Source organism: Zosterops lateralis, assembly GCF_965231275.1.
Source record: "Zosterops lateralis genome assembly, chromosome: 29".
NCBI lineage: Eukaryota > Metazoa > Chordata > Aves > Passeriformes > Zosteropidae > Zosterops > Zosterops lateralis.
The window spans coordinates 4,469,668-4,575,150 of NC_139789.1; the positions used below are offsets into that span (position 1 = coordinate 4,469,668).

At 47.1% G+C, this 105,483-nt stretch overlaps 5 protein-coding genes and 1 long non-coding RNA gene across 14 annotated transcripts in view; 3 read left to right on the plus strand and 3 right to left on the minus strand.

Moving 5' to 3' along the window:
• TMEM161A (transmembrane protein 161A) overlaps nucleotides 1-7,980 on the plus strand; it is an 8,644-nt gene extending 664 nt beyond the window's left edge. The window contains exons 2-12 of the mRNA XM_083880204.1: nucleotides 205-308; nucleotides 423-506; nucleotides 997-1,094; nucleotides 1,685-1,841; nucleotides 2,358-2,509; nucleotides 3,022-3,082; nucleotides 3,700-3,843; nucleotides 4,391-4,507; nucleotides 5,625-5,799; nucleotides 6,734-6,830; nucleotides 7,461-7,980. Coding sequence (XP_083736330.1) covers nucleotides 205-308; nucleotides 423-506; nucleotides 997-1,094; nucleotides 1,685-1,841; nucleotides 2,358-2,509; nucleotides 3,022-3,082; nucleotides 3,700-3,843; nucleotides 4,391-4,507; nucleotides 5,625-5,799; nucleotides 6,734-6,830; nucleotides 7,461-7,729 — 1,458 coding nt within the window. The 3' untranslated portion in view covers nucleotides 7,730-7,980. The remainder of the gene's footprint in view (nucleotides 1-204; nucleotides 309-422; nucleotides 507-996; nucleotides 1,095-1,684; nucleotides 1,842-2,357; nucleotides 2,510-3,021; nucleotides 3,083-3,699; nucleotides 3,844-4,390; nucleotides 4,508-5,624; nucleotides 5,800-6,733; nucleotides 6,831-7,460) is intronic.
• A 3,773-nt stretch (nucleotides 7,981-11,753) lies between these two features.
• LOC310920351 lies at nucleotides 11,754-13,423 on the plus strand. The gene is made up of 2 exons (XR_014591980.1): nucleotides 11,754-12,098; nucleotides 12,409-13,423. It is a non-coding gene; the product is annotated as an uncharacterized lncRNA (long non-coding RNA).
• A 1,161-nt stretch (nucleotides 13,424-14,584) lies between these two features.
• On the minus strand, nucleotides 14,585-33,439 carry SLC25A42 (solute carrier family 25 member 42). 4 transcript variants are annotated; one of them, XM_083880258.1, is made up of 9 exons: nucleotides 32,312-32,345; nucleotides 27,447-27,514; nucleotides 23,615-23,731; nucleotides 21,863-21,974; nucleotides 20,107-20,132; nucleotides 18,808-18,974; nucleotides 17,822-17,938; nucleotides 17,050-17,201; nucleotides 14,585-16,231 (listed from the first exon to the last, which is right to left on the minus strand). In XM_083880258.1, the coding sequence occupies exons 3-9, from the start codon at nucleotides 23,690-23,692 to the stop codon at nucleotides 15,909-15,911; spliced, it is 975 nt and encodes a 324-aa protein (XP_083736384.1). In that variant the 5' UTR covers nucleotides 23,693-23,731; nucleotides 27,447-27,514; nucleotides 32,312-32,345; the 3' UTR covers nucleotides 14,585-15,908. The 4 variants fall into 4 exon arrangements, with proteins under 4 accessions (XP_083736384.1, XP_083736383.1, XP_083736382.1 ...); XM_083880257.1 differs by lacking the exon at nucleotides 32,312-32,345 and adding an exon at nucleotides 30,898-31,050 and having other exon boundaries at nucleotides 27,447-29,599; XM_083880256.1 differs by lacking the exons at nucleotides 27,447-27,514; nucleotides 32,312-32,345 and adding an exon at nucleotides 33,259-33,439.
• Nucleotides 33,440-33,633: 194 nt separating this feature from the next.
• Nucleotides 33,634-43,403, minus strand: ARMC6 (armadillo repeat containing 6). Of its 4 annotated transcripts, none has more exons than XM_083879796.1 (8): nucleotides 43,337-43,403; nucleotides 42,465-42,621; nucleotides 41,948-42,030; nucleotides 40,544-41,114; nucleotides 38,388-38,533; nucleotides 37,511-37,642; nucleotides 36,584-36,721; nucleotides 33,634-34,735 (listed from the first exon to the last, which is right to left on the minus strand). In XM_083879796.1, exons 2-8 carry the CDS (start codon nucleotides 42,583-42,585, stop codon nucleotides 34,523-34,525), a joined length of 1,404 nt encoding a protein of 467 aa, XP_083735922.1. In that variant the 5' UTR covers nucleotides 42,586-42,621; nucleotides 43,337-43,403; the 3' UTR covers nucleotides 33,634-34,522. The 4 variants fall into 4 exon arrangements, with proteins under 4 accessions (XP_083735922.1, XP_083735923.1, XP_083735921.1 ...); XM_083879797.1 differs by having other exon boundaries at nucleotides 42,465-42,618; nucleotides 43,337-43,395; XM_083879795.1 differs by lacking the exon at nucleotides 43,337-43,403 and adding an exon at nucleotides 43,044-43,113 and having other exon boundaries at nucleotides 42,465-42,618.
• Nucleotides 43,404-43,776: 373 nt separating this feature from the next.
• SUGP2 (SURP and G-patch domain containing 2) lies at nucleotides 43,777-64,675 on the plus strand. Of its 3 annotated transcripts, none has more exons than XM_083879831.1 (10): nucleotides 43,777-43,958; nucleotides 45,671-47,296; nucleotides 49,363-49,471; nucleotides 51,704-52,173; nucleotides 54,307-54,418; nucleotides 56,261-56,772; nucleotides 60,571-60,635; nucleotides 61,806-61,942; nucleotides 63,590-63,707; nucleotides 64,564-64,675. In XM_083879831.1, the coding sequence occupies exons 1-9, from the start codon at nucleotides 43,844-43,846 to the stop codon at nucleotides 63,705-63,707; spliced, it is 3,264 nt and encodes a 1,087-aa protein (XP_083735957.1). In that variant the 5' UTR covers nucleotides 43,777-43,843; the 3' UTR covers nucleotides 64,564-64,675. The 3 variants fall into 3 exon arrangements, with proteins under 3 accessions (XP_083735957.1, XP_083735958.1, XP_083735959.1); XM_083879832.1 differs by having other exon boundaries at nucleotides 64,570-64,638; XM_083879833.1 differs by lacking the exons at nucleotides 63,590-63,707; nucleotides 64,564-64,675 and having other exon boundaries at nucleotides 61,448-61,841.
• An 8,732-nt stretch (nucleotides 64,676-73,407) lies between these two features.
• HOMER3 (homer scaffold protein 3) lies at nucleotides 73,408-99,674 on the minus strand. The gene is made up of 10 exons (XM_083879804.1): nucleotides 99,492-99,674; nucleotides 89,050-89,190; nucleotides 86,369-86,525; nucleotides 85,254-85,385; nucleotides 82,962-83,069; nucleotides 80,479-80,600; nucleotides 79,796-79,952; nucleotides 76,022-76,132; nucleotides 74,959-75,039; nucleotides 73,408-73,732 (listed from the first exon to the last, which is right to left on the minus strand). The coding sequence occupies exons 2-10, from the start codon at nucleotides 89,061-89,063 to the stop codon at nucleotides 73,544-73,546; spliced, it is 1,071 nt and encodes a 356-aa protein (XP_083735930.1). The 5' UTR covers nucleotides 89,064-89,190; nucleotides 99,492-99,674; the 3' UTR covers nucleotides 73,408-73,543.
• Nucleotides 99,675-105,483: the final 5,809 nt, after the last annotated feature.

A 105,483-nucleotide genomic window follows, 5' to 3' on the forward strand; every position in this document is an offset into this window, starting at 1 on the left:
CACTGCCCGGGGGTCCCAGCCCGACCGGGGGGTCCCTGGAGTGCCACCCTGGGGAGTGCCCCTGCCAGAGGGGTTCACATGCAGGGTGTCCCAGCCAGTGCCACCCCTGGGTGTCCCCAGCAGGGACAGAGCTGACTCTCGGGGCTGGCAGGGGTGTCCCCGTGTCCCCCCATGCCCAGCTGACCCCTCGGTGTCCCCGCACAGGCGGTGATGGGGGTGCAGGTGGTGGTCACCCTGCTGGCCGCCAGCCTGATGCAGAAGATGGCCCCTCACTGCTCCTTCGCCCGCTGGCTGCTCTGCAATGGCAGGTATGGCCTGGCCCTGTCCCCTGGGGGCTGGCCCTGTCCCCTGGGGGCTGGCCCTGTCCCCTGGGGGCTCCTGGGGACATGCAGCAGCCGTGGGTGACCCCGCTGTCCCCTCAGCCTGTACAGGTACAAACACCCCACAGACGAGGAGCTCTGCGCCCTGGCCGGGAAACAGCCACGCCCCAAGGGCAGGAGGGACAGGTCAGCATGGTCACCCCTGGGTCACCCCTGGGTCAGTCTGGTCACCCCTGGGTCACCCCTGGGTCAGTCTGGTCAGCCCTGGGTCTGTCTGAGTCTGTCTGGGTCACCCCTGGGTCACCCCTGGGTCACCCCTGAGTCAGTCTGGGTCACCCCTGAGTCAGTCTGGGTCACCCCTGGGTCAGCCTGGGTCACCCCTTGGGTCAGCCTGGGTCACCCCTGAGGGATGGGAGGGGATGGGGACAGGGAATGTTTGGGGCTGGGGACAGCGGGGGTTACCCCAGAGTGCATCCCTGTCCATCCATGTCCATCGCTGACCATCTCTGTCCATCCGTGTCCACCCCTGTCCATCCATGTCCACCTCTGTCCACCCCTGTCCATCCCTGTCCATCCCTGTCCTCACTCCCCATGGGGTTATTTACCCCCTTTGGGGTTTTTCATTCCCCGTGAGGTGACACAAGGGACAGGAGCCACCTCCCCGCTGTCCCCACAGGAGGGCCAATGGAGTGACAGAGGACAAACCCCTGTTGGTGCCCTGCAACATCGACCTGCAGCTGGACACCAGCCCCATCACCGCCGTGGACGCGCTGGGTGAGCCCTGTGTCCCCTCGGGGTGTCCCCAGGGTGTCCCCAGGGCGGTGACACATCCTCAGGGGTATCCCCAGGATGGTGACACGTCCCCAGGGCAGTGACAGTCCCCAAGGTGGTGACAGTCCCCAGGGGTGTCCCCAGGGTGGTGACACGTCCCCAGGCCAGTTACATGTCCCCAGGACGGTGACAGTCCCCAGGGCTGTCCCAGGGCAGTGACACATCCCCAGGGTGTCCCGGGGTGTCCCCAGTGGTGCCCCCAGGGCAGTGACAGTCCCCAGGGAGGTGACACATCCCCCAGGAGTATCCCCAGGGCAGTGACAGTCCCTAGGACAGTGACAGTTCCCAGGGTGGTGACACATCCCCAGGGCAGTGACATGTCCCCAGGGTGTCCCCAGGGCTGTCCCCCGGGCAGTGACAGTCGGTAACAGCCCCCAGGGTGTCCCCAGAGCTGTCCCCAGGGCAGTGACAGTCTCAGGGTGGTTACATGTCCCCAGGCTGTCTCCCGGGCAGTTACAGTCGGTGACACTCCTCAGGGTGTCCCCAGGCTGTCCCCAGGTTGGTGACAGCCGGTGACACTCCCTGTCCCGCAGTGCTGCGCTATTTCCTGGAGTACCAGTGGTTTGTGGATTTCTCGGTGTACGCCAGCGCCGTCTACGCCTTCAGCGAGGGCTATTTCTGCCTGCTGGGCCCCGCCAGGGAGACCAACCTGGGCGTGCTCTGGTGCCTCCTCACCGTCTTCTTCTGCCTGTATCCTCACGGGGGTTTGTTTGGGGGGTCAGGCAGGAGGGGGAACTCACACCGTGTTTATTTTTAATTTTTAAATATTATTTTCAATTTTATTTTTAATTTTTAAAAAATTATTTTTAATTTTTAAATATTATTTTCAATTTTAAAAAAATATTTTTATTTTTTTAGAATTCTAAAAAAAATTTAAAATTAGTTTTAATTTTTAAATTAGTTTTAATTTTTTTAAATTATTTTTAATTTTTTAAAATTCGTTTTGATTTTTATTTTTTTAAACTTAAATTTTCCTATCATTTTAAAATAATTTTAAATTAATTTTTGATTCTTTTAAAATTTTCATTTTTAAAACTTTTTAAATTATTTTAATTTTTTTTCCTCCCAGCTGGGGCATAGAAATGAATTTTCAGGGGCTGTTTCTGACAAGCCCTGAAGGTCCCTCCCTGTGGTGGAGATACTGATGGGCTTTAGGGGGGTCTCAGCAGTTTTTGGGGTCCCCGATTTCCTTGACGGGCGCCCCAGGAAGGTTTTTTTCACGGTGATGAGACACTATTTCAGCTCCGAGGAGGGCGGGGAACGCTCCGTGTGCCTCAGCTTCGCCTTCCTCTTCCTCCTGCTGGCCATGCTGGCCCTGGTGGTGCGCGAGGAGTACCTGGAGTTCGGCCTGGACGCCGGTGGGTGACGGGACAGGGACAGGGGGGGACACTGGGGACATGGCACGGGGGTCACTGCACTCCTGGGGGGGTCACTCCCCACTCATTGGTCACTCTCCACTCATGGGGGTCATGGCACTTGTGGGGGTCACTCACCACTCACGGGGGTCACCTCCCACTCATTGGTCACTCCTCACTCATAGGGGTCACCTCCCACTCATTGGTCATTCCCCACTCACAGGGGTCACTCCCCTCGCTGGTCACTCCCTTCACTGGTCACTCCCCACTCATAGGGGTCATTCTCAAATCCTGGGGGTCACTCCCCTCACTGGTCACTCCTCATTCCCAGGGGTCACTCCCCATTCTGAGAGGGTCATTCCCCACTCACAGTGGTCACTTCCCACTCATGGGTCACTCCTCACTCATGAGGGTCACTCACCATTCCCAGGGGGTCACTCTCCACTCATGGGGGTCACTTCTCACTCACTGGTCACTCCCCACTCACTGGTCACTCCCCTCTGGTCACTCCCCAGGGCTGGCCGCAGTCTCTGATAACCTGGAGCCCATCCTGAAGCCCCGGGGCTGGGAGTGGACGTGAGTGGGGCAGGGGGGACGTGGGGACAGAGCCCCTCATGGGGACAGTTTGAGGGGGACTTGGGGGGCACGGGGTCAAGAACAGTGCCACTGTCCCTGCTCTGGGTCCCCAACCCCGGCAGTGTCCCTGCTGTGTCCCCAGCCCTGCTCTGTCCCCGGCCATCCCACTGTCCCTGCTCTGTGTCCTCAACCCCAGCAGTGTCACTGTCCTTGCTGTGTGTCCCCAGCCACGTCCCTGCAGTGTCCCCAGCCGTGTCCCTGTCCCTGCAGTGTCCCTGCTCTGTGTCCCCAGGCTGTCCCTGTCCCTGCTGTATCCCCAGCCGTGTCCCTGCAGTGTCACCAGCAGTGTCCCTGTCCCTGCTATGTCCCCAGCCCTGTCCCTGCTGTGTCCCTGTCCCTGCTCTGTCCCTAGGCTTTCCCTGTCCCTGCTGTGTCCCCAGCCCTGTCCCTGTAGTGTCCCCATGCTGCCCCTGTCCTTGCAGTGTCCCCAGCCCTGCTCAGTGTCCACAGCCCTGTCCCAGCGGTGTCCCTGGCTGTGTCCCCAGCTCTGCTGTGTGTTCCCAGCGGTGTCCCTGCCGTGTCCCTGCAGTGTCCCCAGCCCTGCTGTGTGTCCCCAGGCTGCCGGTGGCCAGGCTGGCCTTCAAGCTGTCTCTGGTGGCGCTGTGCTCGTTCCTGGGCGCCTGCCTGACCTTCCCGGGGCTGCGTCTGGCACAGACACACCTGGATGCCCTCAAGATGGCCCAGGACAAACCCCTGACACAGTTGGGTGACACCTGGGGACACTGGGGAAAACTGGGGGCACTGGGGACACTGGGGTGGACAATGGGGGACACCAGGGGACAACAGTGGGGGACGGTGGGGACACCTGGGGACACCAGAGGGCAGTGGGGGACACCTGGGGACACTGGGGTGGACAATGGGGGACACCGGGGAGAAACAGTGAGGACACAGGGGACAGCTGGGAGGGACAGCAGGGGACACCAGGGGACACCTGGGGAGGGAGGGGCAGGGGGGAATGTGGGGTCCCTGTGGGGTTGGTGACACTCTGTGGGGTCTGTAGGGTCTCTGGGGTGGGTGACGCACATCTGGGGTCTGTGGGGTCAGTGACACACACAGGGGCCTGTGGGGTCTGTGGGGTGGGAGACACACACAGGGGGCTGTGGGGTCTCTCTGGGGTCGGTGACAGACTGTGGGGTCTGTATGGGGTCTCTGGGGTCTGTGGGGTCAGGGACACACCGGGAGGCTGTGGGGGCTTTCTGGGCTCTGTGGGGTCTCTGTGGGGTCGGTGACAGTCCCTGTCCCTGCCAGGCTGCTCCTCCACGCGGTGTTTGTGTCCCCTGTGCTGGTGGTGCTGCTGTGGGTGCGGCCCCTGGCCCGGGATTTCCTGCTGCAGGCCCCGCTGGGCTCGCTGGGGACAGTGCAGATGTGAGTGGGACCCTGGGGACATCCCCCGAGACCCCTGTGACACCCCCTGTGACCCCTGTGACAGTGTCCCCACAATAACCCCTGTGACAACCGGTGTCCCAAATAACCCCCCCAGTTCCCCCTGTGACACCCAGTGTCCCCAATGGCCCCCAATAACCCCCCCAGTGACCCCTGTGACACCCAGTGTCCCCAATGTCCCCCAATAACCCCCCCAGTTCCCCCTGTGACCCAGTGTTCCCAGTGTCCCCCAATAACCCCTCCAGTGACCCCTGTGACACCCAGTGTCCCCACAGTGGCCCCTCAATGACCCCCCCCATGTCCCCTTGTAATGACCCCCCCAGTGACCCCTGGGATCCCCAAATGCCCCCCAATGACCCCTGTGACACCCTCAATGTTCCCTGTGGCCCTCAATGACCCCTGTGACCTGCTATGACACCCAATGTACTCCCAATGTCCCCTGTGCCCCTCTGTGTCCCCCATACCCCCTTGTCTCTGTGGTGTCCCCTCTGGATCAGGGTGGGCTCTGATCCTCAGCCTGGTGCCACCCCCACAGTGTCCCTGTGTTGTCCCTTAACCCTGTGCCATCCCCGGGGTGTCCCTCAGCCCAGTGCCATCCTTGGGGTGTCCCTTAGCCCGGTGCCACCCTCGCTGTGTCCCTCAGCCCGGTGCCATCCCTGGGGTGTCCCTGCAGTGTCCCCCAGCTCAGTGCCATCCCCAGGGTGTCCCCCGGCCCAGTGCCATCCCCGGCGTGTCCCTTAGCCCGGTGCCACCCTCACGGTGTCCCCTGTGTGTCCCCCAGCCCAGTGCCATCCCCGCGGTGTCCCCGCAGTATCTCTGTGTCCCCCGGCCCAGTGCCATCCCCAGGGTGTCCCCACGGTGTCCCTCACCCCAATGCCATCCCCATGCCATCCCCGGGGTGTCCCTTGTGTGTCTCTGTATTGCTCACCCCAGTGCCATCCCCCGGTGTCCCCTGTGTGTCCCTGTGTGTCCCCCGGGCCGGTGCCACCCCCGGTGTCCCCTGTGTGTCCCTGTGTGTCCCCCGGGCCGGTGCCACCCCCGGTGTCCCCTGTGTGTTCCCCGGGCCGGTGCCACCCCCGGTGTCCCCTGTGTGTCGCAGCCTGTCGGGGCCCGCCTTTGACTCGGCCCGGCTGTGGGCGCTGGTGTCGCTGTCGCTGCTGCGGCTCCTGGGGACGCGCCACCACCTGCAGGCCTACCTGGGGCTGGCCCCGCGCTGGGTGAGCCGCGTCCGCAGGGAGGCCGGCAGGATCCCCGCCACACACATCCAGAGGAAGGTCGGGAAAACCAGCGGGGCGGGATGGGGAACGGGATTGGGAACGGGAGTGGGATCGGGACTGGGATGGGATTGGGAATGGGATTGGGATGGGGGTGGGATCAATATTGGGATGGGAGCGGGAGTGGGGATGGGATTGGGATTGGAATTGGGATCAGGGTGGGATCACGATCGGGGATGGGAGCAGGATTGGGATTGGGGCAGGATCGGGGATGGGATTGGGATTGGATCAATATTGGGGTGGGAGCGGGGTCGGGACTGGGGTGGGATCGGGAGTGAGATTGGGATTGGGATGGGGAGCAGGATCAAGGTGGGAGTGGGATGGGGATCGGGAATGGGGAAGGGATTGGGAACAGGACTGGGATCGGGGTGGGATCAATATTTGGATGGGAGCAGGATCGGGAGCGGGGATGGGATCAATATTGGGGTGGGAGAGGGATCGGGATTGTGGCGGGATCGGGAGTGGGGATGGGATTGGGATTGGGACTGGGATCGGGAGTGGGATTGAGGTGGGAATGGGATGGGGATCAAGAATAGGATTGGGATCGGAGTGGGATAACAATTGGGGTGGAGGGAGGCTTGGGATCGGGTGCAGGGTGGGATAGGGATTGGGGTGGGATTTGGAGCAGGATAGGATCGGGATTGGGATGGAATTGGGATAGGAGCAAGATCAGGATGGGAGTGGGTGGGATTGGAGTGGGACCAGGACTGGGGTTCGGGGTGGGGGTCCCCTCCCCATGGTGGGATTCCCACTGGAGGGATCCCAGGATTCCCACTGAAGAATGGGAGGATTCCTGTTTGAGGATCCCCAAGATTCCCAGGATTCCTGCTTAATTTTTCCTGGGATTCCCACCGGAGGATTCCCAGGGCTCCCACTGGGGATTCCCACTGAGGAATCCTGGGATTCCCTCTGAGGATTCCCGGAATTCCCACAGATCACCAGGATTTACTGCTACGTGTCCGTGGTGAGCCTGCAGTACCTGGGGCCCGTCATCCTCAGCCTGCACTGCACCCTGCTGCTCAAAACGCTGGGTGAGCCCTTTGGGGTGGGGATGGGGTTTGGGGTGGGTTTGGAGGGGTTGGGATTGGTTTGGGATTTGGGGTGGGTTTGGAGGGGTTGGGATTGTTTTGGGATGGGTTTGGAGGGGGTTGGGATGGTTTGGGCTTTGGGATGGGTTTGGGATGGGTTTGTGGGGGTTTGGGGTTTGGGATGGGTACCTGGATCGCCCCCAGCTCCCATGGCCTGGCAGCTCAGGACATCCCATGGTTCTGTGCTGTGATTCTGCTCTGCTCTGCCCTGGGGACAAACCCAGTGCTGGGACTGCCACCAGCAGGGCAGGGGCACAGGGACACCCCAGACCTGTTCCCTCTGTGCAACAGGGACCCCAAAACCTGTCCCACAGAGACCCCCTGACCTGTTCCCTGTCCCACATGGATCCTCCCAGACCTGTGCCCTCTCTCCCTCAGGGATTCCCCCAAACCCTGTCCCCTCTGTCCCCCAGAGACCCCCCCAGACCTGTTCTTCCTGTCCCCAAGAGAACCCCCCAGACCTGTCCCCTCTGTCCCAGAGACCCTCAGACCTGTCCCCTGTCTCACAGAGACCCCCAAACTGTCCCTTGTCCCATAGGGACCCCCCCAAACCTGTCCCCTGTGTCCCCCCAGGTCACCTCTCCTGGGGGCTGTACCCCGCTGCGTCCCCTGCCGTGTCCCCCGCCGTGTCCCCTGCCCCACCGGTGTCCCCTCCCCGGCCTGGGGGTGACAGTGAGGACGTGCAGGAGGTGGTGGCCGAGCTCTCGGGGGTGCTGAGCTCCATCCTCACCCCCCTTTTCCTCCGGGGCCTCTTCTCCTTCCTCACCTGGTGGGTGGCCGCCTGCCAGGTGGTCACCAGCCTCTTCGGCCTCTACTTCCACCAGTACCTGGCGGCCTCCTGAACTGGGAGGAACTGGGACAGAGAGCTGGTCCCACTTTGGGGACATTGGTGCCACCAGGACGGGGTTTGGTGGCCATGGGGTGTGACAGTGCCACGGCTGCCCCTCGTGGGGACACTCCAGTGCTGCCTTTCCCTGGAGGGGCAGCGGCTCCTGGGGACACCGCAGTGCCCAGCTCAGGTTTTGGGGTGTTTCAGCTCAGGCTGGAGGGGTTTTGTGGGTTTGGAGGGGGTTTTGTTCTCAGGGTGAACCCCCAAACTCCGTGTGAACCCTCAGGCCCAGCCTGAGGTTGCTGTAATAAACAAATTATAAATAAATAAAAAACACCGGTGTTGTTGTCACTCTAAAGTTGCTCTTGGTGTCCCCAAAAGCTCCTCTGGGTGTCACCAGAGCTGCTTTCAGTGTCCCCAAACTGCTCTTGGTGTCCCCAAACTGCTCTTGGTGTCCCCAGAGCTGCTCTCAGTGTCCCCAAACTGCTCTGAGTGTCTCCAAAACTGCTCTGAGTGTCCCCAAACTGCTCTCAGTGTCCCCAAACGGCTCTGGATGTTCCCAGAGTTGCTCTCAGTGTCCCCAAAACTGGTCTTGGTGTCCCCAAACTGCTCTCAGTGTCCACAAAGGTGCTCTCAGTGTCCCCAAACTGCTCTGGGTGTCCCCAAACTGCTCCTGGTGTCCCCAGACCCCTCACCCCAAGCATCACCCTACAAGAGGAGCTCACCCCACTGGGGGTCCCTGTCCCTGGGTCACCCCAGGGCTGGTGACAGTGGCAGGGAGGGGACAGGGACAAGGACAAGGACAGGGACAAGGGCAGGGACAAGGGCAGGGTCCCTGGTGCAGCTGCACCAAACAGGATTAGGAGGGGAGGAAGGGCCGGGGGCTCTGATCCTGTTTGATGTCCTTGTTTGGGGTCAGATATCCCCCTTTGATGGGTCTGTAATGGGTTTTAATCCTCCTCCTCCTCCTGGGGAATCCCTGGGAATCCTCGCCGTGGATATTTGAGAAAAACAAACAAACAAAAAAACCCCAACGACAAACAAAACCCCAATCAAACAAACAAATCGAAACAAACAAAAATACAAACAATAATTTAAAAACCAAAAACAAACAAACGAACAAAAAAAACCCACAAAAAATAAAATTAAAAAAAAAAACCACAAAAAACCCAACCAAACAACACAGACAGAAAAAACACCAAAACAAAATCCCCCAAAAAAACAAAACCCCCAAACAACAGCAACAAAAACCCCACACACGCCAAACAAAAACCCCAACCAAAAAAACAACCCAAAAAAAAACCCCACCCAAAGCAAAAACAAGAAAAAACAAAAACAAACCCCAAAAACAAAACCCAAAAAAAAAAAAAAAAAAAAAAAAAAAAAAAAAAAAACCCACCAAAAAAACCCTCCCAAACCAGTGGGAAATTCCCATTTTGCTGGAGAATAAAATAAATATTTATTGAAAGGCCTTTAAGGGCACAGCTTGGGCTGGACAAGAGCCTGGCCAGGGATACACCCAAGGTGGGCACAAAATGGTCCCAAAATGGACCTAAATGGACCCAAATGGGCACAAAATAGACCCAAAATGGGCACAAAAATGCCTCAGTGGTCATGACATCTTATGTTTTTTATAATTTTTGGTCCCTTTGCAAGTCGGGGTTGAATTGCCCCGTCCCAGCTTTGGGCTCTGAGGTCCCATCCTTGTCCCTCCCTCCAGCCCAGCCTTGTTTGTGCTCGTGGGGCTGAGAGTTGTCCTGGGGCTGCAGCAGGAAAAGGGTTTGTTTTGTGTCCCTGCTCAGGGCAGAGCTGAGTGACCCTGACTGTGAGCTCAGGGCTGCCCCAGGGCACCGCACAACAGCAAATACAGGGAATTAAAACATAAAAGCATCACCCCGATGGCTCATTTGGCTCCTGTCCCGCAGGATTGGGGCTGTCCCAGCCCCGGTGTCTCGTCTGTCGCTGTCCCCGGGGCCGTTGCCATGGCCGGGGCTCAGACTCGCCGCCGGAGGGTCCCCGGGGAGGGGCCCAGACGGGTGACCCGGCCCGGGGCGACAGTGACAGATCGGGCAGCGCCAGACACGGCCCCGGGGGAGAGGGGGACAGCCCCGAGCCGGGCTGGCTCAGCTCTAACCCAGAATTAACACAGCCCTGCTAATTCCTAACCCAGCCCTAACCCGGCCTGGCTGAGCCCTAACCCAGCTCTAACCCAGACCTAACCCAGCCTGGCTGAGCCCTAACCCGGCCCTAACCCAGACCTAACCCAGCCCTAACCCAGCCTGGCTCAACCCTAACCCAGCTCTAACCCAGACCTAACCCAGCCCTAACCCAGCCTGGCTCAACCCTAACCCAGCTCTAACCCAGCCATAACCCAATCCTAACCCAGCCCTAACCCAGCCCTAACCCAGCCTGGCTGAGCCCTAACCCGGCCCTAACCCAGTCATAACCCAATCCTAACCCAGCCCTAACCCGGCCCTAACCCGGCCTGGCTGAGCCCTAACCCGGCCCTAACCCAGCTCTAACCCATCCCTAACCCAGCCTGGCTCAACCCTAACCCAGCCTCTAACCCAGCCATAACCCAACCCTAACCCGGCCCTAACCCGGCCCTGCTTGGCCCACCCCATTTCTATCCCAAATAAAATCCCTGGCAAGGAATCCTTTCCCATCCCATTTCCATCCCAAATGAGATCCTGGGCAGGGAATCCTTTCCCACCCCACTTTATCCCAAATGGGATCCAGGACAGGGATTCCTTTCCCACCCCACTCCCATCCCAAACTGGATCCCTGGAGCTGTTCCCGCTCGGGCAGAGGGGATTTAGGAGCAGAGGGGATTTTTTAGGAGCAGAGGGAATTTAGGAGCAGAGGGGAGTTTTTAGGAGCAGAGGGGAGTTTTTAGGAGCAGAGGGGAGTTTTTAGGAGCCAAGGGGATTTAGGAGCAGAGGGGATTTAGGAGCAGAGGGATGTTTTAGGAGCAGAGGGATGTTTTAGGAGCCAAGGGGAGTTTTTAGGAGCAGAGGGATGTTTTAGGAGCAGAGGGGAGTTTTTAGCAGCCAAGGGGAGTTTTTAGGATCAGAGGGGGATTTATGAGCCGAGGAAGGTGGGTGGGTGTTTCCCCAGCACAGGGAAGTGACAATTTTGGGATCAGCCTCAAAATCCCATCCCGGTTTAATCCCGGTTTGAGCCTCGATTTCCCCCGGGACACAACCAGGGGACACAGGGAGGTGACTCTGGGACTGTCACCTCCCTGTCACCTCCCTGTGAGCCCCAAAATTCGGGATCCCCGAGCTGGGGAAAGGCAACAGGCGGTGCCTGAGCCGAGAGTGCCACCTGCTGTCACCGGGATGGGGACAGGGATAGGGACAGGGATGGGATGGAGGGACAGGGACAGCCCTGGAATCGTCCCCACAGTCCCTGCCCTTCCTCTGAGATTAACCCAATTCTCCCAAAACCCCCTCAAAAATCTCCTCACAAACCCTTCAAAAACCCCCTCAAAACCCCTAAAAAATCCCTCATAACCCCTGCAGAAATCTCCTCACAAATCCTTCAAAATCCCCCCCAAAATCTCCCAAAACTCCCTCAAAAATCTCCTTAAAACCCCCCCAAAACCCCCTCAAAAATCTCCTCACAAACCCTCTCAAAACCCCTGAAAAATCCCTCATAACCCCTGCAAAAATCTCCTCAAAACCCCCTTAAAATTCCTCAAAAATCTCCCCAAAGCCCCTCAAAAATCTCCTCACAAACCCCCTCAAAATCTCCCCAAAAATCTCCTCACAAATCCTCAAAAACTCCCTCAAATTCCCCCAAAACATCCTCAAAAATCTCTTCACAAACCCCCCAAAACCCTGAAAAATTCCTCATAACCCTTACAAAAACCACCCAAACCCCCCCCCCCCAAACTCCCTCAAAAATCTCCCCATAAATCCTCTAAAAAAACCCTCAAACTCCCCTCAAAATCTCACAAAAAAGGCCTCAAAAATGCCCCAAACCCTCCGAACCGCCCCAGGCCCGAGCGCGGCACGAAACCCCCGAGTCCACGGTTATTTTTTATTAAATATACATCCTCTCTCTTGGCACAAATCTCAAAATATAGAAACATCGTGTAACAAAGTGTCTTCACGGCAATAAAATCCAACTCCGGAGGCAAGGAAAAGCCGGCAAAGGGACAAACCACAGCCGGAGTCACCCACAGCCGTGGGGAGGGCAAAGGCCATTGACAGTGTGGGGATTGATCGTGCATAGAACACACGGCGGGCCCGACACCCGGCGGGGCGGGGAAATGGGGGGAAATGGGGGGAAAAATGGGGGGAAATGGGGGAAAAAGGGGGAAGGAAAAGAAAGGAGGGAAGGAAAAAAGGAAGAAAAAAAAAAGGTTTGAAAAAGGGGTGAAAAGGGGAGAGAAAAGGGAGAAAAAGGGGGGGGAAAGGGGTGAAAAGGGGTGAAAAGGGGAAATAAAGGGGAAAATAAAGGAGAATATAAAGGAGAAAATAAAGGAGAATATAAAGGAGAATATAAAGGAGAAAATAAAGGAGAATATAAAGGAGAATATAAAGGAGAATATAAAGGAGAAAATAGAGGAGAAAATAGAGGAGAAAATAAAGTGCGGAAAAGGAGGGGGAAAGGGGGGGAGGGAGAAAAAAAAAGGGGAAAAAAGGGGGAAGGAAAAGAAAGGAGGGAAGGAAAAGGGGAAGAAAGAAAAAATGGGGAGAAAAAGGGGAGAAAATAAAGGGGAATAAAGGGGGAAAGGGGGGAGAAAAAGGGGGGAAAGGGGGGAGAAAAGGGGGGAAAAAGGGGAGAAAAAGGGGAGAAAAAGGGGGAGAAAAAGGGGGAGAAAAAGGGGGAGAAAAAAGGGGAGAAAAAAGGGGAGAAAAAAGGGGAGAAAAAAGGGGAGAAAAAAGGGGAGAAAAAAGGGGAAAAGAGGGGAAAAGGGGGGAAAAGGGGGGAAAAGGGGGGGAAAAGGGGGGGAAAAGGGAGGGGAAAGGGGGAAAAGAAAGGAGAAAATAAAGGGGGTAATAAAGGGGGGGAAAGAAGTGAAAAAGGGGGGGAGGAGAAAAAAAGAGAAAAAAGGGGAAAAAAAAGGGGAAAGAAAAAAAAGGGAAGAAGAAAAAGGGAAAGAAAAAAGGGGAAAAGAAAAAGGGGGGAAGAAAAAGGGAAAGAAAAAAGGGGAAAAGAAAAAAGGGGAAAAGAAAAATGGGGGGAAAAAAAGAGGGAAAATAAAGGGGGGGAAATAAAGGGGGGAAATAAAGGGGGGAAGAAAACGGGAAAAAGAGAAAAAAAGTGGGGAAAAAAGGGGAAAACAAAAGGGGGGGAAAGGGGAGGAGAAAAAGAGGGGAAAAAAGGGTAAATCAGCCCCTCCAAGGTATCAAGTGAAGACGCCAAACCAGACAAGGAGCTCAGGAAAATTCCCCCAAATCCACCCCGTTGGTGCCTGAAATTCCTGGAGCATCCAGGCTGTGAGGGGGAAAATGTGGTTGGGCTGTTTGAAATTAAAAAAATATATTAAAATCTGCAATTTTGACATTCTGGGTGCATTTTTTTTGGACCTGGTTTTCTGGAAGTGCCAGTGCAGGGCTCAAGGTGCAGGAAGAAGCAGGAGGAGGAAAATCAAAAGAGCAGAAAATTTGGTGGTGGTGATTTGAGGATCCGTGAGGAAGGTGTGTGGGAAATGAGATTAGAGAGGAATAAAATGAAAAAAATAGGGAATTGAAGGAAAGGGGAAAAAAGGGAGGAAAAAGGGGGGAAAAGGGGAGAAAAAAGGGGAAGGGAAAGGGAAAAATGGGGAACAAAAAGGGGAAAAGGGGAAAATAAAAGAGGAAAAACTCCTGTTTTGAGTTATTTCTTTTCTCAGAACTCTTCCTGGCCAGCAGACCTCAGGAAAAAAAAAATTCGGATTTAGTCTGAATCCATGCAGGCAAGAAAAGAAGGGAAGGGAACACTCTGTTTCCCCTTTTCTACATTAAAAAAAAAAAAAAAAAACAAAAAAAAAAAACAACAACAAAAAAGGGGGAAAAAAGGGGAAAAAAAAGCTTTTTAAACCAACCCAAAGCAGCAACACGCTCTGAGAAACAGAAGCACCAAAACCATCACAGGCTGAATTCAAAAATCTGCCCCTGGAGCAACACCCAGCCTGCAAAACTTGCAGAAAAAAAAATGAGCTGAAATTTCTGCTGGGTTGAAATCGGGTTAGCAGCTGCTAATTAAGGGATTTTCCTGGAATTCCTGCTTTTCCCAGCTTGGAGGGGACAAGGATAAAGGCGGGTACATAAACACTGCTGGAATTCCTCCTTCTGGATCAGGACAGGAGCAGGAAAAAATCGGCTTCTCCATTGGAGAAAAGAAATTGGGGGAGCTGAGGGAAAAGGGAAAGCAGAGATGAGGGTTTTGCAGCAGCACCTCCCAAAAAATGACACAGAACTCACCTCCAGAGCCTCCCAAAAAACCCCAGGGGTATCTCTAATTCCCAGGAAAATCAGGGAATGCTGGGCTCAGGGAAATCAGGAAAATTCCCAGGAAAATCAGGGAATTCCTGGGGTTAAATCCCAGTTCCAGCCTGCCCCATCCCAATGCCAGGAATAATTTTGTGTGCCAACACTCCAGTGCCATCCCCACATTCCCTGATTCCTAAGGAAATATTTGGCATCAGGAGCAGGTTTGGTTGCTCCAAAAGAAGTGCAAAGACAAAAAAAAAAAAAATAAAAGAAAGGAGAAGGCTGCTCCTGCCTCCCTGTGCAATTCCTGCCATTCCCATCTGGCTAAAATACACAACAACCAGGAAAGGACAGGTTTTATCTAAGTTTTAAAAGTTAAATTTGGGTGTTTTTTTTTTTTTTTTTTAATCCCTTAATTCTGGACTCTCTGGAAAAGGGATTTTTTCCACCTTGGTTTGTGTCATCTGATCATCAGAATGGATTTAACAGAATCCACCTCAGGATTTAACAGAATCCACCCACAAAAAAATCTCCATTTCCCTGAAAACTGATGAGGAAGAGGAACACTGAGAGGAGGTTCTTGACCATTCCTTGTCCATTCCCAGCTGGAACTGCTTGGCACTGCAGGGTTGCCACAAGGATTAAATCCAAGAGGAATTTCAGGGCTGACACAGCTGAGGGGACGAGTTAATGGACAGAGGTGACACCACCTACACAGCAGGTACCAAAAAGGACAACAAGGATGTCCAGCTCAGCTCAGCTCCCAGGGACAGCCTTTGGAGGGGGACACAGCCCAAAAAATCCTGGGGAGCAAAGCCCAGGCTGCAGCAGGATTTGTTCTCTCACACGGTGCATAGAGCAGTGATAATACTGAATAAAACACACGGGGTTTGTGAAGGGTGGGGCAGCTCCTTCCTCAGGGCATCCAGGCCTGGAAAACGCTGCCTCTCTCCAGGGCAGGGCAGCACAGGAGGGAAAATACACAAAATGCAGCTGGAGTGGATCCAGTTCTGGGGATCCAGGCACAGCCCTTTGCTCGGCGACACTGACGACACACAGAGGGAAATTTTGTTTGTGAAAAGGCTCCAAACTTCCCTTCTCTGCTGCCTCCAGTCTTTGGTAATCTCAGAGGGACACCACAAACGAGGGACATCGACACAGCTCAACCCAAAACCAAGGGAAATTCATGGGGAAAGGGGGGGTATTCCCAGCCAGAGAAAACATTCAGCTTCTTGTAGTGTGCTGGGCCTGCTCTGCTTCCACAGCCCAGAGGAATCTGGAATTCCCTGTGGGCTGCACCGGGATATTGCACTTGGCAGGCTGCAGGGAGCTGCAGAGCTGCCACTTCCCACATCCAGGGGTTCACTCCCAACAGCTCTGAGCCCCTTCTCTTCTCTTCTCTTGCATCTGCCCACGGAGAGCCAGGTGAGGAGCCAGGAGCAGCACAGGTAAGGGTGGGGAGGCTCCATTCCTGGGGGCAGAATCCATCAGAAAAGTGGGGCAGAATCCATCAGAAAGGTGAGGCAGAATCCATCAGAAAGGTGGAGGACTCTGCTCTGCAGGATCAGGATTTTTTCACTTAGGGAACAGTTAGACTTCCAAATTAAAAATGGTAGGGAGGAAAAAAAAAAAAAAATCCAGGAACAACAGGAAAAAAAAAAACGTCCAAAAACCCAACAAATGGGTGAGTCAGTTCTCAGCTGCAGGAGCCATGTGGAGGAGACCAGGGGGAAGAATTAATTGCTGTTTGTCCAGCCCTCAAAGCCACTACCTCTGCGGGCCGTGCTGCTGCAGCTTGCGGAGCAGGATCTGCGTCAGGTCGAAGGTGGTGAAGCTGATCCCCACGGCGATGGGGCCTTTCACCCAGTTCATGCTGAGCCCTTTGTAGAGGCCCCTGATGAGTCCCTCCTCCCGGACGATCTCCTGCATGGTGAGCAGGATGGAGCTGTAGCTGTGGCCCGTCACACCTGCTGTCTGCATGCGGCGCCGCACCACGTCCAGCGGGTACGAGGCCGACTGCCCGATGAGCCCCGCGCACGCCCCGAACAGCAGCCGCTCCGGGGGAGAGGGCTGCGCCTTCCCGCTGTGCTCTGGGGGGAAAACAGGGGGGAAATGCTTTAGGATTCACAGAGAATTGTTGGGGAGAGGGCTGCGCCTTCTCGCTGTGCTCTGGGGGGAAAACAGGGGGGAAACGCTTTAGGATTCCCAGAGAATTGCTGGGGAGAGGGCTGAGCCTTCCCGCTGTGCTCTGGGGGGAAAACAGGGGGGAAATCATTGGGGTTACTCCTTGGGATTGACAGGGAGAGGGCTGCGCCTTCCCGCTGTGCTCTAGGGGAAACAGAGGGGGAAATCATTGGGATTTACAGGGGAAACTCCTTGGGATTCACAGGGAGCTGTGGGCAAGAGGGCTGCGCCTTCCCGCTGTGCTCCAGGGGGGGAAAACACGGGAAAATCCTTGCGATTAACTCCTTGGGATTCACAGGGAATTCAGGGGAGAGGGCTGAGCCTTCCCACTGTGCTCTGAGAGGAAAAACTCCTCAGGATTCTGAGGGAATTCAGGGGAAGGGGGTGTGGGGATGGAGGTTTTGTTACTGAGGTTGCCCTCGCCGGGTTTTGTTCACCCCGGGTTTTGTTTTCCACAGGTTGCGCTCCTGAGGTTTCGTTTTCCCCAGGTTTTGTTCCCCAGGTTGCTCTCCTGAGGTTTTGCTCTCAAGATTTTGCTCCCCAGGTTGCTCTCCCGACGTTTTGCTCCCAACTTAGCGCACTCTCCACCTGGAAATTCCACTTTTTTCCCCTCCACAAGACAGGCAGAGCCTTCCTGCATCTGCACAGACCCCGGAGCCCTCAGACCCCTCCACCCCAACCCCCTGGAGCCTCCCCAAAAAATCATCATTTCCCCTGAATTTACCTGCGTGGACTTTCTTCAGCGTCTCGTAGGTGAAGAAGCTGAGGCCAGCGTAGGGAATGACCCCCAGGATGGTGGGGGTGAAGCCCCTGTACAAGGTTTTCAGCCCCTCCTCTCGGGATATCCGGATGAAGACGTGGACAATGCTGCTGTACCTGGCGTGGGGACACGGGGAGAAGCAGACCTGCGCTGGTCAGTGGCTCCCCTGATGGATTAATTGGGAATTAATTGGGTTCTGAGCTCATCAAGAGGGGGTTTCAGCTCTCCCACAGCCTTGCTGTGCTGTCTCTTGGGTCTTCCTGCATCCATCTCCTCCCACATCCACAGCTCTGGGCATGGAATTGCTGCTCAGACCTCAGGGCTTTATTCCACCCAAGGCTCCCAGCAAGAAACGGCCCCCAAAAATGGCAATAAAGCCATGTAATCTTATAAACCCCCCCAAAAAAGTTGTGCATGAGGCTCTTGCATCTCCTTGGAGGTGACAGCCATGAGGGTACAAACCATCCCCAGGACCTCTGGGCTTGGCCAAGGCTCCCAGCAAGAAATGACTCCCAAAAAATGGCAATAAAACCACACGACCTTATAAAAAACCCCAAAAGAGTTCTGCATGAGGCTCTTACATCTCCTTGGGGGTGACCGCCATGAGGGCACCGACCATCTCCAGGACCTCTGGGTTTGGCCAAGGCTCCCAGCAAGAACTGACCCCCCAAAAACTGGCAATAAAGCCAGTTAAAGCCTTATAAAAACCCCAGAAAGTTTTGCATGGGGCACTTACATCTCCTTGGGGGTGACGGCCATGCGGGCACGGACCATGTCCAGCGGGTAGGTGACCATGGCGGCCGTGGTCCCGGCCAGGGAGCCGGCAATGAAGCGAGGGAAAGGTGTCAGTGCCCTGCAGGGAGGGGACAGAGGAGACACCAAACGTCACCTGCAGCTGTAAATCCCACCTGCCTGCTGGGAATGGCCCTGCTGTGCCTGCTGGGCATTCCCAGCCATCCCAGAATGGGAAATCCATGGGGAGAAGAGGCTCAGGCTGGAGCTGCTGCTTCTCCTGCTCTTTGTTTTGCTCCTTCTGTGTCCAGGCCATTTATTGCTCATGGCTGCACATGGCAGGGCTGTGTCCTCATACAGTCTGCCCTTCCCTTGGCACCTCAAACCCCAAAAAGGGGCTGGCACTTGGGGCTGCCCCTTTGGAGCTTCCCTCCCTCAAAGGGTCCACCTTGGAGCTTCTCCTCAGAGCTTCCACCTTGGAGCTTCCCAGCAGGACCCCAAAGATCCCATCAGGGCCCCCCAAGGATCGCAACAAGACCCCCAAGGATCCCAGCAGGACCCTCAAAGGATCCCAGCAGGATCCCAAAGCTCCCAGCAGGACCCTCAAAGGATCCCAATGATCCCAGCAGGATCCCAAAGCTCCCAGCAGGGCCCCAAAGATCCCAGCAGGGCCCCAAAGGATCCCATCAGGACCCCAAAGGATCCCATCAGGACCCCAAAGGATCCCATCAGGCCCCCCAAAGATCCCAACAAGACCCCCAGGGATCCCAACAAGACCCCCAGGGATCCCAGCAGGGCCCCCACAGATCCCAGCAGGGCCCCCACAGATCCCAGCAGGGTCCCCAAAGATCCCATCAGGACCCCCCAAAGATCCCATCAGGACCCCCCAGGATCCCAGTAGTGCTCCAAAGATCCCATCAGGACCCCCCAAAGATCCCAACAAGCCCCCCAAGGACCCCAGCAGGACCCCCCAGCCCTGCTGACTCTTACTTTCCCTGGAAGCCGTAGTAGTCCCCCAGGATCTGTTTGTACTCCTCGTGGGCACAGAACTGGATGGCGGCGTAGGGGATCACCCGCACCATGGTGGCCGAGTTCCCCCTCCACAGGCTCCACAGGCCCTCGTTGAGGTAGGTGTGATAAATCAGCCTGTAGGCCTCCTGTGGGGTATAAAACAGACTGTGAGACTGGGGATAAAACAACCTGTGATTCCCGTGGGGATAGAACAAACTGTGAGATTGGGGATAAAACAACCTGTGAGCTTCCTGAGGGAATAAACCAACCTCTGAGCTTCCTGTGGGGGTGACACAGACTGTGAGATTGGGGGATAAAACAACCTGTGAGCTTCCTGTGGGGATAAACCGAACTGTGATCTTCCTGTGGGGATAAACCAACCTGTGAGATTGGGGAATAAACCAAACTGTGACCTTCCTGTGAGGATAAATTAGCCCCTCAACTTCCTGAGGGGAACAGGGCAAAGTTCAGGGAGAACAGGAATGCCAGGCAAGGCATTAATTAATTAATTAACCCTGATGCTCTTCATCTTTAATTCCCTGTATTTGCTGTTGTGCGGTGCCCTGGGGCAGCCCTGAGCTCACAGTCAGGGTCACTCAGCTCTGCCCTGAGCAGGGACACAAAACAAACCCTTTTCCTGCTGCAGCCCCAGGACAACTCTCAGCCCCACGAGCACAAACAAGGCTGGGCTGGAGGGAGGGACAAGGATGGGACCTCAGAGCCCAAAGCTGGGACGGGGCAATTCAACCCCGACCTGCAAAGGGACCAAAAATTATAAAAGTCTGAGACCTCATGACTTGTAGTTCATTTTGTGACCATTTTGGGTCCATTTTTCGCCCATTTTGGGTGCCCTTTGGGTCCATTTCGGGTCCATTCTGTGACCATTTTGTGGCCATTTTGTGTCCATTTTGGACACATTTTGGGTCCATTCTATGCCCATTTTGTGCCCACCTTGGGTGTATCCCTGGCCAGGCTCTTGTCCTGCCCAAGCTGTGCCTTAACGGCCTTTTAACAAATATCTACTTTATTCTCCAGCTCTGTCCAGACCAAAACTTATAAAAGTCTGATGCTTCAAGACCTGTGCCCCATTTTGTGACCATTTGGGGTCCATTCTGTGCCCATTTTGTGACCATTTATAATTCACAACACCATTCCCGGTCTTTCCCTCTATGTTTTCATGGAATGCTGCTGATAAATCCCCCCCCAAAAAAGTGAAATAAAGGCCAACAAAAGATTAATCAAACATTTCAGGGCGACAGCAGACAGACATCAACTCACCTTGGCAGAAAATCTTTTTGAAGACACTAAAAAGAAAACAAAAAAAGAAAAAAGAAGATTAGGGGTTGCAAGATATGAAAATTACTATTTGATCCATGAAGCCCTAAATAAGGGATAAATAAACAGGTGTTTTGGCTCAAGGGATAAAAAAACAGAAGGAAAAGAATGAATGCAAGAGGAAAGAGATTCTTTGTCTCCTAAAATGCTCCCATAATTTAGCACAAAGAAATCCATTTTTTCCCCCCAATGTCTGTTAGGAAAATTCAGGTTGAGCAGAATAAATGAATAAATAAAAATCAATTAATTAAAGAGGAAAAAACTCTCAAAACTGCACTGTTCACTTATTTTTTCAGAGCCAATTCCAGAATCCAGCGAGGACAGAGCAAAGCTCCACGCAAGAGCAGCTCCATCCCAGCACAACTCAAATCAACTCCCTGATTTATTTTATTTTTAATTTTCCCCCCCCTTTTCATCCATCCAAAGTTGACAGCACCTCTTTACCCGTGGAATCCACGAGGCAGGATTTGGGAAAGGAGGATTTGTTTGGCAGCTCTGCCCAAAGGAAGGGGGGGAAAAGATAAAACCCCTGGTTGGAAAGATTTAATAAAACGTGGCTCCAATTAAGGGGCTGCTGCAGCTCCTTCCTCACTCAGCTGAGACTTTGGGAGGCTCTGGAGTGTATCAAACAATTCCATGCAAATCTATTTTTTTTTCCCCACATTGCTGCTCCTCTGTGCAATTCCACACTTTTATTTTGATTTTTTTTTTATTTTATTAAGGAATAAAACTGCCTTGATAAACAGTGATGGTTATCGAGGTGGTTTTTTTTCTCTTTTAAAAAGGTTTTCTCCCTCTGGCACAGGGAAATTGATTGAATTTTGGGATGGTTTGGGCTGGGAAAGCTCATCCAGTTCCACCCCTTTGCCATGGACACTTCCCACTATCCCAAACCTCAATCCTCAGTTTCTAACTCGAGGCATCACTTTGATGAGCCAAAGATGTTTTCCCTCCTCACAGACAGGGAATAAAACCCCTTTAGGGCAGCAAGGACCTAAAAAAAATCCATCAGATCCCAAGAAATTATTCCAGTTGGAACATTCTGGGCTGAACCAGGCAGGGATTTTTAGGAATGTGGCCTGTCCAAATTCCAGGTGATTCCCTTTCATCCCTGCTCCTGATATTTCCACCCTAAAATGAACCTGGGGGTGTGTTTTTGGTGGAAAAAACCCCAAAAAATTCAGGCAATCCCAGAGCTGCTTGTGCTGCCCAGAATGAAAATCATGTCAGCAAAAATCAATTCTGAATTAAATGTCAGCCAGGGATTAGACTGAGCCCAATCCAGTTAATCTGGGACGTCGGCAGATTTAAAATTCTTGGCTTTCCCAAATGTCCACTGAATTAAAGGCCTGTGCTGTTCCCTTTTGGGATAATTGGAGGAATTGCACTGCCACAGGTCCCCAAAATCCCCAAATCCTGCTAAACTCTCTATTCCAGTCAGAGGAATTTGGTTTTCTGTTGCAATTCAGGGGTGCCAGGGGACACAAATCCAGGGGTGCAGCAGCTCCAGCACCTTCTGCCTCCCGGTTTGGGGAGAGCTGACACAATTCTGGCATCCAGCCTTCAGCAGGGAACTCCCACAGCCCAATTCCCTCTTCCCAGAGACTCCAAATCTCCTGGAAAAGGACCTGGATGAGCAGATTGGAAGCTCAAAAGGCTCGAAAAAAATTAAAAATTGGGAAAAGCCCACAGGACTCACCTTGGAACATGATTTTTGTCCTGTCCAGAGGAGCCACTGCAGTTTTAGCCACAGCCCCAGCCAGTGCCCCAGACATTAGAGAGTTCAGCACCTTCTTCTTCTCCTGGTTATCCTGGGGGAAAAAAAACAAAACAAAACAAAACATTGGATAGTGGGGGAAAAAAAAATATCAATCCCACAAGGAATAATATTTCATTTTTTTCTGCAGCATTCACCACAGGGGCAGGATTTGGGTCAAAATGTTTCACTGAATTTCCAGCACAGTGAATCCCTGGTTGGACAGTGAAGGCAAAATTCCGAGAATTCCTCTTGCATGTGCTGTTTTCTCCCTGTTATTTCTCTTTCTTCTCCCTCCCCACAATTTAGGCAGGGACAGAAGGGGAAGTTTCTGGAGGAGAAGCACCCAAGCCCTATTCCCACATCATTCCCAGATCCTGAGGAGAAATCCAGGCAGTTTTTTCCCCCCTCTGAGGGGGATTTTTCTCTTGGCATTCCTGCCACAGCTCAGATTGATAAAATCAGCATTTTTTTCTCCCACAGAGAGCAACAAAAACTGCCAGGAAATCCAACCCCGTGGAGGTTCTGGAGTGAGAACAAGCCCAGGCTTGACGTGTGAACTTTTGACACTTTGTGGACCAGAGGAGTTAACATTTCCCTCCTTTCCAGGACCTTTCCCAACCCCAAAGTTAATGTTTATGACCCTAAAACTCCTGGATCAGCTCAATTTCCCCCTCCCAGGCTGTTCCTGGGTGTGAGGGCAGCCGAGCAAAGGTGAACTTCAGCCCCTGGGTTTGGGATAAACCAGAGCAAGGTTTGACATCACCTCCTGTTTTCCAGGAATCCCAACCAGCCCAGGAACAGGGAAACCTTGGATTGGTGACCCTGGAGCAGCTCTGCTGCTTCACCCTGGACTGGGAATTGTCCCAACCTCTTCCCAAGGGGATGGGAATGTCTGGAGCTCCTCAGAGGGGACACATTCCATGGATCAAATAAAATCTGTGGCTTTTGGGAGCCCAGAGCTCAAATCCCAGCCTTGCTTTGGCTTGGATGGATCTTAAAATTCATCCCATTCCGTGGGCAGGGAGATCCTCCACCATCCCAACTTGCTCCAAGCTGGCCTTGGACAATTCCAGCTGCTCTGGGAATTCCAGCCCATTCCATCTCTGCCCTCGCAGCCAGGAATTCCTTCCCAAAATCCCACCCAGATTCCCCTTTTCCCAGTTTAAATCCATTCCCTGTGTCCTGAATTCCATCCTTGGAATCCCATCCCTCATCCCAAATCCATCTCCAGCTCTCCTGGAGCCTCTTTAGGGACTGGAAACAGCTCCAAGGTTTCTCTGGAGCTTCTCTTTTCCAGCCTTGGGCACTTCCAGGGATCCAGAGGCTTCTCTGGGAATTCCATCCCAGCCCCTCACCACCTTCCCAGCCAGGAATTCCCTCCCAAAATCCCACCCAAATTCTCCTTTTCCAGTTTCCCTGTGTTCTTTCCCTCCATCCTCTGTCCCAAAATCCCTCTCCACGTTTCTTGTGGCTCCTTCAGGCACTGGGAAATCACAATCAGGTCACTCTGGAGCTTTTCCAGGCTGGACAATCCCAATTTTCCCAGCTTTTCCCCACGGCAGAGCTGTGACCATCCTGGTGCTTCCTCTGGACTCGCTCCAACACCTCCAGGATGCAGAATTCAGGTGGGATCAGACCTGAGCAGGGCAGAATTCCCTCCCTCTGGGTTCCCAGCCCAGCTCCTGCTCTCACCTCTGCTGGAATTCGGGCTGTGACGGGCTCCACATCCCTCTGGAATTCCACTGGACCTTCTCTCACACCATTACCCATAACAGTCACACTCCCACGGGGGCAGGAGAGCTACAGCTCCTAAAAAAACCAAAACACAAAAGGAAAAATGTCAAAAGTGGGAAATATCCCCACGGGGAGGGGGAGTGACCCACCCCACGGACATTTTCAGTAGGAAAACTCTCAATTCCCAGAAAAAAAAAAAGGCATTTCCAGGATAATTTCCTTCCTTTAAGGTGTAAATGGATTTTTAGGGGGGAGTGCTTTGGTGCCAGATAAAAACTTGCCATTCATAACCACCCACAAAGAGCTCAGCTGCAATAAAGCACCAAAATATCCATAATTTCCAGGGAAAAGCAGCAGATCCTGCCCTCTCCCAGTGAGGATTTTGGTGCCTCCTTGGGACTGCTGGAAAAGGAAGGTGGAAATTTAAAACCCTCTGGAAAAGGAGGGAAAAAATAGTCCCAGGAATGAGTCCCCAAAGCTGGCCATGAGCAAGGGGAGGTTATTTTTGGGAACAGAGGGATCCAGTGCCTCACACGTGCCACAAAGGCCATTCTGGGATTTTGAGCTGGTGCCTTTCAGGATTCCCTTTCCCTCCCAGGGTGGTTTGCTCAGGTTTTTTCCTGCTCTGAGATGTCCCTACAAGAGGAAAGGTCAGCCTGACCTTGGCTGCAGAGAGCGGATGGAGAAATAATTCTATTTAAATGGAGTAATTTGCTCTTTCAGCTCTGATTTTCTCATATTTCTGCCCTTTTATGCTGCAGCTTTTTCAGCCTGGAATTGTGAAAACCTGGAGGTGGCCCTGGAGCTGCTCAGAGGGGTCTGTGAGGACAAAAAAATCACTTTTCTAAGCCACAAAGCTGCTCCAACCAGCCCTGCCTTGGAAGGATAAACCTTTCAAGGAATATTTTATTAGGAAATGAGAATTCCTGAATTCAGGCACTTCTTGCAGTTCCCTCCCTCTGATGCCTGTGAAACCTCAGGCACAAACATTTCACTTACTTGGGAAAGAGAAAAACCATTTCCAACCTCTTTTTTCCCCCCTTTTTTACAACAACCTCAGGTACTTTATGCTTGTCAGCACCTTTCATTCTTGCTGACCTGTTTTTTTTCCCCCTCATGAATTAATTCCAGCCCTCATTTCCCAGACAGATTTTTAGACACAAAGCAGAGACGGCTCAGCCTCGGCTGAACTCGGCCGTGACCAATTTGGGATGGAGGAGCCTCATCCTCACTCCAAAGAGTGGGGAAAAAACACACCTGGAAGGCTTTAATCATCCCAAAATTAAAAATTGTTTGAGTTGGGAAGGGACTTTTAGGATCTTCTCATCCCATCCCACACCTTCCACCACCTGGTGTTGCTCCAGGCCGGCCTCGAGCCCTTCCATGGCTTCTTTGGGAATAATTCAATCACCACCAAAATTCCTTCAAAGAGCCAAAAATTCCTCCCCAATATCCCACCCATGTTCCCCTTTTCCAGTTTGAAATAATTCCCCCTTTTCCTGGCACTCCAGGCCTTGGGGAATTGCCTCCCTGCAGCTTTTGTTGTCCCCTCAAGGCCACAATTCCATCACCTCAAAACTTCTCCTCAATTCCCAAAACTTCAGGAAAACACAAATCCATCAATTCCCAAACCCTGAGGGTGTTTTGGTAACTCAGGGAGGGATAAAAATCCAGATTTTAATGGGATAAAACACTTGGCACCACCAGGAAAATTCCCTCAGACCGAGCGAAAATAAAAAACCTCCCACGAGCATCAAGAGCAGGGAAGATCCAGAATTATTTTGCACTTTTAACACATTTAATTATTTCTAATGATTTTCTAATGAAAAAGGCATTGTAAAAAAATTCTCCTTTTCTTTTTTAAGCGCAAGGCTGAGGGGAAAGCACAGGTGGGGACGTTCTCCCTGCCCTGCCCGGGATAAGGGAATGGAGGCCACAATATCACCTTCAATCCCTGCCAAAAATAACCCTCCAAAAAATAAAAATAGAAATTGGGCTAAAGGGCTCAGGGATGCAAAATGCAACTTTCTTTTAAAATACAAGGATTGAGGAAGAGAAGCCTGGAAGGAAATTTGATTATTAAGGCTGGACTTTTTTGTTGTTGTTGTTGGGTTTGGTTTTTTTTGTTTGTTTGTTTGTTTGTTGTGGTTTTTTTTTTTAATTTTATTTTTTTGGGTTTGTTTTTTTTTTTTTGCATAAAGATGAGATTTATTTACTGCACAAAATTCCTTTTTATCCTATTTATACATTCCTTTTTTATTTTTAGTGCCCACACTGCCCCTGAGCCTCACAAACACCTGTTTATAAACTCAATTTTAAAATACAAGGATTGAGAAAGAGAAGCTTGAAAGGAAATTTGATGTTAAATTGATGTTAAGGCTGGACTTTTTTATTTTTGGCATAAAGATGAGATTTATTTACTCCACAAAATTCCTTTTTATCCTATTTATACATTTCTTTTTTATTTTTAGTGCCCACACTGGCCCTGAGCCTCACAAACACCTGTTTATAAACTCAATTTTACACATCAACACCCAGAGGGCTCAAAGGCAGAACCAGCATTTATTTATTTCTTATTTTTCCTCCCCTTTTTCTGCCCCTCAAAGCTGCGTTTATTTTGGATTCTGAGCTCAGGGGGTTGTTTTCACCAATAATTCACATTCGTGAGCCAAAGAAAACAAAAATGAGCTAAAAATTCAGTCTGAAATTGAAGTTTTGGTGTCAGTTTGCTGTTAAAAAACCAGTTTTTATTTTGCATCCACGTCACCCTGAGTCACTGATTGAGAAAGCCCAGCAGAAACAGCCGGATTATTCCTGTTAAATCTCTTTATTTTGGATCTCTCCCCACACACACTCATTCCTTGTGTTTACAAAGCCAGAAAAAAAAAAAAAATAAAAATAATAAAAAACCCAAAGAAAATGAGGATTAAATGTGGTTTGTTTTTTTTCTAACCCATTCCAGGGTTATTTTTGGAGGAGTTACACAAGTCCCTGTCACATCTGGAGCCTGGAGCTGCCCAGGGGCTGAAGAGGGGAAAAAAAAGAGGGAAAATCACTGGAAAAGGAGATTTTGGGGAGTTAAGGGTTGAATGACTCTCTGTTTTTACACCAAAATTCTCAAATATTTATTAAAAATACAAAATATTTGCTCAAAACTCAGATATGGATTAAAGATTGTTCCCCAAATTGGGAAAATAGGGAAATTTCCTCTTTGGAATATTTGAAATTATCCTAAAAATTATTAATTTCTCAGCAGAAAGGGCCTATGAGTTCTAAGGAGCAGTTATTGAACTATTTCATTTAATTATTTTATTTAACCCTTTTATTCAACCCCTTTATCCACATATTTTCATATTTTAAATATCAAACTTAATAATAATAATTTAATATTTAAAATATGAAATATTTTATTCAACCATTTCATTTATCCATCGTTTGATAATATTTGAATTAAATATTTTAAATTTGATAATATTTTCCCATCCTTTCTTTAGGATATTTCCTCAGGAAAAAAACCCAACTTTTTGGAGCTTGGGGGTGAATTAAACCCAATTTGGGGGTGGGAATCATTAAAAACAAAGTGAAATTAAAAGGATTTTAAACGATGCTGAAGATTTTAGGGATTATCCAGCAGTTCCATAAATCCAAATTTAAATTTTGTGGAAAATTTGGCTTCACAACCTGCCTGAAATTCACTTTTTTTGTGTTTTCTTCGGGCAGATCAACAGCAGAGATCCAAAATATGGGGGGAAAAAAGGAGGAATTTGAGGATTTTTAAGGCTTTTTTTACCTGAAAAATTCTGTAAATCCTAAAAAAAAGGAATTCTCATTTTCCTGTCCCCAGCAGGGAGAGAAAAACTGCAAAGGAAACAATGAAAACTGATAAATATTTGGGGTTTTTTCCCCTGGAAAACTCCAGCAGGAATGAGGGAAAAAATAAAAGTTTGAATGGCAAAAGCTGGGCCTTGATGGCCACAAAATTCAGTGTACTCAAAAAAATAAAACTTCAGATATTTTTTCCTTTTTTTGTGTGTTTTTATGGATATTTTCCCCCCTTTTTTTTTTGTGTGTGTATTGGATTTTTTTTTCCTTTTTTTGTAAGTGTTTTTGGAGGTTTAAATTTTCTTTTTTTTTAGGTTTCGATTTTTCTTTTTTTTTTTGATGTTTAAATTTTCTTTTTTCGGAGGTTTAAATTTCTTTTTGTAATTTTAATTGTAACGTTTTAACTCTTTCATTTCAACATTTCATTGATACCTCACTTGGTAATATTTTATTCACACATTTGAATATTTTAAATATTGAAATATTTATTAGTTGAGGGAATTTTGGCAAAGGGAGAAGAGAATTTCTGTTTTTCAGGCTCAAACTGAAGAGCAGCTCTTATCTCAGGGCACTTTTATCTCAGGGAGGCCAAAATTCTTTTCTTTTTCCAAGAAAAAAAACCACAAAAACCCCTCCCTGAGCTCCAAAAATTTCGGGTTTTTTCGGAGGAAATCTCCTAAAGAAAGGGCGGGGAAATATTCTGAAATTTAAAATATTTTAATTAAAATGTTGTCAAATGGTGTGTAAGTGAAATGTTAAAATGAAATGGGTAGAATATTTTAAATATGTGAATAAAAGGGTTAAATAAAAAGGTTAAATAAAAGGGTTAAAAATAGTAAAAAAAAAGAAAAGTTTAAAAAGTTTAAAAATAGTTAAAAAAAGTTTAAAAAACTAAAAAAGTAAAAAAAGTAAAAAAAGTAAAAAAAGTTAAAAAAGTTAAAAAAGTTAAAAAAGTTAAAAAAAAAAAAATAAAAAAGTGGTAAAAATAGTTTTAAAAAAGGAAAAAAAAAAGTTTAAAATAGAAAAAAAAGACCAAAAAAAAGACCAAAAAAAGTTAAAAAATAGTAAAAAATAGTTTAAAAAAAGTTTAAAAATAGTTTAAAATAGTTTTAAAATAATTTAAAATAGTTAAAAATAGTTTTAAAAAGTTAAAAATAGTTTAAAAATAGTTAAAATATGGTTTAAAAATAGTTTAAAAATAGTTTAAAAATAATGGTTAAAAATAGTTAAAAAATAGTTAAAATAAAGTTTTAAAAAGTAAAAAAAAGTTAAAAAAAATTAAACCATTCTCAACTGACACATAAAGGATCTCTAATAAACAAACCCCATTTATTTTCTGACACACAAAACTCGCTGAGGATTTTCCCCGGGGCAGGAGCTGGACGTGCCCAGAGGGACAAAAAAAGGGGATTATTTGGAACATGAACAACCCTCAGCCCATAAAACTCTGCCAGGAACAACTTCAGCACATAACGGAGCTCTCAACTTCCCCTGGGAGTTTAAATCCCCTTGAAAAACCAAACAAAAAAACAAAAAAAACCTCCCAAAAACCCGCAAAAAAATCCCCCAAAAATCCACAAAAAACCCCCCAAAAATCCACAAAAATCCCCCAAAAAATCCACAAAAAACCCCCCAAAAAATCCACAAAAAAACCCCAAACAACCCCCCCCCCAAAAAAAAAAAAAAAAAAAACTGAAAATAAACAAACAAAAAAATAAATAACAAAAAAAAGAAAATTAAAAAAGGAAAAAGAAGAATTAAAACTTCCCACGGTGAAGCAAAACCAGGCAGGAGTGTGGCCAAGGAAATGCCATTTCCTCAGGGAAATGTTGTTTTTTATTTATTTTTGAATTTTCCCCCCTTGCCTGGAGCTCTGCCCACCCCATTCATTCTGAAATCTCCTCTAATTTCAGATTATTTTCTGGGAAATCAGCACCCAGAAAAACAACAACCCAAAAAAATAAAAAAATAAAGTAGATTTAAAGCACAACTAAAGCAAAGAATTCCTCCCAGCCTCATTTATTTGGCGACCTTGGGGAGTTGTTTGCACTGGAATTCACCTTTCCACTCAAAGATTTTTATTTTCCAAGGATTTCCTTCGCCTGGAAAACCCAGGCAGCACTGCAGAATGAAAAATTAATGTTATTTTCACATAAAAAAGGGAGAGAGAAAAAAAATAAATCTACCACCAAGCAGCAGCAAAGTGACTAAAAAAAATAATTATAATTATTCCTGGTTTCCTGAGGGTGTTTGTTGTTTTTTTTTTCTGACACCAAACCTGTCTGACCTGTACCAAGCCCAGGGTTGTGGTTTGGGGAGTTTTATGCAACCTCTAAAAACCAAATTTGACAAAGCAAAAATCCTCTTTAGGATCACCTGGAACCTGTTGAGCAAAAAGGGATTTTTTTTGCAGCTCCAAATTCCCAAATTCTGGAGCAGCCAGAGGGTTCCTGCTGCCCCCAAGCCCCAGGACAGCTCCTTCTCCTCAGTATTTGTGGTTCCAAAAAATTATCTGGGGTTGCAAGAGGACAATAAATATAAAAATAAATGGAATATCCAGAGCTGGAATCCAGCCCTGGGATTATTTTGATTATTTTTAAATCCCTTTTCTCACCCCACAGGTTGTTGGTGGGATTAAATTGACCTTTATTGCAGCTTCTCTTTCCCCTCAGATTTTTCTTTTTTCTCTGTTCCAACTTTGTTTAAAACTTCAGGAAGTTTTCAAAACTTTCAAAAAAAAAAAATCCATCTAAACACGGGAGGAGCAGCCAAAACCTCCACAAACTCTGCACTAAATTTGATGTAGGAGAACCCAAAGTGGCAGCAGCTCCCAAATCATCAGCCAGGAGGAAAAGAAAATACCATCAACACATATTAAAAAAGGGAAAAAATATCCAGAAACATGTACAAAAAAAAAAAAAAAAGGGAAAAATTCATCAATATACACAAAAAAGGGGGGGAAATATCCATAAATATGAACAAAAAAAGAAAAATAATCTGTCAATGTATACAAAAAGGGGATAAATATCCATAAATACACACAAAAAAAGGGAAAAATCCATCAATATCCACAAAAAAGGGGGAAAATATCCACAAATACACACAGAAAAAGGAGGAAAACAATCCATAAACACACACAAAAAGAAAAGGAAAAAAATTCCGTCAATATATACAAAAAAGGGGAAAAAATATCTATAGGTACACACAAAAAAAAAAGGAAAAAAATTCTGTCAATATACACAAAAAAGGGGTAAACCATCCATAAATACACACACAAAAAAAAGGAAAAAAAATCCATTAATATACATAAAAAAGTGGAAAAAATATCCATAAATACACACAAAAAAAGGAAAAAAATCCATTAATATACATTAAAAAGGGGATAAAATCTCCATAAACACACACAAGTCCATTCCTACATTTGAAGGCAGAATTCAGAATTCCAGCCCTGCTCTGGGAGTGTTTTCTGGGTTCTGCTGAGGTGAGAGAGGCAGGAGAGGTCAGTGCTCAACACGTCCTGTGCCCCCGGGACTGTCCCTGAGCACAGAAATGTCACCTCGGGTTACTGTCACCTCCGGGGGATGGAAATAAACCAGATAAAAATCGAGTTTTGTATTTGGAGTTTGGGCTGAGACCAGTTAGGATGGGGAGGGGACACTGGGACAGGTGGGGACACTGGGACAGGCTGGGAAAGAGACACTGGGAAAGGGACATTGGGACAGGCTGGGGACACTGGGACAGGTAGGGAAGGGACACTGGGAAAGGGATACTGGGACAGGTGGGGACACTGGGACAGACTGGGAAGGTGGAAAGGAAAGGGACACTGGGACAGACTGGGAAGGTGGAAAGGAAAGGGACACTGGGACAGACTGGGAAGGTGGAAAGGAAAGGGACACTGGGACAGACTGGGAAGGGACAGTGGGACAGGCATGGAAAGGGACACTGGGACAGTGTGGAAAGGTGGCAGGGAAGGAAAAGGAACATGGACAGACTAGGAAGGTGGAAAGGAAAGGGACACTGGGACAGGCTGGGAAAGGGACACCGGGACAGGCAGGGAAGGGACAGTGGGACAGGCTGGGAAGGTGGCAGGGCAGGGAAAGGGACAGAGACAGGCTGGGAAAGGGACATTGGGACAGGCGGGGATGGGACACCGGGACAGGGTGGGAAAAGGGACACTGGGACAGACTGGGAAGGTGGCAGGGCAGGAAAAGGGACACTGGGACAGGCTGGGAAGGTGGAAAGGAAAGGGACATTGGGACAGGCTGGGAAAGGGACACCGGGACAGGCGGGGAAGGGACAGTGGGACAGGCTGGGAAGGTGGCAGGACACCGAGAGGGGACGGCAAGGGGGGAACAGGGCAGGTTGGGGCCGGGAAAGGGAGCAAAACCAGGGAGAGCAGGGACTGGACAGGCAGGGAAAACAGGGAGAGCAGGTAGGTAAAGCGGGCAGGGAAGGAGGCAGGGAAAATAAAAACAGGGGGGGAAAACAGGGAAAATAAACAGGGAAAAGGAGCAGGAGCCCCAGGCAGCCCGGGCCGGGCCTCCCGCGCGGTGCCGCAGCCCGGGGCCAGCACAGCCAAGGCCGGCGCCGCTCCCCCGCAGCTCAGCCCGGCCCCGGCTCCCGCCGCTCCCCCGCAGCCCGAGGGGCCGCGACACCCGGGGGGCCGCGCCACAGCCCCGAGGGGCCCGGCCGGCACCGGGTGACCCCGCCAATGTCACCCGGAGCCTCGCACCGCCGCAATGCCCGCCGCCGGCCAGGCCTCGGCAGCCGGGCCGGGGCGCTGGGGCCGCCTCAGCCCCGCGGTGGGGCCGCCCGGGCCGGTCCCGCACTCACCGGCTCCGCTGCGCGTCCGCCCCGGCCGCGTCCGCCGCCGCCGCCAGGCCGCCCCCGCTGCGCCGCGGCAGGCGGGGCCCGCCTCAGGGCGCGGCCAATCGGAGAGGCGGGGGCAGAGCTGAGCGCGGGGATTGGCTGCGCGGTGAGGATTGGCAGGGGATGTGACCAATGGGATGAGGGTAGGGCGGGGAAAAGGCGAGGGGCGGGGCGCCGGTGGCGGCGCGGGGCGGGCGGGGAGGGGGCGGAGAGCGGCGGGGACCGGCCGGGGATCCAGATCGGCCCCGAACGGGGCCCCAACAGCTCCACCGGGGATCCAGAACGGCCCCGAACGGAGATCCAGATCGGCCCCAAGGGGAGCCCGAATAGCCCCGTCGGGGATTCCGAACAGCCCCGACCGGAGCCCAAAGAGCCCCGACCGGGAATCCAGAACAGCCCTGAACGGAGCCTGAACATCCCCACGGGGAGCCCAAACCACCCCACGGGGATCCAGAACAGCCCGAACGGAGCCTGAACATCCCCACGGGGAGCCCAAACCACCCCACGGAAATCCAGAACAGCCCCACCGGAGAGCCCAAAGAGCCCCACCAGGGATCCCGAACAGCCCCACTGGGAGCCCGAACAGTCCTCCGGGAGCCCCGGCGAGTGCCCGGCTCGAGGAGCGACAATCCCGCCCGGTTCACCCTGCAGCACCGGGGCGGGAGGGGAGATCCCCCCGATCACACCGGGGCTCCCAGCCCGGGGATTCCACCCGATCACACCGGGGCTCCCAGCCCGAGGCTCCCAGCCCGGCCCCGGTGTCCCGCAGGCTCTGCCCGCTCCCCGCGGCCCCTCAGGGCTCAGAGCCGGGGACTGGAGGTTAAAGGGGAAGGGAATTAAACGCGGCAGGGAAAGCCCTTGTTTGACTCTCCCCCAGCCTTTGGGGCTGCTTTTCCCCACCCCAAACCCACCAGAAAGGCAAAGCTCGGGAGCCACGACAATCCAGCTCTCCCCAAAATGTAGTTCTGCATCTTTTTCACCACCTCTTGTCCACTTTGCCCTGAAGGAGCAGGGCTTTTTCACCCCCCCCACCCCGGGGTCAGAGCAGTGCACAAATCCCTCCCAGAGCAGGCAGAGAGGAGCCAGGCAGCCTCTCCTCCTCCTCCACGGGGGCAGGAGCTCTGAAGAACACGCTGACCTTTGCAATCTGCTGGCAAACAGCAGCAGGGCTGCAGGAGGTTTTTACTCACAAATTCAGGCACTGAGGCATTTCTCACCACCTTGTTTTTCCTGCTACAAACAACAACAACGAAAAAAGGCTCCACCAAAGAGCCAAGCAGGCCTGGGAAGGTTTGTATGGTTTTATAAGGTCGCCATTTCTACAGAGAATTATCACATTAAAAACATCCAACTCACAAAAACAGCAGCGGTGCAGGAGGAAAGGCTCAGCTCCAGAGCAGGGCTGGCACAAACGCCTTGAGCTGAGCCTTCAGAGCCTTTCTGGGGGCCTGCTCTGCCCACAAATCCACTCAGTCCATGAAATTCTTGGCCTCTTCACCACAATCAAAGCATTCCTGGATCCAGGGAAGTCCCAAGAGGTGACAAAGCCTGGGATTCCCAGTGTTTCCTGCAGCTTGGCCCTGTTTTGGAATTCCCACCTCCCCCTGCCACTCCCTGCCCTGCTCCTCTCGCTGAGGGACAACATGAACTTCCCTCCTGGACGGCTCCTTTGGATATCATCCCAAATCCTCACTTTGCTTGTTTTGTTTTGTTTTGTTTTAAAATCCCAAACGAAGCAGCGACAACGAGGGTGGGCTCAGCAGTAAAAGAACAGGGGGGACAGAAGGGAGCACATTCAACAAACGCTGGGAGATTCCTCCTCATCCAGCCCCTGAGCAGGGGGACCAGCTCTGGGCAGGAGAGAGAGCAGCTCCTGCTGTCACCACGGGGATCAGGGCAGAGGGAACAGCCCCACGGGGGACGCCGGGGAGCAGCAGATCATCTTCAGCCATGAGATGACCCAGGGAATGATCACTACAACACAGTTGGATTTTGCAGCCTGTGAATGCAGAAAAGCCATTTCCAGCTGTAGCTCCCGAGGGGGGAAGAAGAAGAAGAAGAAATTCCAGAAATTCCCTGCAGCCTCCCGAGCCAGGTTTGCTTCGGACACTCCGGAGTGATCCACGGGATTCCAGGGGCGGAGACGCCTCGGATCTTTCTCCTCTCGCTGAAAATTCACTGAGCCAGGCTGCCCTTTTGGCCTGTCCACAGCTCCCTCAGCTCCACTTTGCAGCCCAGGTCCCTGAGGGCGGCCCTGGCCACGTCGTCACAGTCCCTGTGGGCTGCCCTGGCCTCGGTGATCAGGATCTCTGCCCCCATCTCCAGGATGGGCCGGGAGAAATCCCGGCTGCGCGACACCAGGTTCCGGATCAGCATGCACGCCTGTTTCTGGGGACAGCAGGGAACACAGGGGTCAGGGGGACTGGAGGGAAGCCCAGGGGTCAGGGGGTTTTGTAGGAAAGCACAGGGATCTTGAGGGAAGGACAGGGGTCAGTACATTTTGAGGGAAGCCCAGGGATCAGGAGGTTTGAAGGGAACCAGAGGGGTCAGTAGATTTTGACGGAAGCCCAGGGATCAGGAAGTTTGAAGGGAACCAGAGGGGTCAGTACATTTTGACGGAAGCCCAGGGATCAGGAAGTTTGAAGGGAACCAGAGGGGTCAGGAGGGTTTGTATGGAAGCCCAGGGGTCAGTGGATTTTGTAGGGAACCACAGGGATCTTGAGGAAAGGGGTCAGTGGATTTTGTAGGGATCAGTGGATTTTGGGGGAAGCCCAGGGGTCACTGGATTTTGTAGGGAAGCCCAAGGATCAATGGATTTTTTTATGGAAGCACAGGGATCAGTGGATTGTGTAGGGAAGCCCAGGGGCCAGGGGGTTTTGAGGGAAGCCCAGGGGTCAGAGGATTTTGTATGGAAACCCACAGGTCAGTTTGTGGAAGCCCAGGGGATTCTGAGGGAAGCTTAAGGAACAGTGGATTTTGTAGGGAAGCACAGGGATCTTGAGGAAAGGACAGGGGTCAGGGGGTTTTGGAGGGAACCAGAGGGGTCAGGGGGGTTTGGAGGAAACTATAGGGGTCAGTGGATTTTGTATGGAAAGCCAGGGGCCAGTAGATTTTGTAGGAAAGTACACAAATCTTGAGGGAAGGACAGGGGTCAGTGTATTTTGGAGGGGAGCCCAGAGGTCAATGTAGGGAAGTAAGGATCACTGGATTTTGTATGGAAGCCCAGGGGTCAGTGGGTTTTGAGGGAAGGACAGGGATCACTGGGATTTTTATGGAAGCACAGGGGTCAGTGGGTTTTGGAGGAAGGACAGGGGTCAGAGGATTTTGAGGGAAGCCCAGGGGTCAGTGGGTTTCGAGGGAAGCCCAGCCATGGAAGGTTTTGGCACACCCAAAGCAGATCAGCTAAAGAGCATTTCCTAACAAACCCAAATGTGAGATGCTACAGAGTGCAACCAACTGTTCCCTGGAAGAATAAAACCCATGGATGTTATTCCCTGCTGAACTTTAGACCACCAGAGCTCTGTGCAAACCCAGCCAGGCAACACCAATTAATTTTTAGGTAACACTAAAAACTGTCCACTGCAGCAACCCCACTTTCCCACCCTGTTCCAGGCACTTAAACCACTCCTTCAGAAAACATTTTCTATTTTTTTTAATACTCTGGGAAGCACAAAAGTGGGCAGAGATCCTGCTGAAACCTGCAGGAAAAACCAAAGGAAATGCAGGTGGGTTTATTTGACTCTGGAGAGTGGATGGCACAGGCTGGGTTTGGAAAGAGCTCTTCCCAGGAGGAAAGGGAATGCCTGGAAGAGGAGTGTGGCACTCCAGAGTTTTAAGAACCTGCATCCAGGTGTGGATTTAAAACATCAATCAAGTTTTGCTCTGAGCAGATCAGGGTGACAAAAATAGGAAATGCAGGTGGTTTATTCTGGAGAATGGATGGCACAGGCTGGGTTTGCAAAGAGCCCATTCTGCTTTTCCCAGAAGGAAGGGGAATGCCTGGAAGAGGAGTGTGGCATTCCACAGTTTTAAGAACTTGCAGCCAGGTGTGGATTTCAAACCTAAATCAAGTTTTGCTCTGAGCAGACCAAGGTGACAAACACAAAGGCGCCACATTGAGTCGCTGCTTCCCAACGCCTCCAAAACCTACCAGAATCTGATTAAGAAACCAGGGAAAAATCCAAAAAAAATCAAAATAAGAGAGCCAAAACCTTCCTGAATCAGTGAGGCACATACCTGCACAGCCACCTCCCGCGGGTGAGCCTTCATGGCCTGCAGAGCTGCCAGGGCCCCTCCGCCCTCCATGATGACGCTGCAGTTCTCGGGTTTGCGCAGGGCCAGCACGCACAGGGCAGCACAGCCCTGCTCACAGATCTGCAACACACAGGGAATGTGTCACTGCCTGCCAAACCTGGCCCCAAGGCAAAGGAAAGTGGGGGTCCTGGCCTTTTAGGGATGTTTTTTGGGGTTTGGTTTGGTTGTTTTGAGGGTTTTTTTCCCATAGAGGAGTTCCGCTGCTCTGGCACGGGAGGGTAAACAAAGGGAGGGTTGGAATAAAGATCTTAAAAGTATTTCTAACCTTTGTGATTTTGTGTTTTGCCATGCCAGAGGTGTAAAAATGATTTTAGGGGTATTTCTGACTGTTATGATTTTTTGTTTTGGCATACCATAGGTGTAAAAATGATCTTAGAGGGATTTCCAATCTCTGTGATTTTGTGTTTTGCCATGCCAGAGGTGTAAAAATGATCTTAGAGGTATTCCTAACCTTTTTAATTCTCTGTTTTGGCAAGCTAGAGGTGTAAAAATTATCTTAGAGGTATTTCTAACCTCTATGATTCTGTGTTTTGGCAGGTGCAAAAATGATCTTAGAGATATTTCTAACCTTTTTGATCGTGTGTTTTGGTAAACCAGAGGTGTAAAAATGATCTCAGAGGTATTTCTAACCTTTATGAGAGTTGCCCAGCTGGTGGCTGATGGCCAGCACCCATCTGATCCAGGAATTAAAAAAAATAAAATTGAAATGGTGGGGAAAAAAACCTTAAATTTACAAAAATATTGGCTCTACAGTGGAGCATTCAAATTTTATCCCAAAAATACAGATCCTGCAGCTCCAGGTGAGCTCCATGCCCATCCCAATGGAATCCCCAGGGCCCAGGGGGTTACCTGAGGGTTGCCCAGGTGGCGGCCCATGGCCAGCACGATCAGGTCGGTGGCCCCGGCGTCCACGATGGCGTCCTTGACGTCGTCGTTGCCGGCCACGGCGCGGATGGCGCTGAGCACCTGCCTCACCACGTCCTGCCCGGGAACAGCCAGAGGGGTTAAACCAGAGAGCAAAAACCACCACGGAGGGATCTGAGGGACTTCAGACCTTCCCTCTGAGCCAGTCCCTGTGGTTTTTTATATTGTTAAGCTTGTTTTTTATAATTTACCAAAAAAGCAAATTCTGGTTTTCATGCCTCCAAACAATTCCCAAGCAATTCTCCAAACAACTCCCAAACAATTCCCAAAAATTCCAGACCATTCCCAAACAATTCCCAGACCATTCCCAAACAGTCCCCAAGCAACTCCCAAACAACTTCCAGACAATTCCCCAAAAATTCCCCAAACAATTCCAAAGCAATTCCAAAGCAATTCCAAAGCAATTCCCAGGCAATTCCCCAGATAATGCCAAAAAAATTTCCAAAAATTTCCTAAACAATTCCCAGGCAATTCCCAGACCATTCCCAAACAATCACGAGACAATTCCCAAACAACTCCCAAAAAAGTCCCCAAACAATTCCCAAGCAACTGCCAAACTCCCAGTCAACTCCCAAAAAATTCCCCTAAAATTCCCCCAAAATTCCCAAACAACTCCCAAAAAATTCTCCAAAAATTCTCCAAAAATTCCCAAAAATTCTCCAAAAATTCTCCAAAAAAATCCCAAAAAAATCCCCCAAAAATCCCAAAAAATTCCCAAAAAAATTCTCCAAAAATTCCCCAAAAAATCCCAAAAAATTCTCCAAAAATTCCAAAAAAAATCCATAAAATCCCCCGTGCTCACCGGGTGCTCCATGCAGTCGGCCAGCAGGGTGACCATGAAGTTCAGTCCCCCCAGGTCCACGATCTCCTGGCAGAACTCGTTCCTCACCGACAGCCGGGACAGGGTGGCACAGAGCTCACTGAGCACCCCAGAGTCTTCCCTGAAGGCTGGGGAGGGAGTCATTAACATTAGTTAATTAATTATTATTTGACGAAAATATCATAAATTTAATTATTATTAAATTAATACTGTATAATTAATTGAAGCCGTTTGCTTTGGAGTTAATTCAATAGGAAAAAAATTAAGTAGGAGGTTAAAATAGTGTGAAAAAACGAGTTTTGCTCTTTTAGAGAGATTTATAAGCTTAATAAAAAAATAAAAATAGATAATTGGGAGACAAAAGAGCAAAAGTTGCAGCTGGGGTGCCTCACCCTTCTCTTCCAATGACTGTCTTTTAAGGATTTCTGTTTTACATATTCAATAGATATTATAACATTATTTTTTGAGTTTTTATCTGTTTCAGGTATTCCCCAATCATCTTATCTGGTAGATTTATTTGTGAGTGGCTCTATCTGTCTTCTAAAGACTCCACATGGGTCTTCTAAATCTTTCTCTTGAGGTTTTTGGTTATTTTATTTTGATTGAAAACTCAGAAATTCAGCAGTTCTTATGCAGGGTTACAAGGTGACAACCCTCTCCTCACACCTTCTGACTTGGTCAGTTTAGATGTTACAAAGAAGAAGGAAAAAAAACCCAAAAAAATCCAGTATTTTTACTGTTAACAATAAAAAAAAATCTACATTCATCACCTTTCTAAACTCTATTAATAAAACACAACACAGTACAATTCTACATATAACATTCCTACTGATGTTTGCAAAAAAGCCAAGTATATAATATGCATTTATAACAACAGGAAATTAAATAGGAATCAGTGTGTTTCTTTTTAATGTGTTAAAACAGGAGAGGCGACACCTGCTCACTCTGTTCCTCGCCAGAGTCTGTCTCTTCTACCTCAGCAGAGACAACAGGTCCCTAAAGCTCTAAAATCCTTCCTAAATACAGTGAAAAACTGTATTTAGCTACTCCATGGGTTATCAGCAGCACCACGGAGGCACTTTTTGGCTCTCTCAGGGCACATGGATGGAATTAAACCCCATTTGAGTGACAAATTCCTGGATCACCTCTGAGGAGCTTCAGGTTACGAATGAAAATGAGAGAAGAAACCACAAATGACAACGAGAGGAGATTCCACGAGGTGGAACAAAGTGATTCCCAAAGATAGTAAGAGAAGAAATCCCAGGTGTTCATTTTTCCCTTTTCCAGCCTCATGAGGACTCTCAGCCCATCATTCTCCATTCCCCACTAGCACCAACACCCCTGGGGGATGTCCATTTTTACCTTTTTCAGCCTCGATGAGATGAGGACTCTCAGCCCATCGTTTCCCATTCCCCCTTTAACACCAACATCCCTGGGATGTCCATTTTTACCTTTTCCAGCCTCATGAGGACTCTCAGCCCATTGTTTCCCATTCCCCATTAGCACCAACACCCCTGGGGGGTTCATTTATACCTTTTCCAGCCTCAATGAGAACTCTCAGCCCATCATTCTCCATTGCCCATCAGCACCAGCATCCCTGGGATGTCCATTTGTACCTTTTCCAGCCTCGATGAGATGAGGACTCTCAGCCCATCGTTCCCCATTCCCCATTAACACCAACATCCCTGGGATGTCCATTTTTACCTTTTGCAGCCTCAGTGAGATGAGGACTCTCAGCCCATCATTCCCCATTCCCCATTAGCACCAACATCCCTGGGGGATGTTAATTTTTACCTTTTCCAGCTTCATGAGGACTCTCAGCCCATCGTTCCCCATTCTCCATTAGCACCAACATCCCTGGGATGTCCATTTTTACCTTTTGCAGCCTCAGTGAGATGAGGACTCTCAGCCCATCGTTCCCCATTCCCCATTAGCACCAACATCCCTGGGGGATGTTAATTTTTACCTTTTCCAGCCTCAATGAGGACCCTCAGCCCATCATTCTCCATTCCCCGTTAGCACCAACAACTCTGGGATGCTAATTTTTACCTTTTCCAGCCTCGATGAGATGAGGACTCTCAGCCCATCGTTCTCCATTGCCCATCAGCACCAACACCCCTGACAATGTCCATTTTTACCTTTTGCAGCCTCGATGAGGACTCTCAGCCCATCGTTCTCCAGCACGATCATCTTGGCGTGGTCGTGGGCGTGCCCGAAGGGCACACGGATATCATCATCAAAAGTCATCACCCTGAGGGCTGAGGCCGCTGTTTTAACCACCTCAGCGCTGTCCCCGTGCTGGATGATGGCCCCAGTGAGCAGAGGGAGGACCCCAGCCTTGACAAAGTCCTGCCTGTTCTGCTCGTGCTTGAGGCAGGCGTGCCTGACGCAGCGCAGCCCGGCCAGCGTCATCTCCGCGTCCTCCTGCCTCTCCCGCAGGCTCTGCAGCACCAGCTCCCGCCCCACCGCCTCCAGCAGGTCTGGCTGCCCGTCCAGCAGGGCAGAGAGGGTGGAGAAGGCCTGGAGCAGTAAATCCCTGTCCCCTGCAGCCAGCTGGAGGGCGGAGAACACCACGGGGTAGGCGCCGTTCTGGCCGGCCAGGTAGCGGAAGGCGAGCTGCTCCTTGCACTGGGCAGCGAAGGTTGAGAGGTGTTCGGGCAGCTCAGCCATGTCTGCCTCTGCCACGGCTCTGCTCAGGGAATCCAGGGTCTGTGGGACACAGCAAGGGTTAGTTTTGCACCTGAACTGTGTAGGAATCTGTCTATTTTTAAGTTGAAAATCAGTTTGGTGTTATAGGAGCGAGCTGCTCCTTGCACTGTGCTGTGAAGGCTGGGAGGTGCTCAGGCAGCTCAGCCACATCTGGCTCTGCTCAGGGAATCCAGGGTCTGTGGGACACATCAAGGGTTAGTTTTGCACCAGAACCCTGCAGGAATCCATTTACTTTTAAGCTGAAAACAAGCAATCTGTTTATTTTTAAGTGTAAAATCAGTTTGGTGCTATGAAAGCAATGGTCGTGCTGAAGCGTTTTGTGCACAGAACCCTTGGAGGGACATTGTCACCACTGTCACTCATTGTCACCACTGTCACACCTGCACTGCCACCAGTCTGACCAGTACCAGGTGAGCTGGGTCCAACCAGCACATTCCAGCTCTGCAAGTGTCCACAGCCACGTTGGGTAAATGGAACTGGTCCCCATTGTCACCAAGAGTGTCACCTCCTGTCATTCCCTGGGACACCTCCAGGGATGGAGAGCCCAAACCTCCCCTTCCCATGAGGAAAATCCCTCCTGATGTCCCACCTGAGCCTCCCCTGGCTCACCCTGAGGCTCCTGTGCTGCCCCTGGGAGCAGAGCCTGAGCCTCACCTCACTCACCCAAATCCTCCCCTGTAAAAGGAGCTCTTGGAAGTTTCTTATATTTGCAGAATAAATGGGATTAAGTGCTTGAAGAGCTCCCAGAGAAATGGGGCAGAGGCAGAAGTTGGCCTAGTACTTATATTATCATTATATAACCCTGATCCTGAGCAGCAATTTGCTCTCCTTACCAGCAGGATTTGATGTTTCTGTCTCTGCCCATTCTCAGAGGCAGGAGGTCGCACAGCTTTCACAATATTGCTCAGGTCCACACCTAAAAGGGGAAATAAACCAAGTTTAATGTTGGTCCCAGGATGATCAGAGTCAAATAAACAGAGTAAGTTCCAGTTTCTAGGGAAAAGCTGCCAAGTTAAGCACAGAGAACAAAGATGAACTTGTTGTGAAGATGCTGGAAAGTTCAATGCTGACTGTAAGGTCAAATTCAGCCTGGAACAAAGCTAAGTGTCAGTTGAAGGGGTGGGGAAAAAGAAGGAAATTGATTTCACTGACCAAATTTCACCCCCCAGCCTCCCTCCAACCAGTTTTACAGTCATAATTAATCTCCAAAACCAGGTCAGCATTAATGGTGTCTCTGTTCCACTTCACAAAGGCTCCTTCCCAAGGCTGCACGACCCACCTTTGCCTGCAGGATATTCCTTTAAACCTCGGGATTTGTAAAAGCCCAGCCTGCAAAAGGCACAATAATACCTTGGGACTCGAACTGCTGCACAGCTTCCCTGACGGCCTCCTCGGGGTCCATCTCGAACTCGGTGATGTTTTCCTGCACGGCATCATCAAACGTCTCCTGGGCGATCTGTTTGGAGCCCATTTTCCCGGGATGGGGTGGATCCACCTCCGTGCCCTGCTGTGGAGAGAAACCGCTGCCCATTTCGGTGCAAAACCTTCCAACACCCACAAGGGGCTTGTTCTTCCTCAACACAAAAGCTCAGAGCTCTGGGTCAAAAATATACAGTCAAAGGCACGGTCGGTTCTTTATTCAGCGGGGAAAATACGGCAAATAAGAGGGATAAGGAGACATTTCAGGGTTGATATGGGGTTTCGGGATGTGGCACCGTGACAGGGCTCTCGCTCAGCCCTCAGCCCGCCCTGCCCCGCTTCCCCCGGGCCCCGCCGCATCCCACACCCCTTATCTCCTCAGCAGGCCCCGCCAGCCTGCGGGATCGCACCCCGCAGCTCCCAGGGACGCGGAGAGAGCCCCAAAGGACGGCGGCGGTGCCGGAGGAGCCCCGAGCCGCACTCACGGCCCCGCTCCTCCTCAAGACCCACCTGGGCTCCCACCGGCCGCCCCCGCCGGACAAAAGGCGAGGGCGGGACGGCCCCGCTCGGCCACCGTACGCCGGCCCCGCCCTGTGCGCATGCGCCGCCGCCCAAATTCGCGCCGCTCGCCCTCACGCCGTGCGAAAAAGAGCGCGGGGCGCCGCAGCGCGCATGCGCACCGCTCCCGCGCTGCGGCCGCTCCCATGCACGCCCGGTACGCGCAGCGTGCCCGGGCGCGCCCGCAGGGCAGCGGCTGCTCCATTAGAACGGGCGGCCGCTCTTCTCGTTCCCGTCCCGCTTACCAGCAGCGCGCTCGCACCGTTAGTACCGCCCCGCGCCCGCGCCGCCGGCAGGGGATGAGGCGGCTCCGCGCGGCGCAAGCGCGGCGGGGCCCGGGGGCGTGGTTAACGCATGAAGGGGCGTGGCCAGTGTGAGGGCGGGTATGATTAGACCGATACGGGGCGTGGCCTAAAGGGGGGCGTGGCCACCCGCGGTCTCCGTTCAGCCCGGGAGCGGCGGGAGGGGCGTGGTTACCGGTAAAAGGGGCGTGTCCAGCGGGAGGCCCCGGTGTGGCGGGAGGAGGAGGAGGCGGCGGGGCCGCGGCCGCCTCAGGGAGGGCGGGCCGGGCTCGGGCTCGGGCTCCGCTTCCAGCGCCTCCTCCGCGCGGGGGGACAAACGGGAATCGCCCCCTGAGGGCTGCGCCTCCCCTCAGGCCGCGGCGGGACCCCGGGCCCGCGTCAGGCCGTGTGTGCCGTGCGGCCCGCGCTCCGTGAGGGGAGGGAGGAGAAGGAGAAGGAGAAGAAGAGAAGATGGCATCTCGCAGGATCACCCGGGAGACGTTCGAGGCCGTGGTGCAGGACAAAGTTAAACGGTACCGCATGGAGCGGAGCGATGCCGTGGGGGACTCCATCCATCATTTCAAAGGTGAGCAGCCCTGGCATCATCATCGCCCGCCTGCCATTTATTTATTTGCCATTTATTATTTGCCATTTATCTGCCATTTATTTGCCTCGAGCTGGTGTTTTTCCACACATCCCTTTTTTTTTTTTTTTTTTTTAATGGAAGAACAGCTGGAGGGAAAGGACTGACACCGTAATAATGCGGGAGGGAAGAAAAATAATAAAAAATAATGGGAATTCAGACAAAGGGAATTGTGTTCGGCATCAGAGAGTGGGTCCAATTTCAGCCAGGTCTCCAGGGAGGTTGCTGCAGGATGAGGTTTTGGTGATGGCTGATAAGTTAAATAAATGTGGGAGTGCCTACATTGGGGTCTTTGTGGTTGGTGTTATTTTTTGGGGGGTAAAAAAGCTCAAATCAGGGCACTGACCTCGTGAATGTGGCACAAAATGTGGTCCCCAAATTATTTCACCTCCTAAATCTGAGATGTGAAATGTCCAGCAAGAGGCTTGGATGGAATTCACAGGGATGGACCTTCACAGGATGAGCTTTAAAATTAAATAAATTAAATCTGTTCTTTTTTTAGGGTTGTGTGAGCCCTGAAGAAATAATTTATATTAAACATTTCCGTTTCTTTCCAAGTATTCTTTGCTTTCTGAATTGAACTTCTGGGATTGGGGAGCGAGGATAATGAGAAATATTAGAATTTCCTGCAGTAATGAGATAATTGGGGTTGAGTTTGGAGAAGATACGAGTTTCTGTCCAGCAATTCCTCTTGGGAATCCTGGGCTGGGGATGAGGTGGGGATTGCCCAGAGCTTGGAGTCCACGGGCTTGGAGATCTTTGACAATTTTAATTCTGGTAAAGCTGAAAACTTGGGGGTTTGATGGTCTTTGTGCCTCGGGGACTCCAGGAGAAGATGGGAAAGAGATGAGCCAAGAAAAATTTGATTTAGAGAACTTGAGCTTCTGTGGAAGATCCAGACTTGAGAAAGGGAGGAGCCAAGAAAAAAATTGATTTAGGGGAGGTCTTGAGCTTTTGTGGAAGACCAAGATTTGAGAAAACAAGAAGCAAAAATTTGATTTAGGGGAGAACTTGTAGAAGATCAAGACTTGAGAAAGGGAGGAGCAAAAATTTGATTTAGAGGAGATCTTGAGCTTCAGTGGATGCTCAAGACTTGAGAAAGGGAAGAGCAAATAAAATTTGATTTAGGGGAGATCTTGAGCTTCTGTGGAAGAGCCAGAATTGGGAAAATGAGGAGCAAAGAAAAATTTGATTTAGGAGAGAACTTGTAGAAGATCCAGATTTGAGAAAGGGAGGAGCCAAGAAAAATTTGATTTTGAGGAGATCTTGAGCTTCTATGGAAGACTAAGATTTGAGAAAACGAGAAGCAGAAATTTGATTTAGGGGAGATCTTGAGCTTCTGAAGAAGATCTAGATTTGGGAAAGGGAGGAGCCAAGAAAAATTTGATTTAGTGGAGAACTTGAGCTTCTGTAGAAGATCCAGACTTGAGAAAATGAGGGTCAAAGAAAAATTTGATTTAGGAGAGAACTTGTAGAAGATCTAGATTAGAGAATGGGACGAGCAAAGAAAAATTTGGTTTAGGGGAGAACTTGAGCTCCTCAGTGTCTGTAGGGGTTGGAACATTGGGATATCCCAGTCAGCCACGTGGATTCCCATCAGAAATTCAGACATTTTGACCTTTTTAAACCTCTAAAGAATATTTTTTCCCCCCCAGCTCACTCCAGGCCTCTGCCCCGGCCCCGCTACAACGACGGGAGGTTCCCTCACGCCAACTCCCAGCACCAGGAGTGGAGCCAGGAGCCCAGGGAGGATTACCCCAGGGAGGATTACCCCGGGGAAAACTACCCCGGGGAAAACTACCCCGGGGAAAACTACCCCGGGGAAGATTATCCTGGTCCTTCCTACAGACCCGGCAGCCCCTTGCTGCGGAAGGAGAATTATTTCCACGGACAGTTCTCCCGCCGGGAGCGGGAATTCGGCCGGGATTTCGGGCGCCCCGCTCCCCAAAACAGGGAATTTGGGCGTGGGGCTGCCCCAAACAGGGAATATGGGCACCACCCCGCTCCTCCCAGCCGGGAATACGGACAGCAGAGCCGGGAGTACGGGCGGGATTACGGCCACGAGCAGGATTACGGCCCCTCCTCAGATTGCTGGGAGCCCCACGAGCCCGAGTTCGGCTCCTCGGATGTTTTAGGGGATTTTAGGTCTCCTGGGTTGATGGAGGAGGAGTATGGAGGGGGGGAAAACCAGGAGTACGAGGGGGAGTTTGGGGACAGCGAGTTCCGGCCGCCGCTGCGCAGGGGAGGAGGAGTGGGCAGGGGGAGAGTGCTGAGGGGAAAACGCCTCACCCGGGGCGTGGTGAAACCCAAAGTCTTCAAAGGAGACCTCAAAGGACCCCTGAAGAAGTGGAACGTGAAGAAACCCCAGGATCTCAAAGCTCTGGACCAACCCCTGGAAGTGGCCAGCCAGAGGCCGGTGCCCCTCCAGCAGCAGCAGCAGCAGCAGCAACGCCCCAAACTGCCCCCACACCCTCTGGCGGCACAGAGACCCATCCTGAGGCTGCCAAAACCCACCCAGGCCTTCAGGAACCTCAGCTTCGACCTGGTGGACAAGTCTGACATCTTCTCCACCTTCGGGGTGGAGATCATCAAGTGGGCAGGCTTCCACGCCATCAAGAACGACGCCGAGTTCTCGCGGCTCTTCGGGGCCCTCTTCGAGCTGGAGACAGAGACCTGTGCCAAGATGTTGGCCTCCTTCAAGTGCTCCCTGAGGCCAGAGCACAGGGATTACTGCTTCTTCACCATCAAGAGCCTCCAGCACGCCGCCCTCAAGACGCCCAAGGTGGACAACGAGTTCCTGAACATGCTGCTGGACAAAGGGGCGGTGAAGACCAAGAATTGCTTCTTCGAGATCATCAAACCTTTTGATAAATACATCATGAGGCTGCAGGACAGGCTGCTGAAAGGGGTGACCCCTCTGCTGATGGCCTGCAACGCCTACGAGCTCAGCATCAAAACAAACGGCTTTGGGAACCCGAGGGAGATGGCCAACGCCTTCGAGACCACCGTCAGCCTCTGCAGGAAATCCCTGGCCCTGCTGGGCCAGACTTTTGCCTTGGCCTCTGTTTTCAGGCAGGAGAAGATCCTGGAGGCCGTGGGGCTGCAGGAGATGGCACCAGCCCCCACATCCTTCCCCAATTTTGATGATTCCACCCTGTTTGGGAGGGAGTACATTGAGAATTTGAAGGCTTGGCTGGACAAGAGCGGGTACCCCATCCAGATGAAGAAGGCAGAGGTGGAACCCACGGAGCAGGTCAAGGGAGCCTCACCTGACAGCAAAGGTAATGGGAGAGGGGATGGGAGAGGCTTGGCAGGGTGGGGTTGGGTTTTGTGGAGTGCTTAGGGCAGGAATTCCTGACTCTGGGAGCTCCAGGGGAATCCAAACCAGGTCTGGGGCAGGGAGGGTATTCCAGGGGAATCCAAACCAGGTCTGGGGCAGGGAGGGTATTCCAGGGGAATCCAAACCAGGTCTGGGGCAGGGAGGGTATTCCAGGGGAATCCAAACCAGGTCTGGGACAGGAAGGGAATTCCAGGGGAATCCAAACCAGGGTTGGGGCAGGGAGGGTATTCCAGGGGCATCTCAGGCAGGGCTGGAGCAGGGAAAGAATTCCTGGTGAAACCAAATCACTGCTGGAGCAGGGAGGGAATTCCAGATGAATCTAAATCAGAGCTGGGTCAGGGAGGGATTTCCAGGTGAATCCCAGTCAGGGCTGGAGCAGGGAAGGAATTTCAGGTGAAACCCAGTCACTGCTGGGGCAGGGAGAGAATTCCAGATGAATCTGAATCAGAGCTGGGACAGGGAAGGAATTCCAGGTAAATCCCACTCAGGGCTGGGGCAGGGAGGGAATTCCAGTCAGGGCTGGAGCAGGGAAGGAATTTCAAGTGAATCCCAGTCACTGCTGGGTCAGGGAGGGAATTCCAGGGGAATTCAAACCAGGGTCGGGACAGGGAGGGAATTCCAGGGGAATCTAAATCAGGGCTGGGTCAGGGAGGCATTTCCAGGTGAATCCCAGTCAGGGCTGGAGCAGGGAAGGAATTCCAGGTAAATCCAAATCAGATCTGGGGCAGGGAAGGAATTCCAGATGAATCCAAATCCAGGTTGGGGCAGAGAAGGAGTTCCAGGTAAATCCCACTCAGGGTTGGAGCAGGAGGGGAATTCCAGATGAATCCAAATCCAGGTTGAGGCAGAGAAGGAATTCCAGGTAAATCCCACTCAGGGTTGGAGCAGGAAGGGAATTCCAGGTAAATCCCACTCCGGGTTGGGACAGGGAGGGAATTCCAGGTAAATCCCACTCAGGGTTGGAGCAGGAAGGGAATTCCAGGTAAATCCCACTCCGGGAATCTGTTGGAATTTTCGTGGTGAGATCAGGTCCTTCCTTCTCTCCCTTGCCCCTGTTTTAACCTCAAATCCCAGATTTTCCCCTCATTTCCAGCACCTCAAGGCAGGGAGGCCAGGCCCAACCTGGAAGTGGTTTAATTACAGAGGAAATAATTTGCATATATGCAAATCTGGAGATGTCACCATCACCACTTTCACCAGATCCGGGTGCATTTTTTTGGAGATGTCCCTGTCCCATCACTGAGTTGAGTGATTCTTCCTGCTTAAAACATTCCTGGTTTTTTTCCCTAATTCATCCTGATTTTTTTTCCTCATTAAGCCTCAGATCCTTTCTCAGGGAGGTTTTGCAGCACTTAAAAAAAAGAAAAAAATAAATATATTTGTCACTTGGGTGGGAGCAACCTTCAAATAAACTGATTTTCTACAAAACCCTTTTGCTGCATTAAAAAATTGCCTTTTTTTTGAGGATGATTTTTCACTTGCCCAGCGTGGTCATGGATGTATTTTTTTTTATTTTAGACCAAGGTGGGGTTTTTCTTCAGTAATAAACAGGTGCAGAATCTCAGTTAAAATTTAGAGTTTTAGTTAATTTAGTTAATTTAGTTAATTTAATTTGTTTTTATTTTGGGATGGATTTCCAGCAGGTCAGGGAGGGAGATCCTGCCCCTCTGGATTTGGGATCTCCAAAAGTCCCTGACCAAACTGGGGATTTTGTTCCTCCTTTTAAGGAAAAGAAGTATAAGAAATAATTATTAATTAATTAATTAATTAATAGGAAGTAATAATAAATAAATAAATAAATAAATTTATTAAGTAAATGTAAAATATAAATTAAAATTGCAAATATCAATGGCCCGAAAACACCCAAAAACACACAAAACCCCTTTTTTTAGGGGGTGAAAATACACCAAAAAAAATTAAAAAAAAAAATCCCAACGCCTTGAGATGAAAACAACGAGTGAGGTTGGTTTATTTTAATTTATTTTTAATTTTTATTTCTCCCCACAGCCCCTCAACGAGCCGACAGAAAAATTGTGGCCACAATTGAGCAGCTGGTGACCAACATCGTGTCGGGAACTTCTTCTGCCAAAGACAGGAAAAACTGCCCCGAGTATTGGTGGGTGTGTGGGGGAATATTGGAGTGAATTGAATTAAAAATTCAGCTTTTCACTCAGTGGGAAAGATCAAAGCTTGATGTATGTTTAATTTGCTTTTTTGTTGGTCTTTTGGGTTTTTTTGTTGGTTTTTGGGTTTTTTTTTGTTTTTTTTTGGTTGTTGGGGTTTTTTTGGGTTTTTTTTTCTTGGTTTTTTGGGGGGTTTTGTTGTTTTTTTTTGTTTTTTGGGTTTTTTTGGGATTTTTTTGTTTGGTTTTGGTTTTTGGGGTTTTTTTGTTGATTTTTTGGGGGTTTTTGTGGGTTTTTTGTTGGGTTTTGGGGTTTTTTTGTTGGTTTTTTGTGGGTTTTTTGGGGGTTTTTTTGTTATTGTTTTTTGTTGGTTTTGGGGGGTTTTTTGGAGATTTTTTGGTTTTGGGGGGATTTTTTGTTTGTTTTTGGGGTTTTTTGTTGGGTTTTGAGGTGATTTTTGGGAATTTTTTTTGTTGGGTTTTTTTTGAGGGTTGTAGTTTTGGGGTTTTTTGTGGGTTTTGTGGGTTTTTTTGTTGTTTTTTTCGGGTTTTTTGCTTGGTTGATTTTTTAGTGGTTTTTAATTGGGGTTTTTTTGGGGGGGGTTGTTGTTTTTTGGAGGGTTTTTTGTTGTTTTTTTGGGTGGGTGGGATGTTTTTCCTGGAGCTCATTATCCCCAGAAAACTTCATATTGTTGCTTTTGATGTGCCAATAATCCTCTTTGTCATCCTAAATTCGAGGCTGTTCAAAGGAATTTGCGTTTTAGGAGAGAAAAACTGACACCCTGGGTTTAGAATTCCAGGAAAAAAAGCTGGAAAAAAGGGGAGATGAGACGTTTCCAGGTGTGGGAGTTGATTAATTACCCAAATCATTCCATTATTTATTTCCTTGGCACACTTTCCTGGCTGTTTGTTACTCCCAGAAATTCAGTGTATTCTCAGCCTCGCGTTAAAACGCCTGGGAAAAACAACAACAAAAAATCTCAAATAAATAAATGAAGACCCCAAAAACACAGACACAAAACCCACAAAAAACCCCAAAACAAACAGACTAAAAACCCCCAAAACACACAAAAAACAAACAACAAAAAAAACCCAAAACAAAAAAACAAAGCCCAAAAAACAAAACAAAAAAACCAGAACCCCCCCAAAAAACCAAAAATAACCCCACAAAAACAAAAACCCCCCCAAACCATGAAAACAAACAAAATAGCCCCAAAACCACACAAAAAAACCAAGCAAAAACACCCAAACAAAAACCTCAAAATACAAACAAAAAACCAAAAACCACCACAAAAACCCCCCAAAAAACCCAAACAAAATCCCCCCAAAAACACAAAAAGAAACAAACCCCAAAACCTCCCAAAACCCAAAAACACAAACAGAAAACAAAAGAAAAAACCTACAAATAAAACACCAAACAAAAAAAAAAAAAAACCCAAAACAAAAACTCCAAGAACCAGAAAAACACACAAATGAAACCCATAACTGTCCCCAAACCAGAAGAAAAAATAAACAAAAAAATGCAAAAGCCCCCAAAACCACAAAACAATCCCAAACAAACCAACAAAAAACCACAAAAAAGCTGGATTGATGAGGGGTTTTTTTTCTTTTTTTTTTTTTAAATGAAGATTTCTATTAAAGAATGAAGATTTTCTTTTAAAAAAATGAAGATTTCCAGCTGATCTCTCCTTTGTTTTCTCAATTTTCCCAAGATTTCCAGCTTCCTTTCCTTTCCTTTCCTTTCCTTTCCTTTCCTTTCCTTTCCTTTCCTTTCCTTTCCTTTCCTTTCCTTTCCTTTCCTTTCCTTCCCTTCCCTTCCCTTCCCTTCCCTTCCCTTCCCTTCCCTTCCCTTCCCTTCCCTTCCCTTCCCTTCCCTTCCCTTCCCTTCCCTTCCCTTCCCTTCCTCCCCAGGATTTCCAGCTGATTTTCCCCTTCTTTTCTCTATTTCCCAAGAATTTCCAGCTGATTTTTTCCTTTCTGTATTTCCCAGAGTTTCCAGCTGATTTTTCTTTTTTTCTTCTCCTTCTCCTCCTTCTCCTTCTCCTTCTCCTTCTTCTCCTTCTTCTCCTTCTTCTTCTTTTCCTTCTTCTTCTCTTCTTCTTCTTCTTCTTCTTCTTTCCTTTCCTTTCCTATTTCCCCAGGATTTCCAGCTGATTTTCCCCTTCTTTCCTCTATTTCCCCAGGATCTCCAGCTGATTTTTTCCTTTATTTTCCCTCTCTCCCCAGGTTTCTATCGGACGAGGAGAGCCTGGAGTACAAATACTTCAAGCTGAAGCTGTCTGAGGCTCAGAGGAGGAACCCACCCGAGTCAGAACCTTCCCCCGAGTCCCTCCGTGCTCTGCTCTACGCCAGGAGAGCCGCCAGCATCAAAAAAAAACTCTTCAAGAGGAGCAAAAAACCCAAAATTTCATTTATTCTCCGCGCCAGCAAAGGCAGGAGGGCCAGGAGAGGCACCAGGACTGTGCCGGCAGAAAGGGGGAAAAAAGGGAAAAACCCGCCTGGTTTGAGCAAAGTGGAGATTTCAGAGGCAAAATCTGAATTTGTGGGGCAGGAATTGTCACCCCTGGGTGTCCCCTCGGTGGCCCAGGGTGTCCCCAGCTCGGGGGGAGCACAGGGGACACTGGAGGCTCCCCAGGATTTGGCGGCAGCAGATTCAGCGGAAGTTTCATCAGATTTGGGGGCTCAGTTTGCTGATGGTGAGTGAGAGGTTGGGGAGTTGTGTTTGGATTTAAATTGTGTCCAGAAAAAAAAAATAAATTAAATTGTATCCAGTAAAAAGGAAAGTAAATTTTATTAAAAAAAAAAAATTAAATTATATCCAGAAAAAAAATAATTGTATTTAGAAAAAAAAAATTATTAAAAAAAATTTTAAAATTTTATCCAGAAAAAAAATTTAGAATTTTATATATATTAAAAAATTTAAAATTGTATCCAGAAAAAAAATCTCAAAAAAACTCCTAAACTTGTCCTGCCATCCGATTCAGCAGATTCTGCAGAGGTTTCATCAGCTCTGGGGGCTCAGTTTGCTGATGGTGAGTGAGGGCTTGGGGTTAGATTTGGGTTTATCAGTGGCATTAATAATATTCACGTTGTAAATATTTGCAAACAGGCAAATCTGGAGTTGTCACCATCACCACTTTAACCAGATCCAGGTGCAGAAAAAAAAACCAAACCAAAAAAACTCCCCAAAAAAGCCAAAAAACCCCCCAAACCTCCAAATTTCTCCCGCAATCCCAAAGAATGCTGGGAAACCCCAGATATAATTTATGTTATTTATTTTATATATTTTACGTATATATATATATATATATGTAGAAAAAAAGCCAAAAAACTCAAATTTCTCCTGCAATCCAAAAGAATTTTTGCTGGGAAACCCCAGATATAATTTCTTTTATTTTATATTTTATATTGAAATTTTTCTTTTATTTTATGTTCTATATATTTATAATTTTTATATATTTACTTATATATATATTATATATACATATATGTATACATATATACACGTATACATACATACACACATATATACACATACACAGGTACACAAATACACACATATACATTATATACATATATACATCTATATACACATATACATATACACACACATATATATACATATATACATATATACATATATACACACATACACACATATACACACATATATACACACATATATACATACATATATACACATATACACACATATACACACATACACACATACACACATATACACATATACACATATATACACATATACACACATATATACATACATATATACATACATATATACACATATACACACATACACACATACACACATATATACATACATATATACATACATATATACACATATACACACATACACACATACACACATATACACATATACACATATATACACATATACACACATATATACATATATATATACATACATATATACACATATACACACATATACACACATACACACATACACACATACACACATATACACATATACACATATATACACATATATACATACATATATACATACATATATACACATATACACACATATACACGTATACACACTTACACATATACACACATATACACATATACACACATACATACACATATACACACATACACATATACATATATACATACATATATACACATATACACACATATACACGTATACACACTTACACATATACACACATATACACATATACACACATACATACACATATACACACATACACATATACATATATACATACATATATACATACACATATACATATATACACATATACACACATACATACACATATACACACATACACATATACATATATACATACATATATACATACACATATACATATATACACATATACACACATACACACGTATACACATATATACATATACGCGTATATACACATATACGCACATACATACACATACATACACATATACACACATATCTAGATATATACATATATGCATATATAAACATATATGCGCGTATATACACATATATACACCCATATACACATATACACACATATATACACATATACATATATAAACATATATACACATACACATGTATATATATATACACATATACATATATACACATAAATATACATTATACATATACACATACATACATACATATGCATGTATACATATATATATGTATAGTTTTTTTAAAAAAAATTCTTTCTATGTTATACTGATAAAGTGGATAAATTCTCAGCCTCCCTGCCCTTTCCCAGGCTCTTTCCTGACCCTTTTCTTGCCCCTTGCAGTGGATGCCAAAACCAAGGAAACCGCAGAGAAACTCGCCAAGTTCGTGGCTCAGGTGGGACCAGAGATTGAACAGTTCAGCATCGACAACAGTGCAGACAACCCCGACCTCTGGTGAGCCCCAGAGATTGGATTTTTACACCCAGTTTTGGGCTGAAATCTCTATTTTTTTGTGTCTTTAGAAAATAAGATTTTAAGGGGGATATTCTCCCTTAATGGCGATTAATGAATTGATGATTAATTCTGAAATTAGTGAAAAAATTGAAATTATTTGAAATGTCTCAGGAAAATAAATGAAATGATCTGAAAAAAAAAAAAAAAAAAAAAAGCCAAAAAAAAAACCCCTCCACTTATTGATGAATTAATTTCTTTTTTCGTTCCTAAAAACCAATTCCTGAATCCTGGAATTTTCCAGGTGATTCCAATTAATTCATTCTTGTCACTGAATTAATTCTTTTTCAAAGAAGAATTTGGGAAGAGCTGCTGAGCATCGGCTGAGAGGGGAGAAAAAAATTGGTGTTTGTAGGGAGGGAATCCCTCATTTCTCCCCAAAAACACCTGCAGAGAACACCCCAAAATCACAGATTTATTCCTGATATTTTACATTATTCCAGATTTTTTTGTCCTTATTTTCTCAGGAATTTTGACCTTGATTTCCCTGGATTTTTTTACCTTAATTTCCCTGGAATTTTGACCTTAATTTCCCTGGGTTTTTGACTTTATTTTCCTGGATTTTTGAGCTGGTTTTCCTGGGTTTTAACCTTATTTTCCTCTGGATTTTTGACCTTAATTTCCTTGGACTTTTTGACCTTATTTCCCTGGATTTTGACCTTTATTTCCTTGGATTTTTAACCTTAATTTCCTTGGATTTTTGACCTTATTTCTTTGGATTTATGACCCTAATTTCCCTGGGGTTTTGACCATATTTCCTTGGATTTTTGACTTTAATTTCCTTGGATTTTTGACCTTATTTCTGTGGATTTTTGACCTGAATTTCCCTGAAATTTGGAGCTTATTTCCCTGGATTTTGGACTGTAATTACTTTGGATTTTTGACCTTATTTTCTCTGGATTTTTGACCTCATTTCCCTGGATTTTTGACCATATTTCCTCTGGATTTTTTATCTTAATTTCCCTGGAATTGGGACCTTATTTTCCTGGATTTTGGACCTAATTTCCCTGGATTTTTGACCTCATTCCTCTGGATTCTTGACCTTATTTCTCTGGATTTCGGACCTTATTTCCCCTGGAAATTTGACCTTATTTCTCTGGAAATTTGACCATATTTCCCCTGGATTTTAGACCTTATTTCCTGGAATTTTGACTTGGTTTTTCTGGATTTTTGACGTTATTTCTGTGGATTTTTGACGTTATTCCCCCTGGATTTCTGACCATAGTTCCTCATGATTTTTGACTTTATTTCCCCTGGAATTTTGACCTTATTTTCTCTGGATTTTTTGACCTTATTTTCTCTGGATTTTTTGATATTATATCTGTGGATTTTTGACCTTATTTCCCCTGGATTTCTGACCATAATTTCCCTGGAGTTCCGACCTTATTTCCTCTGGAATTTCGACCTTATTTCCCCTGGATTTTTGACCTTGTTTCCCCTGGAAATGTGACCTTATTTCCTGCTGTTTTTTTGACCATATTCCCCTGGATTTCTGACCATATTCCCCTGGATTTCTGACCATATTCCCCTGGATTTCTGACCATATTCCTCTGGATTTCTGACCATATTCCCCTGGATTTCTGACCATATTCCTCTGGATTTCTGACCATATTTCCCTCAATTTCTGACTATATTTCCTCTGGAATTTCGACCTTATTTCCCCATGATTTTTAACCATAATTTCCCTGCATTTCTACCCATATTCCCCCTCAACATTTTTCCCTCTTATCCCCCTTCCATTCACCTTTATTAAATTAATTTTTAACCTCTTTTCCCTCTCCCCAGGTTCCTCCAGGACCAAACCAGCTCCGCGTTCAAATTCTACCGGATGAAAGTCCACGAGCTCTGCCCCTCCATCACCTTCAACCCCGAGGCTGCAGAGCCCCAAAAACCCCCAGGGACAACAACCCTGGACTCTGAAGACGAAGAAGAAGAAGAAGAAGAAGAAGAGGAAGAAGAAGAAGAAGCTGAATTTGAAACCTCCCAAGCACCGGGAGATGATGATGATGCTGATGATGATGATGAGGATGATGAGGATGATGATGATGACGTGGCAGCAGGTAGAAGGGTGACAAACCTAGAGGAGGATTTGCTTCCCAGAGCAGGAGAGGAGATGGCAGGAGGTGAAGTGCAGCTCTGCAGCCCCTCTGATGGTGCTGTCCCAAATCTGTCGACACAGGCACCGCCAGCCCCGGCCCCCGGCGCGCCCTTTCCCCGAAAAAGGATCAGCAGCAAGTCCCTCAAAGTGGGGATGATCCCGGCTCCCAAACGGATCTGCCTCATTGAGGAGCCCAAAGGTCAGTGGGGATTGAAATATTTCATTTTGATATTAAAATAACAGAGGATTTGGGCAAAAATTCTGATTTTTTAGGTGTTTTGTTGCTATAAAACCATCACGTTTCTGTAATACAACATTGAGCAGCGAGTCCCTCAAAGTTGGGATGATCCCACAAGGATCTGCCTCACTGAGGAGCCCAAAGGTTGGTAGAAACCAAATTATTTCACTTTTCTGTTGAAGTAGAAGAGAATTCGGGCAAAAATTCTGGTTTTTTCGGTGTTTTTTTGCTGGTCGTCGCTTAAAAACGTCACATTTTTTCATACGAAAATGACCCCACAGTTGACTTTAAATCTTCCTTCAAGTGGTGAAGGATCTGCCTCATAGAGGAGCCCAAAGGTCAGTGGAAAACAAAATATTTGAGTTTTATATTAAAATAAAAGATTTTGGGTAAAAATCCCAATTTTTCTCACTAGAAACCATTGCATTTCTCAAATACAACATTGAGCAGCGAGTTCCCCAAAGTTGGGATGATCCCACAAGGATCTGCCTCATTGAGGAGCCCAAAGGTCAGTGAGGATTGAAATATTTCACTTTTATATTAAAATAGAAGAAAATTTGGGCAAAAATCCTGATTTTTTTAGCTACTTTTTTGCTGGCGATCGATAAAAATTTCCGTTTTTTCCTACAAAAATTGACTTTAAATCTTCATTGAAGTGGCAAAGGATCTGCCTCATAGAAGAGCCCAAAGGTCAGTGGAAAACAAAATATTTCACTTTTACATTAAAATAACAGAGGATTTCGGCAAAAAATCTGGTTTTTTTGGTGATTTTTTGCTGGTGATCGATAAAAATTTCCATTTTTTTCCATACAAAAATTGACTTTAAATCTTCATTCAAGTGGCAAAGGATCTCCTCTCACTGAGGAGCCCAAAGGTGAATGGGCACTAAAATATTTTACTTTTTTATTAAAATAACAGAGGATTTGGGAAGAAATCCCAATTTTTGAGATCATTTTTACCTTAAAACTGTGGCGGTTCTCGAATACAACATTGAGCAGCGAGTCCCTCAAAGTTGGGATGATCCCACAAGGATCTGCCTCACTGAGGAGCCCAAAGGTCAGTGGGGATTGAAATATTTCACTTTTATATTAAAATAGAAGAAAATTTGGGCAAAAATCCTGATTTTTTTTAGCTACTTTTTTGCTGGCGATCGATAAAAATTTCCGTTTTTTCCTACAAAAATTGACTTTAAATCTTCATTAAAGTGGCGAAGGATCTGCCTCATAGAAGAGCCCAAAGGTCAGTGGAAAACAAAATATTTCACTTTTACATTAAAATAACAGAGGATTTCGGCAAAAAATCTGGTTTTTTTGGTGATTTTTTGCTGGTGATCGATAAAAATTTCCATTTTTTTTCATACAAAAATTGACTTTAAATCTTCATTCAAGTGGCAAAGGATCTCCTCTCACTGAGGAGCCCAAAGGTGAATGGGCACCAAAATATTTTACTTTTTTATTAAAATAACAGAGGATTTGGGAAGAAATCCCAATTTTTGAGATCATTTTTACCTTAAAACTGTGGCAGTTCTCGAATACAACATTGAGCAGCGAGTCCCTCAAAGTTGGGATGATCCCAAACGGATCTGCCTCACTGAGGAGCCCAAAGGTCAGTGGGGATTGAAATATTTCACTTTTATATTAAAATAGAAGAAAATTTGGGCAAAAATTCTGGGCTTTTAGGTGGTTTTTTGCTTTAAAAATGACTGGTTTTTTCATACCAAAATTGGCTTTAAATCTTCATTAAAGTGGCAAAGGATCTGCCTCATTGAGGAGCCCAAAGGTCGGTGGAAAACAAAATATTTGAGTTTTATATTAAAATAGAAGAAAATTTGGGCAAAAAATCACGGTTTTTTTCATTTGTTTTTTGCTGGCGATCGATAAAAATTTGCATTTTTTCATACAAAAATTGGCTTTACATCTTCATTCAAAAGGCAACGGATCTGCCTCATAGAGGAGCCCAAAGGTCAGTGGAAAAAAAAAATATTTTACTTTTATATTAAAATAACTGAGGATTTGGGCAAAAATCCCAATTTTTCAGCTATTTTTTTTTTGCTGGTGATCACTAAAAATTTGCATTTTTTTTCATACAAAAATGGACCCAAAAATTGACTTTAAACCTTCGTTTGAGTGGTAAAGGAGAAACTGAATGGAAGAGCTCAAAGTTGGTTGGGCACCAAAATATTTCATTTTTATATTAAAATAACAGAGAATTTGGGCAAAAATCCCAATTTTTAGGTGTTTTGTGGCTTAAAAAAATACATTTTTTATACAAAAATGACCAAAAAATTGACTTTAAAAGTGGCAAAAAAAAGAAACTGAACAAATAATTTGTGTTTTGGGAAAAGTTTGTCTCAATCATCTTCCAATATTCCCTGAGTGTATATTGATATTAAATTAAAAATATATTTATTTTTTAAATTAATTCTGAACTTTCTTTTTAATCTCATTTTACTTATTCCTTCTATTTTAAGTCCAGCATTAAATTAGGGTTAAAATTCAATTTTTTGGAGATTTTTTTAGCCAAATAATTTGAATTTTGAGCTGAATTTTGAGTTTGTTCCTTGAAGTGCACGAACATTTTTAAATCCAGCATTAAATTTAGGTTAAATTTTATTTTTTGGAGATTTTTTTAGCCAAATAATTTGAATTTCCAGCTGAATTTTGGGTTTGTTTCTTGCAATGCACAAACTGTTTTAAGTCCAGCATTAAATTAGGGTTAAATTTTATTTTTTTGGATGTTTTTTAGCCTTGTTTGGAGATTTTTTTATCAAATAATTTGATTTTCCAGCTGAATTTTGGATTTGTTCCTTGCAGTGCATGAACTGTTTTAAATCCAGCAATTAATTCAGGGTTAAAATTGATTTTTTGGAGATTTTTTTAGCCAAATAATTTGAATTTTGAGCTGAATTTTGAGTTTGTTCCTTGAAGTGCACGAACATTTTTAAATCCAGCATTAAATTTAGGTTAAATTTTATTTTTTGGAGATTTTTTTAGCCAAATAATTTGAATTTTGAGCTGAATTTTGGGTTTGTTCCTTGCAATGCACAAACTGTTTTAAGTCCAGCATTAAATTGGGGTTAAATTTTATTTTTTTGGATGTTTTTTAGCCTTGTTTGGAGATTTTTTTATCAAATAATTTGATTTTCCAGCTGAATTTTGGATTTGTTCCTTGCAGTGCATGAACTGTTTTAAATCCAGCATTAATTCAGGGTTAAAATTGATTTTTTGGAGATTTTTTAGTCAAATAATTTGAATTTCCAGCTGAATTTTGGGTTTGTTCCTTGAAGTGCACGAACATTTTTAAATCCAGCATTAAATTTAGGTTAAATTTTATTTTTTGGAGATTTTTTTAGCCAAATAATTTGAATTTTGAGCTGAATTTTGGGTTTGTTTCTTGCAATGCACAAACTGTTTTAAGTCCAGCATTAAATTAGGGTTAAATTTTATTTTTTTGGATGTTTTTTAGCCTTGTTTGGAGATTTTTTTATCAAATAATTTGAATTTCCAGCTGAATTTTGGATTTGTTCCTTGCAGTGCATGAACTGTTTTAAATCCAGCATTAATTCAGGGTTAAAATTGATTTTTTGGAGATTTTTTTAGCCAAATAATTTGAATTTTGAGCTGAATTTTGAGTTTGTTCCTTGAAGTGCACGAACATTTTTAAATCCAGCATTAAATTAGGGTTAAATTTTATTTTTTGGAGGTTTTTTTAGCCAAATAATTTGAATTTCCAGCTGAATTTTGTCTTTGTTCCCTGCAGTGCACGAACCCGTCAGGATTGCCTATGACAGACCCCGGGGCTGCCCCGTCACAAAGAAGAAAAAGGTAAAAAAAATTTCAAATTTCTGCCACAAAATTAAACTAAAAATGAAAAAAAAAAAATTCCAATTTTTCCAGGAAAAAATCCGAGCTGAAGTTGTGGCTCCTCTTGGGAAATTTTCTTTATTTTTTAGGGGGTCAAAATTCAAGTTTTAAAAAGGATTTTTTTAAAAAGGGTTAAAAAAAAAACTTCTTCAAAAGAAGGAAATTCCCTTAAAAATTGATTTTAAAAGAAACCAGGAAATTCCTTTAAAAATCCATTTTAAAAAGGAATTTCCTTTAAAAATTCATTTTAAAAAAACCCAGGAAATTCCTTTTAAAAAATTCTTAAAAAGACAGAAATTCCCTTAAAAAAAAAATCCTTTAAAACTTCATTTAAAAGAAGGAAATTCCTGTAAAAATCCATTTTAAAAAGGAAATTCCTTAAAAAAATCATTTAAAAAAGGAAATTCCTTTAAAAAATTCCTTCCAAGGACAGAAATTCCTTATTAAACAAAATCCTTTAAAAATTCTTTTCAAAAAATGGAAATTACTTTAAAAATACTTTTCAAAAATGGGAAATTCCTTTAAAAATTCCTTTAAACAAAAAGAAATGCCTTTAAAAATTCATTTAAGAAAAGAATTAAATTCCTTTAAAATTTCCTCTTAAAAAATAGTTTAAAAAGGAGGAAAACCCTTTTAAAAAATCCCTTTAAAAAAAGGAAATTCCTGTCAAAAAATTCAATTTACGCCCGTCCGGATGCGGAGTTCGACCACTTCACCAACCCCCTTCCCACCCTAATAAACTTTTTTTTTTTTTTCTCTATTTTTATTTTTAGAAACCCAAAGATTTGGAGTTTTCCCAGAAGAAGCTGAGCCCCAGGAACGTGGGGGGTTCCAGATGCTGCAGAGGATGGGCTGGCAGGAAATTCCTTTTTTTAAAAAAACTTCTTGAAAAAAAGGAAAATTCCTTTAAAAATTCCTTGGAAAAAAAAAAAAAAGGAAATTTATTTTAAAAAATCCGTTTGAAATTCCTTTAAAAAAGAAAGAAAAATCCTATTAAAATTCTATTAAAAAAAGGAAATTCCTGTCAAAAAATTCAATTTACGCCCATCCGGATGCGGATTTCAACCACTTCACCCACCTCCTTTCCCCTTTAACAAATACTTTATTTTTTTCTCTATTTTTTTTTTTTAGAAACCCAAAGATTTGGAGTTTTCCCAGAAGAAGCTGAGCCCCAGGAACGTGGGGTTCCAGATGCTGCAGAGGATGGGCTGGCAGGAGGGGCACGGCCTGGGCTCCAGGGGAAGGGGCATCCGAGAGCCCGTGCACCTGTAAGGGGAAAAAATGGGAAAAAATGGGATTTTATGGGGGGAATAAAGGGGTTTTAATAGGGGAAATATGGGGTTTTTAATAGGAGAAATTTAGGGATTTTAATGGGGGAAATAAGGGGTTTTAGTAGGGGAAATATAGAATTTTTAGTAGGGGAAATATAGAATTTTTAGTAGGGGAAGTAAGGGGTTTTATAGTGGAAATAAGGGGGTTTTAATGGGGGAATTTAGGGGTTTTAATAGAGGAAATTTAGGGATTTTAATAGAGGAAAATAAGAGGTTTTAGTAGCCGAAAATTAGAGGTTTTAGTAGGGGAAAATTCGAGTTTTTAATGGGGGAAATATGAGGTTTAGGAATGGGAAAATAAGGAGGTTTTAATGGGGGAAATTTAGAATTAAGAGTTTTTAATAGGGGAAATTTAGGGGTTTTAATAGAAAGTTTTAGTAGGGGAAAATAAGGGATTTTAATGGGGGAAATTTAGAAATTTTAATGGGGGAAATATGGGGTTTAAGAATGGGAAAAGAAGGTTTTTATAGGGGAAAAGAAGGGGGTTTTATAGGGGAAATTTGCAGGTTTTAGTAGGGGAAAATAGAGATTTTAATGGGGGAAATAAGGGTTTTTAATGGGGAAATTTAGGGGGTTTCGTAGAGGAAATTTAGGGATTTTAATAGAGGAAAATAAGTTTTTAGTAGGGGAAAATTCGAGTTTTTCATATAGTAAAAATCGAGGGTTTAGTAGGGGAAATAAGAGGTTTTATTAGAGGAAATTTGGGGGTTTTTAATTGGGGAAATTTAGAGTTTTAGTATGGGAAAATTAGGGGGTTTAGTGGGGGAAATAGAGGGTTTAATAGGGGAAATTTAGAGGTTTTAATGGGGGAAATAAGGGGTTTTAATGGGAGGAATTTTGACTTTTTCATAGGGGAAATAAAGAGTTTTTCGTAGGGGAAATGGAGTTTTTTAATGGGGGAAATGAAGAGGTTTAATGGGGAAATAAGGGGTTTTTAATGGGGGAAATATGGGATTTAAGAATGGGAAAATAAGAGGTTTTAATAGGGGAAATAAGAGGTTTTAGTATGGGAAAATAAGGATTTTTTAATGGGGAAATTTAGGGGTTTTTATAGGGGAAATATGGAAGGTTTAGTATGGAAAATTTAGAATTTTTAATAGGAGGAAATAGATGTTTTAGTAGGGGAAATAAGGGGGATTAATAGTGGGAATTTAGACTTTTTCACATAGGAAATAAAGGGGTTTTTATAGGGGGAAATAAAGGTTTTAATGGGGGAAATATGGAGTTAAGGAATGGGGAAATAAGGTTTTTTTATAGGGGAAATTTAGGGGGTTTAATGGGGGAAATAAAGGGGTTTTAATGGAGAAAATAAGGGGTTTTAATGGGGGAAATAGAGGTTTCAATAGGGGAAATTTAGGATTATTAGTAGGGGAAAATAAAGGTTTTAATAGGGGGAAATAAGGATTTTAATAGGGGAAAATTCAGGTTTTTAGTAGGAGGAAATAGAGCTTTTCATAGGGGAAATTTAGATATTTTTAATGGGGGAAATAAGGATTTTAAAGGGGGAAATATGCAAAAAAATGCAAAAAATGAGGGAAAAAATCTGATTTTTGGTTCTAATAATGAATTTTTTATCCTTCCCAGGGGAGCCACCTCTGCAGGGGAAGGTTTGGGGGTGGCAGAGGAAAACCAAGAAGATGCTTTTGACATTTTCCGCCAGAGGATGATCCAGATGTATCGACAGAAAAGGGCAAATAAATAGGTGAGAGAGTCAAAATTTAATAAAAAAATGGGGTTTTGGGTAAAAAATCTGAATTTTTGGGAGGTTTTTGTGGGTTTTGTGGAGCTGGGGGTGGTGAGGGATCACAAAATCTTCGTTTTTTACCCTTTTTATTCTCTTTTTTTATTCTCCCTTTCTTTTCTCTTTTTTCCTCTTTTTTCTCTTTTTTCTTTTCTCTTTTCTTCCTTTTTTCCTCTTTTTTTTCTCTTTTTTCTTTTCTCTCTTTTCCTATTTTTTCTCTTTTTTTCCTCTTTTTGTTTTCCTCTTTTTTCTTTTCTCTTTTCTTCCTCTTCTCCCTCCTTTTTCCTCTTTCTTTTCTCTTTTTTCCTCTTTTTTCTCTTTTCATTCTCTTTTCCTTTTTTCTTTTTTCCTTTTTCTTCTTGTTTCCTTTTATTTCCGCTTTTTTCTCTTTCTTCTCTTTTTCCTTTTTTCTCCTTTTTTCTTTCTCTTCTTTCTCTTTTTTCTTCTCTTTTTTCTTCTCTTTTCTTTCTCTATTTTCCTCTTTTTATCCTCTTTTTTCCTCTTTTTTCTTCTTTTCCTCTTTTTTCTTCTTCTCTTTTTCCTCTTTTTTTCCCTCTTTTTCCCTCTTTCTTTCCTCCTTTTTCTCTTTTCCTCTTTTTTCCTCTTTCTTTCCCTTTTTTTATCTTTTTTTCCCCTTTCATCTTTTTTTCCTCTCTTTTCTTCTTTTTTCCTCTTTTTTTCCTCTTTTATCTTCTTTTTTTCTCTTTTTTCTCTTTTTTTTTTTTTTTTCTCATTTTTCTTTCTCTTTTCCCCTCTTTATTTCCTCTTTCCTTCTCTTTTTTTCTCTTTTTTTCCCCCTTTTTTCCCCTTTTCCCAGCTCCAGCCTCTTCCATGAAGACCCAGCTCCTGTTCCCCCCTCGGTGTCTCTCTGGTTTTTGGTCGGATTTTTTCACCTCTGAATCCACCTGGAATTTCCTCCTCCCCTTCAGGAGCAGCAACTTCTCCAACCCAAGAGAAGAAAATAAACAAAAAAATCGACTTTTTTTCCCCCATTTTAGTGCAAGTCAAAAAAACTTTGGTAGAAACATTCAAAACCTAAAAATAAAAGTAGAGCTGGACAATTCCTGCCTTGCTGTCATCTTTTATTTTGATTTTTTTTTTAATTTTCTTGGTGAGTTTTGGCCATTTCTAAAGAGATCTGCACTTTTATTTTGATATTATTATTATTATTATTATTATTATTATTATTATTATTATTATTGTAATTATTATTACTATTATTATTTGGCCCCTTCCAAAAGCCTGGCCTCAAAAATCCAATTTTTTTTTAAATTCTTTTTGGCTTCTTTCCTACTCCTACAAACAGCTACATTTTTCTAGTTAATAAAAAAAATCAAATAAATCAATTAATTTAATTAAAATTAATTTAATCACCTTTTGAATCCTGCATATCTTCCACCTCAGTGGCCAAATCATAACCTGAGTGTGGATTTGAACAATAAAATAAATTAAAAATAGGCTCAAAAATTAAAATTATCCTGAAAAATTAAAATTATCCTGAAAATTAAATTATCCTGAAAAATTAAAATATGCTCAAAACAATGACGGGACCCTCGTGAAATAAATCAAAATTTGGGGGGGTTTTTTGTGAGTTTATTCAGTGGGAGCCTTGGCTGGGCTGAGAACTCTGAAATTCTCTGTGGGCAATAAAATTATTCCTAATTAAATCCTAATTATTCCTAAAAATTATTCCTAATTATTCCTAAAAATTATTCCTAATTATTCCTATTTAATCCTAATTATTCCTAATAAAATTGGGAATTTGGGGGGTTTTTTCCCTTTGGCTCTTTGGGGTCTGGGATGGATTTGGGGTGGGGAGGGACCTCAAAACCTGGTTGGGGACACTTTGGGGACACCCTGGGGACACCTTGGGGACAATTTGGGGACATTTCGTGCCATCCCAGGTGTCTCCAGCCAATCCTTGGGCACTTCCTGCTCTGGGAATTCCAGCCCAGCCAGGAATTCCTGCCCAAAATCCCACAAAAATTCCCCTTTTCCCAGTTCAAATCCATTCCCTGTGTCCTGAAATTCCAGTTCTTTATCCCAAATCCCTCTGCAGGAGCCCCTTTAGGGACTGGAAGCAGCTCCAAGGTTTCCCTGGAATTTCCTTTTCCAACTTTGGGCACTTCCAGGGGTCCAGAGGCTTCTCTGGGAATTCCAGCCCAGCCCCTCCTCATCCTCACAGCCAGGAATTCCTTCCAAATATCCCACCAAGATTCCTCTTCTCCACTTTAAATCCATTCCCTGTGTCCTGGAATTCCATCCCTCATTCCAAATCCCTCCCCAGCTCTCCTGGAGCCCCTTTAGGGACTAAAAACAGCTCCAAGGTTTCCCTGGATCCTCTTCCCACTTTCCTTGGGCACTTCCAGGGATCCAGGGGCTTCTCTGGGAATTCCATCCCATTCCTTCCTTCCTTCCTCCAGGAGTTCCTTCCAGCCAGGAATTCCTTCCCAAAATTCCACCTAAATCTCCCTTTTCCCAGTTTCAATCCATTCCCTGTGTGCTGGAACTCCATTCCTGGAATCCCATCCTTTATCCTGAATCCCTCCCCAGCTCTCCTGGAGCCCCTTTAGGGACTGGAAACAACTCCAAAGTTTCCCTGGATCCTCTTCCCATTTTCCTTGGGCACTTCCAGGGATCCAGGGGCTTCTCTGGGAATTCCATCCCATTCCTTCCTTCCTTCCTTCCTCCAGGAGTTCCTTCCAGCCAGGAATTCCCTTCCAAAATTCCACCAGATTCCCCTTTTCCCACTTTAAATCCCTTCCCTGTGTCCTGGAATTAATCCCATTCTTCATCCCAAATCCCTCTCCAGCTCTCCTGGAGCCCCTTTAGGGACTGGAAGCAGCTCCAAGTTTTCCCTGGAATTTCCCTTCTCCAACTCTGGACATCCCAGGGATCCAGGGGCAACCACATTTTCTGGGAATTCCATCCCATCCCCCTCCCCACCCTCACAGGGAAGAGGTTTTTTTCCCCCCCTCTCCTGGAGAACTCAGAATTCCTTTCCAGAGGATTTTTCCGGATTCCTGCTGGGATCATTCCTGTCCCTGCCAGGGCTGTGGCTGCCACTCCCCTGGTTTGGATCCAGGGATTCTCCCCTGAGCCTGAAAATAAACCTGGGACAAAGCTGAGCTCAGCCCCTGCCTGAGCCAGAGCTTCCCCAGAGAGGAGAATCCCTGGAATGCTCAGGGAGGTTGTGTCTGACCCTGGGGATTTGGGAATAACCAATAATCCTGTTTTAGGAAGGATTTTTGTGCATTTAAAGGGGTTTTGTGCATTTAAAATGATTTTTCAGCCTCTGTCTGTGCCAGAGTTGGAGTTTTCCCAGAGGAGAGAATCCCTGGAATGCACAGGGAGGTTGTGTCTGACCCTGGGGATTTGGGAATAACCAATAATCCTGTTTTGGGAAGGATTTTTATATATTTAAAGGATTTTTCAGCCTCAGTCTGTGCCAGATCCCAGAGTTTTTCCAGAGGGGAAAATTCCTGGAATGCTCAGGGAGGTTGTGTCTGACCCTGGGCCTTTGGGAATAATCAATAAATCCTGTTTTGGGAATAATCCTGTTTTGGGAATAATCTTGTTTTGGGAAGGATTTTTGTGCATTTAAAGGATTTTTGTACATTTAAAGAATTTTTGTGCATTTAAAATGATTTTTCAGCCTCTGTCTTGAGGCCAGAGCCTCAATTTTTCCCAGAGAGGAGAATCCCTGGTATGCTCAGGGAGGTTGTGTCTGACCTTGGGCCTTTGGGAATAATAATAATCCTGTTTCGGGAATAATCCTGTTTTGGAAAGGATTTTTGTACATTTAAAATTATTTTTCAGCCTCAGTCTGTGCCAGATCCCAGAGTTTTCCCAGAGAGAATCCCTGGAATGCACAAGGAGGTTGTGTCTGACCTTGGGCCTTTGGGAATAATCAATAATCCTGTTTTGGGAAGGATTTTTGTGCATTTAAAGGGGTTTTCAGCCTCAGTCTCCCAGCCCTGGGTGTTTTCCACGCTCCTCTCCTGGATTCCCAAGGGAATTCCTGCCCAGGAGAGCCCCAGGATTCCCTTTGGGGGATTTTGGGGGCTCCCTCTGTGTGTGTTTGGGATGGGGTGAGGCTGAGCAACCCTAAAATCCAGTTCTGTTTCCCTCTGGAGGCAGAAATTCCGCAGGAAAGGCTTTTCCCGGAGCTCGGGCTGCGGCCGGCAGGTGGCACCGGGGGAGCTCCGGACACCGGGCACGGACCGGCACCGGGGGCGGAGAGGGGGAGAGGGGACAGCGGGGTGACACTGGGACAGGGGGGGTGACATTGGGACAGGGATGGAGCCATGGGGACAGGGATGGGGCCGTGGGGACAGAGGTGGGCACAGGGACGAGAGGGTGCCATGAGGACAGAGTTTGGCGTGGGGACAGAAGTGATGCTGTGGGGACAGGGATGGTGCCAGGGGAACAGAGGTGGGCATAGGGACAGAGGGGTGACATGGGGACAGGGACAGTGCCATGGGGACAAGGATGGTGACACTGGGACAAGGATGGTGCCATGGGGACAGGGATGGTGACACTGGGACAGGGATGGGGCCGTGGAGTCAGAGGTGGGCGTGGGGACAAAGGAGGTGCCATGGGGACAGGGATGGGGCCGTGGGGACAGCGGGTTGCCATGGGGACAAGGGGGGTGCCATAGGGACAGGGATGGTGCCGTGGGGACAGTGGGGTGAAATGCGGACAGGGATGGGGCCGTGGGAACAGGGAGGGGGCCGTGGGAACAGGGGTGGGCGTGGGGTACAAGGGGAGTGACATGGGGACAGGCGGGTGCCATGGGGACAGAAGTGATGCCGTGGGAACAGGAGTGATGTGATGCCATGGGGATGGAGCCATGGGGACAAGGGGGGTGCCATGGAGACAACAATGGTGCCATGGGGACAGGGGAACTGCCAGGAGGACAAGGGGGGTGACACGGGGACAGAGATGATGCCATGGGGACAGAGGTGGGCATGGGGACAGAGTTGGGCATGGGGACAAGGGGGTGCCATGGGGGCAGGGATGGGGCTATGGGGACACGGATGGTGCCATGGGGACAGCAGGGTGGCAGTGGGGACAGGGGAGTGACATGGGGGCAGTTATGGTGCCATGGGGACAAGGATGGGGCCGTGGGGACAGAGGTGATGCCATGGGGACAAGGATGGTGACATGGGGACAGAAATGGAGCCATGGGGACAGGGATGGGGCCGTGGGGACAAGGGAAGTGCCGTGGGGACAGAAGTGTTTATATATATTTTTTATATATATAATTATATATAACCGTGTTTATATATATATAATGTCAAATATATATATATATTTAACATTATCTATAACAGCAATTATAAGTTACAACTACATTATAATTACACGTAATTGAAATATAAAAAATATATCTATAGTGTATTATAAATCTATTCTATTTATATAAATATTACCAAAATATTTATCCTATAAATAGCCTATAAAATATATTTCCTATATTATAGAATATATATCCTATATATATGAATATATATCCTATATATAGAATTATATATCCTATAAATATATATCCTGTATATCCTATATTTATCCTATAAATATAAATTACATATTATATTTCTAGTTATAAGTATTTATATATTTATATATATATATGTAAATATAATTTATAAATAATTTATTTAATTATAAACTCACAAATCACTCTGGGAGAGGGATCCCTGCTGGGGGGGGGGGGGGGGGGATGATTTTTTTGGGGCTATTTTCCACCCCCCACACTGAATTCCCTGACAATTCCCAGGGAATTCCACAGGAATGAGCCTACGTGTGTTTGGGGGGGGATTTTCACATCCCCAGCCTGTGCTGCCGAGTGTAAACAGAACATTTCTGCACTAAAAATAACCTCCCCTGTGAGGGCAGGAGCAGCTGATCCCTGCATGGTCAGCTCACCTCGGTTTGGTTTTTTTTTTTTCTTCATTAATGGCATTATTTAATTACAAGCCTCATCCTTGGGGAGCTGGAAAACAACAAAAAAAGCTTCATTTTTTCTCTGTTTCCATCAAGGAGTTGTTAAAAATTCAAGTATTGAGGGCAGCTGGTGGATAATTCTGGATAAAAACACCAGGGCAGCACCAGGGGCTGGTTGGGGAAGGGAAATGACTGAAATGACTTTTAGTTTGTTGTTTAAAATCAGTCCCAGGTCACCCAGCCTGGCCTTTGCTCCCCCTGAGAGGTTCAGGCACCCAGGAGAGGGAAATGAAAGTCCAGCAGGAGCTTCAGGAAAGGGAATTCTGCCTTGGAGGAGGAGAGGAGGGCTCAGAGCTGGGCTGGCAGGGCTGGGTTTGTATCTGGTGGTGTTTCCTGTCCCCATTTCCACCAAAACTCCATTTCTTTGGCATTTCCCATCCCCATTTCCACCAAAACTCCATTTCTTTAGGATTTCCCATCCCCATTCCCACCAAAACTCCATTTCTTTAGGATTTCCCATCCCCATTCCCACCAAAACTCCATTTATGTGGCATTTCCCGGCCCCATTTCCACCAAAACTCTGTTTTTTGGGGGATTTCCAATTCCCATTCTCACCTGAACTCTGTTTCTTTAGGATTTCCCATCCCCATTCCCACCAAATTCCATTTTTTGGGATTTCTCATCTCCATTTTCACCAAAACTCCATTTCTTTGGCATTTGCCGTCTCCATTTTCACCAAAACTCCATTTCTTTAGGATTTCCCATCCCCATTTTCATGAAAACTCCCTTTCTCTAGGATTTCCCATCCCCATTCCCACAAAAACCCCGTTTTGTGCCCATTTTGTGCCCATTTTGTGGCCATTTTGTGTCCATTTTGGGCCCATTTTTGTGTCCATTTTGTGCCCATTTTGAGCCCATTTTGTGCCCATTTTTGTGACCAAAATGCAGCTTTGCCACCTTTGGAATGCAAGATTTTTTCCCCCCCCTTTTGGAAGCATCAACAATAAGGAATAAATCAGGGTTGGATTTTTATTTCTTACAGGGATGAGACCTGCAGGGGTTTGTGTCGGTGCTGCTGCCCCGAGGACAAAAAAACCCAAAAAACAACCCCAAAGCATGTCCAAATCCATCCTGGAGGGGTCCAGCTGCAGGAATTCCCTCTGGGAATGGCAAAGGTGAGGACACAATTCCAGCTCCGCACGGGCTTTGCTCAATTCCAAGGGCTGGAGAACACCTGGGAGAAATCCCAAATTTCTGGGAGAAATCCCAAATTTCTGGGATAACTCCTAAAGTGTGAGACCTCACGACTTGTAGTCCATTTTGGCTCCAGTTTTTGACCATTTGGGTCCATTTTGTGTCCATTTTGTGACCAATTTGTGCCCATTTTGTGACCAATTTGTGCCCATTTTGCGCTCATTTTGGGTCTATTTGGGGTCTATTCTATGACAATTTTGTGAATGTTTTTTGAGCATTTTGTAACCATTTTGTGCCCATTTTTTGTCCATTTTGTGACCATTTTGTGCCCATTTTGTGACCATTTTGGGTCCATTTTTTGTCCACTTTGTGCCCATTTTCTGTCCACTTTGTGCCCATTTTGTGTCCATTTTTTGACCATTTGGGTCCATTTTGTGCCCTTTTTGTCCCCATTTTATGCCCATTTTGTGCCCATATTTTGTCCATTTTGTGCCCATTTTGGGTCCATTCTATGAATATTTTGTGACCATTTTGTGCCCACTTTGGGTCCATTTTGTGTCCACTTCGTGCCCATTTTGTGATCATTTGGATCCATTTTGTGCCTATTTTGGGTCTATTTGGGGTCTATTCTATGAATATTTTGTGACAGTTTTTTGAGCATTTTGTGTCCATTTTGTGACCATTTTATGCCCATTTTGTGTCCATTTTATACCCATTTGGAGCCCATTTGGGGTCCCTTTTGTGACCATTTTAGGTCCATTTTGGATCCATTTTGTGACCATTTTGTGCCCCTTTTGGGTCCATTTTGTGCCCATTTTGTGACCATTTGGATCCATTTTGTGACCATTTTGTGCCCATTTTGGGTCCATTCTATGACTATTTTGTGACCATTTTTTGAGCATTTTGGGTCCGTTTGGGGTCCATTCTTCCCAAGGCATCACCCCAGTCCCAGCATGTCCCCAACTCCTCCTGCTCTCCTTGAACCCACCTGGGACCTGTCCCAGTCCCCACATCCCCGGGGCTTCTTCCCAATATAAAAGAAGAAACCAAAAATAAATGAAACCAAAAATAAATAGCAAAAAAGCACACAAAACCCCCAAGATCAGCTGCGAATTGCTCCATTTAATTCCAATTAACCCACAGCCCCCTGTGCCCGAGGGGGATGTTCCCATTTCCCAAATTCACCAGCAGTTATTAAATCCCTTCAGCTCATCCAAGGACTTTTTAAAACCCTGCAGGGTTTGTTTTTTTATTTTCCTCTATAGGAGCTCATGGAAAATCCCATTTCTGGCACCTTTGGGATGCTCCTGACACTTCCCAGCCCCTGGAAACACCCAGGACTGGGGAAGAGGAAAAGGAGAATTGTCCTGGCTGTGCCAGGCTGGGGATATCAAGGAGCTGATTTGCAAAAGGCAAGTGGTTTCCTAAAAAAAAGCTACAGAAAAAACTGCCCTTTGCCCTTAGAAAATGTAAAAACCTCGGGGACTCTGTGACAGAGGAGCTCCCTGGAGAGGAACTGGGGGTTCAGGTGTTCCCTGGAGAAGGTTTGGGGGTTCAGGAGCTTCAGGAGAAGGTTTGAGGTCTCAGGAGCTCCCTGGAGAGGAACTGGGGGTTCAGGAGCTCCCTGGGGAGAGTTTGGGGGTTCAGGAGCTTCCTGGAGAGGGTTTGGGGAGTTCAGGTACTCTCCTTTGAGATTTGGGAGCCTAGGTGCTCCCTGGAGAGGTTTGAGGTCTCAGAAACTCCCTGGAGAGGGTTTGGAGGTTCAGGTACTCCTTGGAGAGGGTTTGGGAGTTCAGGAGCTCCCTGGAGAGGGTTTGGGGAGCTCAGGTACTCTCCTTGGAGATTTGGGAATTCAGGAGTTCCTGGAGAGGGTTTGGGGGTTCAGGAGCTCCCTGGGGGTTCAGGAGCTTCCTGGAGAGGGTTTGGGGGTTCAGGAGCTCCCTGGGGGTTCAGGAGCTTCCTGGAGAGGGTTTGGAGGTTCAGGAGCTCCCTGGAGGGGGTTTGGGGGTTCAGGTCCTCTCTCAGGAGAAGATTTAGGGCCTCAGGTGCTCCCTGGGGAAAGTTCAGGAGCTCAAGTCCTCAGTGCTGCTCACTGGGCAGTGAGTGGCTGCTGTCCCCTGGTGTCCCCTCTATCCAGGCACAGCTGGTGGGGTGACAAATCCTGCCTGGCCGAGGCTGCTGAGTGCCCACGGGAGCTCTGGGTGCCCATTTGGGTGCCCAGAAGGAGCCCTGGGTGCCCATAGAAGATCTGGGTGCCCCTCTGGGTGCTCACAGTGGCTCTGGGTGTCCCCAGGAGCTCTGAGTGCCCAGAAGGAGCTCAGGGTGCCCCCAGGAGCCTTGGATGCCCCTCTGGGTGCCCAGAAGGAGCTCTGGATGCCCATCTGGGTGCCCTCAGGAGCTCAGGGTGCCCATAGAAGCTCCGGGTGCCCATCTGGGTGCCCTCAGGAGCTCTGGGTGCCCATCTGGGTGCCCCCAGTGGCTCAGGGTGCCCATCTGGGTACCCCCAGGAGCTCTGAGTGCCCAGGAGGAGCCCTGAGTGCCCCTCAGGGTGCCCATAGAAGCTCAGGGTGCCCCTCTGGGTGCCCCCAGTGGCTGAGGGTGCCCAGTCCCAGGCGGGGCTGCCCCGGGGGCTCCTCCAGCCCCGGTGTTGATGCTCAGTTACTCTCCAGCAGCTTGGCCAGGCCCTGCCTGAGCTCGCTGAGCTCGAAGACCTTCACGTCCATGAGCTCGGCCACCCTGGTGAGCTCCGCCTGCAGCTTCTCCCGCTGGGCCCGGGCCTGGGCCAGGCTCTGCTCGGCCGCCTGCAGGCGCTGCTCCAGCTCGGCATTGCGGGCCTCCAGCTCCTGTGGGGACAGGGGAGACCTCAGGGACAGCCCGAGGACAGCTACAGCCACCCCAGGGACAGCTACAGCTCCTGTGGGGACAGGAGAGACCTCAGGGACAGCCCGGGGACAGCCCGGGGACACCTACAGCTCCTGTGGGGACACCAGATTTACCCCAGGGACAGCCCGGGGACAGCCCGGGGACAGCCACAGCTCCTGTGGGGACAGCGGGGTCAGCCTGGGGAGAGCCCGGGGACAGTGACAGGCACCCCAGGGACAGCCCGGGGACACCTCCAGCTCCTGTGGGGACAAGAGAGTGCCCAGAGTCACCCCACAGACACCCCAGGGACACCTACAGGCCCTCCAGGGAAAGCCACACTGGTCAGAGCCACCGGTGTCACCCACAGAGCCACCCCAGGGACACCTCCAGCTCCTGCAGGGACAGCCAGAGTGCCCATAGTCACCCACAGGGCCAGCCCAGGGATTCCTACAGCCAGCCCAAGGACACCCACACTGGTCAGAGTCCCTGGTGTCACCCCCAGAGCCACCCCAAAGACACCCAGGGCCACCTCCCCTCAGGGCTGTCCCTATCCTGAGTCACCCTGTCCGAGCTCTGTCCCCAACCCTGGCCCTGCCCGTGCTGTGAGGGTGTGGAACTGCAGCTGTGATCCCACATGGATCCTCCCCAGCCCGGTGGGATTGGCCATGGATCCTCCCCAGGCTCATAAGATTGGCTTGGGATACTCCTCAAACTGGAGGGATTTGTTCTAGATCCTCTCCAGGCTCATGGGATTGTCCCTGGAGCTGCTCCTGCCTGGTGGGATTGGCTCTGGATCTTCTCAAGGCCATTGGGATTGGCCCTGGATCCTCCCCAGGCTGGTGGGATTGTCCCTGGAGCTGCTCCTGCCACACAAACCTCTGTGACAAGCACAGGTTTATCTCCCCAGAGAGCCCCTCCTGCTCCAGCCCCTGTCCCTGGGCCACCCCCAGTGGGGAATTCAGGACTCCTGAGGGTGCAGGACAGGACAGGACACCCCAATTCTTCCACAATCCCACTGCTGGAAGTGCTCAAGGAAATAAAATCAAGGCTGGGATTGCTGCTGGATTGTCCTGAGGGTCACACAGGGAGGGTGGCACAAGGCAGAGACACACAGGAGTGTTCCCCACTCTGACACCCCCTCTGTGGCTCCAGGGAGAGGTTGGGGACACATCTGGGAGCCGAGGTGACCCTCAGGTGTCCCCTTTACCTGCAGCTTCTGCAGCGTCTCCTCGCGCTCCCCCTCGGCCTCCCAGTGGCCGCACCTCTGGCTCTTCAACATCTGGATCTCCTGGGCACAGGCAGGGGGAGAGATTCAGAATTTACCTTTTCTGGTTTTCAAATATTCAACTGCTATTGGGGCCTTCACACTTTGTGGTTTGTGTTTTTCAAATCCTGCTGGTGGTGCCTTAAATTTTGCCTTTTCTATTTTTCACATCCTGTATTGCTCTTGCTGTTGGTACTTTACCTTTTCCATTTTTCAAATCCTGTACTGCACTTGGTGCTTTAAGATTTTACCTTTTATATTTTTCAAATCCCACACTGCTGTTGGTGGCCTAAAATTTTGGCTTTTCCATTTTTCAAATATTGTACTGCTATTGATGCTTTAAGATTTTACCCTTTCTATTTTTTTAAATCCCACACTGCTGTTGGTGCCTTAAGGTTTTGGCTTGTCCAGTTTTCAAATATTGTACTGAACTGATTGTTGGTGGCCTAAAATTTTGGCTTTTCCATTTTTTCAAATCCTGTATTGCTATTGGTATTGGTGCCTTAAGATTTTGCTTTTCCTACTTTTCAAATCCTGTATTTGAAAATCTTTTATATATATATATATATATATATATATATATATACACACACACACAAAAGATAATATAAATATATATAAATAAGATAATATAAAAGGCTGTTGATGCCTTAAAATTTTGACTCTTCCATTTTTCGAATATTTTGCTGCTGTTGGTGCCTTAAATTTTACCTTTCTTACTTTTCAAATCCTGTTCTGCTGTTGGTGCCTTAAGGTTTTGGCTCTTCCATTTTTCAAATATTGTACTGCTTTTGATGCTTTAAGATTTTACCTTTCCTACTTTTCAAATCCTATATTTGAAAATCTTATATATATATATATATAAAATACAAATATATATATATATATATAATATAAAAGGCTGTTGATGCCTTAAGATTTTGACTCTTCCATTTTTCTAATATTTCACTGCTGTTGGTGCCTTAAATTTTAATTTTCCTGTTTTGCACCCCCTGAGGGGTCTCACCTCATCTTTAGCCTTGACGAGCAGCTCCAGCTCCTCCAGGGTCTGGCTCAGCTCCTCCTTGTTGTTGTCGCTGGAGGAGTCATGGGTGCCCTGAGCCTCCAGCTCTGCCACCTGCAAGGGCAGAGCAGATCCCTCCCCTCATTCCTGCAGGGATTTCCTCCTCCTCATCCCCCTCTGCAACCCCAACCTGTCTTTACAGCAGCTAAAGGGAGGGATAAAATAAATAATTCCTTTTGCTTTGCCTGGGTCACCCCCAGAAACACTTTGTGGCTAAAAAAATAAAATAATTCCAATTTCTACGTCCTTTCTCCAGGAGTTCTGCACTTTCCAGCGGGTGACACCAAACACCTGAGCCCCAAAATCCAGCTCTTTTTACACCTCTGGGAAGAGATTTTCCCCAAATCTCAGGAGTTTCTGCAGCTCAGCAGCTGAGCTGGGAAGGGTTTGCCCGAGAAAACCCTGAAAAATTCAGCTCAGTGGTTTGGATTATTCATGAGGAGGATTCATTTTTAAAAGCTGGTCAAAGAGAGGCTGCAGCAGCTTCTGCTCTGAGCTCTGAAAATACCTGCAGTGACAAGGGGCTGACCCAGGGCAGATTTAGGGACAATAGTGGAGATTTTTCACTGAAAAATCCACCAAAATGCTCAGATTTAGGGACAATAATTGAGATATTTTCACTGAGTTACAGTTCCTTCTGTGGCCAGAATCCACCTCAGATTTAGGGACAATAATGGAGATTTTTCACTGAGTTTAAGTTCTTTCTGTGGCCAGAATCCACCAAAATGTTCAGATTTAGGGGCAATAATGGAGATTTTTCACTGAATTACAGGATCCTTCTGTGATCCTGCCAAGGATCCCCAAATTCTCTCTCCCAGCTCCCAATGTGGGAACAGCTGAGAGTGCACAGGGAATCCTGAGGGATGGATTTTGGGAATAAAATCCCTGGGGAATATTGAGGGATGGATGTTGGGAATCCCGAGGGATGGATTTTGGAAATGAGGGAATCCTGAGGGATGGATGTTGGGAATCCCAAGGGATGGATGTTGGGAATCCTGAGGGATGGATTTTGGGAATCCTGAGGGATGGATTTTGGAAATGAGGGAATCCTGAGGGATGGATTTTGGAAATGAGGGAATCCCAAGGGATGGATGTTGGGAATCCCGAGGGATGGAATTTGAGTATGAAGGAATCCCAAGGGATGGATGTTGGGAATCCTGAGGGATGGATTTTGGAAATGAGTGAATCCCAAGGGATAGATTTTGGGAATCCCGAGGGATGGATTTTGGGAATCCCAAGGGATGGAGGTTGGGAATCCTGAGGGATGGATTTTGGGAATGAGGGAATCCCAAGGGATGGATTTTGGGAATTAAGGAATCCCAAGGGATGAATTTTGGGAATCCTGAGGGATGGATGTTGGGAATGAGGGAATCCCGAGGGATGGAATTTGAGAATGAAGGGAATCCCAAGGGATGGATGTTGGGAATACCAAGGGATGGATTTTGAGAATCCCAAGGGATGGATTCTGGGAATCCCGAGGGATGGACGTTGGAAATGAGGGAATCCTAAGGGATGGATTTTGGGAATCCCAAGGGACGGATGTTGGGAATCCCAAGGGATGGATGTTGGGAATCCCGAGGGCCGGGCACTCACTGCCCACCACCCATCAGATACAAACAGCTGTTAATTCCTCTCAATCCCTGCTGCTCCTAAATGAACCATCTCTGAGTGGAACTGGCTACGGGGCCTTTCCCAGCTCCCCTAAAATCCTCCCCCAGCCCTGCAGGGCTGTGCCCTCCCAGCAGAGTCACCGGTGTCACTGTCACCCCCTGTCCCTGTCCCTGTCCCCAGGGCTGTGCCCTCCCAGCAGAGTCACCGGTGTCACTGTCACCCCCTGTCCCTGTCCCTGTCCCCAGGGCTGTGCCCTCCCAGCAGAGTCACCGGTGTCACTGTCACCCCCTGTCCCTGTCCCTGTCCCCAGGGCTGTGCCCTCCCAGCAGAGTCACCGGTGTCACTGTCACCCCCTGTCCCTGTCCCTGTCCCCAGGGCTGGGACCTCCCGGCAGAGTCACCGGTGTCACTGTCACCCCCTGTCCCTGTCCCTGTCCCCAGGGCTGTGCCCTCCCAGCAGAGTCACCGGTGTCACTGTCACCCCCTGTCCCTGTCCCTGTCCCCAGGGCTGGGACCTCCCGGCAGAGTCACCGGTGTCACTGTCACCCCCTGTCCCTGTCCCTGTCCCCAGGGCTGTGCCCTCCCAGCAGAGTCACCGGTGTCACTGTCACCCCCTGTCCCTGTCCCTGTCCCCAGGGCTGGGACCTCCCAGCCCCTCTGGAGCTCAAAGGATCCCGTTATCCTGAAAGGACAAAAACTCCTTTGTGCTGATTTCATGAGCTCTGAGCTAATTATAGCAGCCAGAGCAATGTTCATCCTTCCTGTCAGCACCTCTCACTGCCCCTGGCTGGGGGAAACGGGAGAAAAACTGGGAATTCCTTCTGGAAAAAAATCTGGGAAGGGGAAGCTGAAATTCCGTGACTTTGCACTTTTGGTTTCCTCCCTTTTTCCGCCTTTGTGTCGGGAAAGATGGGACAGGAATTGTCTGGTGAGAAATATTGAAGATGTAAAAGCTGGGAGTGAAATAGAAGAAATAGAAATTAATTTCAGCTTTGGGTGTGATCGTGGCAGGGAGGAAGATGGTGATGAGCTGGTTGAGGGACAGAAAACAAAAGGTCCCAAGGGTGCAGCCCCTCTCCACCCTGCCAAGGCATCAGGGACAAGGTGGATAAGAAAAGGAGTTTTTAGAGTTTAGGATACAGGATGATATGGTGATATAGCAGTTCTCATGGGCTGAGTGCAAAATCTGGAGGTTTTGGTCACTGTAAATCAGAATATTAAACACAAAAGGAGACAGAATGGATTGGAACAAGGTCCTCACTCTCTCTCTTACCCTTCTTACCCCTCTTAACTCTTTACCTCCTTTACCTCACGCCCCCTTTCTCTCTCCCTCTCTTTTTAGGGCTTGCCTTCAGCTGAAGGCAAAGCCCTTTTTACCCACCACCCTTGCAATAAAACCTTGCATTTCTATAATATCACAGGTCAGCAGTGTTCCCTCTCCCTGCCCCCCTCCACCTGCACGTTTTCCCTGCCAGGCTCCCAGATTTGGTGGATTTGGTGGGAAAAGGAGGTCAAAGGGCTGGTTTTTTTTCTGAGAATATCTCATGTCTGCAGAGTTCCTTCTCCCTGCTGTCCACAGATGCTCCTACACCCTGGGGGGCTCCTCTGGAGGCTGGGACCTCCCCAATCCCACCACCTCATTTCCCCAGCACGTTTTCCCTGCCAGCCCCCTGGATTTGGTGGGAAAAGAAGGTCAAAGGGTGGCTTGGGGTGGATTTTTTTCCAGAATCTCAGGTCAGCAGAGTTCCCTCTCCCTGCCCTCCACAAATGCTCCCACACCCTGGGGGTCTCCTCAATCCCACCACCTCATTTTCCCCAGCACGTTTTCCCTGCCAGGCTCCTGGATTTAGTGGATTTGGTGGGGGAAAAGGGGATCAAAGGTGGCCAGGTTGGTTTTTTTTCCCAGAATATCTCAGGTCTGCAGAGTCCCCCTCTCCCTGCTGTCCATGAACACTCCTACACTCTCTGCAGGCTGGGGAGCTCCCCAATCCCACCACCTCATTTTCCCCAGCACCTTTTCCCTGCCAGGCTCCTGGAATTGATGAATTTGGTGGGAAAAGGGGGTCAGAGATGACCAGGTTGGGTTTTTCCCCCTCCCCAGGCTCACCCTCTGGCGCAGTGACTCCGTCTCCTCCTGATACGCCGTCAGCTGCTTCTTCCACTGGTCCACGTTGGCGTTGGCCTCGTGCAGGGCGGCCACCAGGCGGGTGTTGTTGTCCTGGAGGCTGAAAAACTCGGCCTCCCACTGCACCTCGCTGACAGAGCTGGGGGGAGATGGCAGGATGGGCTCAGGAGGGGCTCAGGAGGGGGTTAGGGGGGGTTTAGGAGGGGTTTGGGAGAGGTTTAGGAAAGAGGCTCAGGAGGGGTTTAGGAGAGGTTCAGCAGAGGTTTGGGAGAGGGGCTCAGGAGGAGTTTAGGAGGGTTTAGAAGACGTTTAAGAGGGGTTTAGGAGGGGTTCAGGAGAGGTTCAGGAGAGGCTCAGGAGAAGTTTAGGAGAGAGGCTCAGGAGGGGTTTAGGAGAGGTTTAGGAGGGGTTTAGGAGAGGCTTAGGGGGTTTAGGGGGTTTAGGAGGGGGTTGGGAGAAACTTAGGAGAGATTTAGGAGGGGTTCAGAAGAGGTTCTGCAGAGGTTTAGGAGAGAGGCCCAGGAGAGGTTTAGGAGAGGTTTAGGAGGGGTTTAGGAGGGGTTGAGGGTTTGAGCAGTGACTCCAAGAGATTTAAATGATCAGGATTATTTGAGGTGACCAAACCCTGCCAGAGGAGAGAGTTTGGGACTCAAGAGCAGCCTCACCCCTCCGAGAGCATCTTCTTCAGCCTCTCCTTCTCCGTGCTGATCTCCACATCCGCGCTCTGGCTCCGGAACAGTTTATCCTCTCCCGGCCCATTGGAGCTGATGATGGGGCTGGGGATCACCTTGAGGGGGATGAGGGACAGGGGGGTCACCAGGAGTGGCCCTGAGGACACAAAGCCACGCCTGGCCCCACAGAGTCCCAGCTCAGGGACATGGGACACACAGGGGGGGCTGGGAGGTTTATTCTGGGCAGGGAGGTCGGGGCTTTGCTCTGCCAGCAGTGCCTTGTCCTTATCTTTGTCCCTGTCCCTGTCCCTGTCCTTGTCCTTGTCCCTGTCCTTGTCCCTGTCCCCTCTCCCTGTCCTTGTCCCTGTCCTTGTCCCTGTCCTTGTCCCATCCCTGTCCCTGTCCCTGTGCCTGTCCTTGTCCCCTGTCCTTGTCCTTGTCCCTGTCCCTGTCCTTGTTCCTGTCCTTGTCCCTGTCCCCTATCCCTGTCCTTGTCCCTGTCCTTGTCCCTGTCCTTGTCCCCATCCCTGTCCCAGTCCCAGTCCCACACTGGGCTGGGGCAGTGATCCCAGCAGAGGAGGGGACAGATCCCAGAGCAGGAGGGGGCAGATCCCAGGGCAGGTGGCACCAGTTCCAAGAGCAGGGGACAGACCCCCAGTTCAGGAGGTGACAGATCCCAGTTCAGTGTCCTCCCAGCTCCCTCCCTCCTGCACAGGGCCCTGTCCAGTCCTCGGCTCCCCCGGGAAATGCCATCGGTGTCCCTGTCACCCAGCCCCTGTCACCCAGCCCCTGTCACACCAGCCCCTGTCACACCAGTCCCGTGGCCGTGCCCAGCCCTCAGCTGCTCCAGGGGCCTTGTCAGGGCTTTGCTGGATTCCTCAGGGGATTTTCTCTCATTCCCCAGGGCACTGGGGAGGTTCCAGCCCCCAGCAGGAGCTGTCGGGCCCCCTGGGCTCAGCTCAGCTGCAATTCAGCCACCTCAGGGGACAAACAGCTCTGTCCCTGCTCAGGGGACAGTGACACCAACTCCCCAAAGGTGTGGGAGAACAAACAACCTCTGCCCCTACAGCTCATCCTTCCTCACACTCCTGCACAGACACTGAGCCAGGAATAGGCAGGAATTTCCTCTTTTGGTGTGAAACTGCAAAAATAAAAGTCAGAGCTGCTCCTCTCTTGTGCCTCCTCCACTCCCCACAGGGGACTGAGGCTGTTAATGGGACGGGGATTGGCCCTAAAAGGTCCCAGAAACCAGGGAAGTGCTGCTATTCTGGGAATTCCCCAGGCCAGGGGAGGAGAGGAGGAGAGGAGGGAGGCCTGGTTGAATTCCAGCAGACTTTAATTCCAGCAGACAGCTCTGCTCTGCAGCAGCCTCCCCATCAATAATTCAGGGCCGGAGGTGGTGCCTGCAGCTCTGCTGGGGCTCAGCCTGGCAAAGAGCAGCTTTTGGGGCAGGAGGGGTGTTTGTGCCTGGTCTGTGCCTCAGGGGTTTTGGTTTTCCCAAATTCTTTTCCCCAGGAAATTTTCTGTAAATAGTTTTGTGGCTGTAACTTTGTTATTCATTCCTTTCCCCAGGAGGGATTTCTTCTCCTTGCTGTCCCTCTGCTCTGACCAATGGGAGTGAAGAGGTTTGTCTTTGTGTCACCAATCCAATTGGTCTGTGTGAAATGGGATAAAAGGGAGACACATCCCAAAAATAAAGGAATGAATTTTCATTCCTTTCCCCAGGAGGGATTTCTTCTCCTTGATGTCTCTGTGCTCTGACCAGTGTGAGTGAAGAGGTTTTGCTTTGTTTTCACCGATTAAATTGGTCTGTGTAAAACAATATAAAAGGGAGATCCTAAACAGTATAAAAGGGAGATCCTAGGACACATCCCAAAAATAAAGGGAATGATTTTCAACCTTCTGAAGTTTGGAGTTTTTGTCCCTGTGGTGTAAAACACCATCAGTGGGGAGGGCAGGAGTGGGGGACAAGCTGTGCCACCGTCACTGTCACTGTCACTGTCACAGGGCCCTGCCATGTCCCACCCAGGCTGGAACAGGAACAGCTCCACTTTTAACTCTTCTGAGTGAAATAAAAACGAGCAGAGAGAGCCTGGGGCCGGGTCCCTGAGCTGGGAGTGGTGTCCCCACCCTCCCCTGCCAGCCTGGGGACAGCAGCGTGTCCTGCCTGCTGCCAACAGGACAAAAACCCACCAAAAACCCCAAAAATTCCAACCCACACCAACCCCACCCCCTGTGTGTCTCTGTGAGATACAGAACGGGTGTGGCTGGCAAAGAGAGAAGGGTGGGAACCTCCCCAGCAGCTCCACTCCAGCACTAATTAATGCATTAATTAACTTTATGCCACCCTCAGGGTCACCCAAACCTCTGTCCAGCCTGGCTGGTCATAAAACTCTGGGAGAAAACAGTGAAAGCACCACAGGGAGGGTTTTTATTCCCATTTTCCTCATTTTTTACCCCTTTTTCCCAAGCCTTACCTGGTGGGATGTGATGCTCAGGGCGGGGTTGGTCAGTTCTGTTTTATCCTGGGATTTCTCCCTGGCCAGACGAGCTGCCTCCTTCACCTCCTGGAATTTCTCTGCAAACTGCAGGGGAAGGGAAAAGTCACTGGGGGTGCCTGGGCCCCTCCTCTGACTGCGGCTTCATTGGGTTTTTAAATTAATTTCAATTTCATTTTAATTAATTTAATTTTGATTTTTCTCTCAAACAGTGAAATTCAGGGAATAACCCCCAAATTTGGCACTCAGGGCTTTGGGTTCAGGACAGAAACAGCAGCTTCATTTAAAATGCTTTTAAATTTCTCTCAAAGAGTAAAATTCAGGGAATAACCCCCGAATTTGGGACTCAGGGCGGAGGGTTCAGGACAGAAACAGCAGCTTCATTTAAAATGCTTTTTAATTTCTCTCCAACAGTAAAATTCAGGGAATAACCACTGAATTTGGCACTGAGGGCTGCAGGTTCAATTTAAAATGCTTTTTAATTTCTCTCAAACAATAAAATTCAGTGAATAACCCCCAAATTTGGGACTCAGGGCTGAGAGTTCAGGACAGAAACAGCAGCTTCATTTAAAACACTCATAAATTTCTCTCAAAGAGTAAAATTCAGGGAATAACCCCCAAATTTGGCACTCAGAGCTGAGGGTTCAATTTAAAATGCTTTTAAATTTCTCTCAAACAATAAAATTCACGGAAAAACTCCCAAATTTCAGGGCTGTGAGTCCAGGACAGAAACAGCAGCTTCACTTAAAATGCTTTTAAATTTCTCTCAAACAATAAAATTCAGGGAATAACTCCCAGATTTGGCATTCAGGGCTGAGGGCTCAGGACAGAAACAGGAGCTTCATTTAAAACATTTTTAATGTCTCTCAAACAATAAAATTTATGGAATAACCCCCAAATTTGGCACTCAGAGCTGCAGGTTCAGGACAGAATCAGGGCCTGCAGCCTCAGCCCCTTCTGTGCTGCTCCAAGAGCTCTGCAGACACAACCTCAAAGCCTCTTTCAGCCCCTTTAATTCCATTTTAACCCAATTTTAGTTGAGAGCAGCTCCCTGAGGCTTCTCTGCACAGAAACACCTCCAGGTTTTTCATAGGTGAAGCCTGGAGAAATCACAATTATGGGTAATAAAGAGGAAAAAAAACCCCAGATACTATCTTTGCTGATATCCAGTGCCTGTGAAATCACAAATAAACTTCCAAAAAGGTTTAATTCGAGGGATTTCTGCAGGGGCTGGATATTCCCAGTGGGTTTGTCCTCACTGTTGGGGAAGATGAATCAGGGGAAACCTTATAAATGTGATTGTTTAGCAAAAGATTCTGAAAATATGAAACCTATAATTGAAATAGAAATGGAAGCTTGAGTTGTAGGATACCGAGTCTTAGTTACTATAGAACTAAAAAACTACTATATAACTGAAAACAACAGCCTGGCCAGCTGAAGAAAAATCCCTTTTAATTGAACAATTACCTTTTTAATTGAATCTCTTTTAATTGAACAAGACCTTTCTGCTGGCTGAGGGATCCAGAGGTCAATGGAGCAAAAGAGAAAAGTCTAAAGAGGAGTTTTTAGAGTTTAAAATATAACACATGGTAATGTAGTAGTTCTTATAGGCTGGGTGTAGATTCTATAGGATTGGTTGGTCACTGTAAATTAGAATATTCATCACAAAAGGAGATAGAATGGATTGTAACAAGGTTCTTGCTCTCTTAGCTCTTCTTCCCCTACTCTCAGCTCTCTCTCTCCCTCTCTCTTTGGGGTTCCCTCCAGCCCAGGCTGGTGCCTGAAGGCAAAGCCCTTTTTACCCACGACCTTTGCAATAAAACCACATATTCTAGAATATCTCAGGTCTGCAGAGTCCCCTCTCCCTGCCCTCCACAAATGCTCCCACACCCTGGGGGACTCCTCTGGGGCCCAGGGACTCCCCAGTCCCACCACCTCATTTTCCCCAGCACCTTTTCCCTGCCAGGCCCCTGGATTTGGTGGATTTGGTGGGGAAAAGGAGGTCAAAGGGTGGTTGGGCTGGGTTTTTTTTCCAGAATATCTCAGGTCTGCAGAGTTCCCTCTCCCTGCTGTCCATGGACGCTCTCAGGGACTCCTCTGGAGGCTGGGGGTCTCCCCAATCCCACCACCTCATTTTCCCCGGCATGTTTTCCCTGCCAGGCTCCTGGATTTGGTGGATTTGGTGGGAAAGGGGGTTCAAAAGTGGCCGGGCTGGATTTTTTCCCAGCAGAGTCCCCTCTCCCCGCCCTCCCCAGGTGCTCCCACCCTCACCTGGGACAGGTGCTGCTCGGAGGCGAAGCCCAGCCCGTAGACGGTGTTGGCCCTGCTGTCCGCCCACTGCCCGAATTTCTGGGAGGTTTTGGTGAAGGTCATGTTGGGGGTGATGGTGCTGTTGATGATGGCCTGGGGAGAGAGCGGGGAGAGAGGAGGGAGTGTCAGGAGAGGTGATGGTCTGGAGGGGGGATTGAGATGGGATTGGGGAATTGAGGGCGGGATTAATTGGGAAATTAGTCAAGGAATCAGGGAATCAATCGGAATCAGTCAGGGAATCAGAGAATCAGTCGGGGAATCAGGGAATCAATCAGAGAATCGGAATCAATCAGAGAATCAATCAGGGAATCAATCAGAGAATCAATCAAGGAATCAATCAGGGAATCAGGGAATCAATCAAGGAATCAATCAGGGAATCAGGGAATCAATCAGGGAATCAATCAGGGAATCAGGGAATCAATCAAGGAATCAATCAGGGAATCAGAGAATCAATCAGAGGATAAATCAGGGAATTAGGGAATCAGTCAGGGAATCAGGAAATCAGAGAATCCAAGAACAGGGAATCAATCAGGGAGTCAGGGAACCAGAGAATCAATCAGAATCAGGAAATCAGAGAATCAGGGAATCAGTCAGGGAATCAGGGAGTCAGTCGGGGAATCAGTCAGGGAATTAATCAGGGAATCAATCAGGGAATCAGAGAATCAGAGAATCAATAGAATCAGGGAATCAATCAGAAAATCCATCAAAGAATCAGTCAGGGAATCAATCAGGGAATCATAGAATCAGGGAATCAATCAGAATCAGGGAATCGATCAGAGAATCAATGAATCTATCAGGGAATCAGAGAATCAGGGAATCAAGGAGTCAGTCAGGGAATCAGGGAAACAGTCAGGGAATCAGAGAATCAAAATCAGAAAAAGCTGCTTTTGTGGAGGAAAAGCTACCTTTGTGTGGGAAAAGCTGTGTTTTAGGGGGAACAGCTGCTTTTATGGAGGAACAGCTTTTTTAGGGGGAAAAAAGCTATTTTTGTGGGGGAAAAAGTCTACTTTTCTGGGGAACAAAACCATTTTTCCAGGTAAAAACCCCCTGAGCATCCCCAGCAGACGGAGCCCCACCTTGGTGCCCCCCACGCTGATGATCCTGTAGACGTTGCGGGTCCCATCGTAGAAGTAGGAGACGGTGAGCGCGTGTTTGCTGGCCGGGAGCCAGTTCCGCTTCGTGGCCGGGTCGATCTGGAACACGTGGGCGCGCGTGCTGAAAATCGGCTGCTCCCTGTAAGGACAGGGGAAAGAGGAGAAAGAATTATATATATATATATTTTTTTTTTTAATTAAAATTATATATATATAATGTATATATATAAAAGATATATAAAAAATAATTATTTTATATATATTATTATCTTAGATATTTCTTTTTATATGTCTGAATTTATTTATATATATATAAAAGATATATATAATGTATCTATTAATTATTATTATAGATATGTATTTCTTTACATATATATAAAATTTATTCATATATATAAGATATATATTATAATAATAATATTTTAGATATGTATTTCTTTATATATATATAAAATATATATATTTTTATATATATAAAGATATACATATATATATTATTAATATATTTAAATATATTTAAAATATATATAAATATATATAATTTTTTAATATATATTTTTTTATATATAAATGTCTTCATATATATATAAAAGATATATATAAAATAATTATTATTATATATATTAATGTGTTATTTAAGATATTTATTTCTTTATATGTATAAATTTCCTTATATATATATAAAGAAATATATTTTTATATACAGTTTTTAATATTTAATTATTAAAATATTGTTTCTTACTTATTGAAATATTATAATTGTTTAAATTATTATTTTTTTATATATATAGATAGATTTGAGGGGAAAAATGGGAATTTCCTGTCTAGTGTTCTAAATGTCATATAAATATATATATATATATATATATATATATATATATATATATAATTTACATTTAATTATTATTTTTATATATTTATTTTTAATTTATTCGTTTTGGGGCACAGCTGAGGGTTCCTCACAGCACAGTCACTGGGGCCGGGATGGATGGAAGGAGGGATGGATGGAGGGATGGATGGATGGATGGATGGATGGAGGGATGGATGGATGGATGGATGGATGGATGGATGGATGGATGGATGGAGGGATGGATGGATGGATGGATGGAGGGATGGATGGATGGATGGATGGATGGATGGATGGAGGGATGGATGGATGGATGGATGGATGGATGGATGGATGGATGGATGGAGGGATGGATGGATGGAGGGAGGGATGGATGGATGGAGGGATGGATGGAGGGATGGATGGATGGAGGGATGGATGGAGGGATGGAGGGATGGATGGAGGGATGGATGGATGGAGGGATGGATGGAGGGATGGAGGGAGGGAGGGATGGATGGATGGAGGGATGGATGGAGGGATGGATGGAGGGAGGGATGGATGGAGGGATGGATGGAGGGATGGATGGAGGGAGGGATGGATGGATGGAGGGATGGATGGAGGGATGGATGGAGGGATGGATGGAGGGATGGATGGAGGGAGGGATGGATGGATGGATGGATGGATGGATGGATGGATGGAGGGATGGATGGATGGATGGAGGGATGGATGGAGGGAGGGATGGATGGATGGATGGATGGATGGAGGGATGGATGGATGGATGGAGGGATGGATGGAGGGATGGATGGAGGGATGGATGAAAGGACAGACAGACAGACGCAGGAACTGAGCACACACAGCTCCTCCCCCAGCCCAGCTCTCTCTTCCTGCCCTGACTCACTCCTGGAAGCACATCCTGCACATCCCGGGATCAAAGCGATTCCCCACCACCATCCCAAGGAAACTCTGCCCCTCCCAAACCCAAACGTGCAGCTGCTGCCGGCAAAGCCCCGGGCCCAGCAGGGTTTGGGGCCAGGAATATCCGAGCCGAGCCGAGCTGAGCTGAGCCAAACTGAGGCTGCAGCCCCAGCTCAGGCTGTAACCCGAGCACTCCCAAGGAATATTTTCCATGACACACCGGCCCAGCTGCCCCAGGGCTCCGGGGGGATTCCTCTGGTTCATCCCACACTCAGCACCCAAAATTCCTCTGATTAATCCCACACTCAGCACCCAACAAACCCACTGAAATTTGATGAGGATTCCTCTGATTAATCCCACACTCAGCACCCAAACCCAGTGAAATTTGATGAGCATTCCTCTGGTTAATCCCACACTCAGCACCCAAAATTCCCCTGGTTAATCCCACATTCAGCACCCAAACCCAGTGAAATTCGATGAGGATTCCTCTCATTAATCCCACCCTCAGGACCCAAACCCACTGAAATCCGATGAGGTTTTAACCCTCTCTGGCAGCTGCAAGGCACAGGCACAGCCCTGCTCTGTGGGGCTCCCCAAACTCCCAGCTCCTGGAGTTCCTTTCCCCTTCCCATCTGCCCTGAGCAGCCTCTCCCATCAATCCAAACTTCTCCAACAGGGAAGATTTGATTTCCTCCCCACCTCCCAACCCTGGCTCGGATTTCTCCTCCCAGCTCAAGCCTCTCCACATCCTCCCTGCCCCAATTAATTTTTTTTTTGGAGTGAGATTCAAATTTCCCAAGCTCCCTTTTCACAAGGATCACTATTTATCTTTGACACATTTTAGGAAAATGGATTTTTCTGCTCCCCAAACCCCTCCCCAGCCCCTGGGGTTGTTTTGGGAAGAAGGAAGGCAGGACTTTACCGAGCTGTTGACATTTGTTAGTGGGGGCAGGAGGCTGCAGGTGCTGCTTTAGTGGAGTTATCTCTCCTCCTCCTCCTCCTCAGGGCTCTCTCAGCTGCTCTGGGGCTCCTTCCCGGTGCTGCCTCTGCAGGGATTCATTCCCTGGGGATGGAAAAAGTCCAGCTGTTATTCCCCACACACAGCCAGGCCCAAATGTTCTGGTTTTTTCACTGGTTTCTCCTCACTGAGTAAGGTTTTCCCCTTTTTTGGGGGATGATGAGGTGACTCTCCTCACTGAGCAGAGATTTTCCCTGTTGTGAAGGATATTGGGGTGAGTCTCCTCACTGAATAAGGTTTGTCCTCCTATTTTGGGGGATGATGGGTCAGTCTCCTCACTGAGCAGAGATCTTTCCCCCATTTGGGAGATGTTGGGGTGAATCTCTTCACTGAATAGTTTTCCCTCCTGTTTTGGGGGATATTGGGGTGAGTCTCCTCACTGAATAAGGTTTCCCCCCTGTTGTGGGGGATGTTTTGGTGAGTCTCCTCAGGTTTTTCCCCCTGTTTTGGGGGATGTTTTGGTGAGTCTCCTCAGGTTTTTCCCCCTGTTCTGGGGGATGTTTTGGTGAGCTGTGCAGATGCAGCAAACCCCTCTGGCATCAGGCCCTGGCTGTTGGGGGAAGGCCATGGAGGAGTTCCCAGCCCTGCCCTCCTGGTGCTGCCTGATGGAAAACCCTCCTGGGAGAGCATTCCATGGGCATGGCAGCAGTTCCTGGGCTCCTGCCCAGCCAGGATCCTGTCCCTGTGTCCCTGTGTCCCTGTCCATCCAGGAATCCCATCCCTGTGTCCCTGTGTCCCTGTCTGTCCATTGGCTGTATCCAGACCCCATCCCTGTGTCCCTGTGTCCCTGTCCCCCTGTCCATCCAGGAATCCTGTCCCTGTGTCCCTGTCCCCCTGTCCATCCAGGAATCCCATCCCTGTGCTCCTGTCCGTCCAAGATCCTGTCCCTGTGTCCCTGTCCATCCATGGGGACCAGCCAGAATCCCGTCCCTGTGTCCCTGTCCCCCTGTCCATCCCAGAATCCCATCCCTGTGTCCCTGTCTGTCCATGGGCTGTATCCAGACCCCATCCCCGTGTCTCTGTCCATTCAGACCCTGTCCCTGTATCCCTGTCCCCCTGTCCATCCAGGATCTCGTCCCTGTCCCTGTCCCTCCATGGGGTGTATCCAGATCCTGTCCCCATGTCCTTGTCCATCCAGATCCCATCTCTGTGTCCCCATCCATCCAGGAATCCTGTCCCTGTGCTCCTGTCCATCCATGGGGCTGAATCCAAACCCCATCCCTGTGTCCCTGTCCATCCATGGGCCACCATCCAGGATCTCTTCCTTTTATCCCTGTCCGTCCAGGAATCCTGTCCCTATGTCCCTGTCCATCAAAATCCCATCCCTGTGTCCCTGTTTATCCATGGGACACCATCCAGGATCTCATCTCTGTGTCCCTGTTCATCCATGGGACTGTATCCAGATCCTGTCCCTGTTTCCCTGTCCAGCTCCACAGCTGCTCTGGGAATTCCATCGCATTCCATCTCTGCCCTCACAGCCAGGAATTCCTTCCCAAAATCTCACCCATATTCCCCTTTTGCCAGTTCAAATCCATTCCCTGTGTCCTGGAACTCCATCCCTTATCCCAAACCCCTCTCCAGCTCTCCTGGAGTCCCTTTAGCAGCTCCAAAATGTCCCTGGAGCTTCTCCTCTCCAGCCTTGGGCACTTCCAGGGATCCTGGGGCAGCCTCCAAATGGATTTCTCTGTGCAAAGCTGCTCCTGTCACCATTTCCCAGCCCAGCAAACCCTGATCTGTCCATTCCCAGCTCTGGGCAGGGTTGGGGACAGGGACCTGCCAGGTGGGGACAGGTGACACAGGGAGGGGACAGGGACCTGCCAGGTGGGGACAGGTGACACAGGGAGGGGACACAGGCAGGGGACAGGGACAGGTGACACAGGGAGGGGACACAGGGAGGGGACACAGGGAGGGGACAGGGACCTGCCAGGTGGGGACAGGTGACACGGGGAGGGGACACAGGGAGGGGACAGGGACCCGCCAGGTGGGGACAGGTGACACGGGGAGGGGACACAGGCAGGGGACAAGGACAGGTGACACAGGGAGGGGACACAGGCAGGGGACAGGGACAGGTGACACGGGGAGGGGACACAGGCAGGGGACAGGGACCCGCCAGGTGGGGACAGGTGACACGGGGAGGGGACACAGGGAGGGGACAGGGACCCGCCAGGTGGGGACAGGTGACACAGGGAGGGGACACAGGCAGGGGACAGTCCTGTGCCAGGCAGGGACAGATGGCACCGAGGCTGTGCCCGCAGGGGAACACGAGAGGGGCCAGGGCTGAGCCCTGCCTGTCACACAACGTGTCACACAACGTGTCACCCGGGCTGTCCTTGAGTGTCCTCAGAGCTGGGCTGGGCCCTGCAGGGGTTCAGCCTGAGCCAGGGGCTGCTCACAAATAATAAATAAAAATATAATAAATATAATAATAAAAAAATAAATAAAATTTTAAATAAAAATAATTAAACAAAAATAAAAAATAAATTAATAATAATTATAATAAATAAATAATAAATACTAAAAAGAAACATAATAATAAATAATAAATAATAAATAATAAATAATAAATAATAAATAATAAATAATAAATGAGCCAGGCACAGGCTTATGAGCCACCCCCTCCTCCTGCAGGGACACCCCAAAGCAGCCCCTGAATGGAGCAGGGCAGGTCCTGCCCCAGGTGAGGCCCCAGATCTCCTCAAAAGGGAGGCAGAGAGAGGAAATCTTTCATTTCTATATATATTTCTATATTATATATTTTATAATATATTATATAGCTATATATTTCTAAATGTATGTATTACTATATATAGTAATATACTATACTATATATATAGTGTATATATAGATAGTATATATATACATAATATATATATACAGTATATATAGTAATATATAGGAATATACAATTTTTATTATAAATTAATATATTCCTATATTTCTATATATATTCCCATGTAATATATATTTCTCTATATATTATATTTTTTTATTTCTCTATATTTTTCTCTATATATTATAATTCTCTATATTTTTATATACAGAAATATACGTGGAAATAAATATACAACTATATATAAATATATCTATATATATTTATATATTTATTTCTACTATATCTACGTATATATAATTATATATTTATTATGAATGAGTGAATAGCACAGAAATGAGTGTGAGAAACACAGGGATGAGTGTGAGCAGGACAGGGATGAGTGTGAGCAGGACAGGGATGAGTGTGAGCAGGGAATGAGTGCACAGGACAGAAATGAGTGTGAACAGCACAGGGATGAGTGTGAACAGGGCAGGGATGAGTGTGAACACAGGGATGAGTGTGAACAGGGCAGAGATGAGTGTGCACAGCACAGGGATGAGTGTGGACAGGACAGGGATGAGTGTGAGCACAGGGATGAGTGTGGACAGCACAGGGATGAGTGTGAACAGGGCAGAAATGAGTGGGAGCACAGGGATGAGTGTGAACAGGACAGGGATGAGTGTGGACAGCACAGGGATGAGTGTGGACAGGACAGAAATGAGTGTGAGCACAGGGATGAGTGTGCACAGCACAGGGATGAGTGTGAACAGGGCAGAAATGAGTGGGAGCACAGGGATGAGTGTGAACAGGACAGAAATGAGTGTGAGCACAGGGATGAGCCCAGGCCTGGCCCGGCCACGCTGAGTCAGCTGAGCCCACCCTGGGGCCCGGCCAGGCTCTCCCCGACTGACAAACCCCCCCCAAAAAACCCAAAAAAAACCCCAAAAGACCCCAAAACCCCCAAAAACCCCAAATCAGGAGCAGCCAGGCCGGGGATCAGACAGAGCCCGGCAGTGCCAAAGGCAGAACTGGAGCACGGGGGGAGCCTGAGAACCCAAATCCTGCTCCTCCTCCTCCTCCCCAGGGCTGTGTCTGTTTGCTTCCCTTTTATCTCCCCTTGGCAGCTTGGGGAGTCAGTCTGTCTGTCTGTCTGTCTGTCTGTCTGTCTGGGAACTGGGAGAGGCAATAAATTCAACCCTCAGATCCCTCCCTGTGCCTTTCCCTCCCCCAAATTCTGACCCAAATTCCGCCTGGAGTTCTGAATTCTCCCGAATTCTCTCCTGTGCTCTGGCTGATCTCTGTCCCAGTCCTGTGCTGGGGTTTTTTGGTGATTCCACCCACTGCTTTGGGAACAAAGTTTGGGGAAAATTGATTTATTATTATTATTATTATTATTATTATTATTATTATTTTCCCCCTATCACCAGGAAGGTTTTCACTGCTCTTCACTCATTGTGTGCTGCCCTTGGGGAAATGCAGGGAGGTGCAGCTCCAGGAATGTAAAAAAAAAAAAAAAATATATATATATATATATTTATATATTTTTACATATATTTTAAAGTATTTATATATATGTGTTTTATATATATATTTATGTTTTTATATATGTATTTGTATATTAATGTAGTTTTACATATATACATATTTAAGTATTTATATATATATTTATCAATTTTACATATATATTTAAGTATTTATATATATATTTATGGATTTTAATATATATTTGCTGCCTGGGATTCCAGGGCCTGGCTGAGAACCTGGGAATTGGAAGATCCTGGAGAGATCCACAGGGATTGGGGCCATCCTCATCCTCACCTTCCCCTTGGGATATTTTGGGAGCGATAAAACCCAAATAAAACACCCCCAAAAAAACCCCTGGGGTTGTGACGTGGAGCTGGGAATTGTTGGATCCTGGAGGGGAAAGGGAACTGTGCAGAGTCCCTGTTATCCCTTATTAAATTGTGAAAAGTGTTTGAAGAGTCATCCCTGGTCCTCAAAAACGGGATCAGGATTCCCTGGAGAGTCCCTGGGACAGGGATGAGGATGAGGATGAGGATGGGATGGGATGGGATGGGATGGGATGGGATGGGATGGGATGGGATGGGGATGAGGATGGGATGAGGATGAGAATGAGGATGAGGATGAGGATGAGGATGGGGAGGAAGATGAGGACGAGGATGGGGATGGGGATGGGGATGAGGATGATGAGGATGGGGACGGGGATGAGGATGGGACGGGGATGAGGATGAGGATGGGATGAGGATGAAGATGGGGATGAGGATGGGGACGGGGATGAGGATGAGGATGGGGATGAGGATGAAGATGGGGATGAGGATGGGGACGGGGATGAGGATGAGGATGGGGATGAGGATGAAGATGGGGATGAGGATGGGGACGGGGATGAGGATGAGGATGGGATGGGGATGAAGATGGCGATGGGATGGGATGGGATGAGGAGGAGGAGGAGGAGGAGGATGGGGATGGGATAAGGATGAAGATGGGGATGAGGATGGGGACGGGGATGAGGATGAGGATGGGATGGGGATGAAGATGGGGATGGGATGGGATGGGATGAGGACGAGGAGGAGGAGGAGGATGGGGATGGGATGAAGATGGGATGAGGACGAGGAGGAGGATGGCGATGAGGAGGAAGATGAGGACGAGGATGGGGACAAGGATGGGGATGAGGAGGATGAGGATGAGGATGAAGGTGAGGATGAAGGTGAAGCTCAGCTCAGTCCACAAGCCACCAGCAAAGCCAACACAGCCCAGGGGAATTTGACTTTCTCTCTGGAATTCTCCGGAATTTTTACCATTTTCTGACAACTCCTCCTGCTCCGGGACACAAATCTGTGCAGCGAGTCAAAGTTTAAAAAACCCAAACCAAACAGAACAAAAAAAAAAACCCCAAGCAAATAAAAATACCAAAAAAATCCCACCCCAAACCCCAAAATAAACCCCAAAAGGACACGAGAGCTGCTGGAAATCTGGGCAGAAAGTCAAAGTTAAAAAACCAAAACCAAACAGAACTAAAAAAAAAAACCCAAACAAATAAAAACACCCAAAAAAACCCCTCCAAAACCCAAAAATAAACCCCAAAAATGCAGCTAAGCCAGGCTGCAGCTCAGGAACTTCCCACAAATCCCCAAAAATGAGAAAAACATCCCCAAAAATACATCAAATAATGAGAATACGACGAGTGGAGATCCAAGAACGTTCCTCCAACTCTGAATTTCCAACCTTTCCCTGAGAAAACTCCCCCAGAACTTTTATTTTCCTATTTTTTTACAAAATTTTTGCTATTTTTTTACAAACTTTTTGCTATTTTTGCCCCGTCCTTGCCAGGAGCAGAACTCTGGGACAAGGACAGAGGGAGGCACAAGGTGAGAGTGGCTCAATTAATTTAATTAAACTTTTAATTGCTCCAATTAAGAGCAATTAAAGGAGGTAGTGGCACCTCCCTGGGTTTATATTTGACAGTCCCTCAGCACCTCCCTGGATTTATAATTTACAGGATTTAAAATTCACAATATTTTATAATTTACTGTATTTTTGATTGACAGTATTTATAATTTACTGTATTTGTAATTTGTGATATTTATATAATTTATTGTATTTATAATTTACTGTATTTATAATTTACTGTATTTATAATTCGTGATATTTATATAATTTATTGTATTTATAATTCACAATATTTTATAATTTACAGTATTTATAATTTACAGGATTTATAATTCACAATATTTATAATTTACAGTATTTATAATTTATTGTATTTATCAGTTGTCATATTTATAATTTACTGTATTTATAATTTGCAATATTTATAATTTACTGTATTTAAAATTTGTGATATTTATCAGTGTATTTATAATTTACAGTCTTTATAATTTGTGACATTTATAATTTACTGTATTTATCATTTACAGTATCATTTATGACCTTTATAATTTACTGTATTTATAATTTACAGTATTTATCATTTGGGATATTTACAACTCACATTTATAATTTACTGTATTTACCATTTGTGATATTTATAATTTACTGTATTTATAATTTACAGTATCATTTGTGATATTAATAATTTCCTGTATTTATCAGTTGTGATCTTTATAATTTACTATATTTATCACTTACAGTATTTATAGTTTGTGATCTTTATAATTGACAGTATTTATAATTTATAGCATTTATAATTTGCAATATTTATATTTTTCAATACCTTTTTTAATCCCTTTTGCAGCCAGGAGAGCTGCTGGAAGCTGGACCAGCAAAGCCAGGCTTTAATCTCAGGATTAAAATGGAAAATTGGGAATTTTGGGCTGGAAAAGTCTGAAAAGTGATTTTATTCCAGGAATTGAAATGGAAATTTTGAATTTTGGGGTGCAAAAGTCTGAACAATGATTTTGCTTTGGGAGTGGAATGGAAATGAGGAATTTTTGGGTGGAAAATTGGAATTTTTTGGGGTGGAAAAGTCTGAACAATGGTTTTGCTTCAGGAGTTGAATGTAAACTTTGAATTTTGGGGTGGAAAAGTCTGAACTGAATTTATTTCAGGGAATTTTGGGGTGGAAAATTCTGAACAATAGTTTTGCTTCAGGAGTGGAATGGAAATTTTAAATTTTGGGGTGGAAAAGTCTGAAAAATGGTTTTGCTTCAGGAGTTGGATGGAAATTGGGAATTTTGGGGTGGAAAATTGGGAAATTTTGGGGTGGAAAAGTCTGAAAAGTGATTTTATTTCAGGAGTTGAAATGAAAATGAGGAATTTTGGGGTAGAAAAGTCCGAACAATGGTTTTATTTTAGAAGTGAATGGAAATAAAGAAGGTTTTTTTGGGTAGAAAAGTCCAAACAATTATTTTATTTCAGGAGCTGAATGGAAACTGGGAAATTTGAGGTGGAAAAAGTCTGGCTGAACAATAGTTTTGCTCCAAGAGTGGGATGTAAATTTTGAATTTTGGGGTGGAAAAGTCTGGCTGAACATTGGTTTTATTTCAGGAGTTGGATGGAAATTGGGAATTTTGGGGTGGAAAATTGGAAATTTTTGGGTGGAAAATTGGAATTTTTTGGAGTGGAAAAGTCTGAACAATGAGTTGAATGTAAATTTTTTCAGGAGTCGAATGTAAATTTTGAATTTTGGGGTGGAAAAGTCTGGCTGAACAACAATTTTACTTTAGAAGTGAAATGGAAACTGGGAAATTTTTGGGTGGAAAATTGGGAAATTTTTTGGGGGTGGAAAATTCTGAACAATGGTTTTATTTCAGGAGTCGAATGTAAATTTTGAATTTTGGGGTGGAAAAGTCTGAACAAAGATTTTATTTCAGGAGTTGAATGTAAATCGGGAATTTTGGGGTGGAAAATTGGAAATTTTTGGGTGGAAAAGTCTGAAACGTGATTTTATTTCAGGAGTTGAAATGGAAATGAGGAATTTTGGGGTGGAAAAGTCCGAACAATGATTTTATTTCTGGAATTGAATGGAAGTTGGGAAATTTGAGGTGGAAAAAGTCTGGCTGAACAATAGTTTTGCTCCAAGAGTGGGATGTAAATTTTGAATTTTGGGGTGGAAAAGTCTGGCTGAACATTGGTTTTATTTCAGGAGTTGGATGGAAATTGGGAATTTTGGGGTGGAAAATTTGAAATTTTTGGGTGGAAAATTGGAATTTTTTGGGGTGGAAAAGTCTGAACAATGAGTTGAACTTAAATTTTTTCAGGAGTCGAATGTAAATTTTGAATTTTGGGGTGGAAAAGTCCCAACAATGATTTTACTTCAGGACTTGAATGTAAATTTTGAATTTTTGGGGTGACAAATCCAGTTTTTTCTGCCCCACCAGAGTTAATTCCAGCCCAAAGCTTCGCCCCAACAGAGCTGGAAAAACCAACCCCAAACCCCAAATTCCGCCCCTGACAAACCCCCCGTGGCATTTCTGAGTTTTTATTTTGGGAGTTTTGACAGAAAAAGGAGAGGCTGAGATTGAACCTGGAGCCTCTGGAGCCTCAAAGGGATCCTGTCTCTGCTCCTCCCCAACATGGGGGTGGTTTTGTCTGAATAGTCCAAAAAAGGGGAAAAAAATTAATTTAAATGGAGTTAAATTTAATGGTTGGTTGGTTTAGTGAGGTGGGTTCAAAGTGGGGAGAAATTTGAATTAAATGGGATTAAAATTTAAATAAGTTTTCAATTAAGTGGAATTAAATTTTGAGTGGGTTTTTAATTAAATTGGATTTTGAATCAATTTTAAATTAAATTAAATTTTAAATTAAATTCAGTTGTGAATTAAATTGAATTTTAAATTCAATTTTAAATTAAATTCAGTTTTAAATCCAATTTTAAATACAATTCAATTTTAAATACAATTCAATTTTAAATTCAATTCAATTTTTTTTAAATTAAAATTTAAATTCAATTAATTACATTTTTAAAAAAAAAAAAGGACGAAAACTGAAAATTAAAAATAAATAAAATAAAATAAAATAAAATAAAATAAAATAAAATAAAACTGAGCTTGGAATTCAAGAATTTAAATCCTCTGGGGGGAGTTTTGAGGGTTAAATAATAAAATATTTAATATTTATTAAATATTAGTGGAATTTAAATCCTCCCAGTGGAGGGGGAGGGGGGGGGGAATTCTGAGAATTAAATAATAAATAATAAATATTTAATATTTATTAAATATTAGCCAGAAAAAGCCAAATCTCAGGATCATTTTTAGCCACAAAACCCAACAAAAATCCCTTTTTTTTTTTTTTTGTTTTTTTAGGAGGAGAACTTCAGGATCCATTTTCCCCACAAACCCCAAAAAAATCCTGATTTTTTTTTTTTCCTTTTTTTTCTGGCAACTCCCGGAGAAGTTTTGAGCCTCTCCCGGCTCAGATTTCACATCACACCAAAAAAAAACCCACAAAACCCTGAGCCCTCCCGGCTCCTTTAGAGAAGTTGCACAAGTCGCTTTCTATTCCCCAAAAATAAATAAAAAAAAATAAAAAATAAATTAAAAAAAAAAAAAAAAAAAAGGCGAAGCTCAACTTTGGAAAAAAAAACCCACAGAAAAACACACAAAAAAAAATAAAAAAAGGGCGAAGCTCAACTTTGGAAAAAAAAACACACAAAAAAGAAGAAAAAAAGAAAAAAAAAAAAAAAAAAAACAAAAAAAATTTTAAAAAAAGGGGCGAAGCTCAACTTTGGAAAAAAACAAACAAACAAAACAAACAAACAAAAACAAAAAAACCCCAAAAATAAATAAAAAAATATAAAATAAAAAAGGCGAAGCTCAACTTTGGGAAAAAAAACCCAAAAAAAACCACCAAAAAAACCCCAGATAAATAAATAAATAAATAAAATAAAATAAAAAAGGCGAAGCTCAACTTTGGGAAAAAACACACACACACACAAAAAAAAATCAAAATCCCAACAAAAAAAAACACCAAAAAAAGCCCCAAAATCGCGCGGTTTAACCCTTTAATCCCCAGCAGAGCTGCCTGAGGAGAAGAAAACAGAGAAAAAAAAAAAGAAAAATAAATAAGAAAAACTCACCCCATTCCCCGGCGCTCCCGCAGAACCCGAGTGTGAATCCTCCTCCTCCTCCTCCTCCTTCTCCCCTTCCTCTTTCTCTCTGTCTCTCTCCGGATCCGGATGCGCTTTAAATTTCCTCCGGAATTTCACTTTGAAGCTTCTCTGCTGCTGCTGCTCTTGGTGTTGGTGTTGCGGGGCAGGGACCGGGAGATCACCGGGAGCGGTACCAGGAGCAGAAACAGTACCGGGAGTGGCTCCGGTACCAGGAGTTGTACCGGGATCTCGGCAGGGAGCGGTACCAGGAGTGATACCAGGAGTGATACCGGCACCGGGAGGGAGCGGCTCTGGCACCGGGAGCGGTACCAGGAGTGGCTCGGGTACCGGGAGATCACCAGGAGCGGTACCGGGAGCAGTACAAGGAGGGAGCGGTACCGGGAGTGGTACCAGGAGCGAGAGTGGCTCCGGCACCGGGATCTCACCGGGATCTCACCGGGAGCGGTACCAGGAGCAGAAGCAGTACCGGGAGTGGCTCCGGTACCGGGAGATCACCAGGAGCGGTACCGGGAGCAGTACAAGGAGGGAGCGGTACCGGGAGTGGTACCAGGAGTGGCTCCGGCACCGGGATCTCACCTGGAGCGGTACCAGGAGCAGAAACAGTACCGGGAGTAGCTCCGGTACCGGGAGATCACCAGGGTCTCCCCAGAGACTGACCAGGATCTCACCGGGATCTCACCAGAATCTCGTCGGGATCTCACCGGGATCTCCCCAGGATCTCACCAGGATCTCCTCAGGATCTCACCAGGATCTCCCCAGGATCTCCCCAGGATCTCCCCAGGATCTCTCTAGGATCTCCCCAGGATCTCCCCAGGATCTCCCCAGGATCTCCCCAGGATCTCCCCGGGGTCTCCCCGGTTCCCCCCCGGCCCTGCCCTCCCCTCCCTCCCGCGGGTTCGGAGCCGCCCCTCCCCGAGCCTTTCTGGGGCTCCTTTGTCCCCAAAATCCAGCGAGTCCCCCGCGGGCAGCGCCGCCTCTTTGTTGTCCCTGTTGTCCCTGTTGTCGCTGTTTGTCGCCGCTGTCGCTCCCGGTCCCTTGTTGTCCTTGTTGTCCCCGCTGTCGCTGCCCGGTCTCTGTTGTCCCCGTTGTCGCTCCCGGTCCCCGTTGTGTCCCCGCTGTGTCCCCGCTGTGTCCCCGTTGTGTCCCCGCCGTCTCTCCCGGTCCCTCCCCGCTCCCTCCCCGCCCCATCCCGCTCCCGTTTGTCTTTTTTCTTCTCCCGATTTTATTCCCGGCGCCGGCAGCTCCACCTGGCGGGGACAGCGCGGGGCGGTGGCATTTGGTGACACTTTGGTGGCACCTCGGTGACACCCATGGGCGCTGCCTGTCGGTGCCGTAAGATTTTGGCTTTTCCGCTTTTCAAATCCTGGTGGTGCCCTGGACACTCCGCGTGTGCGTGTGTGTGACACCGAGGTGTGAGGTGACACTGTGTGTGACACCGGTGTGACACTCTGTGTGTGTGTGTGTGTGTGTGTGTGTGTGTGTGTGTGTGTGTGTGTGTGACACCAAGGTGTGACACCGAGGTGTGAGGTGACACTGTGTGTGACACCAGTGTGACACTGTGTGTGTGTGTGTGTGTGTGTGTGTGTGTGTGTGTGTGACACCGGTGTGACACTGTGTGTGTGTGTGTGTGTGTGTGTGTGTGTGTGTGTGTGTGACACCAAGGTGTGAGGTGACACTGTGTGTGACACCGGTGTGACACTCTGTGTGTGTGTGTGTGTGTGTGTGTGTGTGACACTGTGTGTGTGTGTGTGTGTGACACCAAGGTGTGACACCGAGGTGTGAGGTGACACTGTGTGTGACACCGGTGTGACACTGTGTGTGTGTGTGTGTGTGTGTGTGTGTGACACTGTGTGTGTGTGTGTGTGTGTGTGTGTGTGTGTGAGACACCAAGGTGTGACACCGAGGTGTGAGGTGACACTGTGTGTGACACCGGTGTGACACTGTGTGTGTGTGTGTGTGTGTGTGTGTGTGTGTGTGTGTGTGTGTGACACCGAGGTGTGACATCATCAAGGTGTGAGGTGACACTGTGTGTGACACCGGTGTGACACTCTGTGTGTGTGTGTGTGTGTGTGTGTGTGTGTGTGTGTGTGTGACACCAAGGTGTGACACCGAGGTGTGAGGTGACACTGTGTGTGACACCAGTGTGACACTGTGTGTGTGTGTGACACCAAAGTGTGACACCAAGGACTGAGGTGACACTGTGTGTGTGTGTGTGACACCAAAGTGTGACACCAAGGACTGAGGTGACACTGTGTGTGTGTGTGTGACACCAAGGACTGAGGTGACACTGTGTATGTCCCCAAGGTGACACTCTGTATGTGACACCAAAGTGTGACACCAAAGTGTGAGGTGACACTGTGTGTGACACCAATGTGACACTGTGCGTGTGTGTGTGTGTGACACCAAAGTGTGACACCAAGGATTGAGGTGACACTCTGTGTGTTGTGACACCAAAGTGTGACATCAAGGTGTGAGATGACACTGTGTGTGTGTGTCCCCAATGTGAAACTGTGTGTGTGACACCAAAGTGTGACACTGGGGTGTGAGGTGACACTGTGTGACACCAATGTGACACTCTGTGTGTGTGACACCGAGGTGTGACACCAAAGTGTGAGGTGACACTGTGTGTGACACCAATGTGACACTGTGTGCGTGTGTGTGACACCGAGGTGTGAGGTGACACTGTGTGTGTGTCCCCAATGTGACACTGTGTGTGTGTGTGTGTGACACCGAGGTGTGAGGTGACAATGTGTGTGTGTCCCCAATCTGACACTGTGTGTGTGACACCAAGGTGACACTGTGTGTGTGTGTGTGACACCAAAGTGTGACACCAAGGACTGAGGTGACACTGTGTGTGTGTGTGTGACACCAAGGTGACACTGTGTGTGTGTGTGACACCAAAGTGTGACACCAAGGACTGAGGTGACACAGTGTGTGTGTGACCCCAACATGACACTGTGCATGACACCAAGGTGTGTCCCTAAAGTGTGAGATTACACTGTGTGTGTCCCCAAGGTGTGTCCTCAAGGGGTGTGGTGACACCATGTGTGTCACCACAACATCTGAGGTGACACTGTGTGTGTCCCCAAGGCGTGTCCCCAAGCTGGGAAGTGACACTGTGTGACCCCGAGGTCTGAGGTGACACTTTGTGCATGTCCCCAAGGTGTGAGGTGACACTGTGTGTGTCCCCAACATGACACTGTGTGTGACACCAAGGACTGAGGTGACACTGTGTGTGTGTCCCCAAGGTGTGTCCTCAAGGTGTGTGGTGACACCATGTGTGTCCCAAAAGTGTGAGATGACACTGTGTGTGTCCCCAATGTGACACTGTGTGTGTGTCTCCAACATGAGACTGTGTGTGTGTCCCCAAGGTCTGAGGTGACACTGTGTGTGTGTCCCCAAGGCGTGTCCCCAAGCTGGGAAGTGACACTGTGTGACCCCGAGGTCTGAGGTGACACTTTGTGCATGTCCCCAAGATGTGAGGTGACACTCTGTGTGTGTCCCCAAGGTGTGTGGTGACACCATGTGTGCCCCAAAAGTGTGTGGTGACACTGTGTGTGTTCCCCCAATGTGACACTGTGTGTCCCCAAGGCGTGTCCCCAAACTGTGAGGTGACACCGTGTGTGTGTCCCCAGCGTGACACTGTGTGTGTGACCAAGCTGTGAGGTGACACAGTGTGTGTCCCTAAGGTGTGTCCCCAAGGACTGAGGTGACACTCTGTGTGTGTCCTCAAGGTTAACAGTGCATGTCCCCAAGGTGTGACCCCAAATTGTGAGGTGACGCTGTGTGTCCCCCCAACGTGACACTGTGTGTGTGTCCCCAGGGTGTGTTCCCAACATCCGAGGTGACACCGTGTGTGTCCCCAAGGTGTGTCCCCAAGTTGGGAAGTGACACTGTGTGACCCCAAGGTGTGAGGTGACACTCTGTGTGTGTCCCCAAAGTGTGAGGTGACACTGTGTCCCCAAGGTGTGTCCCCAAGGTCTGAGGTGACACCGTGTGTGTGTCCCCAAGGACTGAGGTGACACAATGTGTGTGTCCCAAAAGTGTGAAATGACACTGTGTGTGTGTCCCCAAGGACTGAGGTGACACTTTGTGCGTGTCCCCAAGGACTGAGGTGACACTGTGTGTGTGTCCCCGAGCTGTGAGGTGACACTGTGTGACACGGTGGTGACAGGTGCCAGCTCAGAGGAATTTTGGCTCCATTTCTGGATTCTTTGGCGGCCGCGCTGGCACAAATCCCTCCCCAGTGTCCCCAGGTGTCCCCTGTCCCCTCCCCGCGGGGACAATGGCACAGGGACAAGGGGACAGAGGGACAAGGGGACAGAGGGACAAAGGGACAAACCCCGCGGAAATTGGGGCGCAGAGTCGCTCCTGCCCTGCCCGGGAGATTTAATGATGTGACACATTTAAATCTTTAATTGGGGGTAATTGGATGGGCGGGGACACGGCTGGGAGTGGATTGGCTGGGAATGGGAATTCCAGAGGATTTATTGGGAATGGGATTGGAAATTCCAGAGTGAGGATTTGCTGGGAATGGGGTTGGAAATTCCAGATTTATTTGGAATGGGATTTAAAATTCCAGACTGCAGATTTACTAGGAATGGGGCTGGGAATTCCTGGATTTATTGGGAATGGAAATTCCAGGGTGAGGATTTGTTGGGAATGGGGTTGGAAATTCCAGAAGATTTATTTGAAATGGAGTTAGAGATTCCAGGGTGAGGAATTTTTGGGAATGGAGCTGGGAATTCCAGGGTGAGGATTTACTGGGAATAGGGCTATGAGATTTGAAATTCCAGTGAGAGGATTTACTGGAACTGGGATTTGAAATTCCTGAGTGAGGATTTATTGGGAATGGGATTTGAAATTCCTGAGTGAGGATTTATTGGGAATGGGAGTGGGAATTCCAGGGACAAGATTTATTGGGAATAGGGCTGAGAATTCCAGGATAAGGATTTTTTGGGACTGGGATTTGAAATTCCAGTGAGAGGATTTATTGGGAATGGAGCTGGAGATTCCAGAGGATTTATTGGGAATGTGGTTGGGAATTCCAGGGTGAGGATTTGTTGGAAATGAGATTTGAAATTCCAATTTGATGGGAATGGGGCTGGGAATTCCAAAGGATTTATTGGGACTGGGGTTGGGAATTCCAGGGTGAGGATTTGTTGGGAATGGGATTTGAAATTCCAGTGAGAGGATTTACTGGAACTGGGATTTGAAATTCCTGAGTGAGGATTTATTGGGAATGGGGCTGGGAATTCCTGAGTGAGGAATTTTTGGGAATAGAGTTGGGAATTCCAGGGTGAGGATTTTTTGGGAATGAGGTTGGAAATCCCAGGAATGTCCCCAAAAAGGAGCTGGGTCATTTCCAGCCCTTCCTGGGGCTGAACTTTCAGCTCCTCTCCCCTGAACTGTGGCCTCACCTCAGGAATAAATCCAGGAAATAAATCATAAAGTTGATTTATGACTTTTTTTTTGGACAGGGGGAGGCATGGAAAAGGTTCAAATCAGGGAAAAATTAAAAGGAAAAAAAAATAATGAAGTGGGGAGAATTTTAGGAAAAAATAATAAAAATAAAATGGGGAAATTGTGGGGAAAAAAATAATAAAAGTGGGGAAAATTGTAGGAAAAAAATAAAGTGGAGAAAACTGTAAGGAAAAAATAATAAAAAATAAAGTGGAGAGAACTGTAGGAAAAAAAATAATAAAATATAAAGTGGGGAAAACTGTAGCAAAAAAAAATAAAAAAAATAAAGTGGGAATAATTGTAAGAAAAAATAATAAAAAATAAAGTGGGAATAATTGTAAGAAAAATAATAAAAAATAAAGTGGGAATAATTGTAAGAAAAAATAATAAAAAAATAAAGTGGGGAGAATTGTAGGGAAAAAAATAAAGTGGGGAAAATAAGGAAAAAATAATAAAAAATAAAGTGGGGAAAACTGTAAGAAAAAATAAAGTGGGG

Excerpts from the sequence above, each read along its gene's own strand:
- SLC25A42 (XM_083880256.1), bottom strand. The coding sequence starts at position 23,692 with ATGGGTAATGGTGTGAGAGAAGGTCCAGTGGAATTCCAGAGGGATGTG. Across the intron at positions 21,975-23,614 it reads CAGCCCGAATTCCAGCAGAG|GATAACCAGGAGAAGAAGAA; the intron begins GTGAGAGCAGGA and ends TTTTTCCCCCAG. Across the intron at positions 18,975-20,106 it reads CAAAAAGATTTTCTGCCAAG|GAGGCCTACAGGCTGATTTA; the intron begins GTGAGTTGATGT and ends TATACCCCACAG.
- ARMC6 (XM_083879796.1), bottom strand. The coding sequence starts at position 42,585 with ATGGGCTCCAAACAGATCGCCCAGGAGACGTTTGATGATGCCGTGCAG. Across the intron at positions 38,534-40,543 it reads CCTCATCGAGGCTGCAAAAG|CCTTCAGGGAAGACTCTGGG; the intron begins GTAAAAATGGAC and ends CTCCCTCCCCAG. Across the intron at positions 36,722-37,510 it reads GCCACCTGGGCAACCCTCAG|ATCTGTGAGCAGGGCTGTGC; the intron begins GTAACCCCCTGG and ends TGTGTGTTGCAG.
- SUGP2 (XM_083879831.1), top strand. The coding sequence starts at position 43,844 with ATGGCATCTCGCAGGATCACCCGGGAGACGTTCGAGGCCGTGGTGCAG. Across the intron at positions 52,174-54,306 it reads GGGGGCTCAGTTTGCTGATG|TGGATGCCAAAACCAAGGAA; the intron begins GTGAGTGAGAGG and ends TGCCCCTTGCAG. Across the intron at positions 56,773-60,570 it reads CCTCATTGAGGAGCCCAAAG|TGCACGAACCCGTCAGGATT; the intron begins GTCAGTGGGGAT and ends TGTTCCCTGCAG.
- HOMER3 (XM_083879804.1), bottom strand. Across the intron at positions 83,070-85,253 it reads CCGAGCAGCACCTGTCCCAG|TTTGCAGAGAAATTCCAGGA; the intron begins GTGAGGGTGGGA and ends CTTCCCCTGCAG. Across the intron at positions 80,601-82,961 it reads TGAGCATCACATCCCACCAG|GTGATCCCCAGCCCCATCAT; the intron begins GTAAGGCTTGGG and ends ATCCCCCTCAAG.